This window comes from Anomaloglossus baeobatrachus, chromosome 11 (genome assembly GCF_048569485.1).
Source record: "Anomaloglossus baeobatrachus isolate aAnoBae1 chromosome 11, aAnoBae1.hap1, whole genome shotgun sequence".
Taxonomy (NCBI): Eukaryota; Metazoa; Chordata; class Amphibia; order Anura; family Aromobatidae; genus Anomaloglossus; species Anomaloglossus baeobatrachus.
In genome coordinates, this window is record NC_134363.1 from 57948040 (window position 1) to 58092218 (window position 144179).

The 144179-nt window shown below is 48.5% G+C and overlaps 1 protein-coding gene across 1 annotated transcript; it reads left to right on the plus strand.

The window, feature by feature from the left end:
• Window positions 1-10821: 10821 nt before the first annotated feature.
• LOC142256052 (suppressor of cytokine signaling 3-like) lies at window positions 10822-105217 on the plus strand. The gene is made up of 2 exons (XM_075327553.1): window positions 10822-11104; window positions 104003-105217. The coding sequence occupies exon 2, from the start codon at window positions 104100-104102 to the stop codon at window positions 104751-104753; it is 654 nt and encodes a 217-aa protein (XP_075183668.1). The 5' UTR covers window positions 10822-11104; window positions 104003-104099; the 3' UTR covers window positions 104754-105217.
• The last annotated feature ends 38962 nt before the right edge of the window (window positions 105218-144179 follow it).

Below are 144179 nucleotides of genomic sequence, written 5' to 3' on the forward strand. Positions count from 1 at the left end.
TTTTATCTCTTAGTGCAGGACTCAACCCCCATGGTTCTGGGTTCCCAACCTATAGTACTGCCTCCATCAGCATCCAAATCCCAACCACACCTCACACCCCACCCTGTCAGACACACCAGTGGGCCGCTGAACTGGAATAGGGCCGCCCACCTAGTGGTCAAGCAGGCTGGTGGGAGGGAGGAAGTCAGTGAGAGGAAGTGTAGAGCACACCTTAGTCAGTGAAGTAGTAGCTCCCAAAGAGTGAGGAGCTGGGAGTTGGAGCTCCCTGTGAGTTAGAGGTTGGGTCGCAGACGGTGGTCTGGGACCGGTGGAGTCGGAGACCCAGTTGCAGGGGATTGAGGCTGGGTGCCTGGACCCGGTCTTGGAGGATGGTCATCAGCTCGGGTCTAATCACCGGTCCGGGACCGAAAGCACGGTGGGGCACTGGACACTAGGTCGGGAGTAGCTTCAGGCCACCCGGCAATTAACCTGCAGAGGATAGTGACTTTATGGACTATCCCCACGAAGCTCAGAGATCAGGGGCACTAGCGCAACGAGGGGAATAGGGCTTTCCACTCACGCAACCCACAAAAATCCCAAGCGTGAGCCCTTGAGAGCACAGCTCCACTACAAACAGTAGGGAGCGGGGACCGGACAGCTTTACGCCAACGGGCCACGAGAACACTTCAAATTTGTGCACGGAGGCAGGCTCCGGACCACCCGGCAGTACTATATGGGATGGATACACGGACGGGCTTCCCCAAGAGGGCAGCGGCACCCAAAGACTTGGTTTACCTTGTTGTCAGAGTCTGCTTTTCATTGCTGATGCTGCCTGAGTGAGTACATGGTCCTTACCTGTTTCCAACCAGCCTTGCGCTTGTGTCGCCCCAGGGATGCTGATCCTCTTCAGGGACGCCACAGGGCTTCTTCAGCATGGCAACAGGTAATGTCAGTTTTTATTTGTATGTGTCGTGACGCCACTCACGGCTTGCAGTCAAGAATGTGGATGACCGCCGCTGCAGGTTTTACGAGCGTCTGGGGCTGATGGGGTCTGCAGCAAAGTGATGTAGCCTCCCGTGAGTGAGGCAGGCCCCAGGGGCTCGGTTGAGCAGGGTAGCAGGTCCCAGAATAACACAGGCTGAGTCAAAAAGTCTTTTAACTGGTTTTTACTCCCTTTGATGTTGCTGTGAGCTGACCCTGGCGTTGCTGTGATGAACCAGGTAGGACCAGCAGCTTCTTCGGGCCAGTCTGAGGGTAACCGGTTAGCTCGCCTTCCTAGCACTTCTGTGTTCGGATAACCCCCTGACGTGAAGTACCATGGGGGTCTATCCAGGGAGTCGCTACTACCTTTTCTCCCCTGTGTTTGGCCCGTTTGCCGGCAGCATAGACCAGGTGAGATGGCTTCAGGCTCTGTCTCTTTATGGGTCCCTGCGTTGCTGCTGAGGCTCGAACTCTGTGTGGTTGGTGAGGTACTTGTAGTTCCCCTTGCCGCCAGGTTTAGCAGATAGTTAAACTGGAGTCTGCTCTAGGGACCTGTACCCCGTACGTGTCTAGTCACCAGGAGCACCTCTTTCCTCTGACTACCAGGTGACCGTTCTCCCCCGCTAACTGATACTACCCCGTGCAGGGTCTGACTAGTGGCCGCGTGTGTATCCGCCTCGCGACCATCGCTCACCACTACCAGACTGGCTCTCTCCCTCCTTTCCTGACAACCTCTGCACTTTAGCTCCCAGCCCCTCTGCTCGACCTCTTGAAGGGATTTGAAAGCTAGCCCCCTCTGGAGACTACCCAAGGGTCCCCCCCAAAGGTGTGGGAGACCTGGTTGCTATGTCTCTGTGCGTACACACCTCGTTCTGGCCCTTAGGATTACCTGTAAGTACTGTCCCAGCATGGGTGCAGTACTCAGTGGTGCCTGACCGGGTCTCACCTTGGCTTACCTTGTTGTCAGATTCTGCTTTTCATCGCCGATGCTGCCTGAGTGAGTACATGGTCCTCCCCTGTTTCCAACCAGCCCTGCGCTCCACTACAACCAGCTTATTCCCCCCATGCAGAGTCCCGGGGCCTCCCCTACCCGTGGAGGGAATGTCATCGGGCTGCCCCACTCCATCTCCCCCCAGGTACTTCCATCGGCAGTGGCGGTACTCCCCTTACCGTGAACCACGGGTGGCGTCACGAACTCTTGTACCTTGTAAATGGCCCCTTAACATTTGAGTGGCCACAAGCCCCCGGGTCCGGAGACCCTCGAGCCACAGCAGACCCCCGGACCCGAGCGGTTCGACCGCTGCAGGGGCGGCACATCTTCGTGACACCACCTGCTGTGTGCAGCTATGATGAGAGCCGCCACTGCGGAATGTCTTCTCTCTGGGGCGGATGATAACGCAGCTCAGATGGTACAGCTCTCCACAGGCAAAGCTCAGGCCCCAGGGAGGATGGTGGGAGTAGTAGTCCACTCTAACAAGGGAGCGCGGGGCGCAGGAAGGATCAGACGACACAGCGGTTGCAGTTTAAGTTCTTTACTCACTGAGTTGCTCCCGCCTTTGGACTGCCAGACTCCGCTGTGATGCGCCCCAGCCGATCCCGGATAGTTTGGAGGCCAGAACCAGTGTTTCTTTCAGTGAGTCCTTCCTCCCTGCGCTGTGTTGTGTGAGTCCCTGTGGTTTGAAGCTACAATGGGACTCGAGTCCTGGGAATGGTTCTTTTCCCGTCCCGTGTAGCAGGCAGCGCGAGTCCGTTGCTGGTGTCGCCCGCTGGTTACGACTCCTGGCTTTTTATGCTGCTTTGCCCCGGGATCTGTGTGTGTGACGCCCTGGATACCCCAGGGGTCACAGGTCATTACACTCACCACATACACCCCCACCCCAGTAAGGTACCAACAGTCAACCAAAAGACCTGATTGACTCCCTCAGAGTCAGACAGGCACACCAGGTGGGCGGAGTCAGGCGGAAAGACACGCCCTCCCAGGAGTCTGCTGGCCTGAGGCAGGTAAAACAAAAACAGTGAAGTTAGCAGAGTGAAATGAGGAGAGAGGAGTTTGAGGAGCTCAGTTCTGTTTGGTGCCTGGGTTGGAGTCTAGGACACCAGATCAGGCAGGCAGGCAGACGGTAGTGGCCGCCTGCAGGAGACCGGGAATACGACCAGCGGAACCGTAAGGGACTGGGACAGGCTAGTGGCCCGCCGGAACCGAACCGGGGAGCTAACTGGATACCGGAGCACCAGGCAGGGTACTCAGACCCCGAACTAGGCTATAAGCCACCACCATAGTCAAATCAACTGATTGCGGTCTGGACCTCAGGGGTTCATTCCCACCTAAGTCCCGATTGAAGACAACAGCCCAACCTGTCCGGATAGTAGCCACCGCCAGAGGCCGGGCCAGTGCCCAGGCACGGTAGCCAAGATCACATACAGGTGCAGGAGAAAGGCGGACAGTACCAACCTATCTGGAGAAACTGCAGCCGGCTGCGGGCCCCGTTCGTCACCCTGTTTGGTTTACCAGTGACTCTGTGTGATTTAATTGTAAGTACACCAGTGCCATTAGACACCGCACCCCGCTGCACTGCAATACTGCCCTTACACCCCGGCCCTCACTACCGGGCCTCGGGACCAACATCCCCTACCCACGGAGGGGTCAACACCTAGCTGCGCCCCTACACCGCTCCTGGGATCCCCCGCACCTATACCGCAGCGGTGGTGCCCACCATCACCACAGCCCGTGGGTGGCCTCACGAACTTTACAACACAACCACCCCACAATCCCTGCGTGCACCGCCACTACACCCTTCCAGAGCGACGTGACCCCCGGGTCCGGAGGCGCTCGAGCCACCGACACACACGAGCCCGGACCCGAGCGGCTCGGCAGTCGCAGCCGAGGCCGCGGGGCGGTACATGTGTGAGCCAGAAGACTTGAAAAACCTCTGACCGGCGGATTCTGCTGGCGGGACTTGCAGTGCCCACCAGCCTAGGGCTCCGCACCCTGAGGTATGCGCCAATCCTGAGGGATCTATCAGCTCTCCCCTCAGCGACCGTGTTCTCCTGCGTATCACTTGTTTCCCGGTGGTTTCTATTCTCCCACAGACTGACTGAGTGTCCTCCTCCGCTCTCCTCTGTCTTGTCCTGGGACAAATTCCTTTAGCCTCCCGTCCCCAGGACCTCTCTCCTGCAGCTGTGCTTCTACCTTCTCTTCCCTCAGACTGTCACTTCCTGTTTGTCTGTATGAAACTGAAACTCTGTGTGATGTGTCACCTTGCTATCCAGATGTCGCTTCTCTCCCTGGGTTGCTGAACTAGTGGATGGGAGGTCCCATACCTTGTGGTGACCATCCTAAATTACCCTACCTTAGCCCAGTCCCGGTGAGGGGGCAAATAACTGTCTGTTTTGGTGGATTGTGGTACTGGCAATGACCTCCTCCTTACCCGGGATGAATACTGTACCTCTGGTGAGGTGCAGTACCCTCTGGCGACTGAAGCCTCAGGGGCGCCACAACTGCAAAGGAAACAACTCCATTAATGTCTATGGATTTATAATGGATGGTCACAAAAGCTCCTTTAGGTATACTGTAATATGGAGGTGTCCCAATAGTTTAGTCCATGTGTTTCTACATATATCTATTGGACTAAGGTAACTCCAAAATTAAAATTTATATTTGTTTTTTAACAAAATTGTTAAAGTTTACTCTCTGTATGGGGAAATATTAGTAACAACAGTCATGTGGATGTCTTTACCGTTATGGCCGTGGTCACATACTAGTCATAAGACTGGCCAAATACTCTCCCGAACTGTTGCGAGTTTGATTTCATGGTTTCAAAAGAGCCTTGATACAGAGGCCGTGACTGACGAAAGCAGAAGTAAATGCACATTAGTAACATACGGTAAATTGATTTTTTTTGTAGAGTATCCTGGGAACTGTATTGCAGTCTGTCAATTATTAGCACAGCTGTGTTATGCCTGAGTAGCCTTCATTCACAACGTGATATCGCTGGCTGACGAATGTGGAGACCATCAGGACGTTACAATCGATGGATGAGAAAAAAAATAGCATGGGTTTAATATATATATATATATATATATATATATATATATATATATATATATATATATATATATATATATATATATATATATATATATATATACAGTGTATATATAGATATAAATTATTTATTATTTTTTATTCCATGATGCTTTACATGTGAAAAAGGGCATACATAATAGGGGCAAGTACAATAATCATAAACAATACATGGCACAAACTAGTACAGGAGGAGAGAGGACCCTGCCCGCGAGGACTCACAGTCCATCATACGAGGGGCTGCTGATAGGATGATTAAACATTTTATTTATTCCACATACTCTCCACTGATGTCACCACACTTCTTACATCGGTATTCCAAGTTCTGTAAGCCTAGCAAAAAGAAGGATTTCGATTGTGTCTCAAACCAGGAATCCGTACCAGCCATGGCATCAGAAATGGTGTGAAATTTGGTACCCTTGAGGTGTTTGTTCAGGTTTAGAAATAGATGATAGTCAGAGGGAGGTAGATCTGGTGAATCAGGTGGGTGGTCAACCAGCTGGAAGCCCAGCTCTGCCAGTTTTGTCGTGGTCGCTTGTGCAGTGTGAGCAGAGGCGTTGTCTTGCAGGAACAAGATTCCTTTGGACAGCTTATCGCGCCTTTTGGCCTTCAGAGCTGCCCTCAATTGGTCCAAAAGTCCAATGTAATACCTTGCATTGATGGTGGAACCCTTTTGAAGGTAGTCCACTAGCAGCACGCCCTCCTTATCCTAGAACACAGACGCCATCACCTTAGTGGCTGGTTTTTGTACTCTGAACTTCTTTGGACGAGGAGAACCCACTGTGCCTCCACTCCTTTGACAGCTCTTTGTTTTCAGGGTCATACAAATAAATCCAGATCTCATCCATAGTGACCAGTCGATCCAAGAAATTCTTATCAGTCCAGAAACGCTGACAAATGGACCGGGAAGTTTTCACTCGCAGCTTCTCTGATCTGGTGTCAAACATTTGGGGACCCACTTTGCAGAAGCTTCCTCATGTCCAAATGTTCATGGATAATGACACAAACACGTTCACGGGAAATCCCAATGATGTCTGCTATTGCTTTAGCTGAAATTCGTGGATTCTCTAGTATGAGGTTGTGCACAGCATCGACGATCTCCGGAACAACAACCACTCTCGGTCGTCCAGGACGTTCCTCATCATTGGTGCTGAAGGGGCCCGTTTTAAATTTGGCAACCCAGTTCTCTTCGTGGACTTTCCTTGCAGAAACAAGAATTGTATCACTCCTCTGCTCTCAGTTGCTGTGAATATCGCATTAGACTCTGTCATTTTGTTTTCCCACGTGCGTAAAACACTGTTGCCATAAGCAACAAACACAACATTTTGAAAACATATATTGGACACATAAAGCCTTCATGTGATGTAACATTCGTTACCATAGAAACAAAAAGAAGATCACAAAGCCAAAGACTTATCAGCAGCCTTTCGTGTGTGTGTGTGTTTGTGTGTGTGTGTATATATACACACACATACACACACACAGTTGTACTCAACAGTTTACGTACCCCGGCAATTATTTTTGCTTTGTTGGCCTTTTTTCAGAGAATATGAATTATAACATAAAAGCTTTTTATATATATATATATATATATATATATATATATATATATATATATATATAATATATATATATATATATATATATATATATATATATATACTGCTGTAAAAATTAAAGGTAACACTTAACACAGCTGAAAGTCGCTTGGGGTATGTGTCTATCAGTTTTGCACATCGAGAGACTGAAATTCTTGCCCATTCTTCCTTTGTAAACAGTTGGAGCTGAGTGAGGTTGGATGGAGAGCGTTTGTGAATGGCAGTTTTCAGCTCTTTCCACGTATTCTTGATTGGATTCAGGTCTGGACTTTGACTTGGCCACTCTATCACCTCCGTCCCAGTCTCAGGTCTTTTGCAGACTCCAACAGGTTTTTTCAAGAATGATCCTGTATTTGGCTCCATCCATCTTCCCATCAATTTTACCCTTCTTCCCTGTCCCTGCTGTAGAAAAGCATGCCCAAACCATGATGCTGCCACCACCATGTTTGACAGTGGAGATGGTGTGTTCAGGGTGATGACCTACCGTATTTTTCGGACCATAAGACGCACTTTTTTCCCCCCAAATGTTGGGGGAAAGTGGGGGGTGCGTCTTATGGTCTGAATGTGGCTGCGGGAAATGTGGGTGCTGCGGTGGAGCGGGTCATCGAGGGCACGAGCAGGCTGTAGCAGCCTGCCGTGACCACGAGGACCCACTCATTTAATATGCACACCCATCCCCCGCCCATCATCCCTCCGCGCTGAAGCAGGCACTGACATGTGGGCGGGATGATGGGCGGGGGTTTAACAGCCGACCCGCATGATCACCCTTGGCAACTACGGCCTGGAGTGATCATGTGTGGCTATATTCACTGCTCCCCGCGCATCATCATCAGCGCGGGGAGCAGTGAATAAGTGTACAGTACTCACCCTGCAACATCGCTCGTTCTCCCGTCTGTGTCAGCGGCAGCGCCGCTGAGTGGAGCCGTCCCCGTTACCCTGCGATCATCTCCTGTGTCTGTGCCGGCGGCTGGGTGGAGACTAGCGGGGCGCACAGTGATGACGTCATCGCTGTGCGCACGTGTCCACACGCAGCCGCAGGCACCGGGCACAGACACAGGAGATGATTGCGATGCAGCAGGGTAACGGGGACGGCTCCACTCAGCGGCGCTGCCGCTGACACAGATGGGAGGACGAGCGATGCTGCAGTGAGCGAGGTAAGGTGAGGGGAGTATGAACGTTTATTTTTTTTATGTACCACAGGATGCAGCCATACACCAGGATGGGGGTACATTATGAGCAGGATGGGGTCATACGAGCAGGATGGGGTCATACGAGCAGGATGGGGTCATATGAGCAGGATGGGGTCATATCAGCAGGATGGGGGTATATAGCAGAATGAGGGACATATACTGTATATACAAGGCAGGAGGATCATTACCAGGATGCGGCACCTTAGTAGAGAATTTGGGGACATTACCCCCATAACAGTGTTAGTAGCAGATCCTCGCCCCATATCAGTGTGTCATGACCACATTTTTTGCTTAAAATTTTATTTTCCTATTTTCCTCCTCTAAAACCAGGGTGCGTCTTATAGTCCGAAAAATACGGTATGTTTCTTTTATGCGAAACATATCGTTTGGCATTGTGCCCCAAAAAGTTCGATTTTGGTTTCATCTGACCAGAGCACCTTCTTCCACATGTTTGGTGTCTCCCAGGTGGCTTGTGGCAAACTTTAAACAACGCTTTTTATGGATATCTTTGAGAAATGGCTTTCTTCTTGCCTCTCTTCCATAAAGGCCAGATTTGTGCAGTGTACGACTGATTATTGTCCTATGGACAGACTCTCCCACCTCAGCTGTAGATCTCTGCAGTTCATCCAGAGTGATCATGGGCCTCTTGGCTGCATCTCTGATCAGTCTTCTCCTTGTTTGAGATGATAGTTTGGATGGTCGGCCGGGTCTTAGTAGATTTGCAGTGGTATGATACTCCTTCCATTTCAATATGATCGCTTGCACAGTGCTTCTTGGGATGTTTTAAGTTGTGGAAATCTTTTTGTAACCAAATTCGACTTTAAACTTCTCCACAACAGTATCATGGACCTGGCTATTGTGTTCCTTGGTCTTCATGATGCTCTCTGCGCTGTAAACAGAACACTGAGACTATCACAAAGCAGGTGCATTTATACGGAGACTTGATTACACACAGGTGGATTATATTTATCATCATCAGTCATTTAGGACAACATTGGATCATTCAGAGATCCTCAATGAACTTCTGAAGTTAGTTTGCTGCACGGAAAGTAAAGGGCATGAATAATATTGCACACCACAATTGTCAGTTTATTCTTTTTTACAAAAGTTTAAAATAAGCAATACATTACGTTCCACTTCACAATTGTGTCCCACTTGTAGTTGATTCTTCTGGAATGTGGGAAAACGTTGAAAAATTCAAGGGGGCCGAATGCTTTAGCAATATATATGTGCAGTATATAATATATATATATATATATATATATATATATATATATGACTATGTATACACATATATATATATATTATTTTTTTTTTTAACATATATAATTCAATCAGTGGCTAGAAATTTAGAAATCAAGCTGAATAACAGAAAACACTACCCATATTTGCCAAAATTGATATTCGACCACAAGTGAGCCAACGAAGGCGGTTATCCTATGTAATAACTTTTCTTAAAGGGACAGTGACCCTAAAGTCTTATCTTATCTCCATTGGTTGTGCTGCCTGTTTTAATCAACCAGTTCAGGCTGGGGAGGGGGGGGGGGTGTGGGGGATGACTGTAATTTTCACAAATGGAAACAAAAACGTGATCCTTTATTTCCAGAGCTAGCTGAGAACTTTTTTATATATATATATTTGGGCAGCACTTTCTATAAGGGTCTTTTCTAGAAGCGGACAGCTTTGGTATTTATTATTCTTATGGTATTTCTTTGGTATTTATTCCGTTACTTGCTTGTATATAAACCTCTGAATTGTACAGCGTTGCGGAATATGTTGGCACTATAGAAATAAAGATTATTATTATTATGGTATTTATTCTGTTATTTGCTTGTATATGAACCTCTGAATTGTACAGCGCTGCGGAATATGTTGGCGCTATAGAAATAAAGATTATTATTATTATTATGGTATTTATTCTGTTACTTGCTTGTATATGAACCTCTGAATTGTACAGCGCTGCGGAATATGTTGGCGCTATAGAAATAAGGAATATTATTATTATGGTATTTATTCTGTTACTTGCTTGTATATGAACCTCTGAATTGTACAGCGCTGCGGAATATGTTGGCGCTATAGAAATAAAGATTATTATTATTATTATTATTATTATGGTATTTCTTTGGCATTTCTTCTGTTACTTGCTTGTATGTGAACCTCTGAATTGTACAGCGCTGCGGAATATGTCAGCACTATAGAAATAAAGAATATTAATATTATTATTATTATGGTATTTATTCTGTTACTTGCTTGTATATGAACCTCTGAATTGTACAGCGCTGCGGAATATGTCGGCGCTATAGAAATAAAGAATATTCTTATTCTTATGGTATTTATTCTGTTACTTGCTTGTATATGAACCTCTGAATTGTACAGCGCTGCGGAATATGTCGGCGCTATAGAAATCAAGAATATTCTTATTCTTATGGTATTTATTCTGTTACTTGCTTGTATATGAACCTCTGAATTGTACAGCGCTGCGGAATATGTTGGCGCTATAGAAATAAAGATTATTATTATTATGGCATTTCTTTGCTATTTATTCCGTTACTTGTTTGTATATGAACCTCTGATGTTGGCGCTATAGAAATAAAGATTATTATTTTTTCTTTAACCCCATGAGTGCCAGAGCGCAGATGGAAGGGTTAATTTGCACCAAGTGCTGAATATCGTATTCGTGATCATAACCAGCTCTACGTCGTTTTCTTTTTCCCAGTTCCCAATAATTACGGTGTTAATAAGATTATTAGCGAAGATATTGACGGTTGTGGGGGGGGGGACTTCCTGTTATCATTTCGGCTTTCTGTTTGTAATGACATTTGCACTGCAGGGAAAGAGAATAAAAAAGAGATAGAGCATTACAAGTCCACCCCTTTACCAACATCACCCTCAGCACTTCCAGGAATACTCAGGGAGGGAGGGCTGAGAGGGGACTCGGGGAGGAGGGACTCCGCCAGGCATTAGCCAAGCAAACACAACCCAAACCTTACTCTGACAAATAGCATGTCTGCAACCAAGGAAAAAAACACACACACCATGAAAAAACAACCCCCTCCCCTTCAAAAAGTAAAGCTGTGAATGTGAAGTGGAGTCTGACTCCAATGGGAAAATTGCATGAAGAATGCAGAACCAAGGAGACTTTTTGCAGACAAGCACATACCCCCCTCCAGCATTATTTATGGATTAATATTTAACACCCTAACTATGTATTAGCCTATTATTTACCACCATGCATCATCTTACATCTGATTTTCCAGGTTATAGGCAACAAGGTAAGGTGCATTTCATTTCTTCACCCTCCTCCAATGTGTCCTTTGCACACACAATGTTCCATTGTTAATATATTCTAAACATTCTAACACTTAAGTATCTTTTTTTAAATATTCTAGAAGTTCTTAAGTATCTTTTTTTAAATATTCTAGAAGTTCTTAAGTATCTTTTTTTTAGTCTGTAAGTTTGTAAGTATCTTATTTCTGTGGGGTTTACAGAGACACACAATGTTCCATCTTTAATATATTCTAAACATTCTAAAACTTAAATATCTTTTATTAAATATTTTAAAACTTGTTTTTTTTAGTCTTTAAAGTTTGTAAGATTTTTTTTGTAGGGTTTCTGGACACACACAATGTTACATCTTTAATATATTCTAAAGATTCTAAGACTTAAATATCTTTTTTTAAATATTTTAAAAGTTGTTTTTTTAGTCTTTAAAGTTTGTAAGAAATTTTGAAGGGTTTACAGTACATCGGCAGAACTATTATTCCTGTTAGAATGCTTCCAGGAAGAAACATTGTACCAATTCATAAATATTTACAATATCATTCATGAATATTAAGTTCTGGAAGAATAATATTGATTCAGCGCGTTTCTGCTATAAGCAGAATACATTACTGCAATTTACCGTAATTAAAACGCCGAGGCATAATCCAATCAGAAATCAATTGCACTTAGTCTCTTACTTTTGTAAATGAATTGCATATTAGGGCGATGCAAAAAATATGCGCTTATCACTAGAGCTTATCGGTCACCGAAACAATGAAATCATAATAGATCTGGGTAATATGACGCTTGCCACAGAAGCTTGCAATCTACCAGATGTCAGAAAGCCAAAGTTAAGCCAGAGGAATCCTTTTGTGATACATGACAAACTCAGCTCTCCTACATTAGCTCTGCTGCATCTGTATTAGGGCGGCACGTATCATTGTATACATTAAACTTCATAGTGTCTATGAATAATTGGTAATTGCAGCTCTTTGGTCACCTGCAGAGCTGACAATCTAGTGGTTGTTTAGAAATTTGTAGCTCTTTGGTCACTTTTCGCCTACAGAGCTGACAATCTAGTAGCTCCTTGGACATATGTAGCTCTTTGGTGACAGTTTTCCTGAAGAGCTGACAATCTAGTAGCTCCTTGATAATTTGCAGCTCTTTGGTCAGTTTTTGCCTGAAGAGCTGACAATCTAGTAGCTCCTTGATAATTTTCAGCTCTTTGGTCACAGTTTTCCCCTAGAGCTGACAATCTAGTAGCTCATTAGAAATTTGCAGGTCTTATGTCACGATTTGCCTGAAGAGCTGACAATCTAGTAGCTCCTTGGAAATATTCAGGTCTTATGTCACGATTTGCCTGAAGAGCTGACAATCTAGTAGCTCCTTGATAATTTGCAGCTGTTTGGTCACTTTTCATCCACAGAGCTGACAATCTAGTAGCTCATCGGAAATTTGCAGCTCTTATGTCACGTTTTGCCTGCAGAGATGACAATCTAGTAGTATTTAGAAATCCGCAGGTTTTTGGTCATGATTTGCCTGAAGAGCTGACCATCTAGTAGCTCCTTGGAAATTTGCAGCTCTTATATCACGATTTGCCTGAAGACCTGATAATCTAGTAGCTCCTTATAAATGTGCAGCTCTTTGGTGTCAGTTTGCCTGCAGAGCTGACAATCTAGTAGCTCGTTGATAATTTGCAGCTCTTTGGTCATGGTTTTGCCTGCAGAGCTGACAATCTAGTAGCTTATTGATAATTTGCAGCTCTTTGGTCATTTTTTCCTGCAGTGCTGGCAATCTAATAGACCTTTAGACATTTTCAGCTCTTTGGTCATGGGTCGCCTGCAGAGCTGACAATCTAGTGATATTTAGAATGTTGCTGATCATTGGTCACAGTTTGCCTGCAGAGCTGACAATCTACTAGCTACTTAGAAATTTGTGGCTTTTCGGTCCCTGTTCGCCTGCAGAGCTGACAATCTAGTATCTCACTGGAAATTTGCAATTCTTAGGGGTACTTTGCACGTTGCGACATCGCTCCTGCGATGTCGTCAGGGTCAAATCGAAAGTGACGCACATACGGCGCCGGTAACGACGTTGCAACGTGTAAAGCCTAGAGGCATTGATAAACGATCGCAAAAGCGTCGTAAATCGGTGATCTGTGTAGGGTCCGACATTTCCATAATTTCGCTACAGCGACAGGTACGATGTTGTTCCTCGTTCCTGCGGCAGCACACATCGCTGTGTATGAAGCCGCAGGAGCGAGAAACATCTCCTTACCTGCGTCCACCGCCAATGCGGAAGGAAGGAGGTGGGCGGGATATTTACGTCCCGCTCATCTCCGCCCCTCTGCTTCTATTGGCCGCCTGCTGTGTGATGTCGCTGTGACGCCGCATGACCCGCCCTCTTAGGAAGGAGGCGGGTCGCCGGCCAGGGCAGGTATGTGCGTGTGAAGCTGCCGTAGCGATAATGTTCGCTACGGCAGCTATCACAAGATATCGCATGTGTGACGGGGGCGGGTACTATCGCGCTCGGCATCGCTACCATCGGCTAGCGATGTCGCAGCGTGCAAAGTACCCCTTAGGTCACAGTTCACCTGAAGAGCTGACAGTCTAATAGCTCATTGGAAATTAGCAGCTCCTTGGTCACGGTTTGCCTGCAGAGCTGACATTCCAGTTAGTAGCTCATTGGAAAGTTTCAGGTCTTTGGTCACGGTTCACCTGCAGAGCTGACAATCTAGTGGTTCCTTAGTCATTTGCAGCTCTTTGGTCACAGTTCACCAGAAGTGCTGACAATATAGTAGCTCATTGGAAATTTGCAGCTCTTTGGTCATGGTTTACCTGCAGAGCTGACAATCTAGTAGCTCATTGAAAATTTGCAGCTCTTTGGTCATGGTTTACCTGCAGAGCTGGTGATAGATCTACATATATTATGTGTGTGCGTGTGTGTGTATTATTTGTATATATTATTTTATATATATATATATATATATATATATATATATATATAGTGGAGAATTACAGTGTAGCCTCATTTAGCAGACATGGGATAAAGCTTCCGGTTGACATTTATGGCCGCCGAGTCTTCGCACTATCGCGTATTATGTAATTTGGCAATTGTAGTGTTATGTGTCAGTACATGGGTTGTAAACTAGCAGAGGTAGCCTGGCACGGGTCCAGCATGGCACCAGGTGGTAATTCTCTCTTGCTGTGTAGAGATGAATGGAAAGTTTGGGAATGAACGAGGATCAGACACCAGCCTGCAAAATACTTACTGAAGGCTTAAAATAGCTGCTTGGACTGTATTCCACACAATAGATCCATGTCCCTAAAGACTTCCCACTCCTTCCTTTTGTTACAAGTGCTACAATACATAAATACCGGAGTAGATGAGAGGAGCCCTTGACAATAAAGTGGAAAATGCAGAATAACAGGTAATAGTGAGGCATCCTCTATAGAGACAGAATGAGTCCATAGGGATCATTGGGTTTGTCAGTTATCTAGAAAGGAGTCCAGAACGGGAGTCACATCCTCTCCTGTTATTAGAACAGAAAAATGGAAATAGTGACAGATCTGCCACATCAGACCCCTTTATTTGTAATAGGGGCCATCAGCTTTCCGTCATGCTACTATTTCCATCTACAGATGTAGCCACATTCGTATACCCAAGAAAGATATCACGGCACAGAAAGTCAACTCTTATTGACTTTGTAGGTGTCGAGTTCCACAATTTATTTTTTATTTTTTCTCGCTATTAAGTCCACAATGTTTTACAGACATTGTGAGCCCCAATGGGGACAGTGATGACAATCTACATTCCCTATCAGTATGTCTGTGTGGGAGGAAACCGGAGAACCCGGACGAAACCCACGCAAACAATTCTACATAAGGATATCTTTCTGCATCGTGATATTTTTTGCCATCTGTATTTTAAATCTATGATGAAAGCTCCAATCAGATGAACAATGACCAGAGTAGTATTTGAAAAGGGGGCTCATAAATTGGAGAATATATTCTTAAAGTCAGAATTGTAGTTTTGCTGCAACTGGAGACCCCGGAGATTCTAAAAAGAGCGCAATCTGATACAAAGCAGAAAAGTAGCTACGCATGCTCCTGTTATGTTACCCTTGGGATAGGGGTGGAAAGGAAACTACGCATGCGCAACCATCTCTATACAGACCTTTTATATGGGGGAGTGTTCATGGGTTTCCATCAACTGAATAGAAAATGAATGCCCATCTTAAAACAGGAGCATGTGCTCTTGTTATGTTAGCACTGAAATAAGAGTGGGAAGGTGACTGCACATGCGCAAGCATCTCTATATAGACCTCTGATCTGGGGGAGTGTTTAAAGGTATCTATCATTTGAAAATAAAATGAATGCCCATCTGAAAACAGGAAAACATATCCTCCTGTTATGATACCATTAGAATAGGGGTGGAAAGGTGACTGCGCATGTGCAAGTATCTCTACACAGACATTTGATCTGGGGGAGTGTTCATAAATTTCCATCATTTGAATAGAAAGTGACTGCCCATCTGAAAGCAGGATCCCATGTTCTTGTTATGTTACCATTGAAATAGGTGTCTAAAGGTGACTGCGCAAGCGCAAACCTCTCTACACTGACCTTTGATCTGGGGGAGTGTTCATAGGTTTCCATCTTTTGAATAGGAAATGAATGCCCATCTCAAAACAAGAGCACATGCTCCTGTTATCTTACCATTGAATATCGGTGGAAAGGAAACTATGCATGTGCAACCATCTCTATACAGACCCTATATGGGGTAGTGTTCATAGTTTTCCATCATTTGAATAGAAAATGAATGACCAACTGAAAACAGGACCACATGCTCCTGTTATGTTACCATTGAAATAGGGGTTGAAAGGTGACTGCGCATGCGCAACGATCTCTACACCGACCTTTGATCTGGGGGAGGGTTCATAGGTTTCCATCATTTGAATAGAAAATGAATGCCCATCTGAAAAGAGGATCCCATTCTTATGTTACCATTAAAAATGGGGTGAAAAGGTGACTTGCGCACGCGCAACCATCTCTACACCGACCTTTGATCTGGGGGAGTGTTCATAGGTTTCCATCTTTTGAATAGAAAATGAATGCCTTTCTGAAAACAGGAGCACATGCTCCTTTATTACCATTGGGATTGGGGTGGAAAGGTGCATGCGCAACCACCTCTATATAGACCTTTTATATGGGGCAGTGTTCATAGGTTTCCATCATTTGAATAGAAAATGAATGCCCATCTGAAAGCAAAAATAATCTCCCTTCATTCTGTAGCTCAATGAACCCCAAGCTGCCAGACCTGTAGCAAGAACAGAATATGGGCCCCTCTGTAGTAACTTATTAAAACACATCCCCTTATGTGTTTCTAACAATTCCTTAGTAATTGTGAACCTTAAAATTAATCAATGTAGTCTATTATATGCAATTTAATAGATAGGTAGATCACACTTTAAAAGTGGCATGATGACCCCCCCCCCTCCCAAACCCCCTGACCTACTGGGTCCAGGTACAGTTCCAAAGGTCACGAATATTGTATGTCCATCCCTGTGTGATTTATTCAAAGAGCATCTGTCAACGGATTAAAAGTGGCCACTTTTGTTTCCCCTTATTTTATTCCCACTGCTCCCCTTCGTGTTGATATTTTTTTTCAATCCACCATACAGTTCCTGAGATACCGACTGCTTTATTTGCAGTAATTTTTATGGTCCTCACCAAGGGATTGTGGCTTACAAGATCCTCGGGGGCGTGTCTTTTGGCTCCTCTGCATAATTAATGACCACACCCCCTTTTTAAAGGCCATATTAAATAACACTGTATAAAAAGGCCCATATCTCTGGAACCGTAAGGCAAATTTTAAAAACAAAAATCGGGAATAATCAGGGGAGCCGTAGGCATAAAAGAAGAGCAAAATCTTGTCACTCTTAATCTGGTGACAGGTCCTAAACATGATGTCACTAAACAAAGCCTAACATATGTAGTCATAATATTCTTACGATAGGACAGTGATGTCATTGGGACTTCACAAAAAAAAGATGAAATAGTAAGGTCAGGTATATGAAAGTGATGGCAAGTATTTACATACACTTTGTAATATTTTAGCCTTTTAATATCTTTACATTTCAAAGAATTAGTGGTGATACTTTCAGTAATAGTGATGTGGAAGAAAGGAGACCATGCTGTTCCATGCAGGCTGAAGATCACTTAAAGGGAATCTGACAGCAGATTTTTGCTATGTAATATAACAGGAGCATGCTATAAGGACAGAGATCCTGATTCTACTGATATGTCACTTAGTCATAGGGATACATCACAGTTGTGATAGAATCACAGTGTTCTCTGCAGTAAATCTCAGTTGCTGATCTGTGTATACCCCGCCTACACCACTGATTGGTAGATTTCAGTATACAATGTATAGTGACAGAAACCTGCCAATTAGTGGTGGGGGCATTATTAGACTAGGAGGCACAAGACATCCAATCCTCTTGTGATAATAATCTCCTACTGATAAAACACTGATTGTACTGAAACAGCAAAACACAACCTAATAAGTGACAAATCGCTGGAATTAGGGTCTCTGCTCCTACTATATTGTGCTCTCACATTACATAGCAAAAACCTGCTGACAGAGTCCTCAGGGAATGATGCCCAGTACTCTAATAAGAGTGTGGGAATTTCATGTTTAAAATCACTTCCATATCTAAGGATCCCAGCAAGCACCGTATTAGATAGTTGTGCATGGTCACATGTGATCTACAGATCTTCAGAAAGACATAAGATTCAGGACATTGCTACCTAGGAGCATACATACAGTTAGGTCCAGAAATATTTGGACAGTGACACAAGTTTTGTTATTTTAGCTGTTTACAAAAACATGTTCAGAAATACAATTATATATAATATGGGCTGAAAGTGCACACTCCCAGCTGCAATATGAGAGTTTTCACATCCAAATCGGAGAAAGGGTTTAGGAATCATAGCTCTGTAATACATAGCCTCCTCTTTTTCAAGGGACCAAAAGTAATTGGACAAGGGACTCTAAGGGCTGCAATTAACTCTGAAGGTGTCTCCCTCGTTAACCTGTAATCAATGAAGTAGTTAAAAGGTTTGGGGTTGATTACAGGTGTGTGGTTTTGCATTTGGAAGCTGTTGCTGTGACCAGACAACATGCGGTCTAAGGAACTCTCAATTGAGGTGAAGCAGAACATCCTGAGGCTGAAAAAAAAGAAAAAATCCATCAGAGAGATAGCAGACATGCTTGGAGTAGCAAAATCAACAGTCGGGTACATTCTGAGAAAAAAGGAATTGACTGGTGAGCTTGGGAACTCAAAAAGGCCTGGGCGTCCACAGATGACAACAGTCGTGGATGATCGCCGCATACTTTCTTTGGTGAAGAAGAACCCGTTCACAACATCAACTGAGGTCCAGAACACTCTCAGTGAAGTAGGTGTATCTGTCTCTAAGTCAACAGTAAAGAGAAGACTCCATGAAAGTAAATACAAAGGGTTCACATCTAGATGCAAACCATTCATCAATTCCAAAAATAGACAGGCCAGAGTTAAATTTGCTGAAAAACACCTCATGAAGCCGGCTCAGTTTTGGAAAAGTATTCTATAGACAGATGAGACAAAGATCAACCTGTACCAGAATGATGGGAAGAAAAAAGTTTGGAGAAGAAAGGGAACGGCACATGATCCAAGGCACACCACATCCTCTGTAAAACATGGTGGAGGCAACGTGATGGCATGGGCATGCATGGCTTTCAATGGCACTGGGTCACTTGTGTTTATTGATGACATAACAGCAGACAAGAGTAGCCGGATGAATTCTGAAGTGTACCGGGATATACTTTCAGCCCAGATTCAGCCAAATGCCGCAAAGTTGATCGGACGGCGCTTCATAGTACAGATGGACAATGACCCCAAGCATACAGCCAAAGCTACCCAGGAGTTCATGAGTGCAAAAAAGTGGAACATTCTGCAATGGCCAAGTCAATCACCAGATCTTAACCCAATTGAGCATGCATTTCACTTGCTCAAATCCAGACTTAAGACGGAAAGACCCACAAACAAGCAAGACCTGAAGGCTGCAGCTGTAAAGGCCTGGCAAAGCATTAAGAAGGAGGAAACCCAGCGTTTGGTGATGCCCATGGGTTCCAGACTTAAGGCAGTGATTGCCTCCAAAGGATTCACAACAAAATATTGAAAATAAAAATATTTTGTTTGGGTTTGGTTTATTTGTCCAATTACTTTTGACCTCCTAAAATGTGGAGTGTTTGTAAAGAAATGTGTACAATTCCTACAATTTCTATCAGATATTTTTGTTCAAACCTTCAAATTAAACGTTACAATCTGCACTTGAATTCTGTTGTAGAGGTTTCATTTCAAATCCAATGTGGTGGCATGCAGAGCCCAACTCGCCAAAATTGTGTCACTGTCCAAATATTTCTGGACCTAACTGTATATACAGTCATAGCCAAAAGTGTTGCCCCCCCTTAAAATTGTTCCAGAAAATTAATTATTTCTCCCAGTAAATTATTGCAATTACACATGTTTTATTAAACACATGTTTATTTCTCTGTGTGTATTGTAACAACACAAAATACAGAGGGGAAAAAAAGAAAATTGGTCCTAATTTCACACAAAACTTGAAAAAATGGGCCGGACAAAATTGTTGGCGCCCTCAATTTAATATTTGATTGCACACCCTTTATAATAAATAACTGCAATCACTTCCTCCTATAACCATCCACAAGCTTCTTACTCCTCTCACGTGGCATTTTGGGGTTATTGTCCTGCTGGAAGACCCATGAGCTAGGAGGCAAACCCAACTTTCTGACACTGGGCACTACATTGCCATCCAAAATCCTTTGATAATCTTCAGATTTTATGTTGTCTTGTACACAGTCAAGGCTCTCAGTGCAAGAGGCAGCAAAACAACCCAAAAACATCCTTGACCTGCCACCATGTTTGATAGTAGGTATAGTGTTATTTTCTTTGTAGGCCTCATTCCATTTTCAGTAAACGGTAGAATGATGTGTTTTACCAAAGACCTCTATCTTGGTCTCATCTGTCCATAAGACGCTTTCCTAGAAGGTTTTTGAGTTACGTACATTTTGGCAAACTGCATCTAGCTTTTCTATAGGCCGCTTTACACGCTACGACATCGCTAAAGCGATCTTGTTGGGGTCACGGAATTGGTGACGCACATCCGGCCGCGTTAGCGATGTCGTTGCGTGTGACACCTATTAGCGATTTTGAATCGTCGCAAAAACGTTCAAAATCGCTAATCGGTGACATGCCCCCCTATTCTCGATTATCGTTGCTGCTGCAGCTACAATGTAGTTCGTCGCTCCTGCGGCAGCACATATCGCTATGTGTAACACCGCAGGAAGGAGGAGCCTCACCTTACCTGCGGCCCGCAATGTGGAACAAAGGGGGTGGACGGGATGTTACATCCCGCTCATCTCCGCCCCTCCGCTTCTATTGGGCGGCCGCTTAGTGACGTCGCTATGATGCCGCACGAACCGCCACCTTAGAAAGGAGGCGGTTCGCCGGTCACAGTGACGTCGCTAGGCAGGTAAGTAGTGTGACGAGTCAGCGTGTTTTTGTGCGCCACGGGCAGCGATTTGCCCATGACGCACAAATGATGGGGGAGGGCGTGCACGCTAGCGATATCGGTCACGATATCGCAGCGTGTAAAGTGGCCTTATGTCTCAGTGTCAGCAGTGTGGTCCTCCTGGGTCTTCTCCATAGCATTTAATTTCATTCAAATATGGACGGAGACATTGCGCTGACACTGATGCCCCCTGACCTTGCAGGACAGTTTGAATTTCTTTGAAACTTGATTGAAGCTGTTTATCCTCCATCCGGACTATCCTGCATTGTAACCTTGAGATTGTTGATATTTTTCAAAAATTTTGGTTCTCAAGTCCTCAGACAGTTCTTTGCTCTTCTTTCAGTTCTCCATGCTTAGTGTACAGACACACAATGCAAAGATTGAGTCAACTTTTCCCCTTTTCATCTGGTTTCATGTTTGATTTTCATATTGCCCACCCCTGTTACTTTCCCCCCGTTAGTTTCAGCGAGCATCACATGCTTGTAACAAAGTTGTTTACCCACAATTTTGGAAAGGTCCATTTTGGGGCTTTTGTGTTGCATTATTATTTATTGAGATAAAAGCCAACAGTAGTACTGGGTATATCCCCCTCACCCAAAAAAAAAAAATTCAGTGTCTTAAAAAATTGAGTTATTGTCTGCTGAAGCATGGCACCTACTATTCTTGAAGGGCGGCCCTCCAGTCATTGAGGTTTTGAGGTACAGATTTACATGTCTCTACATGGAGACTCAGCTCATCCCATAGGTTTTCTATAGGATTAAGGTCTGGAGAAAGTGCAGCCGCTCCATTTAAGGTCCCCAGTCTCCAGCAGCCGTTCCCTAATGATGCGACCTTGAAGAGCTGAAGCATTATCCTCCATAAAGATGAAATTAGACCTGTGTTGATCATGCAGAGGCACAATGACTGGATTAATTATGTTATTCCAGTAATAGGGGCTGTCACTGCACAAATCACAAAGTGTAGGTCCATTCTGTATTGACTAGACACATCTGCCCACGCTGTAACACCACCACCACCACCAAAGGCTCGCCTGGTGACAACAGTGGCTGATGTATAACACTCTCCTTGACGTCTCCAACATCATTTGTGGCCATCATTTCTGCTCAACGTAAATCGACTTTCATTAGTGAACAGCCCTGAGGCCCACTGGTGCCTCATAGAGAGTAGATGATGCCTGTGCCTTGTGGTGTGGTCAGGTATCATTTTTGTCACAGATGTCACAAGTTTGAGGGAACGTGTCATTGGCTTGCTGACTGTGTATCGCCCCTGCGGCTCCAGTCACCACAGAGTATTGCACCTTAATTTAGGTGCAATATTCACCTCGGGTTACATAGTTACTAAGGTTGAAAAAAGACCTAGGTCCATCTAGTTCAACCTTCCTAAGGAGGGAGTTAACCACCGTTGTTCCACATTCATACTTTTCATACAGCTTAGGAGCCTTCTCACTGGGGAGCTGGACTAGGGTAGGCAGGGGGTTGGTCATCATGAGGCATAGTAATTTCCCGGTCACTGGGACAACCACCTGGGGGGTGGGTTCCACTTGGGGTAGAAGTAGGAGCAACTTCACACAAATCTTAGTCAGTCTACTCGGGACATGAGTTCTGGGACACGACACCACCATCACCTTCTTTCTTTTCTTCTTTAACGGGGCCTGTGGCTTGGTGCTGAATGCGCAGCCCGGGTTCCTCACTACTGGAGGGGAAACGTTTATAAAGGACAGTTTCCAAACAACGGTGGCTTCTTCCAATTTATCAGAGGTCAACAGGGCCCATCACAGCGGGTGACCAGTACTTCCCGGGCGATTGGCATATGCGAGTAAAGACACCTGGAACCATAGCAGTCGACTCGAACTCTTATTATCGGCGCTGGCGCCCCGTGCTTCGGCACCAATGCCTACCGCCACTACAAACTTCCATCATGATCCTCCCTGGGTCCCGCTCCACCTGTGGGGAGCAATACCATCTTTGTTGCTATTACCATATGCCCCGGAGGACAGCGACAGCAGCGGCAGGTAATCACAGGCCGTCTACCGCAGGTGGCGTCACGACAAACATCCACCTCATCATACCCCTTTTATTGTTGACACCTCGGGGCACGAAGCCGGGAAGGGCTACCTGAGACATCCCCGGATCCGACACCACCGGCCCGGCGACGAGTAAGGTTAACCCCCTACCCCCTGGGTGCCACAACTGCAGGAAAGTCTACCAGAGCGGCCTATGGTGGTGGTAGGGTTATGGTATGGTCAGGCGTATGATATAGACATTAACTACAGGTGCATTACATTTTATTGTGGCCAGACTAAGGCTGTCTAATCAGGATCTTGATACACCACACCTGTGAGGTTGATGGATTTTGGTCGTTAACTTAATGAATTGACTTGTTTAATTGACTACATTGATTGGATCACACGTTCACATTCCCAGTTCGGAAAGGATTAATTCACTTCCACCTTCGAGAGGTTTCAATGCCTAATTTCCACCGTTATCGTTTCCAAGTCGGCTGCTCTTTCACTGTATGGAAAACATTGAAATTTCTCTTGGTTGTTTCCCAGTCAATGGTGAAGTCAGAAGGTTAGGCTTTCATCAGGTTTGGAGATTTCCCAGCATCCTGGAAGCCAGCTGCCCCTTAAACGCTTCTTTTTCTCCCGGAGTAATTTTATGGGCGTATGTCTCTCTTTAGCTCCGTTGACTGTAACAACAAATAAAGTCACGCTGATTGTTGTCCTTTCTTTGAGGAGCATTCAAAGGCCCATAAAAGCTTAATTTGGGGAAATTACTTTTTTATGGGCAACTTACTCAAATTGTCTATTAAAAACTACATATGGCAAAATAAATATGATGGGCATTTGTACAATTTTGTATAGATCTCTGCATATAATATACATAATGTTTTTGTTTAATGTTTGCCCGAAGGATTCTTTGGTTTCTCATAAATCAGTCTACAGTAACAGATCCAACCTGATAATAGAGTATAGGCTCAGTCCGTGGAGCTGCTTTAAGGATCAACACAGCGGGGTCAGGGGGTGGAGGACTATTTATTCGCTTTCCTCATAAATATAGGCATTTATTATGAATGTTGTAGTGTACAAATATGAATGAAGAGCATTAGATAAATGAATCTAAAAAGTCATCTGTATTAAAGGCCTTCACACAAATAAACAGTTCCCATAAGGTTATGATTAGTGATGAGCGAGTACTAAAAAGCTCGGGTGCTCGAGGCTCGGGCCGAGCATCCCAAGATACTCGTGTACTCGGCCCGAGCACCGAGCCCAATGTTATCCTATGGGAGACCTGAGTATTTTTGTGAAATGACCCCCGGCAGCATGTAGAAACCCTAAAACTGGCACAAAAGTCTCAGAAGAGTGCTCAAATGACATGGCAACAGCATGGGGAAGATCCCTTGAAGCATTTATCACTCAAAAGTCACAGCTGTGAACAATTTTGTCCGCGTTTTACGCCATTTTTACGGACTCACCAGAAAACCTTCAAAAATGACACCAAAATGAATTTTCATGGCGGAAATGTTAAGGGCACATACCCAATAGTGAGATAGAGCTAATGTATGTTACTTTTTGAGATTAATACATGAAAGATTTTACGTAAAACATTGTGTGGCACTCCGATGTCCCTGAGAAGAGACGTACATAAAGGCCTCTGAGTCTAATGTGCCCATTTTGAGGAAGTGAGTCTTTGTAGTATTTTCCTTTGCCAGAGCAGTCCAAAATTGTGAGGTTCACCAATGCCCCTGCATACAGACGTGCATGAGGGCCTGTAAACCTGAAATGCCCATTGTAAGGAAGTGGGTCTATTGTAGTATAGCCCTTTGGCAGGGCAGCCAAAAATTGGGAGGCTCCACGTTGTCCCTGGATAGAGACGTGCATGATGGCCTGTAAACCTGAAGTGCCCATTGTAAGGAAGTGTGTCTATTGTAGAATAGCCCTTTGGCAGGGCAGCCAAAAATTGGGAGGCTCCACGTTGTCCCTGGATAGAGACGTGCATGAGGGTCTCAAAGCATTAAGTGTCCATTGTCAGGAAGTGGGTGTATTATAGTATAGCCCTTAGGCAGGGCAGCCAAAAATTGGGAGGCTCCACGTTGTCCCTGGATAGAGACGTGCATGAGGGCCTCAAAACATTAAGTGTCCATTGTCAGGAAGTGGGTGTATTATAGTATAGCCCTTAGGCAGGGCAGCCAAAAATTGGGAGGCTCCACGTTGTCCCTGGATAGAGACGTGCATGAGGGCCTCAAAACATTGTTCCCATTGCAAAGGAGCGGGTCTCCTGTCGTTGTAATGTCCATTCTGCAAAGAATGGGCGAAAAAATTTACCACTGGGGGTATACCTGAAACAAAGGCCTAACTATTGTAACGGTCATCATGGTGGCGCATGAGGAGAAGGAGGAGCAGTCCAGCGATTATCCAAAGTCCAGAAGTGTGTACCCATGGGTGAGTGGAGGTACATGGCAAATTCCCGTTACAAACTTTAAATTCCGCTCTCATTTGCTGGTGGTGTGGTGAAGTCTGGCCCAATCCAACCCTTGTTCATCTTGATCAGAGTCAGCCTGTCAGCATTTTCAGTTGACAGGCGGGTGCGTTTATCTGTAATGATTCCACCTGCGGCACTAAAAACACGCTCTGACAAAACGCTAGCGGCAGGGCAGGCCAGGACTTCCAAGGCGTAGAGAGCCAATTTATGCCACGTGTCCACCTTGGATACCCAATAATTGTAATGCACAGAGGAATGTCGGAGTACAGTTGTTCGATCTGCAAGGTACTCCTTGAGCATCTGGGCAAACTTAGGATTTCTTGTGGCACTACCCCGCACCTCAGGGGCTGTGGTACGTGAGGGGCTGAGAAAACTGTCCCACATCTTAAAGACTGTTCCCCCACCTCTGGCGGATTGGACTTGTGCCTCTCTCGGCTGTACGCCTTGGTTGTCCACTGATTCCTGACCTATGCCGCTAGCGTTTTGTGAGGGGAATGCTTTGCCTACTTCCGTGACTATGGCCTTCCGGAACTGCTGCATTTTGGTTGACCGCTCCGCCTCGGGAATAAGAGACATAAAGTTCTCCTTGTAGCGTGGGTCTAACAGTGTTACCAACCAGTAATGGTTGTCGGCCAAGATGTTCTTAACGCGAGGGTCACGAGACAGGCAGCTTACCATAAAGTCAGCCATGTGCGCCAGACTCTTAACAGCCAGGACTTCAGTAGCCTGACCAACACAATGACTGAACATGCTGTCCTCCTCCTCCTCCTCCTCCTCCTCCTCCTCCTCATCTACCCTGTCCTCTGGCCAGCCACGCTGAACCGAGGATATGACTGGTGTGCATGTCATATCCTCAATTTGGCGGGAGAGTTGCTCCATGTCTTCATCCTCCTCCTCGTCATAGTCCTCCACTGGACGTTGTGATGAGACGAGGCTGGGCTGTGTGTTATCACCCACACCCACTACTGTTTCTTGCTGCAACTCATCGCGCTCCGCCTGCAATGCATCATGTTTGTTTTTGAGCAGAGACCGTTTTAGAAGGCAGAGTAGCGGTATGGTGACGCTAATAATGGCGTCATCACCACTCACCATCTTGGTGGAGTCCTCAAAGTTTTGGAGGATGGTACATAGGTCGGACATCCATCTCCACTCCTCAGGTGTTATGCGTGGAGTTTGACCCATTTCCCGACGGCTTAGGTGATGCAGGTACTCAACAACTGCCCTCTTCTGCTCACATATCCTGACCAACATGTGCAGAGTTGAATTCCAACGCGTGGGGACATCACACACCAGTCTGTGAGCCGGAAGATGCAAACGGCGCTGAAAGCCGGCAAGGCCGGCTGAAGTAGTAGGTGACTTTCGAAAATGTGCAGACAGGCGGCGAACTTTTACCAGCAGATCAGACAGCTCTGGGTATGACTTTAGAAACCGCTGAACCACGAGGTTGAGCACATGGGCCACGCATGGAACATGTGTCAGCTGGCCTCGCCTCAAAGCCGCCACCAGGTTCCGGCCATTGTCACACACGACCTTTCCTGGCTTTAGGTTCAGAGGTGTGAGCCAGTGATCTGCCTGCTGTTTCAGAGCTGTCCACACCTCTTCTGCATTGTGGGGTTTGTCACCTATGCAGATTAGCTTCAGCACAGCCTGTTGCCGCTTCGCCGAGGCAGTGCTGCAGTGCTTCCAGCTTGGGACTGGTGTGGAGGGTAAAGTGGATGAGGATGCGCAGGAGGAGGAGGAGGCTGAAGAGCATGACATTCCGGAGCTGTAGAGTGTGGGTGAAACCCTGACTGAGGTAGGGCCTGCAAACCTTGGTGTGGGAAGGACGTGTTCCGTCCCTCGCTCAGACTGGGTCCCAGCTTCCACAATATTAACCCAGTGTGCCGTCAACGAGATGTAGCGGCCTTGCCCACAAGCACTTGTCCACGTGTCTGTGGTTAGGTGGACTTTGGGTGAAACAGCGTTGTTCAGGGCACGTGTGATGTTTTGTGACACGTGGTTATGCAACGCGGGGATGGCACACCGGGAGAAATAGTGGCGGCTGGGGACCGAGTAACGTGGGACAGCTGCCGCCATCAGGTCGCGGAATGCTTCTGTCTCCACCAGCCTAAAAGGCAACATTTCCAGCGCAAGCAGTCGCGAAATGTTAGCATTTAGAACTGTGGCATGTGGGGCGTTGGCAGTGTATTTGCGCCTGCGTTCAAAGGTTTGCTGAATGGATAACTGAACGCTGCGCTGGGACAAGGACGTGCTTGATGATGGTGTTATTTCTGCGTAGGCAACTGCAGGTGCAGGACCGGAGGAGGCTTGTTCGCAGGCAGCATGGACAGGGGATTGGCTCGCATGCACAACCAGCGAAGACGTAGCAGTGACATCAGCAAGCACTGCTCCTCGACTCTGTTGTACTTCCCACAAAGTCGGGTGCTTGGCTGACATGTGCCTGATCATGCTGGTGGTGGTCAGGCTGCTAGTTTTGGTACCCCTGCTGATGCTGGCACGGCAGGTGTTGCAAATGGCCTTTTTAGAATCATCTGGAGCCAACTTAAAAAACTGCCAGACTCGGGAAGACCTAACATTTGTACAGGCACCTTGTGTCGTGTTGTTGTTCCGGGGAACGGTTGCCTGACTTCTGCCTGGAGCCACCACCCTGCTTCTTACTGCCTGTTGGGATGCTACGCCTCCCTCCCCCTGTGCACTGCTGTCCTCGCTCTGCATATCCTCCTGCCAGGTTGGGTCAGTTACTGGATCATCCACCATGTCGTCTTCCTCTTCCGCACCCTGCTCCTCCTCCTGACTTCCTGACAATTGTGTCTCATCATCGTCCACCCCTTGTTGAGACACGTTGCCAACTTCGTGAGAACGTGGCTGCTCAAATATTTGGGCATCTGTACATACGATCTCCTCATGACCCACTTCAACATGAGCTGGCGAGAGGCCAGAATGTGCGAATGGAAACGTGAACAGCTCTTCCGAGTGTCCAAGTGTGGGATCATTAATGTCCGAGGACGTGTACTCAGCCTTGTGGTAGGAAGGAGGATCAGGTTCTGAAATGTGCGGTGCAGTATCACGGCTACTGACACTTGACCGTGTGGAAGACAGAGTGTTTGTGGTGGTGCCAATCTGACTGGAAGCATTATCCGCTATCCAACTAACAACCTGTTGACACTGGTCTTGGTTCAAGAGCGGTGTACTGCTGCGGTCCCCAAGAATTTGGGACAGGACGTGCGAGCGACTAGATGTGGCCCTTTGTTGTGGCGAAATTAGAGCTTGCCCATGACCTCGGCCTCTGCCTGCACCACCATCACGTCCACTTCCTTGTTCCTTGCTAACGCCCTTGCGCATTTTGCAATGCTGTGCTGACGTGTATTCACTAGACTTGTGTGTTATATCCAAGTTTGTGCAAATCGTGCACCTGTACGCTGCCACCGACAGGCACACACGTGCGGTTTTTAAATGCAAGCACGGACGCACTAAGAACCTAACAGGTTTTTAGGAGCGACAATTACTGAGAAGTCTGACACTATCAGCCACTGCTGACTGACGTGTATTATACACTACACTTGTGCGTTATATAATAGTTTGTGAAAAACGGACACAAGTGCACCTGTACGCTGCCACCGACAGGCACACACGTGCGGTTTTTAAATGCAAGCACGGACGCACTAAGAACCTAACAGGTTTTTAGGAGCGACAATTAATGAGAAGTCTGACACTATCTGGACTGTTTTAGACGGTGTACACCAGCCCCAGATAAGATGAAGGCTGGTATACGGTCACCACTAGGAATGGCTATATACCCTGCCTGCCTGCCTGCCTGTATACTGCTACAATAGTCCTGACAAGAACTCTTCTGGTCACTAGCCTGTATTCCGACCTGGCTATACCCTGCCTGTATATAGCAACAATAGTTCTGAGAAGGACTCTGCTACTGTACTCTGACCTGGCTATTCCCTGCCTGCCTGTATACAACTTATTGTATGTCCTGAGAAGGACTTCTGGTCACACTGTTTGCAGCCCTGCTCCGGAACTAACAATAAAGGGCCGCAAACCTTTCCCTGAAGCAGCAACCCTCTCCCTGCACTGACTGTCTGGATGGCTGTGAGCAGAGCACAGCGCGCCAGCCGGTATAAAGGCTCGGTCACGCTGTGCGGGCCGGCCAATCACTGCAATTCCACAACTAACAGGGCTGTGGCATTGCAGTGGTCTGCCAGCCAATCCCTGCATGAGGGCTGGCTCTCAAAAGAGCGCCAACATGCAGGGATGAAGACCACGAGTACAGCACGAGTATCGCGAGATTACTCAGTCCCCGCCGAGTAGCCCGAGTACAGTGATACTCGTGCGAGTACCGAGTAGTAACAAGCATACTCGCTCATCACTAGTTATGATCACACAAAATGTTTATATATATATATATATATATATATATATATATATACTAGCTGTACTACTCGGCTTCGCCCAGGTTAATAACTGCTGTTAACAGAATAGAATGTAGTAACAAAAATGTATTCTGCACACAAAAACCACAAAACAAATAGATATAAATGTAATTATAATGTCTGTCTCCCCCTCTGTATATATCTCTCTGTCTCTCTCTCTATCTCTTTGTCTGTCTGTCTCTTTCCCTGTCTGTCTCTGACTGTCTCTGTCTCTTTCTCCGTCTGTCTCAATCTCTTTTCCTATCTATCTCTTTCCCTGTCTGTCTATCTATCTTTGTCACTTTCCCTGTCTGTCTCTTTCCCTGTCTGTCTCTTTCCCTGTCTGTCTCTTTCCCTCTCTTTCCCTGTCTGTCTCTTTCCCTCTCTTTCCCTGTCTGTCTCTTTCCCTGTGTCTGTTTCTTTGTCTGTCTCTTTACCTGTCTTTGTCTGTCTCTTACCCTGTTTGTCTCTTTCCCTCTCTTTCCCTGTCTGTCTGCTTCCCTTGTGTCTGTCTCTGTCTCTTTGTCTGTGTCTGTCTCTTTACCTGTCTGTGTCTGTCTCTTAACCGGTCTCTCTCTTTCCCTCTCTTTCCCTGTCTGTCTCTTTCCCTGTCAGTCTGTCTCTTTGTCTGTGTCTGTCTCTTTGTGTCTGTCTCTTACCCTGTCTATGTCTGTTTCTTACCCTGTCTGTCTCTTTCCCTGGCTGCATTGTGACACGCCAACATTCCATATAAGGGCGTGGCTGCGCATTCTTCTGAAGTTCTGGCTGCACTGTGGCTCCCAGCTCCATTCGCTTTAATGGAGGCAGGTTTTTTGGCGAATAACTGTAAAGCACGGGGTTAAAATTCCCCCTCAAAACATAGCCTATGACGCTTTCGGGGTCCAGATGTGTGAGTGTACAAAAAATTTGTGGCTGTAGCTGCGACGGTGCAGATGCCAATCCCGGACATACACACATACACACACACACACATTCAGCTTTATATATTAGATAGAATTTTATTTTTCTTTAATTTTGGCACAGCTTATTTTTTTTATCATTTTTGCCGTTTTTTTAAAGGTATTTTTTTTGTGCGTAGGGTTTTTTCCATTTCTGTTAATTCTGTAGTGAATTTGGAAGTGTCTTTCAAACAAAAAAGCCTCAAAACTGACATTTTTATGTGGAGCGGATTCTGCTTTAAAATCCACATGGAAAATAATTTCTGAATAAGCTTAATTAATTGCAAGTGGAAAAAGAAGCAACATGTCATTCTTGAGGCATTATTGCTACAAATTTGACTACTGATTAGCGATGGGCGGACTCTCAGATATCCGTAATCAGCGGGTCTAGCTGGATTAAAATAAAATTTAAAAAAAACGGTTCCGGCATGGAATTGATCCCAGATATCCGGCCGGATACCCAGGTATCCGGGATATCTGTAGGGACCAGAATCCGGTGCTTAAAAATGGTACTAGAAGGGAGATTAGAGGAAGCACGGTATACTTACCAGTCTTCTGCACAGATGTAACTGCTTCCAGGTCGCTCACTCTACTTCCGGGGCCATTCATTAGCCTCATACATATTCACTGCTTCCCCCATCCACCGGCAGTCCTGACATCTGTGATTGGTTGCAGTCACACAGTGCCCCCAGCCTGTGTGACAGCATGTTGTACTGTTTTCAATCACAGACTCTGTCTGCGGGTCACTGTAGATTGGGGTAAAACTAGCTAAATAAAAAAAACTGTCATAGAGTCCCCCCGTATTATAATACCCAGCACAGATAAAGTATACGGCTACAACCTGCAGCCTCCAGCCATGCGCTTATCTTGGTTGTGAATCAAAATAAGAGCAACTGCATGCAGCTTTTTTAAATTATTTAAATAAATACTTTTAAAAAACGGCTTGCGCTCTCCCCCAATTTTGATACCCAGGCATGATAAAGCCAGACAGCTAGGGGCTTGTATTCTCAGGCTTGGGAGACCCATGCTTATTGAACTCCCAGACAAAAACTAGCAGCCTGCAGCTGCCCATGATTGTTGCATCCATCAGATGTGACAAGCCTGGCACTTTACCCAGCTCTTTCCGTTGCCCTGGTTCAGTGGAAATCAGGGTAATAAGGGGTCAATAACAGCCCACAGCTACTACTAAGCTCTAGATTAATGATGGCAGGTGTTTTACTCCAAATTACTCCAGATTTTTACTCCAATCTACAGTGACCTACAGACAGGGTCTGTGATTGCAAGCAGTACAACATGCTGTCACACACAACTTGGGGGCACTGACTGACTGCAACCAATCAACCAATCACAGATACCAGGACTACCAGTGGGAGGGGAAAATGATGTTTTGCCATTCGTGTGTCCGGCTTTACATCTGTATGACATTCGTATGGCACCTGACAAAATACTGGTCCCTATATTGATAATTGCAATGTATCTGTTAAGAATAGATACAATACAGAGGCAAATATATTATTGGTGCCACCTGTGCAGCCGCACAGGGGTCCTAGAGGTCAGGGGGTCATGACCACCGCCAAAGTAGGTGAAATTGTACATTATTTTGAGCTATTGGACTGCAAAGGGCCCATATATTGTTGCTGCACTGGGTCCCTTTTCTGGCTTTGTCCGCCAATGATGCAATACAGGTGATGCGCATGGGATCCATTTTTTTTCTTGACTTCAATGGAGCGAGTCTCATCCAAGATGAAGAGGAGACTAGACCATGGCGGACATGGCGAACATAATATTGGTTCAACCTGTGCGGTTGCACGCGGGTCGAAGAGGTAAGGGCGCCCATTACCCCTTATCTCTTGAGTGCATGTGTGGTCACACAGGTTGCACCAAGGGTATGCCTGCCCCTGAGGAGACTTAAGCGGGCTTTACACACTACGAGATCGCTACAGCGATCTCGTTGGGGTCACGGATTTTGTGACGCACATCTGGCCGCTGTAGCAATGCCGTTGCGTGTGACACCGATGAGCAATTTTGCATCGTCGCAAAAACGTTCAAAATCGCTCATCGGCGACATGGGGGGCCATTCTCAAATATCGTTACTGCATCAGTAACGAAGTTGTTCCTCCTTCCTGCGGCAGCACACATCGCTCCGTGTGACACCGCAGGAACGAGGAAGCTCTCCTTACCTGCCTCCCGGCCACAATGCGGAAGGAAGAAGGTGGGCGGGATGTTCGTCCCGCTCATCTCCGCCCCTCTGCTTCTATTGGGTGGCGGTTCAGTGACGCTGCTGTGACGTTGCTGTGACGCTGAACGAATCGCCCCCTTAGAAAGGAGGCGGTTCGCCGGTCACAGCGACGTCGCAGGGAAGGTAAGTATGTGTGACGGGTCCGGGCGATGTTGTGCGACACGGGCAGAGATTTGCCCGTGTCGCACAAACGATGGGGGCGGGTACGCACGATGGCGATATCGTTCACGATATCGCAGCGTGTAAAGCGGCCTTTAGTCCCTGTAAAAATTATCCATTACCTCTTGGGCCCCTGTGGAGCTGCACATGGGCCCAAAAGATAAGGCGTGACGTTTACAGGAAATAGGTTTCCTCGTGGGCAGACATACCATTTGTAAAACCTGTGCGGCCACACATGCGCTCAAGAGGTAAGGGGTGATTTTTACAGGGAATAAGTTTCCTCTGGAGCAAACTTACCATTGGTGCAACCTGTGCAGCTGCACATGGGCCCAAGAGATAAGTGATAGTTTTTACAGGGACTAATGCCGGCGTCACACGGTACGATATATCGGGCGATATGTCGTCGGGGTCACATCGTTAGTGACGCACATCCGGCATTGTTAGAGATATCGTACCGTGTGACACCTCCGAACGACTGTGAACGATAAAAAATACTCACCTTATCGTTGCTCGTTGACACGTCGTTCATTTTCATAATGTCGTTCCTCCTTCTGTGCGCCGGTTGTTCGTCGTTCCCGAGGCAGCACACGTCGCTCCGTGTGACACCCCGGGAGCGACGAATACAGCTTACCTGCGTCCTGCCGGCAATGCGGGAAGGAAGGAGGTGGGCGGGATGTTACGTCCCGCTCATCTCCGCCCCTCTGCTTCTATTGGCCGGCTGCTGTGTGACGTCGCTGTGACGCCGAACGTCCTTCCCCCTTCAGGAAGAGGATGTTCGCCACCCACAGCGACGTCGACCGGGAGGTAAGTGCGTGTGACGGGGGTTAACGACTTTGTGCAACACGGGCAACTAATTGCCCGTGACGCACAAACGACGGGGGTGGGTATGATCGCTCGTGCGATCGCACGATAGAGCGTCCCATGTGACGCCAGCATAACTCTGCTCAGGGGCAGACATACCATTGGTGCAACCTGTGTGACCACACATGCGCTAAAGAGGTAAGGGGTGATTATTACAGGGATAATTCTCCTCAGGGGCGGACATACCATTGGTGCAACCTGTGCAGCTGCACATGGGCCCGTCCACCGCTGAGGACACTTATTCTCTGTAAAAATCACTCCTTACCTCTTGGGCCCATGTGTGGTCACACAGGTTGCACCAATGGTATGTCCGCCCCTGAAAAAGTAGTTTAATTCCTATATAAATGAGGGCTCCTCGGTGCACTTATGTTGTTTCCAAGGGCTCAGTGGCCCATTCTGTCCCCACAATTGTTATGCTGGACACCTCCCCTTACCCTTATGTCAACTGACAGCATTGAGCAAGTACTGCCTAAGCTTAATCCCCAGTCCTACGCATGTATGCAAAAACTGCAAAAGCCCAGTGAGTGCATGCACACTGTATCCGTGCAGCTGCGCTCTCTACCCTCTCCTGTCTGCAGCAGCCACTTGGTACAGTGATGCATGGAAGAATGAGTAGCTGAAGACAGGAGAGCAGGTTCAGAGCACACGCACACTGACACTATGCGGGCAGCCTTACGCTGGACTCCTGCAGTGTCGGTGAACCAAGGCCGGAATTGAGTTCAGGTAGCGCTCACTTTGGGATAGAGAATGCTGTTAATCAACATAAGTGGAGGTACACAGCATGGTGATGGAAGGGACGGAACCCACCAAGGACAACATCTGCAAGGAGTTTGTATGTTCTCCCCGTGTTTGCGTGGGTTTCCTCCAGGTACTCTGGTTTCCTCCTACACTCCAAAGTCATACTTATAGGAATGAAGAGTGTGTCTTTGGAGTGTGCTAGGAAACTCACACCAGCACGGGGAGAACATACAAACTCCTTACAGATGTTGTCCTTGGGCAGATTTTTTTGTGATTAGTAACACTGGTAAGCGCTGCGCCACCATAAAGTATTTGATATTTGCTACTTAAAGGGATAAAAGAGCGGTCTAGTAACTATGACAAATTGGAATTCTCCATTACAAAGAATCATTGTTGTAATACTATTTTATGACAGATGACAGATAAGTGCCATGAAAATGGCGATGGAAAAGTACAGACTTGGGTGTATCATGTCATTTCTTTACAATAATGAGCATTACAATAGGATGACATCAGTGCTTTGTGCTGAAAAAAGCATTGTTGCATTTCTGTAACTTACTAGGGGAGCAAATTATAGTCTTTTGTTTAACATGTAACATACATGTCTTTATAAACTACTCCTTCTAGATACAATCACATAGTAATACCTGTGTCTCCAACTTACAGTTAGTAAAAGACTAAATAAAGTAGTTACGGTATATTAGCGAAGTAAGGAGCGACTAGTGCTAGTCCTTACTTTGGCTCTCACATCTCACTTGTACAGTACAAGTGAAATTATGTAACTCTTTGGCCCTCACACCTCCCCTTGTACAATACAAGTAAAAATATGTAACTCTTTGGCCCTCACACCCCCCTTGTACAATACAAGTGAAAATATGTAACTCTTTGGCCCTCACACCCCCCTTGTACAATACAAGTAAAAATATGTAACTCTTTGGCCCTCACACCCCCCTTGTACAATACAAGTAAAAATATGTAACTCTTTGGCCCTCACACCCCCCTTGTACAATACAAGTAAAAATATGTAACTCTTTGGCCCTCACACCCCCCTTGTACAATACAAGTAAAAATATGTAACTCTTTGGCCCTCACACCCCCCTTGTACAATACAAGTAAAAATATGTAACTCTTTGGCCCTCACACCCCCCTTGTACAATACAAGTAAAAATATGTAACTCTTTGGCCCTCACACCCCCCTTGTACAATACAAGTAAAAATATGTAACTCTTTGGCCCTCACACACCCGTTGTACAGTACAAGTGTAACTCTTTGGCCCTCACACATCCCCTTGTACAGTACAACTGAAAATATGTAACTCTTTGGCCCTCACACCTCCCCTTGTACAGTACAAGTGAAAATATGTATATCTTTGGCCCTTACACCCCCCTTGTATAGTACAAATGAAAATATGTAACTCTTCGGCCCTCACACACCCCCCTTGTACAGTACATGTGTAACTCTTTGGCCCTCACACCATTCCTTGTACAATACAAGTGAAAATATGTAACTCTTTAGCCCTCCCACCTACCCTTGTACAGTAGAACTGAAAATATGTAACTCTTTGGCCCTCACACCTCCCCTTGTACAGTACAAGTGAAAATATGTAACTCTTTGGCCCTCACACACCCCCCTTGTACAGTACATGTGTAACTCTTTGGCCCTCACACCACTCCTTGTACAATACAAGTGAAAATATGTAACTCTTTAGCCCTCCCACCTACCCTTGTACAGTACAACTGAAAATATGTAACTCTTTGGCCCTCACACCTCCCCTTGTACAGTACAAGTGAAAATATGTAACTCTTTGGCCCTCACACACCCCTTGTACAGATTTTAAATATGAAGGACTGGAGAAAACGGGTTTATTGCCGCGCTAAAAACCACGAGCATGTATAAGTCAAATTATTCTCTTTATTTAGATCATTCCTACGCGTTTCCGAGGCTCATCTGCCTCCTTCATCAGATTCTTTTTCCCTGATGAAGGAGGCAGATGAGCCTCGGAAACGCGTAGGAATGATCTAAATAAAGAGAATAATTTGACTTATACATGCTCGTGGTTTTTAGCGCGGCAATAAACCCGTTTTCTCCAGTCCTTCATATTTAAAATCTGCTCTATAACGGGGCCGCTGCAGAACCACCCAAGCGCTCATCCATGCTAACAAAGGGGTTGTGACTGGCACAACCCGGCCAGGTGAGTGCACTGTTTTTATCCTCTTTCACTCTGTAAACCGGGTAAAACCCTATTGCGCCTTTCTTGTCTCCCCCATTACAACACCCCTTGTACAGTACAAGTGTAACTCTTTGGCCCTCACACACACCCCCTTGTACAGTACAAGTGTAACTCTTTGGCCCTCACACACACACCCTTGTACAGTACAAGTGTAACTCTTTGGCCCTCACACACATCCCCTTGTACAGTACAAGTGTAACTCTTTGGCCCTCACACCACCCCTTGTACAGTACAAGTGAAAATATGTAACTCTTTGGCCCTCACACCACCCCTTGTACAGTACAAGTGAAAATATGTAACTCTTTGGCCCTCACACCACCCCTTGTACAGTACAAGTGAAAATATGTAACTCTTTGGCCCTTACACCCCCCTTGTATAGTACAAATGAAAATATGTAACTCTTCGGCCCTCACACCCCCTCCCCCCTTGTACAGTACAAGTGTAACTCTTTGGCCCTCACACCACTCCTTGTACAATACAAATGAAAATATGTAACTCTTTGGCCCTCACACACCCCCTTGTACAGTACAACTGAAAATATGTAACTCTTTGGCCCTCACACCTCCCCTTGTACAGTACAAGTGAAAATATGTAACTCTTTGGCCATCACACACCCCTTGTACAGTACAAGTGTAACTCTTTGGCCCTCACACACATCCCCTTGTACAGTACAAGTGTAACTCTTTGGCCCTCACACCACCCCTTGTGCAGTACAAGTGAAAATATGTAACTCTTTGAACCTCACACCCCCCTTGTATAGTACAAGTGAAAATATGTAACTCTTTGGCCCTCACACCCCCCTTGTACAGTACAAGTGAAAATATGTAACTCTTTGAACCTCACCCCCCCTTATATAGTACAAGTGAAAATATGTAACTCTTTGGCCCTCACACCCCCCTCGTATAGTACAAGTGAAAATGTGTAACTCTAATAACAAATCATGCGTTTCTTTTGCAATTTTTACATTAGATTTCCCCACCGCTGAGGAGCTAAAAAAAAACCTAATGGGTTGCATAAAATTAAAAAGGGATAGGTGATACCCTTTAAAAACAGTACTATTATTTTTAAACTTGTTTTAAAAGTTTTCAGACAAAAAAGGCCAACTTTGAAGGCAGGGAAGAGGGCAGGGTGACTATTCTCTTGAATTTGTCATGGGTGTGCTCCGCTCTGGGGAGGCCTCTGGTGAGTCTGGGAGCAGAAGGCTGCAACACCTTATTATGTGCAGGTCTACAACTTGTATTTGAGTGAATCTACTTTCTTTAAGTGCTGTGGGGGTTAAGGACTCTTTCCTATCTGGCTATCCTTTGTAGCCTTAATCTCAGGTGCAGCTCTTTATGTGACCACTCCCCTTTGCTATAAAAATTCTTGTGTCTTACTATCTGATGCTGGATATAGATTCTCATTCTATGCTGTCTGCTTTGGAAGGAGCCTGTCTCTGGAAGAAGCTGAGAAGTTGTGACAATTGCAGCTGTGGTGTTTAGCTGCATTGGAGTACCTTGGAGTGTTTTCATTTTTGTGTCTATTTCTCCCTGTCTGTCTCCCCAGCTTGTGTTGTATTATTGTAGTGGTGAGACTAGTGTTCTCATCAGCCTTGTCACTAGCCAGGGTGAGTTCAGGGCAAGTGAGGGCCTAGGCACATGATGGCGATGGGGGGTAAGGACTCATGTAGAGACGTCAGGGAGCATAGAGTAGAGACTCAGGTGAGTTGCAGCAGTCTCCTTGCTCCCCTCTCCCTATCACCAGGACCTTCCTTCTATACCATCCCAGTTGTTACCCTTGTATTATGCTGCATGTGGAGCATGAGAGAATTAAGGTGAACTGTTATACACAAGCCAGTAAAAGCTCTTAACTGTAGAAAAACCTTACATATTTTTACTATTTTTTTGTTTTGGTGTATAAACCATTTTTCTTTACAAATATTCTAATAGAGTTCCCTTAAGTAGGTCATAAGTTTATGTGGGTGGATACATAGCAGCCATTAATCTCACCATTAGCATTGACTGCTTAAGATTGGGCTATACAGCTTACCGCCAACTCTGAATAAGGGGTTTAAAACTCGAAACGCATAAGCTAATGGATACCATTTTTTAGCTGTACGCATTTCTGAACATTCATATTATTTTAATGCTATTAGCTATGTTTTAACTTTTTCGTCTGGTGCTAATGACTGTCTTTGGACTTTTTTGAAAAAAATTAGAATATTACTATACACAGCCAATTGACAAGAGTGGTGTGGTTTTTGCAAAATCGCACCCTTTTTTAATCTTTTAAAAACCAGTATGATAATGAATTGCAAATGTAGATGGACTAAAAGAGAGACTGGTAGGGAAATAACATTAAGAGCATACATACATGGGTTACCCCTCTTTTTTTAGTTAGCAAAAAATGGAAACTTGTCAGCACAGGATGACTGTTCACACCAAGTACAGGTGCTTGTGTATCATGTCGGGGCTAATCATTTAAAATAACCTTACCACCTTCATGTTGTCTATCTTTCTCTTCCTGTCATGGGGGACTTAGGTGAACCCAGGGAAGCCTATACTGGCCCTAAGGCTGGGACCCCTGCATTCACCCTAATACCCGGAGGTACTCTTAATGGTAGGGAGGTCTGAGCCTCCAATCTAGGCCCTAACTCCTGTCCTTGTCCCTGATGTTATGACCCCCTCCACAACCCAGCACCCGGGGGAATGGGCACGATCACGAGACTACACCCCACCAACAAAAATAGACAAACCGGAGTAGTAACAACTACGACAACTCATGCACATGGCAACCACACACAAAGGAGACCCTAAGTGCACGAGGGAAAACAACATAAAGAGTGGGGAATAACAGCAATAATACTGGGTAACAACATAAAGAGGGGCGAATAACAGTAATAATACTGGGTAACTTCCAAATCTGTACAAACACACCTGTAAATGCTGCAGCCAAAAGCACAACGAAGAGAGTAACAATAACAACAGCTCCTTCCACCTTCTGGCCAAGCTTCCAAATGATAGGAAATAACCGACACCCTCCGGTGGAAGTTGAGGGTATATATAGGACCTGGGCGGAAACACCTGACCAGAAGTCAGGAGCTGTTGGAAGGAAACCAGGCATTATCCCTTTCTTCCCCAAAGGAAAGGAATCCATTTAATAAGCTGAGTCCCACAAAACAAAGTGAGACTCAGACTAAGAACAAATCACCAAAATCTGCAATGAAAATCTGTGACACCTCCCTTCTTTGGTTCTATGAAGCTAGAGCATCAATTCCAGAAGGGGGAAGGGTGGAGATTGAGGGAATAAAAGCAGGTGGGGAGGGGGATCTAAATGATTAGGTCCATCATGATGGACGAACGTGTGTACTTGGTGCGAACAGTCATCCTGTGCTCATAAGAGTCCCTTTAATCCATCGGTGTCTCCATTTACAAATACAAAACTGGAGATAAGTGTAAAGATCTAATGGACAATATTAATATGCAGATTCAAAAATGAATGTAAATGGAGAGGTCATTAGTATTAATAAGGAAAAATACTATTTAGCTGCAGATATAGAGTTAATCTACAGGTACATATCGTTCAAACCCTGTATACCTGGCTAATTTGAAGTGCAGCAACATAGAGAAGAAGGGAATTTTGTTTACTTACCGTAAATTCCTTTTCTTCTAGCTCCAATTGGGAGACCCAGACAATTGGGTGTATAGCTACTGCCTCCGGAGGCCGCACAAAGTACTACACTTAAAAGTGTAAGGCCCCTCCCCTTCTGGCTATACACCCTCCCGTGGGAGCACGGGTCCCTCAGTTTTAGTGCAAAAGCAAGAAGGAGGAAAGCCAATAACTGTTTCAAAAACCAAATTCAATCCGATAGACAATATCGGAGAACAGAACTTATCAACATGAACAACATGTGCACCCGAAACACAAAACCCTAAGAAAAACAGGGCGGGTGCTGGGTCTCCCAATTGGAGCTAGAAGAAAAGGAATTTACGGTAAGTAAACAAAATTCCCTTCTTCTTTTTCGCTCCTAATTGGGAGACCCAGACAATTGGGACGTCCAAAAGCAGTCCCTGGGTGGGTAAAAGAATACCTCATGATAGGGCTGTCAAGCAGCCGTTTCTTACAGGTGGGCTACCGCCGCCTGAAGGACTTGTCTACCTAGGCTGGCATCTGCCGAAGCGTAGGTATGCACCTGATAATGCTTGGTAAAAGTGTGCAGACTCGACCAGGTAGCCGCCTGGCACACCTGCTGAGCCGTAGCCTGATGCCGTAATGCCCAGGACGCACCTACGGCTCTGGTAGAATGGGCCTTCAGTCCAGAAGGAATCGGAAGCCCAGCAGAACGGTAGGCGTGAAGAATTGGTTCCTTGATCCACCGCGCCAGGGTGGATTTGGAAGCCTGCGACCCTTTATGCTGACCAGCGACCAGGATAAAGAGTGCATCCGAACGGCGCAGAGGCGCCGTGCGGGAAATGTAGATCCTGAATGCCCTCACCAGGTCCAACAGATGTAAACCTTTTTCAAATTGGTGAACTGGATGCGGACACAAAGATGGTAAAGTGATATCCTGATTGAGATGAAAGGAAGATACCACCTTGGGAAGAAATTCTGGAATTGGACGCAGAACCACCTTGTCTTGGTGAAACACCAGGAAGGGAGATTTGCAAGATAACGCCGCCAGCTCTGACACTCTCCGAAGAGACGTGACCGCCACTAGAAACGCCACTTTCTGAGAAAGCCGAGAAAAGGAAATCTCTTTCATAGGCTCGAAAGGCGGCTTCTGGAGAGCAATTAGAACCTTGTTCAGATCCCAGGGTTCCAATGGCCGCTTGTAAGGGGGGACAATATGACAAACCCCTTGCATGAACGTGCGTACTTTAGGAAGTCGCGCTAGGCGTTTCTGAAAAAATACGGATAGCGCGGAGACTTGACCTTTAAGAGAGCTAAGCGACAAACCTTTTTCCAACCCAGACTGCAGGAAGGAAAGAAAAATAGGCAATGCAAATGGCCAGGGAAAAATTCCCTGAGCAGAGCACCACGATAGGAATATCTTCCACGTCCTGTGGTAGATTTTGGCGGAGGATGGTTTCCTAGCCTGTCTCATGGTGGCAACAACTTCATGAGATAAACCCGAGGTCCTTAGGATCCAGGACTCAATGGCCACACAGTCAGGTTCAGGGCCGCAGAATTCAGATGGAAAAACGGCCCTTGAGACAGCAAGTCTGGACGGTCTGGTAGCGCCCACGGTTGGCCTACCGTGAGATGCCACAGATCCGGGTACCACGACCTCCTTGGCCAGTCTGGAGCGACGAGAATGGCGCGGCGGCAGTCGGACCTGATTTTGCGGAGCACTCTGGGCAACAATGCCAGAGGTGGGAAAACATAAGGGAGCCGGAACTGCGACCAATCTTGAACTAGGGCGTCTGCCGCCAGAGCTCGGTGATCGTGAGACCGTGCCATGAAAACCGGAGCTTTGTTGTTGTGCCGTGACGCCATCAGGTCGACGTCCGGCGTCCCCCAGCGGCGACAGATCTCCTGAAACACGTCCGAGTGGAGGGACCATTCCCCTGCGTCCATGCCCTGGCGACTGAGAAAGTCTGCTTCCCAGTTTTCCACGCCTGGGATGTGAACTGCGGATATGGTGGATGCTGTGTTCTCCACCCACGTTAGAATCCGCCGGACTTCCTGGAAGGCTTGCCGACTGCGTGTTCCCCCTTGGTGGTTGATGTACGCCACCGCTGTGGAATTGTCCGACTGAATCCGGATCTGCTTGCCTTCCAGCCACTGTTGGAAGGCTCGCAGGGCAAGATAGACTGCTCTGATTTCCAGAACATTGATCTGAAGGGTGGACTCTTTCTGAGTCCACGTACCCTGAGCCCTGTGGTGAAGAAACACTGCTCCCCACCCTGATAGGCTCGCATCTGTCGTGACCACCGCCCAGGATGGGGGTAGAAACGACCTTCCTGTTGACAATGAGGTGGGGAGAAGCCACCACCGGAGAGAGTCCTTGGCTGTCTGAGAGAGGGAGACGTCTCTGTCGAGGGACGTCGACTTCCCGTCCCATTGGCGGAGAATGTCCCATTGTAGGGGGCGCAGATGAAACTGCGCGAAAGGGACTGCTTCCATTGCTGCCACCATTTTCCCTAGGAAATGCATGAGGCGCCTCAAGGAGTGCGACTGGCCCTGAAGGAGAGATTGCACCCCTGTCTGCAGCGAGCACTGCTTGTCCAGTGGAAGTTTCACTATCGCTGAGAGAGTATGAAACTCCATGCCAAGGTATGTTAGAGATTGGGTCGGGGTTAGATTTGACTTTGAAAAGTTGATAATCCACCCGAACCTCTGGAGAGTCTTCAATGCCACGTTCAGACTGTGTTGGCATGCCTCTTGAGAGGGTGCCTTTATCAGTAGATCGTCCAGATACGGGATCACAGAGTGACCCTGCGAGTGCAGGACTGCTACTACTGCTGCCATGACCTTGGTGAAGACCCGAGGGGCTGTTGCCAGCCCGAAAGGTAGCGCTACGAACTGCAGGTGTTCGCTTCCAATAACGAAGCGAAGAAAACGCTGATGCTCTGGCGCAATCGGCACGTGGAGATAAGCATCTTTGATGTCTATTGATGCTAGGAAATCTCCTTGAGACATTGAGGCGATGACGGAGCGGAGAGATTCCATCCGGAATCTCCTGGTTTTTACATGTTTGTTGAGCAACTTTAGATCCAGGACGGGACGAAACGATCCGTCCTTTTTTGGTACCACAAACAAATTGGAGTAAAAACCGTGACTTTGTTCTTGAAGAGGAACAGAAGTCACCACACGTTCCGCCTTTAGAGCGGCTACCGCCTGCAGCAGAGCATCGGCCCGGTCGGGCGGTGGAGAAGTTCTGAAGAAACGAGTTGGAGGACGAGAGCTGAACTCTATCCTGTACCCGTGAGACAGAATGTCCCTCACCCAACGGTCTTTGACCTGTGACAGCCAAATGTCGCCAAAGCGGGAGAGCCTGCCACCGACCGAGGATGCGGAAAGAGGAGACTGAGAGTCATGAGGAAGCCGTCTTGGTAACGGTTCTTCCTGCTGGCTTTTTTGGGCGTGATTGAGTCCGCCAAGAATCTGAGCCTCTCTGATCCTTTTGGGTCCTCTTGGACGAGGAGAATTGGGACCTACCTGAGCCTCGAAAGGACCGAAAACTAGACTGACCCCTCCTTTGTTGGGGTTTGTTTTGTCTGTGTTGAGGTAAGGATGAATCCTTACCCTTGGAGTGTTTAATGATTTCATCCAAACGCTCACCAAACAGTCGGTCACGAGAAAAAGGCAAACTGGTTAAGCACTTCTTGGAAGCAGAATCTGCCTTCCATTCTCTCAACCACAGGGCTCTGCGTAACACCACGGAGTTGGCCGATGCCACCGCCGTACGGCTCGTAGAGTCCAGGACAGCATTAATCGCGTAAGACGCGAATGCAGACATCTGAGAGGTCAATGGTGCCACCTGCGGAGCAGATGTACGTGTGACTGAGTCGACTTGTGTAAGCCCAGCTGAAATAGCTTGGAGTGCCCATACGGCTGCGAATGCTGGCGCCAACGACGCTCCAATAGCTTCATAGATGGATTTCAACCAGAGTTCCATCTGTCTATCAGTGGCATCTTTAAGTGCCGCTCCATCCTCTACTGCAACTAAGGATCTAGCCGCAAGCCTGGAGATTGGAGGATCCACCTTGGGACACTGGGTCCAGCCCTTGACAACGTCAGGGGGGAAAGGATAGCGTGTATCTTTAAGCCTTTTGGAAAACCGCTTATCAGGATAAGCGTGGTGTTTCTGGATTGCGTCTCTAAAGTCAGCGTGGTCCAGAAAAGAGCTTAATTTACGCTTGGGATACCTGAAATGGAATTTCTCCTGCTGTGAAGCTGACTCCTCCGCAGAAGGAGCTGGCGGAGAAATATCTAACATCTTATTGATGGACGCTATAAGATCATTCACTATGGCGTCACCATCCGGTGTATCTAGATTGAGAGCGGTCCCAGGATCAGAATCCTGATCAGATATATCCGCCTCATCACACATAGATTCATCCCGCTGGGATCCTGACCAGTGAGACGAAGTTGAGGGCCCCTCATAGCGAGCCCGTTTAGGTTGTCTGGGACTGTCGTCCGAGTCAGAGTCGTCACCCTGGGGTGCGTGTGACACCTCTGGAGCACGGAAGTGTTGCAGCTGAGGGGGACCAGGGAGCAATGATTGAACCGTGTCCATGGTCTGAGTAACTGGTCTAGACTGTAATGTTTCAAGAATTTTAGACATAGTCATAGACAATCTGTCAGCAAAAGCTGCAAACTCTGTTCCTGTCACCTGGACAGCATTCACAGGTGGAACCCCCTGGGTCACGTCTAGCAGAGGCCCCGGCTGTGTAAGTGTCACAGGGGCCGAGCACTGCACACAATGGGGGTTAGCGGAACCTGCCGGTAGAACAGCCCCACATGCGGTACAGGCAGTATATAACGTCTGTGCCTTGGCACCCTTGCGTTTTGAGGACGACATGCTGTTGCCTCCTTGTAATCTAGGAGGGTATATAGCCGAGAAAACACCAGCGACCGCACAGTGCAAAGTATTTGCAATACAAAATACTAAGTACACAAACGGCACAAGTGGGGGTGAGCCCTTGAGGGCTGCTTACCGCCCGCTGAACAGCGGGTATGAGGCCTCAGAATCCCGTGTCTGGGTCTCCCTGTCTTCCCTCTGCAGCTCAGCGTGCAGGCAGGAATGGCTGCCGGCGTTGTGTGCAGAGGGGTGGACCGTGGGCGTGCCCAAACAAAAGTGCGGGAAACTGCGTCCCCCTGTGCCTAGTGTGAGGGCTGGAGTATGTAAAAAAGACTCCAGCCCTCAGCGCTGATGCTCTATACGGCGTCCCGCCCTCCTCCTGACTGGCAGGTGCGGAGGCGGGAACGAGACGAACTAGGCCGCAAAAGCCGGGGACTGTAGTAATAAGCGCGGCCGTGATATATGCACGGCCAGCGCGGTCCCCGGCGCACCACAAGTCACAGCAGTGCGCGACTGACCCCAGCGGCCTGGCGCGACCATTCGCCCTCAGTCTACTCACTCAGCCAAGCTGAAGTGAGGAAATGGCACAAGCGCAGCAGCGCTGATGTCCCCGGCGCACTAACACACCCAGCAATGCTGCGGTGTGCGCGCGATATGCACGGGGACACAGAGTACCTTGACGGAGCAGGGCCCTGTCCCTGACGATACTCAGCTCCATATCCAGCGCTTCTCCAGGGGCTGCAGATGGCGCACGGTCTCAGTGCCTGGAGACCGGTAAAATCCCACTTCAGCCAGAGCCCTAATGGGGATGGAGAAGGAATCAGCATGTGGGCTCCAGCCTCCGTACCCGCAATGGGTACCTCAACCTTAACAAACACCGCCGACAGAAAGTGGGGTGAGAAGGGAGCATGCTGGGGACCCTGTATGGGCCCTCTTTTCTTCCATCCGACATAGTCAGCAGCTGCTGCTGACTAAACAGTGGAGCTATGCGTGCGTGTCTGACCTCCTTCGCACAAAGCAAAAAACTGAGGGACCCGTGCTCCCACGGGAGGGTGTATAGCCAGAAGGGGAGGGGCCTTACACTTTTAAGTGTAGTACTTTGTGCGGCCTCCGGAGGCAGTAGCTATACACCCAATTGTCTGGGTCTCCCAATTAGGAGCGAAAAAGAAAATCAAGTTTTGACCAATATGTAATCTATTTCCGAGTCACCCAGAAGGTGCAGGGAAGTTATTACATCACCACTCAGTCATGTCTTAATATTTTGAGTGACAGCCTGCCTGTCTGCGTGTGTGTGCAGAACGAGTCCTCACTAAAAATGTTACAGGAGTAATAAGGCTTTAATTTTTTATATACAGTTTTTTCCTGCTTATAAAATTAAGAAAATTTGTAAATCACTTTATTAGGGAATTTGTCTTCATGGGGCATGAGCGCAGGCTGAGCTCAGTAATTCTGGGGATAAGCTGTTGTAGGAGTTTGTGAGGATAAGGGTAGGTGCATAAGACTGTTTTCTCTCCTAGAAAAACAGTTCAATTATGCTGATCAGGTTCTGAGTAGGTTCAGTTTTTCTCGGAGGGGGAGAGAAAAAAAAAAATTCTCCACCTTCTCCATTATGAAAGTCCGTGAAAATAAGACCGCACTCAGATGTCATCCAAGTGCAACCCGATTGTTTTCCACGGGCTCATAGAATTACATTGCCAATTTTGGATTTAAATCAGACACGTCACCAATTTTTTTCCCTGGACCACTCAGTCCGAGGAAAAATCAGACATATGCACAACCCCATAGAATCACATAGGTGAAAACCACAGATAGCACTCAGATGAGAAAATCGGTCGTGTAAAGATGAGTGAACCCGAACTGTAAGGCCTAAGACACACGGCATGAAAATCGGAGCAAGTGGAATGCGATAAAACATCACATTCCACTCGGACCGATATTACTCTATGTCCCAGCACCCATGAGCGATTATTTTCTGCGACTGTAATGCGATCCTTCTTTCTCTCGTACCCATTCAAGTCTATGGGGGAAGAGAAAAATCGCACTGCAGTCGCGGTACACCAGTGTACCGCAAGTGCAGAGCGAGAATGGCAATAGCCGGCTAAGGAGGAGAGAGGGAGATAAATCCCTTCCTCCCCTCCTCAGCGCTGGCCCGCCCCTCCTCAGAGCCACACCGCCCCTCCTCAGTGCCGGCCCGCCCCCCGCAGCTGAGTTCCGATCGCATGATCGGACCTCAGTCGCAGTGACACTCACATGACACTCGCCTCCCACTGTGCTGCCGGCGTGAGCCGAGTGTCATGCAAGGATCACAGTAGTGACCCGTGTGGTCCCGGCCTAAAGTTTGGGGTTCTTACCAAACACGGATATTACAAAAAAATCAGGGTCCGAGTTCAGAGTTCGGGGGCTTTACGTATGCTGATCATTTGATCTAGCACTTCTCTGCTCGGGTATGCTCAGTGCTCAAACCAGTAGGAGCCACTTGCAATCTCTTAATTGGCTCTCACTTGGGGTAAAAACAATGTTATCTGAAGTAGTGTGTCCAAAACACAAAAAACGCCCTACCTCCCCTAAAATTGCTCTGTTTATGGCTGGCTGTATGTGGACATAGAGCTGAACTGCCCTATCAGTGACTTCCAATGGGATTCAGGCTCCGGGATCAAGATCAGGTCACCTAAAGTCCGGCAGAACCTGGCGAACCAGAACTACAAGGGGTCCGCTCTTCTCTATGCTCAAGCCCTTAGTAGAAGGCTGACCCTTCCACTGCCATCATCTGTACTCCAATGGAGTAAGTTCTGATATCGCAGGCAACTATACTGGGGAAAACCAGGAGTCTTAGATGCCTCTTACATGGAATTTTTCTTTTACAGGAATGAAGATAAATTCCCTTATTAAACGATTTACAAAGTTTCATAACTTCCCATGCTGGATAAAATTAGTAAAAAAAAAAGTAGAAGTTGAGTTGCTCTTTAAGAAGGTTTATAATAGGGTTGTAATACATGTAAAAACAAGTATCCATCCATAGAAAGTTCTCATTAGTTCCTCCTACACAAACCAATTGTCACTTAATCTTTAAGGTGATGAATAACTATGTGCAGCTTTACAGTAAGAAGAAATGTCGTTCTTCCTCTTCCTCAATAGAGTACATTTCATTACTGTTTATGCCCATTTATACTTTATTAAGAATAAACACAGAAATGGTCATTTCTGAAAATAGTCCTTAAACTTCAGCATTAGATCCTCGGAACAAGGAACCAGTTCTAAAAAGATATAAGATTATGGTTTTGATTGCACCCGATATAGCGCTACTCTTGAGTTCCGTTAAGACCTGGAATTTATAGTTTTGATTTTCCTTTGTGCCCAATTTCTTCTGAGATCTATGGCCACATATAAGGGAGTAGAGCCATGAGGGTCCAATCTTCCGAAAGCCCACCATGAAATCTTACTCTCTGACCTTTTCCCCTTGTTTTGTTCATGTATCATTTCACGGGTATCCAGCCAGTTCCTTATGTTCTGGTATACAAAAAAAGCAGTCCCCCTCCACATTTTGCAGACTTTAAACATAAAAAAGGAAGAAAGACACTTCCTATATTTTGTTAATGAGTGTTTCAATGAGAACAGGATGCTGAGTTTCTGCACTGCTTTTGAAATGGGGAACTGATTGCAAGAATTAAAAAAAATATCTAAGATGCAAAAAATGTACGTGCGGCAGCGATGAAAGTCACTATTGCACATAGAGACAAGGTCAAGATAAAATTGGTTTAATTGCTTGGTGAAATAAATTTAACCCTCACTAGGTTCGTAGATGGATATCTATTAAAATTGCTTCCAAAATCCAACACTTAAAGATGATCTGTCACTAGGTCTGAGGAGGCCAGTTTCTGTTTTATGTTATCCCTGCTACTCCCCTGAGTATTTCATTTTTTGTTTTTTCAAATTCCGCCATATGGTTCAAGAGATATGGGGCTTTTTATTTAGTGCTAATATTTAGGTTCCAAGGGGGTGTTACTCTTGGTAAGCATGCTGTCTAAAGACACGCCCCAGAGGATCCAGCACTTCCTATTTTTTTCTTAAAGGAAGCTTTCATTATTACCAGACTATCTCTTTTTAATATAAAGTTACACTACATGGTTTCATTTCGATCTTGTCATTCCAATCTCAATGTTCTGAACAGTAAAAAAATGCATTGAAATTGGGTTTCCTGATTACTACTGCTGACCTCCAACATTAATCTACAGTGCAGGAGTAGATGGTTATAAGATTCTAAGGAAACAGTATGTGTTCCCTTTAAAATTAGTGTGTCGCCACCAGATATTGCAATACAGGCTATGTACATTTTAAAATAGATCTCTCATACCTGATGAGACTGGTGTACATATTTTGAAAATTATATCAATGGATATATAATTTTAATATTTGGTTGAGCATTTTAAGAGTCCAGCTTTAGAGTGAAATACCACATGGGTCCGTATATAGTCTCTGCTCAGCTAGCCTTAATGACAGCTGAAGTTTGTACTGAGCAGTATGAGATCTCAGCAGGGAGGAGGAACACTGATTAGGTTTCAATCAGGTTAGATGGGTAAGTATTATTAAGGCTAAGTTCACACTTCTGTTTTAAATCCGTCAGGTCCATCAGCAACGGATCAGTTGTTTTTTCGATGTCAACTGATGCAACTGATGTGTTTTTCACAGGATTCCTTTCACAGGAATCCTGTGAAAAAACTGATCCGTTGCGTCCGTTACATCCGCTGTGCGTCAGTTTTTTGACGGATCAGTCATGATCCGTTTGTGTTTGGGACAGTCCAGTGGGCGTGCCAAACATCCTGGGCATGCTCAGTAGAGCATGACGGAATCCAGCGCTGGATTTCGTCGTAAGACGGATTACGACGGAATCCAGCACCATAGACATACATTGCAAGTGTGACGGAGGGCGACGGATTCCTGCGCGGTGCGTTGTTTTCGACGGCCCGAAAAACGTTACATTCTGCGTTGCTCCCCGCCTGGCGGTCAGTCAAAAATCGACGGACCATGACGCAGCGGACGCAACGCAGGGTCATCAGTCGCAATCCGCCGCTAATGCAAGTCTAGGGGACACAACGGAATCCGCTAAACGGATTCCGTTGTTTACCATGGCAGCGGATTAAGACTGATACATTTTAGCGGAAATGTGAACTTAGCCTAAGCCATTTTGACATGGATTATCAAAGCAAATACACCCTCCTTATCAGATTTAAGGGGTCTATTTAATAATGTATGCCATTTATATTGTGAAATCTGCTGGCACATATGTTTTCAATTCCTTCACTGTGATTGATATGGACACAGGATATATCATTAATAAAAACTTGGTTACTTATTAAATAACCTAAAAATACATTTTTAAGGAGGGCCCGGATGCATTTCTTGATAAATATAGCCCTACACCCGGCACCCCCACTTATTATCTGTCCTCGGTGCCGACAGTTGCAGCAAGCAGGCGGAAATGCTCAGCTCTGGAGCTGCCCCATCTTCTGATAACAGATATGGCCGGGTACTGCCCATCCGCAATTTCAGTAGGAGGCAAATGTGCAGTACCCAGCCACAGCTACTATCAGTTGATGGGGCAGTTCCGGAACTGAGTATTTCCGGCTGCCTCCTGCCGCTGTCGTCACCAAGAACAGCTGAACCCTCGGAGCTGCCGAATGTCGGACCCCAGCCGATCAGGAATTGATGACCTATCCTAAAGATAGGCTATCAATGTAAAAGTACTGGACAGCCTGTTTTAAAGACAAACAAAAGCACTTCCATGGCTGATTTTGGAGGTATTCAAAGATCTGCACATGCAAAACCACTTCTATAGTCACAGGGGTCACAACACCAGCCAATACAGTGAATTGTGGGAGCGCATTTCTGGAAAAAGATGCTGTTTTTAGGAAATGAGATAACACTTTTAGGGCAAATAATGACAAAAATTTAATTGGACACCATCACTGTACATTCAAGTTTGGATGGGTGATAACTTTTGGATCGGTGGAGGTCCAACTGCTGGAATCCCCACTGATTGCAAGAATAGGGCATTTTGATCCTCGTTGGAAAGGAGTGGTAGAGTGCATGCTTAATTGCACTCCATTCATTTTCTATTGGACTACCGGACTCTGTCTATGACTTTCTCCGTCAACCAAATAGGTAATGTATGGAGCAGCTGTTGAGAATTCCCCCATTCAAATTGGTATTGTGTAATGCATTAGTATCCCTACAGAGGAGCTGTCGACAAATGCAACCTTTCCGTCTGGATCCACTCACAGATTGCAGCTAATCACGGAGGATTCCAGCAGTGGGTCACCCTCTGATCGGCTTATTAGAGCATTCTTCAAACAAAAAAGGCATTTTTCACAGCAGACAATCCCTCTAAAACACACTTTTGGAAAAATAAATTACAAATATCACCTAATTGTCTCTCCAGTAAAGGAGACAAACTCTAGCACAGCGCCACCTATTGGAAGTAGCGATCCTAAAAGTCACAAGTGGATTTTTGACAATCCTTTGCAATATGACTCAGGATATATAAGCCAGATCAGAATCCCAATTTGCAGACACGGTGTTTCGGGGTGCTTGCCCCTCGTCAGTGCAAAGTATGGGGGTGTCTGATCTGGCTCATGAGAAAGCTATGTGGGGACCACGGGGGAACACTATTCTCCTTAAGGAGACTTTGCAAGCCAGTCTGGCTGCCAGGTAAGGGGACTTATAGCTGCAATGCCCCTAAAATTCCACGGGGGAACACTATTCTCCTTAAGGAGACTTTGCAAGCCAGTCTGGCTGCCAGGTAAGGGGACTTATAGCTGCAATGCCCCTCTGGGAAATATTCAAATTGTCTCTCCAGTAAAGGAGACAAACTCTAGCACAGCGCCACCTATTGGAAGTAGCGATCCTAAAAGTCACAAGTGGATTTTTGACAATCCTTTGCAATATGACTCAGGATATATAAGCCAGATCAGAATCCCAATTTGCAGACACGGTGTTTCGGGGTGCTTGCCCCTCGTCAGTGCAAAGTATGGGGGTGTCTGATCTGGCTCATGAGAAAGCTATGTGGGGACCACGGGGGAACACTATTCTCCTTAAGGAGACTTTGCAAGCCAGTCTGGCTGCCAGGTAAGGGGACTTATAGCTGCAATGCCCCTAAAATTCCACGGGGGAACACTATTCTCCTTAAGGAGACTTTGCAAGCCAGTCTGGCTGCCAGGTAAGGGGACTTATAGCTGCAATGCCCCTCTGGGAAATATTCAAATTGTCTCTCCAGTAAAGGAGACAAACTCTAGCACAGCGCCACCTATTGGAAGTAGCGATCCTAAAAGTCACAAGTGGATTTTTGACAATCCTTTGCAATATGACTCAGGATATATAAGCCAGATCAGAATCCCAATTTGCAGACACGGTGTTTCGGGGTGCTTGCCCCTCGTCAGTGCAAAGTATGGGGGTGTCTGATCTGGCTCATGAGAAAGCTATGTGGGGACCACGGGGGAACACTATTCTCCTTAAGGAGACTTTGCAAGCCAGTCTGGCTGCCAGGTAAGGGGACTTATAGCTGCAATGCCCCTAAAATTCCACGGGGGAACACTATTCTCCTTAAGGAGACTTTGCAAGCCAGTCTGGCTGCCAGGTAAGGGGACTTATAGCTGCAATGCCCCTCTGGGAAATATTCAAATTGTCTCTCCAGTAAAGGAGACAAACTCTAGCACAGCGCCACCTATTGGAAGTAGCGATCCTAAAAGTCACAAGTGGATTTTTGACAATCCTTTGCAATATGACTCAGGATATATAAGCCAGATCAGAATCCCAATTTGCAGACACGGTGTTTCGGGGTGCTTGCCCCTCGTCAGTGCAAAGTATGGGGGTGTCTGATCTGGCTCATGAGAAAGCTATGTGGGGACCACGGGGGAACACTATTCTCCTTAAGGAGACTTTGCAAGCCAGTCTGGCTGCCAGGTAAGGGGACTTATAGCTGCAATGCCCCTAAAATTCCACGGGGGAACACTATTCTCCTTAAGGAGACTTTGCAAGCCAGTCTGGCTGCCAGGTAAGGGGACTTATAGCTGCAATGCCCCTCTGGGAAATATTCAAATTGTCTCTCCAGTAAAGGAGACAAACTCTAGCACAGCGCCACCTATTGGAAGTAGCGATCCTAAAAGTCACAAGTGGATTTTTGACAATCCTTTGCAATATGACTCAGGATATATAAGCCAGATCAGAATCCCAATTTGCAGACACGGTGTTTCGGGGTGCTTGCCCCTCGTCAGTGCAAAGTATGGGGGTGTCTGATCTGGCTCATGAGAAAGCTATGTGGGGACCACGGGGGAACACTATTCTCCTTAAGGAGACTTTGCAAGCCAGTCTGGCTGCCAGGTAAGGGGACTTATAGCTGCAATGCCCCTAAAATTCCACGGGGGAACACTATTCTCCTTAAGGAGACTTTGCAAGCCAGTCTGGCTGCCAGGTAAGGGGACTTATAGCTGCAATGCCCCTCTGGGAAATATTCAAATTGTCTCTCCAGTAAAGGAGACAAACTCTAGCACAGCGCCACCTATTGGAAGTAGCGATCCTAAAAGTCACAAGTGGATTTTTGACAATCCTTTGCAATATGACTCAGGATATATAAGCCAGATCAGAATCCCAATTTGCAGACACGGTGTTTCGGGGTGCTTGCCCCTCGTCAGTGCAAAGTATGGGGGTGTCTGATCTGGCTCATGAGAAAGCTATGTGGGGACCACGGGGGAACACTATTCTCCTTAAGGAGACTTTGCAAGCCAGTCTGGCTGCCAGGTAAGGGGACTTATAGCTGCAATGCCCCTAAAATTCCACGGGGGAACACTATTCTCCTTAAGGAGACTTTGCAAGCCAGTCTGGCTGCCAGGTAAGGGGACTTATAGCTGCAATGCCCCTCTGGGAAATATTCAAATTGTCTCTCCAGTAAAGGAGACAAACTCTAGCACAGCGCCACCTATTGGAAGTAGCGATCCTAAAAGTCACAAGTGGATTTTTGACAATCCTTTGCAATATGACTCAGGATATATAAGCCAGATCAGAATCCCAATTTGCAGACACGGTGTTTCGGGGTGCTTGCCCCTCGTCAGTGCAAAGTATGGGGGTGTCTGATCTGGCTCATGAGAAAGCTATGTGGGGACCACGGGGGAACACTATTCTCCTTAAGGAGACTTTGCAAGCCAGTCTGGCTGCCAGGTAAGGGGACTTATAGCTGCAATGCCCCTAAAATTCCACGGGGGAACACTATTCTCCTTAAGGAGACTTTGCAAGCCAGTCTGGCTGCCAGGTAAGGGGACTTATAGCTGCAATGCCCCTCTGGGAAATATTCAAATTGTCTCTCCAGTAAAGGAGACAAACTCTAGCACAGCGCCACCTATTGGAAGTAGCGATCCTAAAAGTCACAAGTGGATTTTTGACAATCCTTTGCAATATGACTCAGGATATATAAGCCAGATCAGAATCCCAATTTGCAGACACGGTGTTTCGGGGTGCTTGCCCCTCGTCAGTGCAAAGTATGGGGGTGTCTGATCTGGCTCATGAGAAAGCTATGTGGGGACCACGGGGGAACACTATTCTCCTTAAGGAGACTTTGCAAGCCAGTCTGGCTGCCAGGTAAGGGGACTTATAGCTGCAATGCCCCTAAAATTCCACGGGGGAACACTATTCTCCTTAAGGAGACTTTGCAAGCCAGTCTGGCTGCCAGGTAAGGGGACTTATAGCTGCAATGCCCCTCTGGGAAATATTCAAATTGTCTCTCCAGTAAAGGAGACAAACTCTAGCACAGCGCCACCTATTGGAAGTAGCGATCCTAAAAGTCACAAGTGGATTTTTGACAATCCTTTGCAATATGACTCAGGATATATAAGCCAGATCAGAATCCCAATTTGCAGACACGGTGTTTCGGGGTGCTTGCCCCTCGTCAGTGCAAAGTATGGGGGTGTCTGATCTGGCTCATGAGAAAGCTATGTGGGGACCACGGGGGAACACTATTCTCCTTAAGGAGACTTTGCAAGCCAGTCTGGCTGCCAGGTAAGGGGACTTATAGCTGCAATGCCCCTAAAATTCCACGGGGGAACACTATTCTCCTTAAGGAGACTTTGCAAGCCAGTCTGGCTGCCAGGTAAGGGGACTTATAGCTGCAATGCCCCTCTGGGAAATATTCAAATTGTCTCTCCAGTAAAGGAGACAAACTCTAGCACAGCGCCACCTATTGGAAGTAGCGATCCTAAAAGTCACAAGTGGATTTTTGACAATCCTTTGCAATATGACTCAGGATATATAAGCCAGATCAGAATCCCAATTTGCAGACACGGTGTTTCGGGGTGCTTGCCCCTCGTCAGTGCAAAGTATGGGGGTGTCTGATCTGGCTCATGAGAAAGCTATGTGGGGACCACGGGGGAACACTATTCTCCTTAAGGAGACTTTGCAAGCCAGTCTGGCTGCCAGGTAAGGGGACTTATAGCTGCAATGCCCCTAAAATTCCACGGGGGAACACTATTCTCCTTAAGGAGACTTTGCAAGCCAGTCTGGCTGCCAGGTAAGGGGACTTATAGCTGCAATGCCCCTCTGGGAAATATTCAAATTGTCTCTCCAGTAAAGGAGACAAACTCTAGCACAGCGCCACCTATTGGAAGTAGCGATCCTAAAAGTCACAAGTGGATTTTTGACAATCCTTTGCAATATGACTCAGGATATATAAGCCAGATCAGAATCCCAATTTGCAGACACGGTGTTTCGGGGTGCTTGCCCCTCGTCAGTGCAAAGTATGGGGGTGTCTGATCTGGCTCATGAGAAAGCTATGTGGGGACCACGGGGGAACACTATTCTCCTTAAGGAGACTTTGCAAGCCAGTCTGGCTGCCAGGTAAGGGGACTTATAGCTGCAATGCCCCTAAAATTCCACGGGGGAACACTATTCTCCTTAAGGAGACTTTGCAAGCCAGTCTGGCTGCCAGGTAAGGGGACTTATAGCTGCAATGCCCCTCTGGGAAATATTCAAATTGTCTCTCCAGTAAAGGAGACAAACTCTAGCACAGCGCCACCTATTGGAAGTAGCGATCCTAAAAGTCACAAGTGGATTTTTGACAATCCTTTGCAATATGACTCAGGATATATAAGCCAGATCAGAATCCCAATTTGCAGACACGGTGTTTCGGGGTGCTTGCCCCTCGTCAGTGCAAAGTATGGGGGTGTCTGATCTGGCTCATGAGAAAGCTATGTGGGGACCACGGGGGAACACTATTCTCCTTAAGGAGACTTTGCAAGCCAGTCTGGCTGCCAGGTAAGGGGACTTATAGCTGCAATGCCCCTAAAATTCCACGGGGGAACACTATTCTCCTTAAGGAGACTTTGCAAGCCAGTCTGGCTGCCAGGTAAGGGGACTTATAGCTGCAATGCCCCTCTGGGAAATATTCAAATTGTCTCTCCAGTAAAGGAGACAAACTCTAGCACAGCGCCACCTATTGGAAGTAGCGATCCTAAAAGTCACAAGTGGATTTTTGACAATCCTTTGCAATATGACTCAGGATATATAAGCCAGATCAGAATCCCAATTTGCAGACACGGTGTTTCGGGGTGCTTGCCCCTCGTCAGTGCAAAGTATGGGGGTGTCTGATCTGGCTCATGAGAAAGCTATGTGGGGACCACGGGGGAACACTATTCTCCTTAAGGAGACTTTGCAAGCCAGTCTGGCTGCCAGGTAAGGGGACTTATAGCTGCAATGCCCCTAAAATTCCACGGGGGAACACTATTCTCCTTAAGGAGACTTTGCAAGCCAGTCTGGCTGCCAGGTAAGGGGACTTATAGCTGCAATGCCCCTCTGGGAAATATTCAAATTGTCTCTCCAGTAAAGGAGACAAACTCTAGCACAGCGCCACCTATTGGAAGTAGCGATCCTAAAAGTCACAAGTGGATTTTTGACAATCCTTTGCAATATGACTCAGGATATATAAGCCAGATCAGAATCCCAATTTGCAGACACGGTGTTTCGGGGTGCTTGCCCCTCGTCAGTGCAAAGTATGGGGGTGTCTGATCTGGCTCATGAGAAAGCTATGTGGGGACCACGGGGGAACACTATTCTCCTTAAGGAGACTTTGCAAGCCAGTCTGGCTGCCAGGTAAGGGGACTTATAGCTGCAATGCCCCTAAAATTCCACGGGGGAACACTATTCTCCTTAAGGAGACTTTGCAAGCCAGTCTGGCTGCCAGGTAAGGGGACTTATAGCTGCAATGCCCCTCTGGGAAATATTCAAATTGTCTCTCCAGTAAAGGAGACAAACTCTAGCACAGCGCCACCTATTGGAAGTAGCGATCCTAAAAGTCACAAGTGGATTTTTGACAATCCTTTGCAATATGACTCAGGATATATAAGCCAGATCAGAATCCCAATTTGCAGACACGGTGTTTCGGGGTGCTTGCCCCTCGTCAGTGCAAAGTATGGGGGTGTCTGATCTGGCTCATGAGAAAGCTATGTGGGGACCACGGGGGAACACTATTCTCCTTAAGGAGACTTTGCAAGCCAGTCTGGCTGCCAGGTAAGGGGACTTATAGCTGCAATGCCCCTAAAATTCCACGGGGGAACACTATTCTCCTTAAGGAGACTTTGCAAGCCAGTCTGGCTGCCAGGTAAGGGGACTTATAGCTGCAATGCCCCTCTGGGAAATATTCAAATTGTCTCTCCAGTAAAGGAGACAAACTCTAGCACAGCGCCACCTATTGGAAGTAGCGATCCTAAAAGTCACAAGTGGATTTTTGACAATCCTTTGCAATATGACTCAGGATATATAAGCCAGATCAGAATCCCAATTTGCAGACACGGTGTTTCGGGGTGCTTGCCCCTCGTCAGTGCAAAGTATGGGGGTGTCTGATCTGGCTCATGAGAAAGCTATGTGGGGACCACGGGGGAACACTATTCTCCTTAAGGAGACTTTGCAAGCCAGTCTGGCTGCCAGGTAAGGGGACTTATAGCTGCAATGCCCCTAAAATTCCACGGGGGAACACTATTCTCCTTAAGGAGACTTTGCAAGCCAGTCTGGCTGCCAGGTAAGGGGACTTATAGCTGCAATGCCCCTCTGGGAAATATTCAAATTGTCTCTCCAGTAAAGGAGACAAACTCTAGCACAGCGCCACCTATTGGAAGTAGCGATCCTAAAAGTCACAAGTGGATTTTTGACAATCCTTTGCAATATGACTCAGGATATATAAGCCAGATCAGAATCCCAATTTGCAGACACGGTGTTTCGGGGTGCTTGCCCCTCGTCAGTGCAAAGTATGGGGGTGTCTGATCTGGCTCATGAGAAAGCTATGTGGGGACCACGGGGGAACACTATTCTCCTTAAGGAGACTTTGCAAGCCAGTCTGGCTGCCAGGTAAGGGGACTTATAGCTGCAATGCCCCTAAAATTCCACGGGGGAACACTATTCTCCTTAAGGAGACTTTGCAAGCCAGTCTGGCTGCCAGGTAAGGGGACTTATAGCTGCAATGCCCCTCTGGGAAATATTCAAATTGTCTCTCCAGTAAAGGAGACAAACTCTAGCACAGCGCCACCTATTGGAAGTAGCGATCCTAAAAGTCACAAGTGGATTTTTGACAATCCTTTGCAATATGACTCAGGATATATAAGCCAGATCAGAATCCCAATTTGCAGACACGGTGTTTCGGGGTGCTTGCCCCTCGTCAGTGCAAAGTATGGGGGTGTCTGATCTGGCTCATGAGAAAGCTATGTGGGGACCACGGGGGAACACTATTCTCCTTAAGGAGACTTTGCAAGCCAGTCTGGCTGCCAGGTAAGGGGACTTATAGCTGCAATGCCCCTAAAATTCCACGGGGGAACACTATTCTCCTTAAGGAGACTTTGCAAGCCAGTCTGGCTGCCAGGTAAGGGGACTTATAGCTGCAATGCCCCTCTGGGAAATATTCAAATTGTCTCTCCAGTAAAGGAGACAAACTCTAGCACAGCGCCACCTATTGGAAGTAGCGATCCTAAAAGTCACAAGTGGATTTTTGACAATCCTTTGCAATATGACTCAGGATATATAAGCCAGATCAGAATCCCAATTTGCAGACACGGTGTTTCGGGGTGCTTGCCCCTCGTCAGTGCAAAGTATGGGGGTGTCTGATCTGGCTCATGAGAAAGCTATGTGGGGACCACGGGGGAACACTATTCTCCTTAAGGAGACTTTGCAAGCCAGTCTGGCTGCCAGGTAAGGGGACTTATAGCTGCAATGCCCCTAAAATTCCACGGGGGAACACTATTCTCCTTAAGGAGACTTTGCAAGCCAGTCTGGCTGCCAGGTAAGGGGACTTATAGCTGCAATGCCCCTCTGGGAAATATTCAAATTGTCTCTCCAGTAAAGGAGACAAACTCTAGCACAGCGCCACCTATTGGAAGTAGCGATCCTAAAAGTCACAAGTGGATTTTTGACAATCCTTTGCAATATGACTCAGGATATATAAGCCAGATCAGAATCCCAATTTGCAGACACGGTGTTTCGGGGTGCTTGCCCCTCGTCAGTGCAAAGTATGGGGGTGTCTGATCTGGCTCATGAGAAAGCTATGTGGGGACCACGGGGGAACACTATTCTCCTTAAGGAGACTTTGCAAGCCAGTCTGGCTGCCAGGTAAGGGGACTTATAGCTGCAATGCCCCTAAAATTCCACGGGGGAACACTATTCTCCTTAAGGAGACTTTGCAAGCCAGTCTGGCTGCCAGGTAAGGGGACTTATAGCTGCAATGCCCCTCTGGGAAATATTCAAATTGTCTCTCCAGTAAAGGAGACAAACTCTAGCACAGCGCCACCTATTGGAAGTAGCGATCCTAAAAGTCACAAGTGGATTTTTGACAATCCTTTGCAATATGACTCAGGATATATAAGCCAGATCAGAATCCCAATTTGCAGACACGGTGTTTCGGGGTGCTTGCCCCTCGTCAGTGCAAAGTATGGGGGTGTCTGATCTGGCTCATGAGAAAGCTATGTGGGGACCACCTAACACATTGAATAGCTTTTCAAACACTTCACTTTGCATGTCTGGCTCCATTTTTTTACTAATATAATATTTTTTTCTGCATTTATGTCATGAAACTAAATTCCGAATCTTGCTCTCACGTTACAATTTTCCAACAGGCAGGATCCATTTTGCTATGTTAATGAGTTTTTTTGTGAGAATAGAATAATTTTCCAGTATGTAGAAGGAACTAGAGGTTGGCAGTGGCACTACCAGGCTGCCTCCAGATGTAGAAAACTGTGTCTCATATCCTTACATGTCCAATCTGTTCTGTTCTGTTTCATGTACTGCAAAGTGTTGTTGCCATGCCTTGGATTTGATCTGTCAGTCTTCTGTGCTGTGGTCCCTTTCCCTCTTTTCTGAGCCACAGTCAAGTTTGGTCACAGTCCTGGTTCTGAACGCTTTGCCTCTGTGTAGACTCTTTGTGTGTTCATTGCCTTTCTCCCAACAAGTGTTTCCAATGCTGTAATTCAGTCTGCCCTATTGTCAGAGGTAGTCAGGATACACCCAGTCCTACTAGCTGTTGTATGAAAATGTATTGCTTAATGTGTGTTTTAGACTACTTTAAAGTGTAAGCTATGGTGTGTCATAAATTTATTATAGTTATATGCATAGGAACAGAAAGAGGGTTTGCTAGTGGCAGGAACAGTAATATATAGGTGCTGGCAATCACAGAACTGGATACTTTTGGTAATTAAGGGAACAGTGCCCCCTGTTTCAGGTGTGTGTTGGACAGGCCGACGCCTCCCCTCCTCTGGACTGTGTGTGGTTTAACCCACCAGAAAAAGTGCGGGAAAGAGTCTGTGAGGAGACAGACCAGATTGAGAATGTTTAGGAGTGGTTGTACCTCGGACGTGGTTAGATCTTCCAGGATGTTGTGTGAGGAGAATCCGATAAGCACAGAGTGGGAAGATATATGGTGCCAGCTGCTAGACTTAAGCGAGTTGGACCATGAGAGCAACCAGACTTTAGCTAGGCCAGGACCCGTAAGAAGAGAAGACGTCGCCTGGAGGAGTCCAACTGCCCTGTTCCAGAACAGAAGCAAAGTTCCCTCTTGCCTCACCTGGAGAAGTGCAAGCCAATGAACCTTGCTGTCCCCGGAGAGAGACAGTTTCTCATGATAGTATCTTGAGTCTGCATTCATGCACCTTGGTTAAGGCGTAGTCGCTAAAGCGTGGTAGCCACGTAGCTCCAGTAGTTGAAGCCAGTCAGACTGTAGCTTAGAGTAGCTATAATGAGCAATATTTTCCACAAACTGCAAATAAGCATGTACCCATGGCTTATATGAATGGGTACCATAATCAATATATTTAGCTTTTTATCCCAATTTTAAGCTGCTACACTAGTCTTAATAAAAACAAAACTGGACCTACACAATTTGTACCAAGCCATCCTTTCCTCACATTTTTATGTCTTTAGGATCCATTAGTTTTAGCTTTGGAAAAACATTTGCATAGATATCATCGTTCATTTTTTTTTTAAAGGGAACGTCTCATTATATTTTGGTTGAAGCTGGCTGTAAAATTTGTGGATGCCTGCCCATCTCCCTAAATACTCTTGACAGCAAGGGGGCTGCTCTGGCTTCCTTAGTCTTGATTCGATTTGCCACCTAACCATTTGGCTCCCAATTCTGTGCGATTTCTTGCTGCAGGGCAGGGGGGGTGTAAAGTGACAACTGACTGACATATATGAATGTCATATTCCTCATCATAATCCTTACAGATTTATATTGCCTAAACCATGGGTTGCATAACTCAGAGCTGGGGTGTGCACTTACAGCCAGGTATGTTTTTCTCTGAAACGCTGAGGCGTAGCTTGAAGAGCTGGAGAACATAGGGCAGGACCTGACAAGTCCACTGTAGACCTCGACCAGGTTCTCCCCCATCCCAGCTCCACTTGATTGACAGGGTTATTCCAAGTGCCTACATAGGGAAAGACCTATCAATCAAATGGAAAGGAGTGAAGAGAAGCTATCCAATGGACGGCATCGGACTAGTCAGTCCTTCCACTATAGGCTGGCTTTTCAAACTTTTTCATGTGCCCTCAGACTCTGATTTATGCTGCCCATGGTTCACGCAGCATGAATCTAATGACAAGTTCCCTTTAAGACATGTCCAACCCAACATGAAGGTCATGGAAAATTAAGTGCATTGATGAATAATATGGTTAGTTTTATAAGCAAATTTGCAGATTGTATCATATTTGGTAAAGAACTTGCTGTCTTATAATAGATAGTTAAACATGAATAGTGAAAAGTGAGGTTAGTCAAGGAGTGGAACAGGCAACCACGGGAGGTGGGAAGTTCTCCATCAGAAATCTTCAAGCGGAAACTGGATAAACATATAGCTGGGATGATTTAGGAAAACCTGCACTTGCAGGGAGTTGGACCCAATGGCCCTTAAGGTCCTTTCCAAATCTACCATTCTATGGTTCTATGAATAATTATGGTAAGCACATAATCCGGGTAAACCAAGAAATAGCCTCAAATCAGTTCTGTAACTTCACCTTTCTTTGAAACCAGTTCAAGACCATCTATCCCCGTTTCTGACAACAATTACTCATATGTTTATAATGTTCATGTTTTTGTTTGATTCAAAGAGGGCTGGGATACTAATAGCAATTTGGATTGTCATCTCCATTTTTTATTTTTTTCCAGCTTTTTATTTATGTATGTATTTGTTTTTTACATTTTTATTTATTTCATTCATTTTGCCCTCGATAAAGTCATAAAAGAACTTTGGTTGGCATTTCAACATTTAAACACATTGTTCTAACCTGATTTCCCCTGTAACTGGAGCTGATATATTAGCCTCAGTTACAGGAGAAATTCAGCCTCCTACCTGCATTGCATAGCTGACTGCATCTCCTAAAACCCTGAAGCTCCTGCTCTGTTTGTGAGCCAAGTAATTACAAGACCGGAGGGTCTAAAAGGGGAAGAGCACCATTTAGGGTAAAGTCACACTTGCATGTGACTCACGCAAAGATCGCATCGCCTGTGGCGGCCAGCCACTCTCCTGACAGGAGCAGGTCAGCTGCATGCATTTCTATGCAGCTGATGTGCCCTGTTAGAAGAGAAGCAGCCAGTCTGGGAAGTGCAATGCGATCCTAGTGTGAGTCCCACGCAAGTGTGACTCCAGCCTAACTGTATAAAAAGTACATGTTCAGTACTATACTTACAGTCATTGAGAAGACAAAGGGGGTAAAAAATCTCTGCCTGCTCTATGGCAATCAGACTGTTTCTGACAGTTGGCTCACTATTCATGCAGCTGCCCAATGTCATGCATCTGCTCTAGCATGGAGTTATCCTAGAACATCACAGCAGAATATAATGCATGCATTTATCATATATAGGCGATCCAGAAGGAGTTAACAAGGAGACATAGGATATGGCTGCAAAGAGCAATACCCAATAACCAAATTTCGAGAACATGGCATTTGAATTTCAACACACCTGATCCTTTTGTTCTTAGGGAAATTAAGTCACCACCAAATTTTTTCCAGTAGAAATTTACACCTCTTCTCTAGCCTAACTGTATAAAAAGTTCATATTCAGTACTATGCTTACAGACATTGAAAAGACAAAGGTGGTAAAAAAAACTTCTCTGCCTGCTCTATGGGAGTCAGGCTGTGTCTGACAGTTGGCTCCCTATTCATGCAGCCTCCAAATGTCATGCATCTGCTCTAGTAAGCAGTTTTCCTAGAACATCACAACAGAATATAATGCATACATTTATTGTATATAGGCGATCCAGAAGGAGATAACAAGGAGACATAGTATATGGTTGCAAAGAGCAATACCCAGTAACCAAATTTCGAGGACATTTGAATTTCAACACGCCTGATCCTTTTGTTCTTAGGGAATTTAAGTCACCACCAAAATTTTCCAGTAGAAACTTACATCCCTCTTCTAGCCTAAAGGGGGCTTTACACGCTGCGATATCGTTAGTGAATTATCGTCGGGGTCACGGTGTTTGTGACGCACATCCAGCTTCATTAACGAGATCGCAGCGTGTAAAGTACCCTTTACTGTATAAAAAGTGCATATTCAGTACTATGATTACAGCCATTGAGAAGACAAAGATGGTAAAAAACCTTCTCTGCCTGTTCTTTGGGAGTCAGGCTGTGTCTGACAGTTGGCTCCTTATTCATGCAGACTTTAAATGTCATGGATCTGCTCTAGTATGACGTTATCCTAGAACATCACTGCAGAATATAATGTATACATTTATCGCATATAGGCGATCCTAAAGTAGTTAATAAGGAGACATAGGAAATGGTTGCAAGGAAGGATGTATAAACAAACACTCTCTGCCTGTTCTATGGGAGTCCGGCTGTGTCTGACAGTTGGCTCTCTATTCGTGGATCTGCCCAGTGTCATGCACCTGGTCTGCTATGGAGTTATCATACATCACTGCAGAATATAATGCAGGCGTTTATCGTCTATAGGTGATCCAGAAGTAGATAACAAGGAGACATAGGAAATGGTTGCAAAGAGCAATACCCAATAACTAAATTTCGAGGACATAGCATTTGGATTTCAACACACCTGATCCTTTTGTTCTTCGGGAAATTAAACCACCACCAAAGGTTTCCGGTAGGAGCTTACTCCCCTCTCATACAGAACACATGCACACTCTGATGAGCTGAGCATGCATGTTTATTGTTTTTTTTTATGACTTTGATAGAAAACATTTCCAAATTTTTATTAGGTTTTTTTTCTGATGCGTAAAGCTCAGGCTCTAGGCATTTTCATAACCTGATTATTCTTTTAATAAATGGGATGCTTAGATATGTTGCACTTTATTTAACTTGTTAAAATTTGGAAAAAAATGACTAACTTTAAATTTGGAAGAAATAAGCCTCTTACGAGTCCGATGTCTATGATATAAAGTAAATCTTTGTTGTGTAGCAGTGTGTTTGCAGTGTAAATGTTTTGCACGGTGCTGACATAACGAGCTAGCTTGTGGTTTTGAAATCCGTCCTGTTATTGCCTCTTTTTCTCCTTTACGTATTTGCCGTGACAGCAGTAGAGCCCCCTGCCCGGGCATCCGACACTCTCTGGTCTCACTCTCCCCCATCATTTCCCAGAAGTGAAGCACTCTAGTAACCTGTTACTGCTGATTGTGAACTGCAGATACAGAGCTCTATTTAACAATTTGCAGAAAAGAGCGGCTAAAAGCAAAGGATAAATGGAAACCTTTAACCCTTTCCCTAACGGCAGTAAATATAAAATGGGGCAACAACTCTGTTCCTTTTATAAATCCAGTAAAAAAAAAAATCTTCCTAGTTGATGTAATGTAAGCATTTCCCAAAAGCAATGAATGAGCGCTAGTGTAGAGTGCTATTTAACGAGCTTGTTGTAAGAGAAGCATGCAATTACTGTTTTACTGCTGTCTTGTAGTGGGGAGACGTAATGAAAGTCACCTGTCTTCCCAGTACACTCTGCACAGATAATAAGGCGTTTGTAAAATAGACATTGAAGTGTGAATATTTTCAATTGAAGGTTCTAAACTCCTCCAGATTTTAGAAAATCAAGCTTGGGCTTGTAGTGGAAATGCGTAGGGTAGTGACGTGCCCACTGCGGTCCTCCAAACAATCAAGATATTGTCATGGAAAATGTGGATGGTCGAGTGCTATCGTAATCTATTGAAGAGTATTAGAATGGGAATGTGGCCTAATTTGTATCCACTTGCTATAATGCACTGGAAATAGAGAATGCATATGCCTACATTTACTTATGAGGAAGGGGTATAAATAAGTAAAATAATTGTAGAGCAATGAGACAGACTATCTGGCCCTGATATCAGCTCCATACTAAGCAAAGCCGAAAGTTAGGTCCTGCACCACCGCAAGTTACCAGCGGTATCGCCTGTGCCTGAGTGGAGAGCCTGGGAAAACCAAAGGTCCAGGAGCGGGGTGCCCGTCACAAGGAGATGTCCGTCTTAGAGGAGCCAGCTCACAGTGCATCTCCAGCCCTCCACCCTGCACGTGTTTTGAATAAATGACATCCAGCACAGCGGACAGAGTGCGGTTTCTTTATACTCTCACCCTATCATCCATCAGCTCCATACTAACCAAAATCCCAAAATGTTCTTCTCAATTTCTAAAACTGCACATGGAAAAAACAGAATTCATCATCTTTTCCACACCTCACTCTACTACTCCACCTGACCATCAAAGTCTGTGGCTGCTCTCTCTCCCGAGTCCTGGGTGCTCGCTGCCTGGGGGTAACCCTTGTTGCTGCTCTCTCATTCAAGCCACATAGCCAAACTCTTTCCAACTCCTGCTGACTCCAACTCAAAAATATTTCCCAAACCCGTACATTTCTTGATCAAGAATTTGCAAAAACACTAGTGCATGCCCTCATCATCTCCTGCCTGGTCTACGGCAACCTCCTGCTCTGTGGCCTCCCTTTTAATGCTCTTTCTCCCCTCCAATCTATCCTAAATTCTGCTGCCAAACTATTCAACCTGTTCCCCTGCTCTTTCTGTCCTCTGCTTTCTGCCAATCTCTTCACTGGCATCCCATTGTTCAGAGACCCCAGTTCAAAACTCTAACCATGACCTACAAAGCCATCAACAACCTGTCTCCTCCACACATCTGTGACCTAGTCTCCTGGTACTTACCTGTACGCAACCTCAGGTCCTCACAAGATCTCCTTCTCTACTCCCCTTTTATCTCCTCCTTCCCACAATCGCATACAAGATTTCTCTCGTGCCTCCTCCATACTCTAGAACTCTCTACCCCAACAGATCAGACTCTCACCCACTGTGGAAGGCTTCAAGAGGAACTTGAAGACCCACCTCTTCCTCCAAGCCTACAACCTTCAAGAACACTCAGTCCACCATAGCATCGCATGACCCGCTGTAGCCACACTTACTGTACCCTCACCCATCACCTGTAGACTGTGAGCCCTCATGGGTAGGGTCCTCGCTTCTCGTGTACCAGTCTGTGCCTTTGAATTTTCATGATTATTGTACTTGTCTATATATGCCTCTTTTTCACATGTAAAGCACCATGGAATAAATGGCACTATAACAATAAATAATAGTAATATTAATAGACGTATCCTGGCAGTACACATAAAATAGCTGCCCACCTCTTGACCCGCCCATAAGTATGGATGCACAGATTGGCTGAGCATGCATGTTAGATGGCTGAAACTTAGTCTGTTACCCTCTGACATAAATTACAGATGTATGCACCTTCTTTGTAGACTGGGTTGCCATTTGTCCTATTATGTGATAGCTGACTACTTGTAAACATCAAGCAAGCTCTTTGCCTTCTCATCCTTCTCATGAGTAAAGCTATTTTTGAATTGTCTCCCGTGCAAGCATGTATTTTTTCCAATGTAAAAATCTATCCCAAAGGCCATATAATCCTGTATTCCTAAAGTGGTTCACCCTCTCCCCTAGTAGTGGACATAAACAGTAGAGGACCTCTGTGAAAAAAGTACATGTGAACTTTGAAGTCCAAAAGCTAATCAGAATGCCAATTCCACTTACCTTGGAGGTGGTAGTGGACCCTCTTACCTGAGTCTTGAGTCCCTGTGCGGCTGAACCGATGATATGTTTGCCCTTCTCCTATCCCCCATGTAATCCCCTTACATGCAAGTGTGGCGCCCTGGGCAAGCCAGGTCATCACAGGTACTGCAACAACACACCCCACACCCCGAGATAGGCACACCAGTCACACACAAATCCTTGTTGCCTCCCTCCAGGGGCTGATGTCCACACCAGGTGGGGGGGAGCCAGGCGGTTGGCTCCTCCAACTGAGGAGTTCACAGTCCTGGAGGTGGGAAAGGAAAGGAGTTCAGTGAGGGAGAGTGAAGTAGAAGGAGGGAAGTGGTAGTAGAGGAGCGACTGACCGTGTCCGGGTACGTGGCCCAGGCACCGAGAGCAAGGTTGGCAGACGGTGGTGGCCGTCTGCAGGAGAGGCTGATTGACGCGGAACCGTAGGACCGGGGACGGGCGGTGGCCCGCCGGTACCGAACCGGGGAGCGAAGAGAAGCCAGCACCAACCGGCAGGGCCTGCGGACCCCGACCAGGCTTGGAGTCGCCGTTAAACTGGTCAAATCCGTTAGCGACCGGAACCTCCGGGGTTTCCTAGCAGCAAAGACCCGACTGAAGGCAACCGTCCAAACCGAGAAAGGGAAATACAACTACCGCCACAGTTAGAATTCCCATGGCCAGAGCCTGCGGGCAAAAGGGGCTCCTCCGTCCCATATCCAAGCTGGGGAGCGGGTTACCGGTGGGAAGTCATCGGGACCGAAGATACACAACAGGTGCAGGGAAAGGCAGCCACCACCAACCTACCGGGAGTAACCACCGCAGCCGGCTGCGGGACCCGTCCATCCAGCCGTTTGTTTTACCAGAGACTCTGTATCCATCATTGGCTGAGTGAGTACTACAGTGCCATCTGGCACCACGCTGCCCCCGCGACCCTGCACCTCGCCAACCCTGCCTCCCCGTCCCACCTCACCGGGCCCCGGGACCACCAACCCCCTTCCCACGGAGGGGAGAGAAACATCTCGGCTGCTCCCTGTCATCGCTCCTGGGATCCCCGTCCAGAGCAGCGGTGATGTCCCAACCTCACCACAAACCGTGGGTGGCGTCACGGACCAACTCCCCAAACCCAAATCACCCCTTTCACTGCACGGGCAAGGAGCGCCGCTCGAGTCCCCGGATCCGGCCCACCGCTCGAGCCACCGAGCAGCAGCAGCGCCGGACCCAAGCGCCAGCGAGGGCGCAGCGGCGGCGGCATCCTCCCCGCCCGCGACACAAGGTTTTGATATTGACAGATGGAGACAAGAGTCTACCAGTTCCCTTTGCTTTTGCTTTTGTATCCTGTAGTACAAAACATAATATATATACAGTCATGGCCGAAAGTGTTGGCACCCTTGAAATTGTTCCAGAAAATGATTGCAATTCCACATGTTTTGTCATACATATGTTTATTTCCTTTATGTACCGTATATTGGAACAACACACAAAAAAAACCCAGACAAAAAAAAGGCAAATTAGTCATAATTTCACACAACCCCCAAAAATGGTCCTGACAAAATTGTTGGCACCCTCAAATTAATATTTGGTTGCACACCCTTTGGAAAAACTGCAATCAATCCCTTCCTATAATCATCAACAAGATTCTTATACCTCTAAACTGGCATTTTAAGATCTCTCCTCAGGTGTTCAATGGGACTTAAGGGTACTGTACACGCTGCAATCTCGCTAGCGAGATCGCAAGCAAGCGTACCCGCACCCGTCGGTTGTGCAACACGGGCAAATCGCTGCCCGTGTCGCACAACATCGCTTACACCCGTCACACGGACTTACCTTCCCTGCGACGTCGCTCTGGCCGGTGATCCGCCTCCTTTTTAAGGGGGCGGGTCGTGCGGCGGCACAGCGACGTCACATGGCAGCCGTCCAATAGAAGCAGAGTGGCGGAGATGAGCGAGACGTAAACATCCCGCCCACCTCCTTCCTTCCTCATTGCCAGTGGAGGCAGGTAAGGAGATGTTTGTCGCTCCTGCGGTGTCACACACAGCGATGTGTGCTGCCGCAGGAACGACAAACATCGTATCTGTCGCAGCAGGGATATTAAGGAAATGAGCGACGTGTCAACGAGCAACGATTTTTCACGTTTTTGTGCTCGTTGCTCGTCGCTCATTTGTTTTACACAATGCGATGTTGGTAACGGCGGCGGATGTGCGTCATTAACAACGTGCCCCCGACGATATATCGTTACCGATATCGCAGCGTGTAAAGCACCCTTTAGATCCAGACTCATTGCTGTCACTTCAGAACTCTCCAGCACTTTGTTTTCATCCATTTCTGGGGTTTCTTGAAGTATTTTTGGGGTCATTGTCCTGCTAGAAGATCCATGACCTAGGATGCAAACGCAGCTTTCTGACATTGGACACTACATTGCCACCCAAAATCGTATGCTAATCTTCAGATTTCATAATGCCTTGCCAACAGTCAAGGCACCTAGTGCCAGAGGCAGCAAAACAACCCCAAAACATCTCTGAACCTCCACCATATGTGACTGTAGGTCCTGTGTTCTTTTCTTTCTAGGTCTGATTCCATTTTTGGTAAACAGAATGATGTGCTTTACCAAAAAGCTCTATCTTGGTCTCATCTTTCCACAAGACGCTTTCCCAGAAGGATTTTCGCTTATTCACATACATTTTGGAAACCTGCAGTCTAGCTTTTTTTATGTTTTCATTGTCAGCAGTGGGGTCCTCCTGAGTCTCCTCAATAGCATTTCATTTCATTCAAATGTTGTTCACACTGACACTTATGCCCCTGAGCTTGTAGGATAGCTTAAATTTCTTTTGAAACTTGATTGAGGCTGCTTATCCACCACTCGGACTATCCTGCATTGCAACTTTTCATCCATTTTTCTATGCCTTCCACATCCAGGGAGATTAGCTACACTGCCATGGGCTGTAAACTTATTTATTATGTTGCACACTGTGGACAAAGGAAAGCAATATCTATGGAGATGGACTTGTAACCTTAACATTTTTCAACAATTTTTGTTCTTGGGTCCTCAAACAGAACTCTTCTTTCTGTTGTTCATGCTTAGTGTGGCACACAGAGACACAAAGTAAAGCCTGCTTTACACCTTACGATATCACATACGATATCATATGCGATCGTACCCGCCCCCATCGTATGTGCGGCACGTTCAATTTGTTGAATGTGTCGCACAAACGATTATTTGCCGTCACACGTACTTACCCTTCCATACGACCTCGATGTGGGCGGCGAACATCCACTTCCTGGAGTGGGAGGGACGTTCAGCGTCACAGTGACGCCACGCAGCAGCCGGCCAATAGAAGCGGAGGGGCAGAGATGAGCAGGACGTAAACATCCCGCCCACCTCCTTCCTTCCGCATTGCTGGCGGGAGCCGCGGGACACAGGTAAGATCTGTTCATCGTTCCCGGGGTGTCACACACTGCGATGTGTGGTACCTCGGAAACATTGAACAACCCGACGTGCAATTTTAAGGAAATGAACGACGTGTATGCGATGAACGGTTTTACGTTCAATCGCAATCGCACGTAGCTGTCACACGCTACAACAACACTAACGATGCCGGATGTGCATCACTTACGACGTGACCCCGCCGACACATCGTTAGATTTAAGCCTGCTTAAAATGAATGAGCCAACTTCTCCCGTTTTTATCTGGTTTCAGCTGTGATTTTCATATTGCCCACACCTGTTACTTGTCATGAATGAGCATCACATGGTGGAAACAAAGTTGGTTACCCACAATTTTGGAAAGGTGCCAACAATTTTTGGATTTTGTGTGAAATTATGTCCAATTTACCTTCCTTTCTCAATTTTCTTGTGTTGTCTCAAAGATGTAATTGCAATTATTTTCTATAAGAAATATTTAATTTTGTGTAACAATTTCAGGGGTGCATGACAGTGTGTATGTGTGTATATACAGCATACTGATCAAAAAAATAGAGGGAATACTTAAGCAACAGAATGGTATTTTAGCGTTCTCATTTTTTTTGGAGCAGTATATATATATATATATATATATATATATAAATATATATATATATATATATATATATAGATAGATAGATAGATAGATAGATAGATTATTTAGGGCTGCAATGTAATGTCTTCTAAAAGGAAATGTATATTATGCAATGGCACAGTATCTCCTACATAATTTGAAACATAGCAGCCCATTAATTTTAGTTTAAGGACTGTCTTAAGAGCTCATAAATTCTTGTAAATTCTTGTGTTTGATGTCTGCTAGCTGTTTACTCCAAAGCCTCTGAATGAATTTGGAGTAAACACATATATGTGGGAAGTGTTTTGGAAGCCATACAGTCATTTCTATTTGAGTAGATTGCAGCAAGTCTACAATTGTTGTAGAGTTGGGCCAGACTGGATTACGTCAAAGTTGTCTCCTCCGGCCGGGCAACCAATGTCTTTACTACTTACAAAACCATCATTGTTACACCCATACACAATGAATGGAGCAACAGGTTGCATGCAGTCGTATGGTCAAGTGATCAGAGTAGATAAGTGATAGATGAGCAAATTGATAAGCAGGACCCTGGTCCAACAGCCAGGTCAAATTGCATGGCTACCGGACAGAAGCCCTATAAACAGTCTCCTACTAACATAGTTACAAATGGTTGGAAAGAGACAGATGTCCATCAAATTCAACCAAGATCACCAAATTCAGCCACCTGAATCCTCTTTTGATTAGGTGACGTAGTGCTAGGCTAGTTCAGCAAAAAACATGATACCGTCAGGTAGAAGGCGGTTCACCATGGGATAGTGACCTGTCTGCTTGTACCAAGGTCTGGTGAATTTATTGGCTCATCTCTAGTAATAAATATTGAAGACCTAAAAGTCTGATTCCAAGCAGAATCTAGAACATCTGGCTTTAATTAATCTGAAATAGTCCCAGCTTTCATCACACTCCAGTACTGGAAGCAAAGGTATGGGAAGTTATTTTATGGGGTCATCAACATTACAGAGCTGCTTACTATAAAAGAATACAACCAGTGACTACAGGGCTTCCTCCATGTGACATTCCCAGAGAAGGCTAAAGTAACCCTACAGTAGTGTCCACCATCCAGTTACCAATATTTCAGGTTCTTGAACCCATGAACTAAGCCTCACTAGAGTATGGTACCCATGTAGTGGGTGGGCCTACCCCCTACTAGTTCAGCATAGTTTACCCGGCATTGTGATTATTAAAAGTGTTATTGTATTATTGTATGTGTTGTGTTAGGGCACCCCCTAGTGGCCGGGTGGGACGGCTGTTGCCACCGGGGAAGGAGGAGTCGGCCGGATATCTAGGGAAGGGCTGTGTGTGTGTGGGAGAGAAGGATCCGGGACAGCAGGCAGTGAACATCTGCAGCGGCAAGTGTGAGTGTGTAGAGCGGAACACCAGGGGACGCCGGAGTAAAGGAGGTGGACGCAACCTCAGGGTCTATTCCGCTGGTGTGGGTCCAGTGCGTGCTTGACCGGAGAGTGGGAGCCCAGAGAAGAGGAGTACCTAGGGCATATCCCCACCAGAGGGCGCGTTTGGGCAGGTTGTCCCCAGCTCCACCAATATTGCCGGAATCTGCTGACCGGAGTGTTATTTTGTGCTTGAATAAATGTCAGTTTTTATGCATTTCAACTTTTGCCTGAAGACTCTTTGTGCATCGGCCGGTGAAAGAGACGTCCCACACTGCACATTCAAGTCAGGCCCCGAAGTTAAAGAAGTGGTGGAATCAGGGGACTGCCTCAGTACCAGAGCCACGACTACACAGCCGGAGGTACCCCTGCCCCATCACTTCATGTGGCGTAGTCGGCAGGATGCGAGTCCCCTGCCAGGGACCCAAGAGGCTGAAGATCAGGTAGTCCCTGAAGCACAGGATCCTGATTATGGAAGAAGATTCCCAGTCCCCTGGTGGGAAGAGAACACAGGGCCCGTAGCGTTGGACCGGGCCCAAGATGAAGAAAAGGCGCGAAAAATTGGCGCCGAAAGAAGAGCCTGGGGCTGGCCGGTGCCGAAGAGAAGGTACGGAGTACTCCGCCCAAAGAGGGGAGGCGCCAGCTCCAGGACATTGAGGAAAACATACAAAGTGGGCGGTGGTCGAAAAAGAAAGAAGTACCGCCGCGGAGGAGTCAAGAGAATGCGTGAGGCTGGGGGAGGATTCTGTTTAAGAGCGGGAAACAGAGGCCCGCCTCCTTTTTCCTCAGTCTGCGCTTTGACTCCGCCGCTAGCTACAGCACAGCGATTAGAGATGGCAGCACTTGGACAACCAGAGGAATTGGCTACCACCATGGCTCTGATCAGCTTAGGCCGGGGCCGACCCAGGTTCGCTCCTGCCAGTGAAGCCGCCTTGGTGGATCTTCCAGCCGGACCGGGAGGTTCTACACGCCCTGATAAGGTGTCTTGGAAAACCACCTGGGACGCACAGACCGGCAGTACCATCACCGAAGTGAAGGCGACGTATGCTACGCCACCAGGAAGCCGTTCGGGGGCTACAGCCTTTCCTTGGGAGACCCCACAGCTTGGCGCCGCCTCACCATCTACTACCTTGTCGGAGCCGGCTGAAGTGTTTACCGAGCGTCTGGAGAAGGACCACCGGGGCTTCGTCTGGGACCCGATAATCGTCCCGCCCGCCGAGCCGCACCCCAGAGCTCCGTCCCCGAAGCCCGACCCTGTTCAGGAACGTCTTCTGGCCGAAACCCTTGTCCGGGAGATGCTGTCCGGTCCGGGCGGAGAGGAGCTGGCCCTGCAGTTTACCACCGGCGTGGTGGTAAAATTCAATCAGAAAGAGGGGTACGGCTTCATCCGCGAGGTCAGCACTGGGGACGACTATTTCTACAACCGGGTCCACCTGGATGTAGAGGGGCTGCCCAGACGTCTCCACACTCTTTGGCCGGGCGAAAAGGTTCAGTTTTTGCCGGACGCGGGAAGTCGCGGCCTGTTTGCCGTGGCTGTTAACCGGATGCCAACCGCCCGGGAAGCGGAACAGTGGCAAGAGGAGCTCGAGTGGGAGGAGCAACAAGAGCGGCGCCGGAGCCATCCAAGACCGGTCCCGTCTGAGCCCTCTCACCCCCGGCGCACCGTGGCTGCTCCCCCGGAAACAGCGTCTGGGCCGACCGTCGACCCGGAGAAGATTCCTCCGGTGGTAACCGTGAGCCAGCATGTAACCAATCAACCGGTTATTGTTTTGGACGCTCCTCCACCACCCAGGGTCGCGACACCGTCACCCCCGCCAGGGGCTGAAGCAGCCACATTGGTGGAATCACCCTTTGCTCCCTTGTCCTTCAGAAGAATCCGCCGTCAGCCGGGACAGTCTTTGGGAGCTTACATCCAGGCGCAAGCGGAGGAATGGAAGCGGGCCTGGCCCTCCGAGTAAGTCCCTACTGTCCACCTGTTGTTGAAGTCCGGTGCTGTTTAACCGGCAGAAGTTCTGTTCAAAGTTTTACGGGTCTGCTGCCCGCCAACTAAGACCGGGAGCGCTGTTGAAGCCTCCGGGCGCCTCCAGCAAAGACCGGGAGCGCTGTTGAGCCTCCGGGCGCTACGTAGAGACCGGGAGCGCTGCTGCGCCACTAAGCGCCCCTGAAGACCGGGAGCGCCGTTGAACTGGAGCCGTTGTTGTGGACTGACCTAAAAGGTTTTATTGTTTTAATATGTTTATAGTTAAGAGCCTTGCCGGGAGGCTCGGATTTTAAGAGGGGAGGCATGTAGTGGGTGGGCCTACCCCCTACTAGTTCAGCATAGTTTACCCGGCATTGTGATTATTAAAAGTGTTATTGTATTATTGTATGTGTTGTGTTAGGGCACCCCCTAGTGGCCGTGTGGGACGGCTGTTGCCACCGGGGAAGGAGGAGTCGGCCGGATATCTAGGGAAGGGCTGTGTGTGTGTGGGAGAGAAGGATCCGGGACAGCAGGCAGTGAACATCTGCAGCGGCAAGTGTGAGTGTGTAGAGCGGAACACCAGGGGACGCCGGAGTAAAGGAGGTGGACGCAACCTCAGGGTCTATTCCGCTGGTGTGGGTCCAGTGCGTGCTTGACCGGAGAGTGGGAGCCCAGAGAAGAGGAGTACCTAGGGCATATCCCCACCAGAGGGCGCGTTTGGGCAGGTTGTCCCCAGCTCCACCAATATTGCCGGAATCTGCTGACCGGAGTGTTATTTTGTGCTTGAATAAATGTCAGTTTTTATGCATTTCAACTTTTGCCTGAAGACTCTTTGTGCATCGGCCGGTGAAAGAGACGTCCCACACTGCACATTCAAGTCAGGCCCCGAAGTTAAAGAAGTGGTGGAATCAGGGGACTGCCTCAGTACCAGAGCCACGACTACACAGCCGGAGGTACCCCTGCCCCATCACTTCACCTACAAAACATAAAAAAAAACATGTAACTGACTAAAAAATTTGCTGAAAGAGAAAAACAAAATGTATAAATTCCTATGGCTCTAAAGCCAGCCATACGTATCAGTCAGATGAGCATTTCTTCTGAATAGGACGAGACTTCCATGAGAACAAAGGAACCCAACATTGTGAAATCTAACACCCCAATTCCTGCATGCCTTTTGATAAGTTGGAGAATCTTTGGCTTATATGTGCACCAGAAAATGAACTGTTGTAGATTTCGGATACAATGCATGGTGTACATTATGTCGTATATAATAGTAAATTTGTTGTGTAGCAATAGGCTTAGCCCACAATGTGAGTAGAGAGGAGTGGGCCCGTGGAATTTTGATCCGGTGGGTTCAGATTCATACAAGATCAACAACCAATAGACTGCAATACAAATAAATAAATAAAAATGGGGAAGGTTTTTGGTCACTTTACCTACTAAAAAAATGGGGGGAAAAAAGAGATCTGAAGGTTGTAGAAAAAACTACAGTTCACACTGTGAAAAACAAACCCTCATAAAACAGAAAAATATAGTTATTTATGAGGAGGGAAAATGAAAAGAAAAGAGGCATCCACTGGGACTCTGTCACCCTAAAGCTTGGATAATGTAAAGTAGGAGTCCTGTTATAGATTTTACATTGTGATCCTTGAGCTTTTAGTTATGTTTCTGAGTAACATTCACCATGTATCTCGGGCACCTATCTTAAAATTAGGCAATCTTTTGTGACACCTCGGCCTATCAGGTCGTCACAGGGTATTGTGCAATCTGCCCTTCTGTGCAATATCCACCTCCTCGGTTACGGGTCCCTAACCAAAGGTGTTGCCAAAACCAGCTAATCAAAATCCTAGGAACACTCTGCACCACACCCACCAGACACACCAGTGGACGGACTGAGTGGAATACGGTCGCCCACTTGGGGGGTTGGTTAAGGGGAGGTCAGGAGTGCTCCTTGGAAGTACTGGGAAGCAGACGTTGGTCTAGGCCTGGTAGGAGCTGGAAACCCGGTCGCAGGGGATCGTGACAAAAGGCACGGTATTGTCGTGGAGGACAGCCGGTGGCCTTGTACCATCACTAGGCAGGGACCAGTGCACGACGGGGCACATGGACCCTAGGTCAGGGATTAGCTTCAGGCAACCTGATAATTCACCCGACGAGAACGGAGCCTTCAAGATCCGCTCTCCACCAGCTCCAAATTTGGGGTACAAGCGCAACGAGGGGGATAGGACTTTCCACACATACAGTCCAAGAAATTCCAAGCGTGAACCCTGAGAGCAAGCTCCCTCAGTTAGCAACTCTGGGGAGGGGGACCCGATTAGTTTCAAGCTATAGGGACCAACTAGAAGAGAACAAGATGCCAAGGGAAAGGTCACAGATCAACAGGCAACACCAGCGGAGACGGGACCCAAATGTGCTCCCCCTCAGCGGCAGCGGTGTCTAGAACTTTGGTTTACTAAGTTGTCGGTGTCAGTGTCGCAGGCGGAGGGGACGCGCTCACCACGCTCGGGTCCGGGGCTTCTGCTGCTGCTGCTCGGTGGCTCGAGCGGTGGACCGGACCCGGGGACTCGAGCAGCGCTCCTCACCCGTGAGTGAAAAGGGGGGGGGGGGTTTGATTAGGGAGATTATTCGTGACGCCACTCACGGGTCATGGTGATAATGGCACCACCGCTGCTGGTAACGGGGATCCCGGGAGAGATGGTAGGGTGCAGCTGAGATGTTGTCCCCTCCGTGGGCAGGGGTTGGTGATCCCGGGGCCCGATGGTGTAATGGGGAGGCCGGATGGCTGGGGTGCAGGGTTGCAGGGATAGCGCGGCGCAGTGCCTGGCGGCACTGGTGTACTCACTATGACAATAACTGACAAAGTCTCTGGTAAACCAAAACGGCCGGATGGACGGGTCCCGCAGCCGGCTGCAGTGTTGTTGTTGTGCTCTCACCGGACGGCTGATGGTGGCTGTCTTTCCCTGCACCTTTGAAAATGTTCTTGACTCCTGTGGTTGCCCACCGGTAGTCCGCTCCCCGGCATATAGGTGCCGTAGGAGCCCATTTTGCCCGCAGGCGCTGGCAGGCACTTGGATCTCTAGCCTGTGGCAGTGGCTGTATATCCTCTCTGGGTGGACGGTTGCCTTCAATCGGGACTTGGTATTTGGGAAACCCCTGGGGTTCCTGTCACATTCGGATTTGACTATTGATGGCGGCTCAAAGCCTGGTCGGGGTCCGATGGCCCTGTCTGTGGGCTTAGCTTCACTCCATTCCCCGGTCCGGTACCGGCGGGCCGACGCCCGACCCCGGTCCTTACGGCTCTGCGGAGTTCCACTAACTCCTGCAGACGGCCACCACCATCTGCCAACCTTGCTGTTAGTGTCTGGGCTCCAACCCAGACACCCAAGTGTTCACTCCTCTCTCTTTCACCTCCAAGACTGATCTGACACTTTTCCCGCCTCCAGGCCTGTGAACTCCTCGGTGGGTGGGGCCAACCGCCTGGCTCCGCCCCACCTGGTGTGGACATCAGACTCTGGAGGGAGGCAACAAGGGTTTTTTGTTTGGCTGCTGTAACTGCCTAGGGTGGGGGTGTGTATGTTGGTATGTCTGTGACTACCTGGCTAGTCCAGGGCGTCACATCAGCGTTATTGGACTGACTGAGTATACAAGTGACCCTTACCTCCCCAACGGCACATCCCTCCACCATCACCGTGTCCCGGGGCATTTCCCCCTACACGTGGAGGGGTTAAACACCTGGCTGCCCACTCCATCGCCACCAGGTACTCCCAGCTGCAGCGGTGGAACTCCACCTTACCAGACACCATGGGTGGCATCACAAACTCTCAATACACCATCCCCTGTAAATACCCCCTTCATTCGAGTGGCTGCGCAACCCCCCCTCCCCGCGTCCAGACGCCCCTCAAGCCACCGCGGATCCGGATCCAAGCAGCTCAGCTGCTAAGACGGGGCGGCACACCTACATATAAGAAATATATATATTGTATGTGGGGAACTATAGACATATCATTTTGTATGGGGGCACTGTTGGGACATCATACTGTATGTGGGGCACTATGAGGGCATCATACTGTGTGTGGGGTATTATGGGAGCATCATATCGTGTTGGGGCATCATACTGTGTTTGAGGACTGTGGGGATTATATCGTGGGGGGTTACTATGACCATCAAACTGTTTTGGGCACTGTGTGGGTATCATATTGTGTAATGTTGGGGCATCAAACTGTATGGGGGCACTATGGGGCATCATACTGTATGTGGGACACAATGGGGGCTTCATACTGTATGTGGGGACTATGGGGGCATCATACTGTATGTGGGGCACAATGGGGGCATCATACTGTATGTGGGGCACTATAAGGACATTATACTGTATGTGGGGCACAATGGTGATCATATTGAATGTGGTTTACTATGGGGGCATCATTTCGTGTTGGGGCATCATACTGTATTTGGGTACTGTGGGCATTATATTGTGGGGGTTACTATGACCATCAAACTGTTTTGGGCACTGTGTGGGTATCATATTGTGTAATGTTGGGGCATCAAACTGTATGGAAGGCACTATAAGGGCATCCCACTATATGTGGGGCACCATGTGGTCCATCATATCGTGTTGGGGCATCATACTGTGTTTGGGGACTGTAGGCATTATGTTGTGGGGGGTTTCTTTGACCATCAAACTGTTTTGGGCACTGTGAGGGTATCGTATTGTGTAATGAGCATAAGGGCACAAGGGGTACCATATTGTGAAGTGGCTTAGCATAAAATGAAAATTTCCACGGCATGTGTAATGTACCGCAGTTGTGTGTATATCTTTCCTAACTTTGAAAGTCGGGAGCTTTGGTATAGTATACATAGACACCCAATACACTGGTAAACAGTAAAAAGCACAAAAGTGGGACAAATTTTCAACAGCAATGAGTCAGGACTGATAATCCCACTGGCATATAATTTAGGGCTATTTTGGTTACCAGCACGTAACATTTGTGTATACAAGACACAGGACCGACCATTTGTGGTAACTAGTTAATAAATTGGACATAGTGGTATCCAGAAAAAAAAACCACAAGACTTTGGGGAAAAAAAAAATCTGCTAAAAACAACTACTGTGTACAAAACAGTTCTGTAAAAACGTAAATGAAAAAGACTCAAAGTAAGACTAAAATTAAGCTTTAAGTCACGTAATTGAAGAAAAGGATTAATAAGGGTTAAAATAAACAATATAATTGTACCTGACTGATAAGATATATGCTGCACTGATGAAACGGTTGGCCATGACATCCATATATATGTTTAATAAAGGAGCAATGAAGCAAGAAAGAACGTGAGTGCCGGGAATTAATCTCTCATTATACGCCGGCGGTATTGAGAGTAAAATTAAAAAACATAGACATATATTAATTGGTCGAAGATAAAAGCACGGGCATAATGGATTCACATTTAAAGGAAATGTCTCATGAATTCAATTATATTTTAGTACGTAGACGCAAAGTAATGATTTTTTTTCCCCTTTTTTTTCTTTAACCCCTTCATCACCCATGCTTTTTTCACCTTCCTGACCAGTCCAAATTTTACAAATCTGACCAGTGTCACTATAGAAAATAATAACTGTGGAACGCTTCAATATTTCCCAGTGAGTCTGCGACTGCTCACAAGGGTAACAGGAGACAGTAGACCATACAATTTGATGTGCAATTTCTCCGGAGTTTGTACTGTACTGTTTGGGCGCATGGCAGGGTTTTGAAGGGAAGTAGCGCTATTTGAATTTTTGAACGCATAATTGGCTTGAAAACATAGCAACCCCTGATGTGCCTAAATAGTGGAAACCCCCACAAGTGACCCCATTTTGGAAAGTAAACTACAAGGAAATTATCTAGAGATTGGATGAAAACCCTGAACCTACATGTGCTTCGCAGAATTTTATAACATTGAGCCGTAAAAAGGAAAAAAAACACTTTTTTTTTTTACCACAAAACTGTTGCTTGAACCCACTTTCCCAGTTGTCTATTTACTTCCTACCTTATTATGTTTTCCCCAGTGCACGTATTGTCGCTCATTTGTGTTTGATTGCCATGTGTATGAGGTTTTGTTTTTTTTTCCATGTCCGTCTTTAGTTGTAAGATTTGTGACTACGGTCTTGGCTTAACCCTTGGGTGGAGGAGGGGGCGGGGAATTACACCAGGGCTTGGACAGGAGTTAGGCTATGTCCGCACGTTTCTTTTTACCTGCTTTTTTGCTGCTATTTCAACTGCAGCGTTTAATGCCAAAATGGTTGTGTTCTGCTTTTCAAGCAAAGTCTATGGGAATTTGGGTTTCTTGTCCGCACTATGCAGTTCAAACTGCAGCCTTTTTGTTGCAGAACTTTGGTCAAAAACTCAGCTTTGCAGTGCAAAACCCAAATGGCAAAAACAATTGACATGTCAATTGTTTTTGCCATTTGGGTTTTGCACTGCAAAGCTGAGTTTTTGACCAAAGTTCTGCAACAAAAAGGCTGCAGTTTGAACTGCATAGTGGGCACAAGAAACCCAAATTCCCATAGACTTTGCTTGAAAAGCAGAACACATCCATTTTGGCATTAAACGCTGCAGTGGAAAAAGCAGCAAAAAAGCAGGTAAAAAGCAACGTGCGGACATAGCCTTAGGGTCACGCTGATGTCTCAGACCTCTGTTGTCAATGTCATCCGAGTGGATGCTGGTGTGGAGATCCCTCTGGTGGCCAGGAATGGTAATAAAGTTGAGTCTGAATCTGTGACTCAGACAGGTGTTGCAGTTAATTGGGAATTCGGGAAGTCCTATTGCAGACCAGCCTAGTGTATTTAGAAGGGAATTTTCTGCCTGGCGGCCGCCGGTGGTGGGTGTTTTCTTGTTGCTTCTGAAGATGGCTGGGAGTTTTCCCTTCAGTTTCTCCAATTTCTTCTGTGCCTAAATCTACTCCAGATAAGTTTGCTAGTTTCTGTGCTTAATTGCTGAAATTGCACTTAAGGTTGTTTCTGCTTATTCCATTTGCTTCTGTGTTTGATTTCTTGTATGTCAAACTCTGTCTCTCTGCTTTTGTGAGCAGGGCAGTTTATCCAGCAAGAAAGGGAGCTTGCTCCCTGTTCATGTTTGGATTATTTGCACTTTAGAATATTGTTTGTTCTGTGATTTTGTTTCTTCCCATTATATCTGCAGTTCACTTTAAAGTGTCTGGCACAAGAGTACCTGATATAGCGGGGGAAGACCCAGTGGTCTTAGTATTTTTTTTCCTATCAGGAGTTTGGTATTTATTTTTGCAGGGTTTTTTGCTGGCTGCAATCAGTTATCTGTTCTGTCCTGTTGTATGTAGTAAGTCGGGCCTCACCTTTGCTAATCTATATTTTCTGTGTATTGTGTTTTCTTACATCACCGTTGTTGCATGTTAGGGGCTTGCTATTTCTTTGGGGACTGCTCTAAGTAGGATTAGTTAGGATTCCTCATTTCTATCTTTGAGGTGTAGCAAGTTTCTCCGGCAGTGACGAGGTGTCTAGGTGTGTCAGGAAAATCCCATTGCTACTTCTAGTGTTGTCTGATAGATAGTGGATTGCGGTCAGCTTAGTTTCCAACTAGTCTTGTGGTTTTGTTATTTCTTGATTAATGGGATTTTTTGTGATTGTCCATGGTTACCAGATCATAACAGACCTCGTTACCATCAACTGTACTTATGAGCTGAGGGACAGTGCAGGGTCCCCAGTCTAAGGCGGGCTTTGCACGCTGCGACATCGGTAACAATGTGTTACCGATGCTGCAGCGATAGTCCCGCCCCTGTCGCACGTGCAACATCTAGTGAAAGCTGCCGTAGCGATTATTATCGCTACGGCAGCTTCACACGCACATACCTGCCGTGCGACGTCCCTCTGGCCGGCGACCCGCCTCCTTCCTAAGGGGGCGGGTCATGCGGCGTCACAGCGACGTCACACGGCAGGCGTCCAGTTGAAGTGGAGGGGCGGAGATGAGCAGGATGTAAACATCCCGCCCACCTCCGTCCTTCTCATTGCAGCCGGGAGGCAGGTAAGGTGATGATCCTCGCTTCTGCGGCTTCATACACAGCATTGTGCGCTGCCGCAGGAGCGAGGAACAACATCGCACCTGTCGCTGCACCGGCATTATGGAAATGTCGGAGGCTGCAGCGATGATACGATAACGACGCTTTTGCGCTCGTTAATCGTATCAAAAAGGTTTTACACGTTGCGATATCGACTGCGACGCCGGATGTGCGTCACTTTCGATTTGACCCCATCGACATCGCACATGCGATGTCGCAACGTGCAAAGCCACCCTAAGGGCCAGCCATCCAATCCCACATGACATCAATAAATTATTTTTAAAAATAGTGTGCGATCCTCCCAATTAATAAAGCTGACAGCTGGGGGCTGGTATTCTCAGGCTGGGGAGACACATGGTTATTGAGGCCCACCCCCAGCCTAAAGATAGCAGCCTGCAGCCACCCAGAATTGTTGCATCCATGTGACAATCCCAGAACTTTACCCGGCTCATCCAGATTGCCCTGGTGCAGTGGCAATCAGGGTAATATAAGGGGTTAATGACAGCTCACAACTGCCACTAAGCCCTAGATTAGTAATGGGAGGTATCTATTAAACCCCCGATTACTAATATTTAAGTGAAAATAAATAAACACAAACACCAAAAAAATCCTTTATTTGAAATAAAATACAAAAAAAACCCCTCTTTCTCCAATTTATTAAACCCAGACACCCAGTTACAACATAATCCACATGAGGTCCTACAACAATTCTGGCTCTGCTACATATGGAGATCACAGCGCGCCAGCACAGAACATGACCACACGCTGTGGCTTCAGGCAGAAACTGACTGAGCCGCAGCTGTGAGCTGTGACATAACTCAGGTTATCTGCGATCTTACCTAGAGGTTCCCATGGTACCCCACCTGTGACTGCAGGTAAACTGACCTCAGGTGACCTCATTGAAGTCAGTGATGTCACCACAGATGAACTGAATTCACAGACCTGCATCTTCTGGCAGAAAACCGCATTTTTTTCCCAAGCGATGGAGATTTGGTGCTGAAATTTATACACCATATTCCTGCACCAAATCTACATCAACTGGCAAAAAAGTGCATCAAAATAAAGGTTTTTTGAATCACCGAATTTTGAAGACTGTAGTTCTGTTATTTTTTTCCCGACAGTCATATGAGGGCTTGTTTTTTGCGGGATGAGTTGAAATTTTAACTGGTACCATTTTAGGCCACATAATATTTTTTGATTGCTTTCTTTTCTATTCCAATTTTTGCAAGGCAAAATCAAGAAGAAATAGTAATTCAGGAACTTTAATTTTTTTTGTACGCCATTCACTGATCAGACAGCTTTATTCTTTGGATTACACGTATAACACATTTATAATTTTTTATTGTTTTTTGCTTTTACAAATTATTGCATAATATGACAATCCTTGCCTTGCCTCTCATGTTATGATAGTCCTCACAGCGCCACGCACATGGTCTCACAGGCCCCCTACACACAGTATGATACTCCAGAGCCCCCAAACCATAAAATACCCACCACAGTTCCCTCCACAGTATCATGGTCCTCACAGCTTCCCTATATAAAGCATGAAGGCCCTTAAGCCCTCATTGTACAGTATGAGCCCCCTTATGTGCAGTACAATAGACATTACAACCCCCATATACATTATGAAGGTCTTCAGAGTCCCTATATACAATATGAACCCCCACAAAGACCAACCAATATAAAGTATGAGCCTTCACACAGCCCCCAATATACAATATGAACCCCCACCCACACAGCCCTTTATATACAGTATGAGAACACAGACAACACCCTTAATACAGTATGATTCCCCACACAAAGCCCCCTTATATTAAGTATGATGCCCCATACAGCTCCCTGTATAAAGTAAGAACATACACACCTTCACAGATGTTCTGCTCCAGCCTTTGCTGTGTGCACTGACTCCCTGTACAGTACACACGGTGCAGTGATTTCATCATCACGTCTTATGACTCAGTGACACACGTTGAATGGTCGAAGAAGAAGCCGTCAGCTGTATCCTCCACCACTATATCCACTGATATCTGCATCCTGAAGATCCAGATAATGGTGAAATCAGGACACCAAGCAGGACAGAACAGCCAAATAGTGTGGACAGTGGACTACTGTTTTCAGCCCTCCAGCTCTCTCTGTTCACGGGCCACATCCGGCACTTTGGCTGTTCCTGTCAGGGCCACGGACCACAATTTGCCCACTGTTTGAGGGTGGGGCTAATGTCTGCTCTCCCTGCTACATAGTTACATAGTTAGTTAGGTTGAAAAAAGACCTAGGTCCATCTAGATCAACCTTCCTCCACCAGTTCTACTTTTGGTCACTAAGTCATTTATAACCAACAATGTTGTGTGTACTGAGGAAATCATCCAGCCCTTTTTTAAAAGCCTTTATAGTATCTGCCATTACTACCTCTTGTGGTCGGCATTCCACAGTCTGACTGCTCTAACTGTAAAGAACCCTTTCCTATTTAGCTGCTGGAATCGCTTTTCTTCCACTCGCAGTGAGTGCCCCCTGGTCCTTAACCCCTTCACAACCATGGACGGATATATCCATCATGGAGCTTGTCCCGTTAACCCCCGCCCCCTGCCGCGGGCAGGCGGCGTTGATTGGCAGACATATCAGCTGTTTTCAACAGCTGACATGTGTGCCTGCATGTTACGAGTGGAATCGCATTACACCCGTAACACTAACCCCTTACATCTCGCTGCCAAAGTCTGGCAGCGAGATGTATATACGCGCAGTCATGATTTTCACTTACCATCGCCCCCATCGGAAGTCACGTGCGCGATCACGTGACTTTCGGTGGTTGCCATCGTACCACAGGGTCATGTGATGACGCCTGCAGCTATGACGTTTCACTTTCGTTTTCCCTCGGCCCGGAGCAGAGTGAAACAGGAAGTGACTGTATCTGCTGTTTACAGCTGTATAGCTGTGATCAGCAGATAGATGAGAGCGGTCGGATTGCTGATCGCTATAGCCCCCTAGGGGGACTAGTAAAATAAAAAAAAAGTAAAAAAAAGTTTTAAAAATAAAAAAAACAAACTAAAAGTTCAAATCACCCCCCTTTCCCCCCATTGAAAATTAAAGGGTTAAAAAATAAATAAATATACACATATTTGGTATCGCCGCGTTCAGAAATGCCCGATCTATCAAAATATAAAATCAATTAATCTGATTGGTAAATGGCGTAGTGGCAAAAAAATTCCAAATGCCAAAATTACGTTTTTTGGTCGCCGCAAGTTTTACGCAAAATGCAATAACAAGCGATCAAAATGTAGCATCTGCGCAAAAATAATACCATTAAAAATGTCAGCTCGAGATGCAAAAAATAAGCCATCACTGAGCCATAGATCCCAAAAAATTAGAACTCTACGGGTTTTGGAAAATGGCGCAAAACGTACACCACTTTTATTGGACAAACTTGTGAATTTTTTAACCCCTTAGATACAAGTAAACCTATACATGTTTGGTGTCTACAAACTCGCATCAACCTCAGGCATCATACCCATACATCAGTTTTACCATATAGTGAACACCGTGAATAAAACATCCCAAAAACTATTGTGCCATCACACTTTTTTTGCAGTTTTTCCACACTTGGAATTTTTTTGCTGTTCTCCAGTACACCATATGGTAAAACTTATGGTTTCATTTAAAAGTACAACTTGTCCCGCAAAAAACAAGCCCTCATATGGCAAGATTGACGGAAAAATAAAAAAGTTACGGCTCTCAGAAGAAGGGGAGCAAAAAATAAAAACGCAAAAACGGAAAGTGCCCCGGGGCTGAAGGGGTTTATATTGTCTTTGGAAGGAATAAGTCATGTGCCAGTCCTTTATATTGACCACACATGCATTTATATATATAAATGAGATCTCCTCTGAGACGTCTTTTTTCTAAGCTAAGCATATATAACTTTTTCAACCTGTCATCATACGGGCGGCCTCCATTACTTGTAGTAGTCTAGTTAGCCGCCTTTGAACTGACTCTAACTTCTGAATGTCCTTTTAAAAATGTGGAGCCCAAAACTGAATCCCATATTCCAGATGTGGCCTTACAAGTGATTAATAGAGGGGTAACAATATGTTGGGATCTAATCCTTTTTACACCCTAAAATCTTGCTTGCTCCTGACATTGAGTGCTGCTGCTCAGCTTATTTGTAATGAGAATACCCAATTCCTTCTCCTGTTCTGTAGTCCCGAGTTTACTTCCATTTAATGTATACGCGGTTATAGGAATACTCCATCCTAGTTACATCACTTTACATTTATCAACATTAAATCTCATTTCCCAAGTATCTGCCCATTCTGACATCTTATCCAGATCTTTTTGTAATATTGTACTATCAAGGTCAATTTTTAATATCCTACATAGTTTGGTGTAATCAGCAAAGACTGACACTTTACTATCTATCCCACCCACAAGGTCATTAATAAAGAGATTCAAAATAATTGGTTCTATCCTTGCAATGCACAGTGACAGTGCACTCTCTTGCCAGTTCATCACTTCTTATTACAGACGATGAAGAAGTGCACTGTCCCTGTGCACTGAAAATAAATATTTCACAGAGGGCAGAGAGTGCCTACTAAGCATACATCGGAATTGACAACCAATGCATGCTTGTTATAGATAAAGACATAATTCTGATTATTCTGTCACACTCAACATAGGAAAGCGGAAATGAGAGATGCAACAAGTAACACATTTCAGACTGTGGATAGTAATGTCTAGAATAGTATTTAAGAAATATGTTTTTTTTCTAGTGTCAATGGCTCTCTATAATATGGAATTAATTATTCTGATGACAATATGATAAAAGAAACACTGATGGAACTCTGAAATATGACATTTCTATATGCAGAACCAGCAGTAACTATTTCATATTACACACCCAGGAAAGATTCAAGACTCTAATCTCCTCTTTCTGTAAGATTCCAGGCACAAGTCTGTACAAGACACTCAATATAAGGTGTTGTGATATTGAGTGGTAGAAGCTTTTCATATTGGATTACTGCTTATACTTATTAAGGGATTACAAGTGTAATAGTGCAGAACAGCAAGAAAATCATCCCATTCCGGTGATTACATTCCAATGTTATTACGGAGTCATTTATTAAAAGAGCCATTAAAAAAAAATGAATATCATGTTTTAGCAATAATGTTGGTGGATAATACTTAAAAATGAACCATAGACTGGTAGTGCCATATGGAGAGTTTTACAAATTTTGCCACCTGTCATGGCGGCGTCAGGTTCTATTCAGACTACAGATTCTGATACTCCGCCCGATAACTTCTCTGGTGTCTGTTATCATGCAGGCAGACTCGGGTTTCGACTTGCAAGAGGGATAGCCAGAGTTAATCTCTGCTAGTCTGCTTGTTAGTCTCCTTTGATCACATGTTGTGGGGAAGCCAATCACATCTGCTTCCCTCTTATATATGTTGGCTAGATCCTTCCTTCTATGCCAGCTATAGTTTATATTAGCAGGTCTGGTGAGGTGTGGTGACCCAGACTATCTGGTAGTGGTTATATGTGTTGCTGACTGCGGTTGTGATGTTAACCCTTGTTGCCTTCATGTTGTCACCTTCCTGCTCTTGCTTTGCTCCTGAGTCTTTCATTATCTATTCCTGTGTGTGTCCAATGTGCTAAATTCTGGTTTTCCCTTGTCTGTCTTTATCTGTTTTCCATCATACTCCTGTCCCATCCTTCCCTGGTGGGAGTGGGGTATCAGAGTAGCACTGGTCAGAAACATAGCCATGAATGGCACTCAGGCATCTCCACCATCAGGAGTAACCCTGAGTTTAGGGATAGCCTAAGGTCCCCAAGTGTGAGGGACAGCATGGGGGCCTCTTTCCCCCATTATCCTAACAGACACTTCTTGACAGGTGAACGAAACGTTATCAATATGGTCAAAATAGAGTATAGATTAACGCATTGCCAAGATCCCAAAATACAAACCAGCTTTTATAGCACAATAGGCTTAGATACATCTCCTGATGAGTTCACTGTTCATGAATATCACTATATATATATATTATATATATATATATATATATATATATATATATATATATATATATATATATACAGTATACAATATATATATATATATTATTGTATACTGTATGTATATATATATATATATACACATATATATCTCTGTATCCTTAGATACAATCGATTGTAATAATTAATAAACACTACTGTACAGCATATTTTATCATATATCACCAAAAAGTACAGTAATCACACTATACCAAATACTAGCAACATACAAGCAGCAATCAATATCTCCACAGCAAGAACACATGGATTGTAATTACCATTAAGACAAAGAAGGGTTCCAGCATCCATTTTCAAGTTTTATTGCATAATTTTCTAAAAGCTCACATTAAATGAAATGATATAAAATCTTATGAAAATGCAAAAAGACCCATGGTGTTTTATGACTAGTTACAAACGCGTTTTGGACAATGGTCCTTAATCATTGTATGATTGATACAATCATTAAGGTTCATTATCCGAAAAGCATTTATTACTGCCTCTGAGTCTGCTTATGACTAGTGATGAGTGGACTATCGGGTCCTTGTTATATGATTTTTAAAATCCGGTTCTGGGCCAGATTCTGGTCCCCATATAAGTCTATGGGGACCAGAATCAGGCGATTAAAAATGTTGGGAGATGGGGTAGGGGTTGGGAGCAAGAGCTCTGTGCTTACCGTCGAGGCTGTACACTGCTTCCAGGCTTCCATTCCCTTCCAATGCTGCTCATTCGCCTTAATTGCATATGCGCTGCTTTCCCCACCCACCGATGCCTGTGATTGGTTGCAATCAGACGCTCCCCCACACTGAGTGGCAGCCTGTCAGCTAACTGCTTTCTATCACAGTCGCTGTCTGTGTCTATTGTGGTAAAAGAAAAAAATAAATAAAATATTTGTCTTAGGCCCCCCATATTATGATACCCAGTATAGATAAAGCATACGGCTACAGGCTGCAGCCCCCAGCCGTGTGCTTATCTTGGCTGTGTATCAAAATAAGAGGAATCGCATGCTGCCTATTTATTAATGTTTTTACTTATTTAAATAAATAATTTTTAAAAACTGAGCATGCAGTCCCCCCAATTTTGATATCTAGCCATGATAAAAACCAACAGCTGGGGCTGGTATTCTCAGGCATATTGAGCCACCCCCAGCCTAAAAATAGCAGCCTGCAGCAGCCCAGAATTGTTGCATCCATTAAATACAAAAATCTCAGTACTTTACCCGGATCTTTCCGATTGCCCTGGTGGGGTGGCAATTAGGGTAATAGCATGCTGTATACAAAACGCTGTGAACCTTCTCTAAAGGGAGCTTTACAGCGATATCGCTAGCGAGCGTACCCGCCCTTGTCGTTTGTGCGTCACGGGCAAATCGCTGCCCGTGGTGCACAATATCGTTAGGAGCCATCACATGGACTTACCTGCCTGCGACGTCGTTGTGGCCGGCGAACCGCCTCCTTTCTCAGGGGGCGGTTCGTGCAGCATCACTAAGCGGCCGCCCAATAGAAGAGGAGGATCAGAGATGAGCGGCCGTAACATCACACACACCTCCTTCCTTCCTCATTGCCGGTGGCCGCAGGTAAGCTGTAGTTCGTCGTTCCCGAGGTGTCACGCATAGCGATGTGTGCTGCCTCGGGAACGACGAACAACCTGCGTCCTCAACAATCAACAATTTTTTGAAAATGAACGACATGTTAACGATGGACGATTTGGTGAGTATTTTCCATCGTTAACGGCCGTTCATTGGTGTCACACGCAACGACGTCGCTAACGATGCCGGATGTGCGTCGCGGAGCCCGTGACCCCGGCGATATATAGTTAGATACGTCGCTGCGTGTGACAGGCCTTAAGGCTGCTGACTCGAAATGCATAAACCAGTTTTTATCTCCTGATTACCTTATCAACTTTCCATTTTTTTGTAATGATTTTTTAAGGATGAACTAAAAGTTGATGTTTTTATGTGTTGGATCACCTTTTTAGACTTTTTAAAATAAAAATGGTAGCACAGTATGGAAAGGATCTCTGGTTAGGCTAAAATGATAGAGTAAAGTCCTAATAAAAAGGGCTTGACAAAGTGGAAAACCGCTTTAATAATTCTTGCCTAATTTATGTAGCAATGAAGTGCTGATAAGGATCATGTTTCTAGACTGTACTTTGGTTTGGGCGGTAGAGCTTTATTTTTTGCATTTCGAGCAGGAAGTAATCATTACTAAGGTGGAAATAATGACCTTAGGCACAATATGCTATTACTTCAGACCGGGGAATCCCATTTAATTATGTGCTTTGGTCAGACAGTAAGAGATATCCTTGTTTTTGTGTAAGGTACAGTCATTTCCTTGCGAGCGATGTGCCCAGGCTCAACTGCTCGTAACGTTCAGCTCTGGGGTTTCAGCCTTGGCCAGCACTCATTAAAGTGTTAGCAGCTATTAATCACCTAGAATATACAGTCACACTGCGAAGTTTACAGGCAGTATTAGAACAAATGAATAATGCACACCGGCAATCGCTTAGAACACAATGAGATGATAAACATGAATCAATGAAAAGGCTTTTTTCGATGTCACCAATATCATTAATATTTGGCATTTTTTTGCCCTTCCTGCTGTAAAATGGCTGGGCGGCACAGGTATTTAAAAATGTAGATGATTGTTACATGCTAATTGAAGAGCACTTCCCAGTAAGACGGTAACAAATCAGAATAAAGATAAGTAATGTTACTTTCTGGGAATAAGCATCTCTAACTCTGCTTTTATGACACGATACATCATACCATGTCTGACTTTAGGCTGAAATTAGTTGTCTTATTCAATTACAGAATTCCTGCAATATCAGATTGACTTATTCATTCCTTTTGTAAGTGCTTCACGTCCATTACTTATGGCTGGGGGATATGCATGACATATCTGGATCCTTTCTAAGACTCGGAGCATATGCATGATGGATGGAAGTAGCATCAATTTTTGGGTACATTTGTGCTGCGTCCTAAATCAGATTGGTTCAATAGTTAAGATGTTCCTGGAAATGGAGAATTGTGGTTTCTTTGTTTTCCAGTCTTACCGGATCACTTGGGAAAACCCATATTCTAGAGAATGTCATTGTACGGCAACCCATTACTGGAGTAAGAAAGTAGGAAAGACTGATAGTAGGCATGGGAGGTGCTAATTGAGAAGAAACTGAAGCCCTACCATACGCACTAGACTAGTTTTGGCTGAACCCATCGATATAGATGGGTTTGCCGATACTTTAAAGGGAACCTGTCAGTAGAAATTTTGCACTAAACCTAAAAGATTCCCGTTCTGCAGCTCGTGGGCTGCATTCTAGCAAGCTTCCTATTGTTATTGTGCCCCCTTTTAGACCAAAATAAATACTTTATAAAGTGGTACCTTTTCCTATGCAAATCTTGTTAATCGTACATGGGGGGCGGGCTGTCTGGTGTCCGTTATCCTGCCTCCTGCTGCTTTACGCCATCTCCCATCGCTCAATTTCATACTTCAGGATGCGTGTGTGTGGTGTGTTGTGCAGTGCGCGTGTGGCGCTGTGTGTGTGTTTTGGGGGGAGGTGTGCACCCCCATCGTGCTCCATCCCCCATGCTGCGCACCCCCCATCGTGCTCCATCCCCCATGCTGCGCACCACCCATCGTGCTCCATCCCCCATGCTGCACCCCCCCATCGTGCTCCATCCCCCATGCTGCGCACTCCCCATTGTGCTCCATCCCCCATGCTGCGCACCCCCATCATGCTCCATCCCCCATGCTGCGCACCCCCCATCGTGCTCCATCCCCCATGCTGCACACCCCCCATCGTGCTCCATCCCCCATGCTGCGCACCCCCCATCGTGCTCCATCCCCCATGCTGCGCACCCCCCATTGTGCTCCATCCCCCATGCTGCGCACCCCCATCGTGCTCCATCCCCCATGCTGCGCACTCCTATCGTGCTCCATCCCCCATGCTGCGCACTCCCATCGTGCTCCATCCCCCATGCTGCGCACTCCCCATCGTGCTCCATCCCCCATGCTGCGCACTCCCCATCGTGCTCCATCCCCCATGCTGCGCACCCCCCATCGTGCTCCATCCCCCATGCTGCGCACCCCCCATGCTGCGCACCCCCCATCGGGCTCCATCCCCCATGCTGCGCACCCCCCCATCGTGCTCCATCCCCCATGCTACGCACCCCCCATCGTGCTCCATCCCCCATGCTACGCACCCCCCATCGTGCTCCATCCCCCATGCTGCGCACCCCCCATTGTGCTCCATCCCCCATGCTGCGCACTCCCCATCGTGCTCCACAGTCACATATCAGACAGTATACACGCACACATCTGATCGCATACACTCACACCCCACTTCTCCCTGTGCCCTCCGGTGGGCGGTCCCAGCAGCTGTGCTGCACGTCGTGCTCCTCTGCCTTCTGCCGACACTCACAGATCCGATCGCATACACTCACACATCCGAACACACGCACACATCCGATCGCATACACGCACACATCCGATCGCATACACGCACACATCCGATCGCATACACGTACACACCCGATCACATACACGCACACACACACCCGATCGCATACACGCACACACACACTGACGATATCGCACATACGCGCTCACACACTCACAACATCCGGAGATACCACATGCTTCCGGCCATGTGATCCTCCGGCAGGTCCTGGAAGGTCACTGCACGCACAGTATCGCCGCCGAGAAGTAAGCGATATCATTGGATGTTGTGAGTGTGTGGATGCGATCTGATGTGTGCGTGAGGTGTGTGTGAGAGTGAGCGAGTGTGATCTGATGTGTGTGTGTGTGTGTGTGTGTGTGTGTGTGTGTGTGTGTGTGTTCCGCCGCTGCAGGACCTTGATGCGCTCACCTGCTCCCGGTCGGCGTCTGGTGAGTATGACTGCGGGGTCTTCTTTCTTCTGTCTGCTCTCTTCTGGGGGTGCCCGCTGCCTATAATGAAGTGTCTTGCAGTGTCTTTAACTCTTTCACCGCTGCATGACACTTCATTATTGACCGCAGCATATGCCGGTTCCCTGCACATGTGTACCGGGAGCCGGTGTTCGCTGGTAACCATGATACACATCGGGTAACTAAGGGAAGCGCTTCCTATAGTTACGCGATGTGTATCATGGTTACCAGCGTACACCAGCTCCGTCACGATCCCAGCATCGCAAGGTTATGTCCACCGGGGGCGGGGCCGAGTGCCAACGTGTGGCGGGGGCGAGCGGGCGAGGCGTCAGCGTATGCCGGCTCCCTGCACATGTGTACCGGGAGCCGATGTACGCTGGAGCAGGCGATGCGTGCGGAGGGCCGGGTGCCGGCTCCCTGCACATGTATACTGGGAGCCGGTGTACGCTGGAGCTGGCGATGCGTGCGGAGGGCCGGGTGCCGGCTCCCTGCACATGTGTACCGGGAGCCGGTGTACGCTGGAGCGGGGCTGAGCGGGCGAGGCGTCAGCGTATGCCGGCTCCCTGCACATGTGTACCGGGAGCCGATGTACGCTGGAGCGGGCGATGTGTGCGGAGGGCCGGGGCGAGCGGCTAATCCATGCGGGGGGCGGGGCCAGGCCGAGGCGAGCGGCCAATCCGTGGGGGGGCGGGGCCAGGGCGAGCCCAGCGGCCAATCCGACAGTTGTCACTTTTATGACACTGTCACGATGACACAATTTTGGAGCAAGACAGACAGACAGACAGAATAAGGCAATTATATATATATATATATATATTGTAGCGGGGTGGGGGTCCCCCAGGACTACAAAGATGCCGTGACTCAAATAGTCCGATCCAAACAGCTTTACTGTCCTTGCTGTACATGTAAATTCATCCGGAACACAGCCGGGTTATGCACCGACCATACGGGTCCCCGTCACACAGGCACCCCTTGCCGTAGGAGACGGTCTTACGATGCCCCGTTCGGCTGTTCCAGGAGGATCCACAGACTTATAATCGCTCCACGCAGGCCTGGAGCTTTTCCAGGCTTCTTGCTCTGCAGCTTACAGAGCAGACTCTAATACAAGTTCATAGTGGACGTTTAACCACTTTCCTCACTCTCAGGCACCTGGTAGCAGACACCTCTTAGCTGAGGTTCCTTCTCGGCCCCAGGGCCCTCTGCAGACCACGGGTCTGTGTCTCCTCCAGGAGAGGTTCGGCCCTACAGCCCTGGTCTGGCTGCACTCACCTCAGTCTCGGCTCAGACTTAATATCGGAGCCCTGTGCTCAGCCTCCACACACGTTGCTCCATGCAGACCTCTCGGCTCTGCTCTCACTCTCTCCCAGCACACACACGCTGGAAGTCTAGAGCTAGTTTCTATCCAGACTCTCTAGACACACATATGACATATAGCGATCATTTACCACGTTGGTGGTCGCTACGTCACATATCCCCCCCCTCTGTTCAAACTGGTAGGGTTGAACACTCGATACCCTCGAGGGGCCCCGAGACAGGGCATCAGGGCCACTGTGCGCTAACAGGCAAGAGGGCCCCTCAGGACACCCTCGAGCTTCCGGTTTCGCCAGACCGTCCGTCACCAAAGACGGCACAGGAAATCCACTTCCCAGACACGGTCCCCGACCAGACCCATCCCTCCAAGGCTCTCGCCTAAGGTCTGTGCAAGAGTGAGATTCTCCCCTAGTCGGCACCATCGTCCTGTCAGTCCCTGAGCTAACCTGACCACTAGGGGCCTCACTATCGAGGAGCCTCCGCGAGGAGATGATAGACGAGACGCCATAACTAGGTCGTCCGCATGAGCCGTTCACCGCTCTCTCACGGGCTCTTCTACCCGGGCATCTTCGTCTGGGCCTCGGATAGCGTACTTTTTTGTCAGCGTCTTTGGCTGACGCTGCAGCCCTCCTTTCATTCAGTCCTTCAGATTGTGTCTCGCAGGACGGAGACCCTTCAGAGTCCGTACTATAGTCTGATAAATATCCGGGTCCTCTGTGACCCCGGCTCATTTTATCAACAGACTTTCTTTCGCCCTCTGAGGTAACCTGTTCATCGAGCGAGCTACCTTCCTCTTCGGGTCCATAGCCCCTATAGGGTCGCCATCCCCCACCAACTTGGCGGAGTTGGTCCGCAATTCCCTGTCTTTCTAAATTTAACTGTTTTAAGTCATCCAAGTATCCCAGGCGGTATTCTAGGAGGACTCGTATATCTGCAACACACTCTGTCGTTCCCGCAATGGCACCGGGAACAATACCGATTTCACAGGGTATCCTGGCTTCATTATGAATATCAATTCTTACTCTCGTCACGCCAGTTTTATCAACCATCTCCTGCATGGCTCTTCCATGTCTTCCAATAAGCCTCATAACCATCTCCTTGGGCACTTGGATGCTCTCTTCAACAAACTCTAATAACCGTCGAGCGGTCTTCACCGCTTCTGCAGTTTTTCCATAGATACGGAAGGTTCCGCTGTCTTTTTCGAAGTGTACAGCTGTAACCCCTGGAACCTTCCTGGCTTTCTTAATGTTATTTCTTAGCGCTCTCAATGCCAGCCCGATCAATGTTGTCTTCACAACCACCACTTCTTGAAACCCTGTGGTCAGCTGCGCCAAGCGTCTGGCCTCTGCCTCCTTCCTGGCAGTGATGAGCCACTTCGTACGAAGACACCGGAGGTGCATGTCACTTAGGATGGCCACTCGCTTCTTTGTGACGTCACTAAAAGAGCACACCACCAACCGATTAGTCTCTGCGGCAAAGTACACTTTACAGGCCCTTACGGCCTTCTGGAATCTCTCATGCACCCTCTCACTGGCACAAGCTTCTCTTAAGTCCTCTGGCACGTCTATCCAGCACTTGAAGACTGGTCTGCTTCCTTCACTGTCAAGGACACTAGACTGTTCCTGAGGTCTCTTGTCTTCCTCCATATTCTCGGTCTTACCCACTGAGTCAGTCAGGTTCTCAGCTCCTGATGAGACCTTACGTCCGATCTTCACCTCTTCCTCAGAGGCTCTTTCCATTTTTACAGCACCAGCCGTGCCTTGGGACTTCACTGCATTCCCTCCAACTTCCTCTTGGGTCTTTGCAGTGTCATCCTCTGCCAGGGTGTCACGCCCTTCAGCACGGTACTCTATTCTTCCCAGAATCTTGGCACCATTTTCAACATTCAACACCTCACCACTGGGTAGCTTACCGGTCCGCTCACCAGGACCTTTGTGGATTTGTGCTCCGTCAACACTGTCTAGGTTTACTTCTCCTAGATTACTCTGTAGTATGTCATCTCCTACAGCGCCTTCATCCGACAGACCACCAGATTCATGCTTGGAAATTATAGAAGACACCGCCATTACTTCTTTGGTCGGTTCTTTCCCTGCAATTTCACCCTGGTGAATTCCATCGTTACAATGTGTCAGTTCCAGCACAGACACATCTTTCTTTTGCATGATTTTGCTGTCCGACTCTACATTAGCGGTTGCTATCAGCAACGTGCCTTTCTTAACCTCCTCTGTACACTCAGATTCTAGAAGGAAATCTGCACTGTGGGCAGACATACACGACACTGTCTCTACCTGGTCCTTATTTTCTGAGGTTGTAGCTTGCTTCGCCCTTCTGCGCCTGTTGCGCCTTCGGCGACTGGAGGAGGATTTCCCCTCTTTGCTCATCAGTCTGTCACTGTACTCATTTGTCACTTTAGTAACGTCAGTGTCTATTCTGGAGTCATCGTCACTCCCCCTGGTGTTCTGGACTACCACGTCCCCACTTAACCAGGTGTCGGACCCCTTGTCTGGAGCTCTCCCGTTTTCAACGGTCACACTACCATTGGTTACTTTAACGGTCATGTCGCTACGTTGGGCATGTCCCCCATTATCTTTGGTCACCCCTAACTCAGGACTGTCCTTACGTGGAGGTACCTCCTCCTCAGTGTACCTCAATGTCCCACCGGGAACCTGTATAACCTCTTGAGGAAAAGAGGCTTCCGTAGACGGGAGCCAACTTATTCCTGTGCAATCGGTCCCGGCCTCTGTCTTCCATAAGTCCCGAAAGAACTCAAAGTCCTGTCCTAAGACAACCGGATATAGCAGATCCGGAGCTACACCCACATCAGGGCGCCCCATACGTTTGGCCGTCTGAATCATCACCCTGGCCAGAGGATATTCCTTAGTGGTCCCATGCACACAACGTCCTTCTATTGTCCTACCCACCATAAAATGGAGATCGGACATGGGTCTCACTAAGGTCAACTGGCTACCCGGGTCTAACAGACCAGACACACTTAGCCCATTCAAGTCCACGGAGCACTTCTGTGGCCTCACATCGGATGGATATCCTATACCGCAGGTAGGACATAGGTAAGGCGAATCCCATTGCCCCTTGCTATAGTCCCTCTGTTCGGATTTTGAATGCTCCACCCCCTTGTGGATCACCACCACTTTCTGAGGTCCCGCCCCCTGTTGGGTAACTACCCCGTTCCGGGCCTCCGCCCCCTTTTGAGCAACCACCCCTTTTTGGGACTGCGCCCACTTTTGGGCAACCACCCCTTTTTGGGACTCCGCCCCCTTTTGGGGTTTCCATGCAATGTCCTTAGCCCCCAGTTCACACTGTTCGCCCTTATCTCCCTGGGCACCCAGTGTCCATACTGGCCCCCGAAGGGAACGCTCAAACTGGTTCATGGCTGCGACATCGCTACACTCTGACAGCTCCTGCTGTTCCACAATGTCCGCAGGGACCAATCCCTCTTTTTGGCTTTCAGCCCCCACTGCTGTCGCTGGACCTCCTGGCCCATGCTGTTGATGCTGCTGACTCTGTAGCAGCTGGTTCAGGAGCTCCTCCATGCTTTCCGGGTTGTACCGCCCGTACAACCAGGGTCTCCAGCCTGTGGTGTATCACTGCTCACCAAGCAGGGCCTCACAATTCCGGCTGGCCTGGAACCTCCAGTCACTGGTCTCTCACCACTGCAGACCCACTGATCCAGCACCAGCTGCTTGAGTGCGCAGACAATTTTTGTGGACCCACCGATCCACCGCAAACCGCTTCAAAAAATTTTCGTGGACCCGCCGATCCACAGCAAGCAGTCCGTATCCACAGGAATATGTCCTATGCCATTGCCCCTAGCAACCAGGCTGCATGCCCGCATTCTCCACCATAATGTAGCGGGGTGGGGGTCCCCCAGGACTACAAAGACGCCGTGACTCAAATAGTCCGATCCAAACAGCTTTATTGTCCTTGCTGTACATGTAAATTCATCCGGAACACAGGCGGGTTATGCACCGACCATACGGGTCCCCGTCACACAGGCACCCCTTGCCGTAGGAGACGGTCTTACGATGCCCCGTTCGGCTGTTCCAGGAGGATCCACAGACTTATAATCGCTCCACGCAGGCCTGGAGCTTTTCCAGGCTTCTTGCTCTGCAGCTTACAGAGCAGACTCTAATACAAGTTCATAGTGGACGTTTAACCACTTTCCTCACTCTCAGGCACCTGGTAGCAGACACCTCTTAGCTGAGGTTCCTTCTCGGCCCCAGGGCCCTCTGCAGACCACGGGTCTGTGTCTCCTCCAGGAGAGGTTCGGCCCTACAGCCCTGGTCTGGCTGCACTCACCTCAGTCTCGGCTCAGACTTAATATCGGAGCCCCGTGCTCAGCCTCCACACAAGTTGCTCCATGCAGAGCTCTCGGCTCTGCTCTCACTCTCTCCCAGCACACACACGCTGGAAGTCTAGAGCTAGTCTCTATCCAGACTCTCTAGACACACTCCACCCAGGTTCTGAGACTGGATTGCTTTAACCCCTCGAGCCACACCCACAGGTGGAGGTCTGTAAATCTCTGCCCTACAGAGCACCTTGGGATTATTAAAGGGAACCTGACCCTTATGTGTAGCAAGAAGCCTTTGTGGACTACAAGTCCCATAGCAACCTTTTTCGTCTAGATATCGCAGATACCTTCTCCACTGTGACATATAGCGATTATTTACCACGTTGGTGGTCGCTACGTCACAATATATATATAAAATCAGAGACACGTGCAAAGACTGAAATGTGCAAAATCATAAGGAACTCCAATCTTATCACAATTTTAAATGCCTATACAGTTACTAGACAATTTGCAAGATATCAAGCATTTCTCAAGTAGTCTGTAGACTAGATTGCAGATTCTTTCATCTGATTGCCAGACTATTGTTTTCTTACCTACCCTGATCCCTACTGGTCAGCTCAGGTTTTCCACCCCCTAGCAAGGTCAACCAGGAATACCTGCCACTGAAACGCTACTCTAATCTAGGTTTACACATGCAATAATGGAAGACTTGTCAAGGAGAGGACTGCAAGTATCTGCATGTATCAGCTGTATTTGGCAATGGACACTTTCTGAGTGCCAACGCCACCTTTATATGGGAATGGTCTTGGCCCATAGGTGGCTCTGCTCTTCACAACTAAGGGTACCTTCACACTTTAACGATGCAGCAGCGATCCGACCAGCGATCTGACCTGGTCAGGATCGCTGCTGCATCGCTACATGGTCGCTGGTGAGCTGTCAAACAGGCAGATCTCACCAGCGACCAGTGACCAGCCCCCAGCCAGCAGCGACGTGCAAGCAACGCTGCGCTTGCACGGAGCCGGCGTCTGGAAGCTGCGGACACTGGTAACTAAGGTAAACATCGGGTATGGTTACCCGATGTTTACATTAGTTACCAGCGCACACCGCTTCCTTGCTCTCCTAGCTACAGTACACATCGGGTTAATTAACCCGATGTGTAATGCAGCTACATGTGCAGAGAGCAGGGAGCCGCGCACACTGCTTAGCGCTGGCTCCTTGCTCTCCTAGCTGCTGTACACATCGGGTTAATTAACCCGATGTGTACAACAGCTACATGTGCAGAGAGCCGGAGCCGGCAGCACAGGCAGCGTGAGAGCTGCGGAGGCTGGTAACTAAGGTAAATATCGGGTAACCACCTTGGTTACCCGATGTTTATCTTGGTTACAAGCTTACCTCAGCTGTCAGACGCCGGCTCCTGCTCCCTGCTCGCTTCATTTGTCGCTCTCTCGCTGTCACACACAGCGATCTGTGTGTCACAGTGGGAGAGCGCCTTTGAAGAAAACGAACCAGGGCTGTGTGTAACGAGCAGCGATCTCGCAGCAGGGGCCAGATCGCTGCTCAGTGTCACACACAGCGAGATCGCTAATGAGGTCACTGCTGCGTCACAAAAAGCGTGACTCAGCAGCGATCTCGGCAGCGAGCTCGCTGTGTGTGAAGCACCCCTAAGAAGAAAACCACTGACTATGGGGCACAGCCTTTCCCAGTGATGTAATCATCTTTATGGAGCCCTTTCCTTGTGGTTCTCTAGGTTTCCACCTCCTTGGACAATATTTGATTGTGATTTGAGGATCAGTCCCAAAATTAAGAACAAACCAATTAACCAACTGCCCTATCGGTGAAAGCGATGCGCTCTCCAATATTGTAGCTTTGTCCCATATGGACTTCAGAGTGTGTTTGAAGCTGCTTGTAAAACTTGTAGTTGCCCGTCCATTTCCCTAGCTGAATTATTTGGTCAGCAGGGGGTTTGCTCTGGCTAGAGCTTCTTCTTTATTCTTAATTGGATTCTGTCACCTGCCATTTGGTGACCGGATCTGGGTGATTTCTCCTTGCTGCAGGGCTGGATGTGTGTAAGTGAAAAGTTGATGATGGTGTGTAATGTCATATTCCTCACCATATTCTTCACAGTGATATTACTATCAAACATTGGCTAAATTTTATGTTCTACATCATACAACCAACAACTCTTTTCAAGAAAATCTAGAGTAAACGGTGCAATTTAATGGTCTAGTGGCCCAATACAAAATCTATAAAAGTATTAATTATAGTACTGGTCCCATCAAATAGGACACAAACTTTCATTAGTCATCATCTAAGGTTTCAGGGCCAAGGTGTGACCACAATTTCTGCACCACCTACAGTCACACCCCGGTACTGGGTTTCTAATTTGGTAAGACTGTAGACTGTAAGCGAAAAAAATTACTAATAACATCAAGTTTTAAAAGACTCATCCGTGGTCTGCTCAAACTGCACCACAGTTCTCTAGCCTTCAGAGGCACAGACATTATCCAAAGAGAGAACTTAAGGATAGGAAAAGCCATGTGGTATTCATAACCGTGAATGAAAATGAATTTCCATGAGAATTAACGAGAAGGGATAATAAAGAATGAATCACTGACCTGAAAAATTTCTGGTACAACATGTACAAATGAGTCACCATGATAGGCATATAACAGTATCAAATACTAGAAAGTGTGAAGAAAAACCACAAATTTTAAAGGGCAAAAACAGCTCATAATCGGGATAAGCAGAAGACAATTCACATTCTTCTACTGTAAAGTAGATTTTCGGACATGATGGGGTTCAGTAATAGCCTTTCTCCTAAATAATATAGATTATTATAAATTCTGTAAAATATACAAAACATCAACATTATTTTGAAAGTCTCGAATAAATGCATGGAATCAGGCTTAACAACCACGTGTTGTCTAAGACAACAAAACCAAATTCTCGTCTTCATAGTCTCCACCACTCAGGGGACTTTTGCCAAGAGCAGATGTCATGACTAACCTGGAAATGTGTGAATGGAATATGATGGGTTATTAAGTATGCAGGTTACTGAGCATGACCACAACTTCCCGGTGTCTGAGCCTTGCCTGTCAACATTCATGGAACTCCAATTTGCGAGGACCAAAAAAGTAAGAATTTGTTGGTCAGGTTTTTTTAGATGCGTAAGGAGATTTATAGGCCATGCAATGCTCCTCTTTGAATTAAATATGCAAATATCCTCAAAAGGTGGCACCTAATGGATGTAGCAATCCTAAAAGTCAATATCGACTCTTTAACAAGCCTTGCCACAACTTAGGATAAAAAGTCAAACCAAAAGCTCCATTAGGAGATACATGTTTAGGGGTGTTGCCCCTTTTCAGTGCAAAGCAGGAGATCTGATTTAGCTAGGTGAGAGAACCCTGATTGGGAATTTAAGGAGGAATACTTCTCCTTGCGCCCCAGTCATAGGCCTCTCATCTAGCCAAATGAGATCTCCTGCTTTGCACAGCTTGTTACCTGCCTAAAACTAGATTTAATATCAATACTATGCCGGGGATACAAAGAAACTGTCACGATTCCTATGTGCTGTGCAGAGCATCTTGTATATTAGGAGATGCTCTGCTGTATTTTCCTGAGCTTCTGGCTGTCAGGTTGATTGACAGTGCTGTCTTCCATGCTGGTTCTGGGAGGTGCTGATTGCTCAGGTGTTCTATCCTCTGGGTAATTTCTCTGTTTCTTTAGTGGGCATGCCAGTTGTACATTCTGGTTTTGCTGTTGTGCTGTTGGCTTGAGTTACTGACTGTGGCCTGATCTTGGTTTTCTGACCCTGGACTGTTGTTTGAGTGCTCTCTGCCCGCTCCTTGTTCCTGTCATGACCTCCCGGATTTTGACCTCGGACCGTTACCTGACCACGTCTCAGTTTACTTCCTGAATTCATTATGTGCCTTCTTAGAATTCTGACCCTCGGATCATAACCTGACTACACTTCTGTGTACTCCCTGTATCCATACATGGCCTCCTGTTACCAGACCTTAGCTTTCCTGACTACTCTACCATTTGCACTACCTGTTAGTAGTGACTAGCATCAAAGAAACTCTTTTAATTGAAGAAAATATTAAGCTATAGCACATTATACTGATTTTTTGTTATTGTTGCACATCTTAATTAATTTCTTGTTTTCTTTCAACTTACAGATGAACTGGGAAGGTGGACACAGGTGAGCACATAAAGCGGTGCAAAGAATTAAGCACAACCAGCCTGGGTCTTTCATCTCGAAACGTGCAGCCGTCCATGTTCATTAGTTTGACGATGGTCACACTTCGCTGGAGTTGCTTCCATCGCTGCTTTTGTCCATCATCCATCCTTGCAGCCATGAGCTCACAGGCTGCCCAGCTGTCTTACCACTACAAATCTTTCTGTGGAGACTATGAAAGGGTGGAGACTGCACTTGAGAGGCTGGAGGCCAGTGGTTACTACTGGAGTACCCTCTCCGGTACTGAAGCCAAAAAGCTGTTATCTGATCAGCCAGTTGGATCATTTCTTATTCGAGACTCTTCCGACCATCACCACCTTTTCACCCTCAGCCTTCGCACATCTGCTGGCATTACCAATCTACGTATTAAGCTAGAGGGCACTTCTTTCTACTTGGAGACAGTAGCAGGAGCTGAAAGTCCTCCAACATTTCCTTGTGTGGTGAAGCTGGTTGAACATTATATGCGCTTGACGGCAGCAGGAGAATCTGACTCTAATCTGTGCTACATTGAAGGGAAAGAGCATCCTGTCCCTCTAATGCTTACACAACCGCTAAATTGTAAAGTGGTGTCTCTACAGTATTTATGCAAAAGGACAGTGGTGGCCAACATGCCGGCAGAAGAGTCTGGATCCGACGGGAATTTGGAGGAACTTCCTGTTTCCAAGATGCTTCGAAATGCCTTTCAAAACTAGATAAACTGGAAAACATCTCAAGAAGAGGCTATTAAACTAACCTTATGGCAGTCTCTTAAATAAAATGCCTACAGGACCTTTGTTTTCATGTTTTCTTACGCTTGGTAGGAGGTCATACGGAAAAGGAAAAATACAAAACAACTTGTTCAAAAGCCACAGAAAATATCTTCCCAAGAAAAAAAATCCTGGTGCAGAAAACAGTAGAATATTTCTTTATACAGAGAGATATATGGCCTTTACTTAGAAGGAACATGTTGCTGATATTCAAATGCCATGTATTTTATGTTTTTCACATTTATTTCCTTACTGTATTAATTTATCAGCATCTCGAAGACTTGGTGACATAAGGAGCATGATGTCTTTACAGGAACAATATATGACATTAGGCAAAATAACAAGTTAAAAGTCAACAGATAAACTATACCCTTGTTACTTTCAGATATTAAAGTTATTGATTCACTTGACTTGTTGTTATTCATGGCCTTATGTCTATATAATGGGTAAATTAATTGACTTTGTTGGATTAAAGGAGTGCTTTAATTTATAATTAATTAAAAGTAGTGTTCTCAAGCTTCAAAGTTATCTCTTATCCAAGGGATAGTGGCTAACTTTCCGATTATTGAGGGTTCGACCACCATGGAGCCCAAAGTTCCTAAGAACCAGGACTCTGAAGACCCCCCCGGTTGAATGGAGTTAAGGTCAATAAATCACAATGCCTTCCCATTTGTTCTAACAGGAGCGCCGAAGATCAACCGAGCAGTGCGCTCAGAAATCTCCGGTGCTCCTGTTTAGAATGAATGGTGTACTAGTGTCCATGATCAATCTCCATTCCATTCAGAATTCTGAGTCTTTGGATCGATGGAGGCCATGGTGGTCACACTTCCAGTGATCTGAAAGTTAACTCCTATCCTGTAGGTAAGGGATAACTTCTAGGCTTGAGAACAACCCTTTAAACCAGTTGAATGGCTGTCTACCATTGGACAAAAATCATCCGTCTATGGTGGGAAACCAATGTGTCATAAATGAAGTTTTGCAATTAATGAAGTTTGGAATTAGCATGGAAATTAGTCAGTAAGTGCACTGGACACTAATCTATTACATTGTCTACCCTCATAATTCCTGATCTTTTCATTACCGGGGGTTCAAGTGATCAGACATTTATCACCAATCCTGTTTAGAAGTGAAAAATATCTTTGGTAAGAAAATTTCTTACAAAAATAATCTCACATAGACCATGGCAATCCACTCCATGATTTGTGCATGCACATATCCTACCAGGACTCAGGTCTGTTGTATGTCAGGCAAGGCCATTTCCCCACAGGCCTCATCATTTTAGATATCCTGTGGAAAATCGGTAACTGCCTCAGAAACAGTCAAGTCCTTGCAACATTCGATAATATTTGACAGTTGCTCTTGTAGTGTTTGACTGGCTCACACTGGGCGTAACAGTAGCATGATTAGATGTAGTGTGCGTGCACCAAACAAAAAAATTGAACAACGCCATCCACCCTCCCCCAGAAGTGTTCCGTTTATGGCTAGCTACATATGGGCAGAGACCCAAACTGGCCAATTAGTGATTTCCATTGGGGTTCAGGTCAAGTTCGGGTCCCAAACCGAACTTTATCTAACTGAACCCGTCGAACCGAACTTCCACAGGTCCACTCATCTCTATCAGCACCAAAGATGGTAGCTAAGAGCGAGGAGCAGGGCACGGTCTAGTTTATTGCAGCCTGCAGAGCAGAACCCTGGTGGTCTGTGCTGTGGGAGAGCAGCAAAAAACTCTAGTGATTTTGAAAAAATTGATTATACTGCAAGGTCCTGCACAATAACTATTCTTCTGTTTAATGTGAAGGTAATCTTTAACTGAGTGTCAGCATCCGGGGATGGATAACAGGATCATATAACATACATTCAGCAAACTGAAGAAACCATACTGTAGAGAAGTGCTAGGAAGTCACCAACCGTCCCAGATTCAGCATTACTGTCCCAATTTGAGGGCTTAGTGCTGTTATCTCGCAAGTCGGAGCTTTTTTCCCCGACTTCCTCACTCTTTTTGCTGTCTCCGTAGCTCCTCCTAGGGGGGCAGGGACGACATCTCTCTGCATGCACATAAATTAAACAAACAATTCCCTTCTTCTCCAATCTCCCTAAGACTTGAACTTGCGATCTCCATGTTTATAGGTAGCAGCTCTAGCTATAAAGTGGGAGATAGGAGAATTTTGTATAATTGATCTGCATTTCAGATAGTGAGCCTAGAAGCAGATTATACAGGTACATAGAAAAACATGTATACATATAGCCGTGCATTTTATGTCCCTGTATTCTAGAGGTGAAGAAACAGTCAGGTTTTTTGTTCCAATAGAATTACTAAAAAATAATTGCAAAAATGTCACTTATATTGTGAGTCTCCCCAGAACATGAACTCACAAGCAACAGATAAAGGCACAAACCACAGGCTCTACTGTTGTCATTGGGAGAGTTTGGTAATTTTAAAGCTGAAATGTAAACTCTGACTCCACAGGCAGATTATACAGGTACATAGAAAGACATCTGTACATAGCAGTGTAGAGTCATATGAAAAAGTTTGGGCACCCCTATTAATGTTAACCTTTTTTCTTTATAACAATTGGGTTTTTGCAACAGCTATTTCTGTTTCATATATCTAATAATTGATGGACTGAGTAATATTTCTCGATTGAAATGAGGTTTATTGTACTAACAGAAAATGTGCAATCCACATTTAAACAAAATTTGACCGGTGCAAAAGTATGGGCACCCTTATCAATTTCTTGATTTGAACACTCCTAACTACTTTGTTTTTTTGAGTGCTGGTTACCGGGAGGACGCTGCGATTATCGGAAGGAAAAGTGGCGGGAGACAGAGTGCAAGACGCATCGCGGGTACCTAAGGGAGCAGAGGCTCCTGAAACGCGTAGACCTGACTTGAGCATGAAATAAAGCGACATTGATCTTATCATCTTTACCAGTGGTCATTGGCACGGTGTGAAACTAACCCATTCTCTATTACTCTCTGCAATCAGCCTGTGGGTTGCTGCTGCCGTGGCCTATTTTTCATGCCTGTACAGTAGTTGTGACTTTCACAACTTGACTTGGTGAGTGACCTCACTTGTGTTCACCCTGTGTGTATTGGGGTAAGACCCTATTGCGCTTTCTCTCCACAGCTCCATCAATTACTTAACTACTTTTTACTGACTTACTAAAGCACTAAATTGGTTTTGTAACCTCATTGAGCTTTGAACTTCATAGGTAGGTGTATCCAAACATGAGAAAAGGTATTTAAGGTGGCCACTTGCAAGTTGTTCTCCTATTTGAATCTCCTATGAAGAGTGGCATCATGGGCTCCTCAAAACAACTCTCAAATGATCTGAAAACAAAGATTATTCAACATAGTTGTTCAGGGGAAGGATACAAAAAGTTGTCTTAGAGATTTAAACTGTCAGTTTCCACTGTGAGGAACATAGTAAGGAAATGGAAGAACACAGGTACAGTTCTTGTTAAGCCCAGAAGTGGCAGGCCAAGAAAAATATCAGAAAGGCAGAGAAGAAGAATGGTGAGAACAGTCAAGGACAATCCACAGACCACCTCCAAAGACCTGCAGCTTCATCTTGCTGCAGATGGTGTCAATGTGCATCGGTCAATAATACAGCGCACGTTGCACAAGGAGAAGCTGTATGGGAGAGTGATGCGAAAGAAGCCGTTTCTGCAAGCACGCCACAAACAGAGTCGCCTGAGGTATGCAAAAGCACATTTGGACAAGCCAGTTACATTTTGGAAGAAGGTCCTGTGGACTGATGAAACAAAGATTGAGTTGTTTGGTCATACAAAAAGGTGTTATGCATGGAGGCAAAAAAACACGGCATTCCAAGAAAAGCACTTGCTACCCACAGTAAAATTTGGTGGAGGTTCCATCATGCTTTGGGGCTGTGTGGCCAATGCCGGCACTGGGAATCTTGTTAAAGTTGAGGGTCGCATGGATTCAACTCAGTATCGGCAGATTCTTGACAATAATGTGCAAGAATCAGTGACGAAGTTGAAGTTACGCAGGGGATTGATATTTCAGCAAGACAATGATCCAAAACACCGTTCCAAATTTACTCAGGCATTCATGCAGAGGAACAATTAAAATGTTCTGGAATCGCCATCCCAGTCCACAGACCTGAATATCATTGAAAATCTGCGGGATGATGTGAAGCGTGCTGTCCATGCTCAACGACCATCAAACTTAACTGAACTGAAATTGTTTTGTAAACAGGAATGGTCAAATATACCTTCATCCAGGATCCAGGAACTCATTAAAAGCTACAGAAAGTGACTAGAGGCTGTTATTTTTGCAAAAAGAGGATCTACAAAATATTAATGTCACTTTTATGTTGAGGTGCCCATACTTTTGCACCGGTCACATTTTGTTTAAATGCGGATTGCACATTTTCTGTTAGTACAATAAACCTCATTTCAAACCAGAAATATTACTGAGTCCATCAGTTATTAGATATATGAAACTGAAATACCTGTTGCAAAACCCCAAATTGTTATAAAGAAAAAAGGTTAAGATTAATAGGGATGCCCAAACTTTTTCATATGACTGTATTTCTATGTCCCTGTATTTTAGAAGTGAAGAAAAAAACAGCTTTTTTGTTCTTATACAATTACTAAAAAATAATTAAAAAAGGATTGCAAAAACATCACTTATTTTGTGAGTCTCCCCAGGACATTAACTCACAAGCAACAGATAAAGCCATGAGCCACAGGCTCTACTACTGTCACTCTGAAAGTTTAGTAATCTTGAAGCTGCAATGTAAGCTCTGACTCCACAGGCATATTATACAGGTACATAGAAATACACTGCTATGAACAGATGTTTTTCTATGTCCCTGTATTCTAGAGGTGAAGAAAAAATATTTTTTTTTGTTCCAATACAAATACTAAAAATTAACACAAAACGTTTTTGTAAAAATGTCACTTATTTTGTGAATCTCCTTAGGACATGAACTCACTAGCAACAGATAAAGCCATTAGCCACAGACTCTGCTGATGTCACAGGGAGAATTTTGTTATGTTGAAGCAGGAGTGCAAGCTCTGACTCCGCAGGCAGATAATAAAGGTACATAGAAAAAAATCTGTACATAGCAGTGTATTTCTATGTCCCTGTATTCTAGAGGTGAAGAAAAAGTAAGTTTTTTTGTTCCTGTACAATTACTTAAAAATAATTAAAAAAAACAACTGAAAAATGTTATTTATTTTGTGAGTCTCCCCAGGACATGAACCCACAATCAACAGTTAAAGCTATTAGCTACAGGCTCTGCTGATGTCACTGGGAGAATTTTGTAATGTTGAAGCTGCATTGTAAGCTCTGACTCCAAAGGCAGATTATAAAGCTACATAAAAAAACATCTGTACATAGTAGTGTATTTCTATGTCCCTGTATTCTAAAGGTGAAGAAAAAGTCAGTTTATTTGTTCTTATACAATTACTAAAAAATAATGAAAAACAATTGCAAAATTGTCACTTATTTTGTGAGTCTCCCTAGGATATGCACCAACAAGCAACAGTTAAAACCACGAGCGATAGGCTGTGATGATGTCACTGGGAGAATTTTGTAATTTTGAAGCTGCATTGGAAGCTCTGACTCCACAGGCAGATTGTACAGGTACATAAAAATACTATACATATATATATATATATATATATATATATATATATATATATATATATCACTGTATTTCAATGTCACTGTATTCTATAGGGAGAATAAAAAAGAATTTTGTTTCTTCCTATAAAATTACTAAGAAAAATATAAAACCACTAGCTGTAGTACCCGTGTCTGTCTGTGTCTCTCTCTAGCTATGTGTCTGTCTCTATGCGTGTGTCTGTCTGTCTCTTTCCCCATCTGTCTCTTTCACATCTGTCTTTGTCTGTCTCTTTCCCGGTCTTTCTCTTTCCCGGTCTGTCTCTTTCCCGGTCTGTCTCTTTCCCCGTCTGTCTCTTTCCCCGTCTGTCTCTTTCCCCGTCTGTCTCTTTCCCCGTCTGTCTCTTTCCCCGTCTGTCTCTTTCCCCGTCTGTCTCTTTTCCCGTCTGTCTCTTTTCCCGTCTGTCTCTTTTCCCGTCTGTCTCTTTTCCCGTCTGTCTCTTTCCCCGTCTGTCTCTTTCCCCGTCTGTCTCTTTCCCCGTCTGTCTCTTTCCCCGTCTGTCTCTTTCCCCGTCTGTCTCTTTCCCCGTCTGTCTCTTTCCCCGTCTGTCTCTTTCCCCGTCTGTCTCTTTCCCCGTCTGTCTCTTTCCCCGTTTGTTTCTTTCCCAGTCTGTCTCTTTCCCCGTCTGTCTCTTTCCCAGTCTGTCTCTTTCTCCGTCTGTCTCTTTCCCAGTCTGTCTCTTTCTCCGTCTGTCTCTTTCCCCGTCTGTCTCTTTCCCCGTCTGTCTCTTTCCCCGTCTGTCTCTTTCCCCGTCTGTCTTTTTCCCCATCTGTCTCTTTCCAGGGCTGTCTCTTTGCCAATCTGTCTCTTTCCAGGCTCTCGCTTTCCAGGTCTGTCTCTTTCCAGGTCTGTCTCTTTCCAGGTCTGTCTCTTTCCAGGTCTGTCTCTTTCCCTGTCTGTCTCTTTCTCTGGCTATCTCTTTCCCCGTCTGTCTCTTTCCAGGGCTCTCTCTTTCCCGGTCTGTCTCTTTCCCGGTCTGTCTCTTTCCCGGTCTGTCTCTTTCCCGGTCTGTCTCTTTCCAGGTCTGTCTCTTTCCAGGTCTGTCTCTTTCCAGGTCTGTCTCTTTCCAGGGCTATCTCTTTCCAGGGCTATCTCTTTCCAGGGCTGTCTCTTTCCAGGTCTGTCTCTTTCCAGGTCTGTCTCCTTGCCCATCTGTCTCTTTCCCTATCTGTCTCTTTCTCCGTCTGTCTCTTTCCCTGTCTGTCTCTTTCCAGGGCTCTCTCTTTGCCCGGCTGACTCTTACCAGGACTGTCTCTTTTCAGGGCTGTTTCTTTCCCCATCTGTCTCTTTCCCCGTCTGTCTCTTTCCAGGGCTCTCTCTTTCCAGGTCTGTCTCTTTGCCCAGCTGACTCTTTTCAGGACTGTCTCTTTTTAGGGCTGTCTCTTTCCCCATCTGTCTCTTTCCCCATCTGTCTCTTTCCTCGTGTGTCTCTTTCCCGTCTGTCTCTTTCCTCGTGTGTCTCTTTCCCCGTCTGTCTCTTTCCCCGTCTGTCTCTTTCCCCGTCTGTCTTTGTCTGTCTCTTTCTAGGTCTGTCTCTTTCCCGTTCTGTCTCTTTCCAGGTCTGTTTCTTTCCAGGTCTATCTCTTTCCAGGGCTCTCTCTTTCCAGGGCTCTCTCTTTCCAGGTCTGTCTCTTTGCCCGTCTGTCTCTTTCCCCGTCTGTCTCTTTCCCCGTCTGTCTCTTTCCCCGTCTGTCTCTTTCCCCGTCTGTCTTTGTCTGTCTCTTTCTAGGTCTGTCTCTTTCCCGTTCTGTCTCTTTCCAGGTCTGTTTCTTTCCAGGTCTATCTCTTTCCAGGGCTCTCTCTTTCCAGGGCTCTCTCTTTCCAGGTCTGTCTCTTTGCCCGTCTGTCTCTTTGCCCGTCTGTCTCTTTCCCCGTCTGTCTTTGTCTGTCTCTTTCTAGGTCTGTCTCTTTCCCGTTCTGTCTCTTTCCAGGTCTGTTTCTTTCCAGGTCTATCTCTTTCCAGGGCTCTCTCTTTCCAGGGCTCGCTCTTTCCAGGTCTGTCTCTTTGCCCGTCTGTCTCTTTGCCCGTCTGTCTCTTTGCCCGTCTGTCTCTTTGCCCGTCTGTCTCTTTGCCCGTCTGTCTCTTTGCCCGTCTGTCTCTTAGCCCGTCTGTCTCTTAGCCCGTCTGTCTCTTTGCCCGTCTGTCTCTTTGCCCGTCTGTCTCTTTGCCCGTCTGTCTCTTTGCCCATCTGTCTCTTTCCAGCTCTGTCTCTTTCCCCGTCTGTCTCTTTCCCCGTCTGTCTCTTTCCCCGTCTGTTTCTTTCCCGGTCTGTCTCTTTCCACGTCTGTTTCTTTCCAGGGCTCTCTCTTTCCAGGGCTGTCTCTTTGCCCGGCTGACTCTTTTCAGGACTGTCTCTTTTCAGGGCTGTCTCTTTCCCCGTCTGTCTCTTTCCAAGGCTCTCTCTTTTCAGGGCTGTCTCTTTCCCCATCTGTCTCTTTCCCCGTCTGTCTCTTTCCCCATCTGTCTCTTTCTCCGTCTGTCTTTGTCTGTCTGTTTCCCTGTCTGTTTCCCCAGCTGTCTCTTTCCCCGTCTGTCTCTTTCCCCGTCTGTCTCTTTCCCCGTCTGTCTCTTTCCCGTTCTGTCTCTTTCCAGGGCTCTTTCTTTCCAGGGCTCTCTCTTTCCAGGTCTGTCTCTTTGCCCGTCTGTCTCTTTGCCCGTCTGTCTCTTTGCCCATCTGTCTCTTAGCCCGTCTGTCTCTTAGCCCGTCTGTCTCTTTGCCCATTTGTCTCTTTGCCCGTCTGTCTCTTTCAAGGTCTGTCTCTTTCCAGGTCTGTCTCTTTCCAGGTCTGTCTCTTTCCCCGTCTGTCTCTTTCCCCGTCTGTCTCTTTCCCCGTCTGTCTCTTTCCCCGTCTGTCTCTTTCCCCGTCTGTCTCTTTCCCCGTCTGTCTCTTTCCCCGTCTGTCTCTTTCCCGTTCTGTCTCTTTCCCCGTCTGTCTCTTTCCCCGTCTGTCTCTTTCCCCGTCTGTCTCTTTCCCGTTCTGTCTCTTTCCAGGGCTCTTTCTTTCCAGGGCTCTCTCTTTCCAGGTCTGTCTCTTTGCCCGTCTGTCTCTTTGCCCGTCTGTCTCTTTGCCCGTCTGTCTCTTTGCCCGTCTGTCTCTTTCTCCGTCTGTCTTTGTCTGTCTGTTTCCCTGTCTGTTTCCCCAGCTGTCTCTTTCCCCGTCTGTCTCTTTCCCCGTCTGTCTCTTTCCCCGTCTGTCTCTTTCCCCGTCTGTCTCTTTCCCCGTCTGTCTCTTTCCCCGTCTGTCTCTTTCCCCGTCTGTCTCTTTCCCCGTTTGTCTCTTTCCCCGTCTGTCTCTTTCCCGTTCTGTCTCTTTCCAGGGCTCTTTCTTTCCAGGGCTCTCTCTTTCCAGGTCTGTCTCTTTGCCCGTCTGTCTCTTTGCCCGTCTGTCTCTTTGCCCGTCTGTCTCTTTCCAGGTCTGTCTCTTTCCAGGTCTGTCTCTTTCCCCGTCTGTCTCTTTCCCCGTCTGTCTCTTTCCCCGTCTGTCTCTTTCCCCGTCTGTCTCTTTCCCCGTCTGTCTCTTTCCCCGTCTGTCTCTTTCCCCGTCTGTCTCTTTCCCCGTCTGTCTCTTTCCCCGTCTGTCTCTTTCCCCGTCTGTCTCTTTCCCCGTCTGTCTCTTTCCCCGTCTGTCTCTTTCCCCGTCTGTCTCTTTCCCCGTCTGTCTCTTTCCCCGTTTGTCTCTTTCCCCATCTGTCTCTTTCCCCGTCTGTCTCTTTCCCCGTCTGTCTCTTTCCCGTTCTGTCTCTTTCCAGGGCTCTTTCTTTCCAGGGCTCTCTCTTTCCAGGTCTGTCTCTTTGCCCGTCTGTCTCTTTGCCCGTCTGTCTCTTTGCCCGTCTGTCTCTTTGCCCGTCTGTCTCTTTCCAGGTCTGTCTCTTTCCCCGTCTGTCTCTTTCCCCGTCTGTCTCTTTCCCCGTCTGTCTCTTTCCCCATCTGTCTCTTTCTCAGTCTGTCTTTGTCTGTCTGATTCCAGGTCTGTCTGTTTCCAGGTCTGTCTCTTTCCAGGTCTGTCTCTTTCCAGGTCTGTCTCTTTCCAGGTCTGTCTCTTTCCAGGTCTGTCTCTTTGCCCGTCTGTCTCTTTGCCCGTCTGTCTCTTTGCCCGTCTGTCTCTTTGCCCGTCTGTCTCTTTCCCTGTCTGTCTCTTTCCCCGTCTGTCTCTTTCCCCGTCTGTCTCTTTCCCGTTCTGTCTCTTTCCAGGTCTGTTTCTTTCCAGGTCTATCTCTTTCCAGGGCTCTCTCTTTCCAGGTCTGTCTCTTTGCCCGTCTGTCTCTTTGCCCGTCTGTCTCTTTGCCCGTCTGTCTCTTTGCCCGTCTGTCTCTTAGCCCGTCTGTCTCTTTGCCCGTCTGTCTCTTTGCCCGTCTGTCTCTTTGCCCGTCTGTCTCTTTGCCCGTCTGTCTCTTTCCAGCTCTGTCTCTTTCCACGTCTGTTTCTTTCGAGGGCTCTCTATTTCCAGGTCTGTCTCTTTGCCCGTCTGTCTCTTTGCCCGTCTGTCTCTTTGCCCGTCTGTCTCTTTGCCCGTCTGTCTCTTTGCCCGTCTGTCTCTTTGCCCGTCTGTCTCTTTCCAGCTCTGTCTCTTTCCAGCTCTGTCTCTTTCCCCGTCTGTCTCTTTCTCCATCTGTTTCTTTCCCGGTCTGTCTCTTTCCACGTCTGTTTCTTTCGAGGGCTCTCTCTTTCCAGGGCTGTCTCTTTGCCCGGCTGACTCTTTTCAGGACTGTCTCTTTTCAGGGCTGTCTCTTTCCCCGTCTGTCTCTTTCCCCATCTGTCTCTTTCTCAGTCTGTCTTTGTCTGTCTGATTCCAGGTCTGTTTGTTTCCAGGTCTGTCTCTTTCCAGGTCTGTCTCTTTCCAGGTCTGTCTCTTTCCAGGTCTGTCTCTTTCCCTGTCTGTCTCTTTGCCCGTCTGTCTCTTTGCCCGTCTGTCTCTTTGCCCGTCTGTCTCTTTGACTGTCTGTCTCTTTGCCCGTCTGTCTCTTTCCAGGGCTGTCTCTTTCCAGGGCTGTCTCTTTCCCCGTTTGTCTCTCTCCAGGTCTGTCTCTTTCCCTGTCTGTCTCTTTCTCCGTCTGTCTCTTTCTCCGTCTGTCTCTTTGCCCGTCTGTCTCTTTGCCCGTCTGTCTCTTTCCAGGACTGTCTCTTTCCAGGACTGTCTATTTCCAGGGCTGTCTCTTTTCAGGGCTGTCTCTTTCCCCGTCTGTCTCTTTCCCCGTCTGTCTCTTTCCCCGTCTGTCTCTTTCCCCGTCTGTCTCTTTCCCCGTCTGTCTCTTTCCCCGTCTGTCTCTTTCCCCGTCTGTCTCTTTCCCCGTCTGTCTCTTTCCCCGTCTGTCTCTTTCCACGTCTGTCTCTTTCCACGTCTGTCTCTTTCCACGTCTGTTTCTTTCCAGGGCTCTCTCTTTCCAGGGCTTTCTCTTTGCCCGGCTGACTCTTTTCAGGACTGTCTCTTTTCAGGGCTGTCTCTTTCCCCGTCTGTCTCTTTCCAAGGCTCTCTCTTTTCAGGGCTGTCTCTTTCCCCATCTGTCTCTTTCCCCGTCTGTCTCTTTCCCCATCTGTCTCTTTCTCCGTCTGTCTTTGTCTGTCTGTTTCCCTGTCTGTTTCCCCAGCTGTCTCTTTCCCCGTCTGTCTCTTTCCCCGTCTGTCTCTTTCCCCGTCTGTCTCTTTCCCCGTCTGTCTCTTTCCCCGTCTGTCTCTTTCCCCGTTTGTCTCTTTCCCCGTCTGTCTCTTTCCCCGTCTGTCTCTTTCCCGTTCTGTCTCTTTCCAGGGCTCTTTCTTTCCAGGGCTCTCTCTTTCCAGGTCTGTCTCTTTGCCCGTCTGTCTCTTTGCCCGTCTGTCTCTTTGCCCGTCTGTCTCTTTGCCCGTCTGTCTCTTTGCCCGTCTGTCTCTTTCCAGGTCTGTCTCTTTCCCCGTCTGTCTCTTTCCCCGTCTGTCTCTTTCCCCGTCTGTCTCTTTCCCCGTCTGTCTCTTTCCCCGTTTGTCTCTTTCCCCGTCTGTCTCTTTCCCCGTCTGTCTCTTTCCCCGTCTGTCTCTTTCCCCGTCTGTCTCTTTCCCGTTCTGTCTCTTTCCAGGTCTGTTTCTTTCCAGGTCTATCTCTTTCCAGGGCTCTCTCTTTCCAGGTCTGTCTCTTTGCCCGTCTGTCTCTTTCCCGTTCTGTCTCTTTCCAGGGCTCTTTCTTTCCAGGGCTCTCTCTTTCCAGGTCTGTCTCTTTGCCCGTCTGTCTCTTTGCCCGTCTGTCTCTTTGCCCGTCTGTCTCTTTCTCCGTCTGTCTTTGTCTGTCTGTTTCCCTGTCTGTTTCCCCAGCTGTCTCTTTTCCCGTCTGTCTCTTTCCCCGTCTGTCTCTTTCCCCGTCTGTCTCTTTCCCCGTCTGTCTCTTTCCCCGTCTGTCTCTTTCCCCGTTTGTCTCTTTCCCCATCTGTCTCTTTCCCCGTCTGTCTCTTTCCCCGTCTGTCTCTTTCCCGTTCTGTCTCTTTCCAGGGCTCTTTCTTTCCAGGGCTCTCTCTTTCCAGGTCTGTCTCTTTGCCCGTCTGTCTCTTTGCCCGTCTGTCTCTTTGCCCGTCTGTCTCATTGCCCGTCTGTCTCTTTCCAGGTCTGTCTCTTTCCCCGTCTGTCTCTTTCCCCGTCTGTCTCTTTCCCCGTCTGTCTCTTTCCCCGTCTGTCTCTTTCCCCGTCTGTCTCTTTCTCAGTCTGTCTTTGTCTGTCTGATTCCAGGTCTGTCTGTTTCCAGGTCTGTCTCTTTCCAGGTCTGTCTCTTTCCAGGTCTGTCTCTTTCCAGGTCTGTCTCTTTTCAGGGCTGTCTCTTTCCCCGTCTGTCTCTTTCCCCATCTGTCTCTTTCTCAGTCTGTCTTTGTCTGTCTGATTCCAGGTCTGTCTGTTTCCAGGTCTGTCTCTTTCCAGGTCTGTCTCTTTCCAGGTCTGTCTCTTTCCAGGTCTGTCTCTTTCCAGGTCTGTCTCTTTGCCCGTCTGTCTCTTTGCCCGTCTGTCTCTTTCCCTGTCTGTCTCTTTCCCCGTCTGTCTCTTTCCCCGTCTGTCTCTTTCCCGTTCTGTCTCTTTCCAGGTCTGTTTCTTTCCAGGTCTATCTCTTTCCAGGGCTCTCTCTTTGCCCGTCTGTCTCTTTGCCCGTCTGTCTCTTTGCCCGTCTGTCTCTTTCCCTGTCTGTCTCTTTCCCCGTCTGTCTCTTTCCCCGTCTGTCTCTTTCCCGTTCTGTCTCTTTCCAGGTCTGTCTCTTTCCCCGTCTGTCTCTTTCTCCATCTGTTTCTTTCCCGGTCTGTCTCTTTCCACGTCTGTTTCTTTCGAGGGCTCTCTCTTTCCAGGGCTGTCTCTTTGCCCGGCTGACTCTTTTCAGGACTGTCTCTTTTCAGGGCTGTCTCTTTCCCCGTCTGTCTCTTTCCCCATCTGTCTCTTTCTCAGTCTGTCTTTGTCTGTCTGATTCCAGGTCTGTCTGTTTCCAGGTCTGTCTCTTTCCAGGTCTGTCTCTTTCCAGGTCTGTCTCTTTCCAGGTCTGTCTCTTTCCCTGTCTGTCTCTTTGCCCGTCTGTCTCTTTGCCCGTCTGTCTCTTTGCCTGTCTGTCTCTTTGCCCGTCTGTCTCTTTCCAGGGCTGTCTCTTTCCAGGGCTGTCTCTTTCCCCGTTTGTCTCTCTCCAGGTCTGTCTCTTTCCCTGTCTGTCTCTTTCTCCGTCTGTCTCTTTCTCCGTCTGTCTCTTTGCCCGTCTGTCTCTTTGCCCGTCTGTCTCTTTCCAGGACTGTCTCTTTCCAGGACTGTCTATTTCCAGGGCTGTCTCTTTTCAGGGCTGTCTCTTTCCCCGTCTGTCTCTTTCCCTGTCTGTCTCTTTCCCCGTCTGTCTCTTTCCCCGTCTGTCTCTTTCCCCGTCTGTCTCTTTCCACGTCTGTTTCTTTCCAGGGCTCTCTCTTTCCAGGGCTGTCTCTTTGCCCGGCTGACTCTTTTCAGGACTGTCTCTTTTCAGGGCTGTCTCTTTCCCCATCTGTCTCTTTCCAAGGCTCTCTCTTTTCAGGGCTGTCTCTTTCCCCATCTGTCTCTTTCCCCGTCTGTCTCTTTCCCCATCTGTCTCTTTCTCCGTCTGTCTTTGTCTGTCTGTTTCCCTGTCTGTTTCCCCAGCTGTCTCTTTCCCCGTCTGTCTCTTTCCCCGTCTGTCTCTTTCCCCGTCTGTCTCTTTCCCCGTCTGTCTCTTTCCCCGTCTGTCTCTTTCCCCGTTTGTCTCTTTCCCCGTCTGTCTCTTTCCCCGTCTGTCTCTTTCCCCGTCTGTCTCTTTCCCGTTCTGTCTCTTTCCAGGGCTCTTTCTTTCCAGGGCTCTCTCTTTCCAGGTCTGTCTCTTTGCCCGTCTGTCTCTTTGCCCGTCTGTCTCTTTGCCCGTCTGTCTCTTAGCCCGTCTGTCTCTTTGCCCGTCTGTCTCTTTGCCCGTCTGTCTCTTTGCCCGTCTGTCTCTTTGCCCGTCTGTCTCTTTCCAGCTCTGTCTCTTTCCAGGTCTGTCTCTTTCCCCGTCTGTCTCTTTCTCCATCTGTTTCTTTCCCGGTCTGTCTCTTTCCACGTCTGTTTCTTTCGAGGGCTCTCTCTTTCCAGGGCTGTCTCTTTGCCCGGCTGACTCTTTTCAGGACTGTCTCTTTTCAGGGCTGTCTCTTTCCCCGTCTGTCTCTTTCCCCATCTGTCTCTTTCTCAGTCTGTCTTTGTCTGTCTGATTCCAGGTCTGTCTGTTTCCAGGTCTGTCTCTTTCCAGGTCTGTCTCTTTCCAGGTCTGTCTCTTTCCAGGTCTGTCTCTTTCCCTGTCTGTCTCTTTGCCCGTCTGTCTCTTTGCCCGTCTGTCTCTTTGCCCGTCTGTCTCTTTGCCTGTCTGTCTCTTTGCCCGTCTGTCTCTTTCCAGGGCTGTCTCTTTCCAGGGCTGTCTCTTTCCCCGTTTGTCTCTCTCCAGGTCTGTCTCTTTCCCTGTCTGTCTCTTTCTCCGTCTGTCTCTTTCTCCGTCTGTCTCTTTGCCCGTCTGTCTCTTTGCCCGTCTGTCTCTTTGCCCGTCTGTCTCTTTCCAGGACTGTCTCTTTCCAGGACTGTCTATTTCCAGGGCTGTCTCTTTCCCCGTCTGTCTCTTTCCCCGTCTGTCTCTTTCCCCGTCTGTCTCTTTCCCCGTCTGTCTCTTTCCCCGTCTGTCTCTTTCCCCGTCTGTCTCTTTCCCCGTCTGTCTCTTTCCCCGTCTGTCTCTTTCCCCGTCTGTCTCTTTCCCCGTCTGTCTCTTTCTCCGTCTGTCTCTTTGCCCGTCTGTCTCTTTGCCCGTCTGTCTCTTTCCAGGACTGTCTCTTTCCAGGACTGTCTATTTCCAGGGCTGTCTCTTTCCCCGTCTGTCTCTTTCCCCGTCTGTCTCTTTCCCCGTCTGTCTCTTTTCCTGTCTGTCTCTTTCCCTGTCTGTCTCTTTCTAGGGCTGTCTCTTTCCCTGTCTGTCTCTTTCCAGGGCTGTCTTTTTCCCCGACTGTCTCTTTCCAGGGCTGTCTCTTTCCCCGTCTGTCTCTTTCCCCGTCTGTCTCTTTCCCCGTCTGTCTCTTTCCCCGTATGTCTCTTTCCCCGTATGTCTCTTTCCCCATCTGTCTCTCTCTATCCATCTCTCCACCGACATCATATAACCTCACACATAAGCTTCAACTAACAGTTTATTTTGTTCCTATAGCAACCACTGACAGTTGCTATTAATAACCTATAGCGCCCACCTCCATTCAGTTTAATGGCGGCAGGATTTTAGAGACAAACTGTAAAGCATGGGGTTAAATTTTTCTGTCAAAACATAGTCTACGACGTTCCCCGTAAATGCGACGGTGCAGATTCCTTTAGCGGACATACACACACACATACACACATGCACATATACACACTGAGCTTTATATATTAGATTACAATAATTACACTTTTAATGCGCTTTAGAAAAAAAAAAAAATATATATATATATATATGTATATATATATACACATCACAAATCAGCAAGTAAAATATATATTGGGTGTATCCTTAATTGTAATGACTTGCACAAGACAGTGATCAATTTATTTATGGTGATTGGTAAATGGCATAAACAGTAAAGTTAGTGACCTCACCTCAGCTGGGGTCACTAAATTTAATGAAGTACACTGAGGTCAGGTTACCTGCGGTCACAGGTGGAGGGCCATGGGAACCTCCAACTGTGCCCACAACTTACCTGCGTGACCTCACATTTGTTCGTATAGCCCACTAAGTCTCTGCATGAAGCGCACAGCGGGCGGTCATTTTCTATGGCGCTTGCTGTGAGCTTCATATGTAGCAGAGATGGAATCGTCGTGGGACCTCATGTGGCTTACGTTGGATCTTCAGGGGTGTTTTCGGGGGCTAATAAAGTGGTGAAAGAGGGTTTTTGTATTTTATTTCAAATAAAGGATTTTTTTAGTGTTTATTTTCTTTCACTTACAGATTAGTAATGGGGGTCTCATAGGGCTATCTAGGGCTTAGTGGCAGCTGTGAGCTGCAATTAATCCCTTATTAGCCAATTGCCACCGTACTAGGACAATATGGAAGAGCCAGGTACAGTACTGGGATTGTCACATCTAATGGATGCAACAATTCTGGTTGGCTGCAGCACGTTATTTTTAGGCTTCGGGGACAATAAGCAAGGGTCTCTCCCGCCTGAGAATACCACCCTTCAGCTGTTAGGCTTTATCATGGCTGGGTATCAAAATTGGGGGGGACCACGCGCTAGCTTTTTTCAAGTATTCATTTAATTTTTTTTTTAAAAAGCCGCATGTGGTTCCTCTTGTTTTGATACACAGCCAAGATAAGCACATGGCTGGGGGCTGCAGCCTGCAGCCGTATGATTTATCTGTGCTGGGTGTCATAATATGGGGGAACCTTGCTCCATTTTATTTATTTATTTTTACACTATAGACACGCACACAGCATCTGTGATTGGTTGCAGTATGCTGACACACTGCCCCCCTGCCAGTTGGCGTCTACCTGCAAATAATCGCAGACACCGGTGGGCGAGGAAACCAGTACATATGCAACAAAGGGAATGAGTGGCCGGGGAAGTGAATGAGCGACCTGGAAGCAGGTACACCTACACCGGAACCTCAGTAAATACTACAGCCTGCTTGCTCCTAACCTCCTAACCCTTTTACCACCATTTTTAATCTCCGGATTCTGGTCCCCATAGACTTATATGGGGACCAGTGTCCAGCCAGATATCCGTGATCAGTTCCGGGCTGTAACCAGATTTTTTTTTTAATCTGGTTAGGTCCGCTGGTCCCGGTTATCTGCTAGTCCGACCATCACTAATGCCTATTAGTTTAGAATAGCCCTAGTGACCAGTGTGAAAATTTCAAAAGTTCATTTTTTTTTTATACAGAATGTGATATGAAAAAAAATATTTTTTTTAATAATACAATTTACATAAAAACATGACTTAAACACTGTCATCTTTTTATGATACCCTCCGATTAATTTTAATGTTTTATCAGACTGCTAATACTTTTATATTGCTCAGAACCTTCCAAAACTCTTGCATGTTAACACAGATAAGCACTTACTTTCTGCATTCTTCACAATCTTTTGTAAGTTTTAGTGACTTTTACAATTCAGGGCTGTCACCAAGGCCAGGGAAAAATATGTGGTGCAGCAAAGTGTGCATATAAAAAATACTACCGGCTGTGCCTTATTGTGCCATACAATTGCTAAATTGTGCCACGCTATTGTCGCGGGCGGAGGAGGGGACGCTGCGCTCTCCCACTGCTCGGGTCCAGCTGCTGCTGTTGCTGCTCGGTGGTGGCTCGAGCGGTGGGCCGGATCCCGGGGACTCGAGCGGCGTTCCTCGCCCGTGAGTGAAAAGGGGATTTGATTGTGGGGATTTGATATTGTCCGTGACTCCACCCACGGTTGTGGTGAGTTTGGTGACACCACTGCTGCTCTGGACGGGGATCCCGGGAGCGATGACAGGGAGCAGCTTTGGATGTTGGTTCTCCCCTCCGTGGGTAGGGGGGTTGGTTGTCCCGGGGCCCGGTCAGGGGGTAGGTTTGGATGGCAGGCGGGTTACGGGGCCTGGCAAGGAGCAGGGTCGCGGGGGAAGCGCTGTGCCGCACGGCACGGTGGTACTCACTCAGCCAATGATGTACACAGAGTCTCCGGTAAAACAAGCGGCTGGATGGACGGGTCCCACAGACGGCTGCGGTGTTTCTCCTCCCGGCAGGTTGATGGTGACTGCCTTTCCCTGAACCTGTGTAGTGTGTACAGTTCCAATGGGTTCCCACCGGTAACCCGCTCCCCAGCTTGGATATGTGCTGAAGGAGCCCCTTTTGCCCGCAGGCTCTGGCCCTGGGAACTTTAGCCTTGGCGGTGACTGTGTTTCCCTCTAACGGTTGGACTGTTGCCTTCTGTCGGGACTTGGCTGCTGGGAAACCCAGGAGGTTTCCTTCGCTAACGGATTTGACAAATTGCACGGCGACTCCTAGCCTTGTCGGGGTCCGTAAGCCCCTGCCGGATGGTGCTGGCTTCTCTTTGCGTACCGGTCCGGAACCGCCAGGCCACCGCCTGTCCACGGTCCTTACGGCTAGCTCCAATAGGCCTCTCCTGCAGACGGTCACCACCGTCTGCCAACCTTGCTGTTCCGTCCGGGCCACACACCCGGACCACTTTCTGTCTGCTCCTCTACCACCTCACTCCTTCCACTTCAAACTATCTGCTCTCTTTTCCCGCCTCCAGGACTGTGAACTTCTCGGTGGGCGGGACCAACCGCCTGGCCCGCCCCCTGGTGTGGACATCAGCCCCTGGAGGAAGGCAACAAGGATTTTGTTTGACTTAGGTGTGCCTGAACGGGGTGTGGGGTGTGTTGGTGTAGTACTTGTGACGTCCTGGCTTGTCCAGGGTGCCACATTCCCCCTTAGTAAAATGCAGACCGTCCGCGGGCTGCCCGCCATCACCGGTTTTATTTTCACAACTGAAAAAGATAAACGGTAAAACATATAATACAAGCATATTAACTCTTCCCACATCGGGAGGCACATACTTAAACGTTGCTAATGGTAACGGATTCCGTTCTCTCCCACCCAAGCAACCTGGCCCTGATGCTGCCCCTAAGCAAACGGGCAGCACCCCTTGACCCCAGTCCAGCACACGTTACCCGAGCGGGTTCTGTCCTTTTCAGGGGACCCACGTCCATGGGGAACCCTGAAACCCCCGAAGGTTCGCCACCGGTTGCGGTAGTGGTGGGCCTGGGCCATCACTTCCCTCCAGGCCCATCCTCCAAATCAGCCTCTCCGGAGGCGGTAACGGTGTAGCCATAAAAACAAATTTATTTACACACCACAAGTTCGTGGTTGCCCTGACAGTTCTCGGGCTTGTCCGTAGTAGTTTCTATGCATAACTTGCAATCAGTCCCACGGGGACAACAGTTGACGGCAACGACCGGTTCCAATCAGGGTGAAAATCAGGTAACATCTCGGTTAATTCGCTTATAATTCTCAAAACTTTCAAACGGTACTTTCAACACACACAGTTCTGATGGTCCCAACGGGGGCAACTTGCAACAGGACTCCGCTGCCATTACTCAGACTCTTCGGTGTCGGCTGGGGGAGGGGGCGCGGTGGACACCCGGGCCTCTTGGCTGCCCCTCAACTTTGCATCCAACGCGAACCACCCCCTCTCCCCGCAGTGCCGGGTGTACTGCACCAGGTCTCCCGGCATCAGGTTGCGGCCCGGGTGCTCCTCCGGCAGGTGGGCGTTGACATCCCGCCTGGCTACAAAGACTTCGGCCTCCAGGCCCGGCTCGTAGATAAAGCCATAGCCCCGGCGGACATCAAACCGCCTCACCTGCCCTTCATACAGGGGGCCCCGGACACGGAAGGTCGCTTGATGGAGACTTTCCTTTTCCCGGATCGTGCGGGCCACCAACTCTGCTTTCTTCCTCTCCCTTTCAGCGATCTCCGGGCCCAGCGGTGTCGGCTCCCTGTCCCAATACGGGGCTGCTGCGAGATCCGGCGCACGGATCGGGCCCCGCGAGACCTTCTGGACACTGCCCACCACTGGCGATCTGGGTGGAAGGTCCCGCGGTGACTTGGCCTGGGGTGCTGCCCTGCAGCGGCAACCCGGCGCAACCTCAGCCGAGGTGTGGGGGATGGACGCAGGGGTCCTCTTCCGCCGGGCCTCCTGCACGGAGCGGCCTGTCGGCTCCGGCTCGGGGGAAGTCTCCGCAGATGCCTCCGGTTCAGGCTTCGGCACCTTCCACGGTAGCAGTTCTGGTCGATCACGGGCTCTGGCTGCAGGCCGATCCGCCTGGGCGGACGTGCGGGGTACCGCTACCGGTTGCGGTGGTAGCGGGCCTAGTGGCGGGGGCGCGGCAGCCAATACGTTTAGCGGGAGAGGTAGCTGGGCGAGCGGGTATGGACCTGGTCCCTCGGCCGCGATGACCGACCCACTAGGGGTACAGGGGCGTGGGTCACTCACCCTCCCTTCCGAAATTCCGTCTTCCTCGCGTCTCCGCACGGTCGCCACAACCTCTGCCATGTCGGCCTCCCACTCCTCCAGGAGGAGCTGCATTTTGACCTGCAGCCGTTGTTGGAGCTGAGCGGTCCGGACCTCCACCCACACCGCGGTTCCAGGCGCGGTGGCTAGGGTGCTGCGGGACGGCATAAACATGGCTCTGGCAGCCTTTTCCATGAACCAGCAACAAGATGGCCGCAGGGTCCTGGCGTCCCTGCTTTTATAGCCGCGGGCTACATGCGGCCAGACGCCATCAGTTCCCCTTAGTCTTTTTCCAGCTCCTCCTCTACAGGGGCGGGGTTTAGGCCTTCGCGCCTCCACGGCTCGAGGAGACGCTCGAGCGGGAATTTTTCGCGCCCAAGATGGCGGCTTCTCAAATTTTTCGGCCGGACACCTCCGGCGGTCACACGGCGCACCTCTACCAGACGGCAGAGCGGTAAGATCCTGTTCATGACGCCAAGTTGTCGCGGGCGGAGAAGGGGACGCTGCGCTCTCCCACTGCTCGGGTCCGGCTGCTGCTGCTCGGTGGTGGCTCGAGCGGTGGGCCGGATCCCGGGGACTCGATCGGCGTTCCTCGCCCGTGAGTGAAAAGGGGATTTGATTGTGGGGATTTGATATTGTCCGTGACGCCACCCACGGTTGTGGTGAGTTTGGTGACACCACCGTTGCTCTGGACGGAGATCCCGGGAGCGATGACTGGGAGCAGCTTGGATGTTGGTTCTCCCCTCCATGGGTAGGGGGGTTGGTTGTCCCGGGGCCCGGTGAGGGGGTAGGTTTGGATGGCAGGCGGGTTACGGGGCCTGGCGAGGTGCAGGGTCGCGGGGGCAGCGCTGTGCCGCACGGCACGGTGGTACTCACTCAGCCAATGATGTACACACAGTCTCCGGTAAAACAAGCGGCTGGATGGACGGGTCCCACAGACGGCTGCGGTGTTTCTCCTCCCGGCAGGTTGATGGTGACTGCCTTTCCCTGCACCTGTGTAGTGTGTACGGTTCCAATGGGTTCCCACCGGTAACCCGCTCCCCAGCTTGGATATGTGCTGAAGGAGCCCCTTTTGCCCGCAGGCTCTGGCCCTGGGAACTTTAGCCTTGGTGGTGACTGTGTTTCCCTCTAACAGTTGGACTGTTGCCTTCTGGACTTGGCTGCTGGGAAACCCAGGAGGTTCCCTTCGCTAACGGATTTGACAAATTGCACGGCGACTCCTAGCCTTGTCGGGGTCCGTAAGCCCCTGCCGGATGGTGCTGGCTTCTCTTTGCGTACCGGTCCGGAACCGCCAGGCCACCGCCTGTCCACGGTCCTTACGGCTAGCTCCAATAGGCCTCTCCTGCAGACGGTCACCACCGTCTGCCAACCTTGCTGTTCCGTCCGGGCCACACACCCGGACCACTTTCTGTCTGCTCCTCTACCACCTCACTCCTTCCACTTCAAACTATCTGCTCTCTTTTCCCGCCTCCAGGACTGTGAACTTCTCGGTGGGCGGGACCAACTGCCTGGCCCGCCCCCTGGTGTGGACATCAGCCCCTGGAGGAAGGCAACAAGGATTTTGTTTGACTTAGGTGTGCCTGACCGGGGTGTGGGGTGTGTTGGTGTAGTACTTGTGACGTCCTGGCTTGTCCAGGGCGCCACACTATCTCCCGTATTGGCATCCAGTACCAGTCACACGCCTGTTCCTGCAATGTTTGTATTAGAATGTGCATATTGTAAATTCAGACTGAAGGCAGCAAAGCCATGATTGAACACATATGGAAACAAGGAGTAAAAAACACATGAGAAACTAATCAGAATATGTGTTAAACCTAATATTCCTCAAACTATCCACTCATTTACTCTGATGACAGCTTTACACACACTTGGCATTCTCTCCTGCAGCTTCATCAGGTTGTCACCTGGCATGGCTTCCAACAGTCTTGAAGAAGTTCCCGAGGTGCTGAGCACTTTCGTTGGCTGCTTTTTCTTCACTGGTGTCCAACTTAATCCAAGGCATCTCAATTGGGTTGAGCTTAGGTGATAGTGGAGGCCTTGCTATCTGTCAGTACTCCCTCCCTCTCATTCTTGGTCACATATCCTTTGCATAGGCGGAACCTTTTTTGAGGTCACTGTCCTTTGCAACACAAATAAGGGTCCACTGAGTGCAAACCAGATGGGATGGCATGTCGCAGCAGAATACTGTGGTAGCCATGCTTTGTAAGTGTGCCTAGAATATAGAGCAAATTAACAACAGTGTTACAAGTAAAACACTATCAGACTATCACACGTCCCCTTCAGCTTCATGGTGGGCACCACACATCCACTCATTTTTCTGCATTTTACAAAGACATGTCAGTTGGTACCAAAAGACTATATTACGTACCGGTAATGGGATTTTCCTGAGTCCACGACAGCACCCACGAGAGAGGGATCCGCCCCCTTCAGGACAGGAAACCTACAGATAAAAAGGGGCGGTCCCCCTCCCTCATCAGTTGGTTGCAGAGACCGGGAGAGGAACCGCCAAAGAATTAGTGAACAACACAGATCAATCCCAGGACACCGAAGCGTGAGAAAAAACAAACAAAGAAAGGGCAGGGGTGTAAAGGGTGCTGTCGTGGACTCAGGAAAATCCCATTACCGGTACGTAATATAGTCTTTTCCTTTCGTCACGACAGCACCCACGAGAGACTTAGAGAGAAGACACACTGAGGGCGGGAAAACCACGGGAAGAACCAAGCTGCCAAATGGAAGGTCAGTGGAAGAACCAAAGGCCAGCCGGCAGAGCCCGGAAAAGTGGAAGGAGAAGACCAGGTCACAGTCTTACAAAACCGTTGAGGAGACATCCGCCACAGCCACCAAGTAGGAGGCCACCTCGCAGGAGAACGATCCGTCACCGGGGAGGACAGGAGAACAGGCTGCACTACCGACGCGAGGGAAACCGAAGCCCACAGCCATCGGGGCAAAGGACGGCACGACACCAGAGGAGCACAGCCGGAACCCTGAAAGACAAAAAGCAAAAGACCCATCCAGCCGCCAAGGGGCCACCAAGCGACCCGGGGGGGGAACAGCGCCCCCCCCCAAGCAAGGACACGAAGGGAAGGAAGGGAGAAAGAGCACAAGACAGAGAGGGGCAAGAAGGGCGCAAAGGGGAGGGCTCCCAACCCCAGATCAAGACCCCAGGGAGGAGAGCCGGTAGACGGACCGGCTGGCAGCGGCCCCCAGCCGGAAGGAAGCGCAGAACCCCACAGAACCCGCAAGACGGGATGTAAACAGAGCGCCCAGGGCAGAAACCGTCACCCGGAGGGGACCGACCGAGGGACCCATAACCCTTCCTGACAGGAGAATGGCAGAACAGAGGACAACGGAAGACAGCAGATGAGGAGGGAGGAAGGGAGGGCAGGAAGAGCATCGACAGCCGACCACAAGGTCGGGTGCGAACTGGCGGCCACAGCGCAGGAAGGACGGGAAGGCAGCAAAGCCCCAACAAAAAACACACCGGCAAGGGGAGTCCTGAGACGCGGGGGGAAGGAAGGGACTCCGGAACAAAAGGGCAGGCCGGGACGGAAAAAAACCTAGGGGCGCCCGAACAAGCACGGCCCCTAGGAGAGAGAACCAGGGACGGCAGGGCCAGAAGGGAGCAGCAAGGAACCCAGAAGCGAAGCAAGAAGCCCAAGGCGCCAGGCCCCCCCGCCAGGCCAGGGAGGCGCAAGGCGGCAGAGGCGGAAGACCAGAACACAGGCCCCCGCGGTCCAAAGGTCAAGAGGCACAGAGGCTCAGAGGCCAAGAGTACAGAGGCCAAGAGGCACAGACGCACAGAGGGCCAACGCACAGAGGGCCAGAGGCACAGAGGGCCAGAGGCACAGAAGCCCAGAGGCACATAAGCCCAGAGGCACATAAGCCCAGAGGCACATAAGCCGAGAGGCACAGAAGCCCAGAGACACAGAAGCCAGAGGCACAGAAGCCGAGAGGCACAGAAGCCCAGAGGCCCAGACGGCCAGACACAAAGAGGCCCAGAGGCCCAGAGGCCCAGAGGCCCAGAGGCCCAGCTGCAGGAGACGCAGAGGCCCAGAGGCACAGAGGCCAAGAGACACAGAGGCCAAGAGGCACAGAGGCCAAGAGGCACAGAGGCCAAGAGGCACAGAGGGCAAGAGGCACAGAGGGCAGGAGGCCAGGAAACCCAGAGGGCAGGAGGCCAGGAAACACAGAGGGCAGGAGACCCAGAGGCCCCAGGCCAGGAGGCACAGAAGCACAGGGCCCGGAGGCCCAAGGCCGGGAGGTCCAGAGGCCAGGAAGCCACAGAGGGCAAGAAGCCACAGAGGCCACAAGGGCCAGGAGGTCCAGAGACCAGGAAGACCGGAGGCCAGGAAGTAAGGAAGCACAGAGGCCAGGAGGCCCGGAAGCACAGAGGGCAGGAAGCACAAGACCCGGAAGCCCAGAGGCCGGAGACACGAGACCAGGAGGCAACAGAGGCACGCGGCCAGGAAGCACAAGGCACAGAGGCCCGAGGCCAGGAGGTACCGAGGCAGGAGGCACCGAGGCCAGGAGGCACCAAGGCCAGGAGGGAGAGAAACCCGAGGCCAGGAGGGAGAGAAATCCGAGGCCAGGAGGCAGAGAGGCCCGAGGCCAGGCGGCAGAGCGGCCCGAGGCCAGGAGGCAGAGCGGCCCGAGGCCAGGAGGTACAGAGGCCCGAGTCCAGGAGGCACAGAGGCCCGAGGCCAGGAGGCACAGAGGCCCGAGGACAGGAGACACAGAGGCCCGAGGCCAGGAGACACAGAGGCCCGACGCCAGAAGGCACAGAGGCTGGAGGCCAGAAGGCACAGAGGCCCGAAGCCCGGAGGCACCGAGGCCCAAAGGCCAAGAGGCACAGAGGCCCGAGGCCAGGAGACACAGAGGCCCGAGGCCAGGCGGCAGAGCGGCCCGAGGCCAGGAGGCAGAGCGGCCCGAGGCCAGGAGGTACAGAGGCCCGAGGCCCGGAGGCACAGAGGCCCAAAGGCCAGGAGGCACAGAAGCCCAAAGGCCAGGAGGCACAGAGGCCCAAGGCCAGGAGGCACAGAGGCCCAAGGCCAGGGCTCTCTCTTTGCCCGTCTGTCTCTTTGCCCGTCTGTCTCTTTGCCCGTCTGTCTCTTTCCCTGTCTGTCTCTTTCCCCGTCTGTCTCTTTCCCCGTCTGTCTCTTTCCCGTTCTGTCTCTTTCCAGGTCTGTCTCTTTCCCCGTCTGTCTCTTTCTCCATCTGTTTCTTTCCCGGTCTGTCTCTTTCCACGTCTGTTTCTTTCGAGGGCTCTCTCTTTCCAGGGCTGTCTCTTTGCCCGGCTGACTCTTTTCAGGACTGTCTCTTTTCAGGGCTGTCTCTTTCCCCGTCTGTCTCTTTCCCCATCTGTCTCTTTCTCAGTCTGTCTTTGTCTGTCTGATTCCAGGTCTGTCTGTTTCCAGGTCTGTCTCTTTCCAGGTCTGTCTCTTTCCAGGTCTGTCTCTTTCCAGGTCTGTCTCTTTCCCTGTCTGTCTCTTTGCCCGTCTGTCTCTTTGCCCGTCTGTCTCTTTGCCTGTCTGTCTCTTTGCCCGTCTGTCTCTTTCCAGGGCTGTCTCTTTCCAGGGCTGTCTCTTTCCCCGTTTGTCTCTCTCCAGGTCTGTCTCTTTCCCTGTCTGTCTCTTTCTCCGTCTGTCTCTTTCTCCGTCTGTCTCTTTGCCCGTCTGTCTCTTTGCCCGTCTGTCTCTTTCCAGGACTGTCTCTTTCCAGGACTGTCTATTTCCAGGGCTGTCTCTTTTCAGGGCTGTCTCTTTCCCCGTCTGTCTCTTTCCCTGTCTGTCTCTTTCCCCGTCTGTCTCTTTCCCCGTCTGTCTCTTTCCCCGTCTGTCTCTTTCCACGTCTGTTTCTTTCCAGGGCTCTCTCTTTCCAGGGCTGTCTCTTTGCCCGGCTGACTCTTTTCAGGACTGTCTCTTTTCAGGGCTGTCTCTTTCCCCATCTGTCTCTTTCCAAGGCTCTCTCTTTTCAGGGCTGTCTCTTTCCCCATCTGTCTCTTTCCCCGTCTGTCTCTTTCCCCATCTGTCTCTTTCTCCGTCTGTCTTTGTCTGTCTGTTTCCCTGTCTGTTTCCCCAGCTGTCTCTTTCCCCGTCTGTCTCTTTCCCCGTCTGTCTCTTTCCCCGTCTGTCTCTTTCCCCGTCTGTCTCTTTCCCCGTCTGTCTCTTTCCCCGTTTGTCTCTTTCCCCGTCTGTCTCTTTCCCCGTCTGTCTCTTTCCCCGTCTGTCTCTTTCCCGTTCTGTCTCTTTCCAGGGCTCTTTCTTTCCAGGGCTCTCTCTTTCCAGGTCTGTCTCTTTGCCCGTCTGTCTCTTTGCCCGTCTGTCTCTTTGCCCGTCTGTCTCTTAGCCCGTCTGTCTCTTTGCCCGTCTGTCTCTTTGCCCGTCTGTCTCTTTGCCCGTCTGTCTCTTTGCCCGTCTGTCTCTTTCCAGCTCTGTCTCTTTCCAGGTCTGTCTCTTTCCCCGTCTGTCTCTTTCTCCATCTGTTTCTTTCCCGGTCTGTCTCTTTCCACGTCTGTTTCTTTCGAGGGCTCTCTCTTTCCAGGGCTGTCTCTTTGCCCGGCTGACTCTTTTCAGGACTGTCTCTTTTCAGGGCTGTCTCTTTCCCCGTCTGTCTCTTTCCCCATCTGTCTCTTTCTCAGTCTGTCTTTGTCTGTCTGATTCCAGGTCTGTCTGTTTCCAGGTCTGTCTCTTTCCAGGTCTGTCTCTTTCCAGGTCTGTCTCTTTCCAGGTCTGTCTCTTTCCCTGTCTGTCTCTTTGCCCGTCTGTCTCTTTGCCCGTCTGTCTCTTTGCCCGTCTGTCTCTTTGCCCGTCTGTCTCTTTGCCCGTCTGTCTCTTTCCAGGGCTGTCTCTTTCCAGGGCTGTCTCTTTCCCCGTTTGTCTCTCTCCAGGTCTGTCTCTTTCCCTGTCTGTCTCTTTCTCCGTCTGTCTCTTTCTCCGTCTGTCTCTTTGCCCGTCTGTCTCTTTGCCCGTCTGTCTCTTTGCCCGTCTGTCTCTTTCCAGGACTGTCTCTTTCCAGGACTGTCTATTTCCAGGGCTGTCTCTTTCCCCGTCTGTCTCTTTCCCCGTCTGTCTCTTTCCCCGGCTGACTCTTTTCAGGACTGTCTCTTTTCAGGGCTGTCTCTTTCCCCGTCTGTCTCTTTCCCCATCTGTCTCTTTCTCAGTCTGTCTTTGTCTGTCTGATTCCAGGTCTGTCTAGCTCCAATAGGCCTCTCCTGCAGACGGTCACCACCGTCTGCCAACCTTGCTGTTCCGTCCGGGCCACACACCCGGACCACTTTCTGTCTGCTCCTCTACCACCTCACTCCTTCCACTTCAAACTATCTGCTCTCTTTTCCCGCCTCCAGGACTGTGAACTTCTCGGTGGGCGGGACCAACCGCCTGGCCCGCCCCCTGGTGTGGACATCAGCCCCTGGAGGAAGGCAACAAGGATTTTGTTTGACTTAGGTGTGCCTGAACGGGGTGTGGGGTGTGTTGGTGTAGTACTTGTGACGTCCTGGCTTGTCCAGGGTGCCACATTCCCCCTTAGTAAAATGCAGACCGTCCGCGGGCTGCCCGCCATCACCGGTTTTATTTTCACAACTGAAAAAGATAAACGGTAAAACATATAATACAAGCATATTAACTCTTCCCACATCGGGAGGCACATACTTAAACGTTGCTAATGGTAACGGATTCCGTTCTCTCCCACCCAAGCAACCTGGCCCTGATGCTGCCCCTAAGCAAACGGGCAGCACCCCTTGACCCCAGTCCAGCACACGTTACCCGAGCGGGTTCTGTCCTTTTCAGGGGACCCACGTCCATGGGGAACCCTGAAACCCCCGAAGGTTCGCCACCGGTTGCGGTAGTGGTGGGCCTGGGCCATCACTTCCCTCCAGGCCCATCCTCCAAATCAGCCTCTCCGGAGGCGGTAACGGTGTAGCCATAAAAACAAATTTATTTACACACCACAAGTTCGTGGTTGCCCTGACAGTTCTCGGGCTTGTCCGTAGTAGTTTCTATGCATAACTTGCAATCAGTCCCACGGGGACAACAGTTGACGGCAACGACCGGTTCCAATCAGGGTGAAAATCAGGTAACATCTCGGTTAATTCGCTTATAATTCTCAAAACTTTCAAACGGTACTTTCAACACACACAGTTCTGATGGTCCCAACGGGGGCAACTTGCAACAGGACTCCGCTGCCATTACTCAGACTCTTCGGTGTCGGCTGGGGGAGGGGGCGCGGTGGACACCCGGGCCTCTTGGCTGCCCCTCAACTTTGCATCCAACGCGAACCACCCCCTCTCCCCGCAGTGCCGGGTGTACTGCACCAGGTCTCCCGGCATCAGGTTGCGGCCCGGGTGCTCCTCCGGCAGGTGGGCGTTGACATCCCGCCTGGCTACAAAGACTTCGGCCTCCAGGCCCGGCTCGTAGATAAAGCCATAGCCCCGGCGGACATCAAACCGCCTCACCTGCCCTTCATACAGGGGGCCCCGGACACGGAAGGTCGCTTGATGGAGACTTTCCTTTTCCCGGATCGTGCGGGCCACCAACTCTGCTTTCTTCCTCTCCCTTTCAGCGATCTCCGGGCCCAGCGGTGTCGGCTCCCTGTCCCAATACGGGGCTGCTGCGAGATCCGGCGCACGGATCGGGCCCCGCGAGACCTTCTGGACACTGCCCACCACTGGCGATCTGGGTGGAAGGTCCCGCGGTGACTTGGCCTGGGGTGCTGCCCTGCAGCGGCAACCCGGCGCAACCTCAGCCGAGGTGTGGGGGATGGACGCAGGGGTCCTCTTCCGCCGGGCCTCCTGCACGGAGCGGCCTGTCGGCTCCGGCTCGGGGGAAGTCTCCGCAGATGCCTCCGGTTCAGGCTTCGGCACCTTCCACGGTAGCAGTTCTGGTCGATCACGGGCTCTGGCTGCAGGCCGATCCGCCTGGGCGGACGTGCGGGGTACCGCTACCGGTTGCGGTGGTAGCGGGCCTAGTGGCGGGGGCGCGGCAGCCAATACGTTTAGCGGGAGAGGTAGCTGGGCGAGCGGGTATGGACCTGGTCCCTCGGCCGCGATGACCGACCCACTAGGGGTACAGGGGCGTGGGTCACTCACCCTCCCTTCCGAAATTCCGTCTTCCTCGCGTCTCCGCACGGTCGCCACAACCTCTGCCATGTCGGCCTCCCACTCCTCCAGGAGGAGCTGCATTTTGACCTGCAGCCGTTGTTGGAGCTGAGCGGTCCGGACCTCCACCCACACCGCGGTTCCAGGCGCGGTGGCTAGGGTGCTGCGGGACGGCATAAACATGGCTCTGGCAGCCTTTTCCATGAACCAGCAACAAGATGGCCGCAGGGTCCTGGCGTCCCTGCTTTTATAGCCGCGGGCTACATGCGGCCAGACGCCATCAGTTCCCCTTAGTCTTTTTCCAGCTCCTCCTCTACAGGGGCGGGGTTTAGGCCTTCGCGCCTCCACGGCTCGAGGAGACGCTCGAGCGGGAATTTTTCGCGCCCAAGATGGCGGCTTCTCAAATTTTTCGGCCGGACACCTCCGGCGGTCACACGGCGCACCTCTACCAGACGGCAGAGCGGTAAGATCCTGTTCATGACGCCAAGTTGTCGCGGGCGGAGAAGGGGACGCTGCGCTCTCCCACTGCTCGGGTCCGGCTGCTGCTGCTCGGTGGTGGCTCGAGCGGTGGGCCGGATCCCGGGGACTCGATCGGCGTTCCTCGCCCGTGAGTGAAAAGGGGATTTGATTGTGGGGATTTGATATTGTCCGTGACGCCACCCACGGTTGTGGTGAGTTTGGTGACACCACCGTTGCTCTGGACGGAGATCCCGGGAGCGATGACTGGGAGCAGCTTGGATGTTGGTTCTCCCCTCCATGGGTAGGGGGGTTGGTTGTCCCGGGGCCCGGTGAGGGGGTAGGTTTGGATGGCAGGCGGGTTACGGGGCCTGGCGAGGTGCAGGGTCGCGGGGGCAGCGCTGTGCCGCACGGCACGGTGGTACTCACTCAGCCAATGATGTACACACAGTCTCCGGTAAAACAAGCGGCTGGATGGACGGGTCCCACAGACGGCTGCGGTGTTTCTCCTCCCGGCAGGTTGATGGTGACTGCCTTTCCCTGCACCTGTGTAGTGTGTACGGTTCCAATGGGTTCCCACCGGTAACCCGCTCCCCAGCTTGGATATGTGCTGAAGGAGCCCCTTTTGCCCGCAGGCTCTGGCCCTGGGAACTTTAGCCTTGGTGGTGACTGTGTTTCCCTCTAACAGTTGGACTGTTGCCTTCTGGACTTGGCTGCTGGGAAACCCAGGAGGTTCCCTTCGCTAACGGATTTGACAAATTGCACGGCGACTCCTAGCCTTGTCGGGGTCCGTAAGCCCCTGCCGGATGGTGCTGGCTTCTCTTTGCGTACCGGTCAGGTACCGCCGGGCCGCCGCCCGTCCACGGTCCTTACGGCTAGCTCCAATAGGCCTCTCCTGCAGACGGTCACAACCGTCTGCCAACCTTGCTGTTCCGTCCGGGCCACACACCCGGACCACTTTCTGTCTGCTCCTCTACAGCCTCACTCCTTCCACTTCAAACTATCTGCTCTCTTTTCCCGCCTCCAGGACTGTGAACTCCTCGGTGGGCGGGACCAACTGCCTGGCCCGCCCCCTGGTGTGGACATCAGCCCCTGGAGGAAGGCAACAAGGATTTTGTTTGACTTAGGTGTGCCTGACCGGGGTGTGGGGTGTGTTGGTGTAGTACTTGTGACGTCCTGGCTTGTCCAGGGCGCCACACTATCTCCCGTATTGGCATCCAGTACCAGTCACACGCCTGTTCCTGCAATGTTTGTATTAGAATGTGCATATTGTAAATTCAGACTGAAGGCAGCAAAGCCATGATTGAACACATATGGAAACAAGGAGTAAAAAACACATGAGAAACTAATCAGAATATGTGTTAAACCTAATATTCCTCAAACTATCCACTCATTTACTCTGATGACAGCTTTACACACACTTGGCATTCTCTCCTGCAGCTTCATCAGGTTGTCACCTGGCATGGCTTCCAACAGTCTTGAAGAAGTTCCCGAGGTGCTGAGCACTTTCGTTGGCTGCTTTTTCTTCACTGGTGTCCAACTTAATCCAAGGCATCTCAATTGGGTTGAGCTTAGGTGATAGTGGAGGCCTTGCTATCTGTCAGTACTCCCTCCCTCTCATTCTTGGTCACATATCCTTTGCATAGGCGGAACCTTTTTTGAGGTCACTGTCCTTTGCAACACAAATAAGGGTCCACTGAGTGCAAACCAGATGGGATGGCATGTCGCAGCAGAATACTGTGGTAGCCATGCTTTGTAAGTGTGCCTAGAATATAGAGCAAATTAACAACAGTGTTACAAGTAAAACACTATCAGACTATCACACGTCCCCTTCAGCTTCATGGTGGGCACCACACATCCACTCATTTTTCTGCATTTTACAAAGACATGTCAGTTGGTACCAAAAGACTATATTACGTACCGGTAATGGGATTTTCCTGAGTCCACGACAGCACCCACGAGAGAGGGATCCGCCCCCTTCAGGACAGGAAACCTACAGATAAAAAGGGGCGGTCCCCCTCCCTCATCAGTTGGTTGCAGAGACCGGGAGAGGAACCGCCAAAGAATTAGTGAACAACACAGATCAATCCCAGGACACCGAAGCGTGAGAAAAAACAAACAAAGAAAGGGCAGGGGTGTAAAGGGTGCTGTCGTGGACTCAGGAAAATCCCATTACCGGTACGTAATATAGTCTTTTCCTTTCGTCACGACAGCACCCACGAGAGACTTAGAGAGAAGACACACTGAGGGCGGGAAAACCACGGGAAGAACCAAGCTGCCAAATGGAAGGTCAGTGGAAGAACCAAAGGCCAGCCGGCAGAGCCCGGAAAAGTGGAAGGAGAAGACCAGGTCACAGTCTTACAAAACCGTTGAGGAGACATCCGCCACAGCCACCAAGTAGGAGGCCACCTCGCAGGAGAACGATCCGTCACCGGGGAGGACAGGAGAACAGGCTGCACTACCGACGCGAGGGAAACCGAAGCCCACAGCCATCGGGGCAAAGGACGGCACGACACCAGAGGAGCACAGCCGGAACCCTGAAAGACAAAAAGCAAAAGACCCATCCAGCCGCCAAGGGGCCACCAAGCGACCCGGGGGGGGAACAGCGCCCCCCCCCAAGCAAGGACACGAAGGGAAGGAAGGGAGAAAGAGCACAAGACAGAGAGGGGCAAGAAGGGCGCAAAGGGGAGGGCTCCCAACCCCAGATCAAGACCCCAGGGAGGAGAGCCGGTAGACGGACCGGCTGGCAGCGGCCCCCAGCCGGAAGGAAGCGCAGAACCCCACAGAACCCGCAAGACGGGATGTAAACAGAGCGCCCAGGGCAGAAACCGTCACCCGGAGGGGACCGACCGAGGGACCCATAACCCTTCCTGACAGGAGAATGGCAGAACAGAGGACAACGGAAGACAGCAGATGAGGAGGGAGGAAGGGAGGGCAGGAAGAGCATCGACAGCCGACCACAAGGTCGGGTGCGAACTGGCGGCCACAGCGCAGGAAGGACGGGAAGGCAGCAAAGCCCCAACAAAAAACACACCGGCAAGGGGAGTCCTGAGACGCGGGGGGAAGGAAGGGACTCCGGAACAAAAGGGCAGGCCGGGACGGAAAAAACCTAGGGGCGCCCGAACAAGCACGGCCCCTAGGAGAGAGAACCAGGGACGGCAGGGCCAGAAGGGAGCAGCAAGGAACCCAGAAGCGAAGCAAGAAGCCCAAGGCGCCAGGCCCCCCCGCCAGGCCAGGGAGGCGCAAGGCGGCAGAGGCGGAAGACCAGAACACAGGCCCCCGCGGTCCAAAGGTCAAGAGGCACAGAGGCTCAGAGGCCAAGAGTACAGAGGCCAAGAGGCACAGACGCACAGAGGGCCAACGCACAGAGGGCCAGAGGCACAGAGGGCCAGAGGCACAGAAGCCCAGAGGCACATAAGCCCAGAGGCACATAAGCCCAGAGGCACATAAGCCGAGAGGCACAGAAGCCCAGAGACACAGAAGCCAGAGGCACAGAAGCCGAGAGGCACAGAAGCCCAGAGGCCCAGACGGCCAGACACAAAGAGGCCCAGAGGCCCAGAGGCCCAGAGGCCCAGAGGCCCAGCTGCAGGAGACGCAGAGGCCCAGAGGCACAGAGGCCAAGAGACACAGAGGCCAAGAGGCACAGAGGCCAAGAGGCACAGAGGGCAAGAGGCACAGAGGGCAGGAGGCCAGGAAACCCAGAGGGCAGGAGGCCAGGAAACACAGAGGGCAGGAGACCCAGAGGCCCCAGGCCAGGAGGCACAGAAGCACAGGGCCCGGAGGCCCAAGGCCGGGAGGTCCAGAGGCCAGGAAGCCACAGAGGGCAAGAAGCCACAGAGGCCACAAGGGCCAGGAGGTCCAGAGACCAGGAAGACCGGAGGCCAGGAAGTAAGGAAGCACAGAGGCCAGGAGGCCCGGAAGCACAGAGGGCAGGAAGCACAAGACCCGGAAGCCCAGAGGCCGGAGACACGAGACCAGGAGGCAACAGAGGCACGCGGCCAGGAAGCACAAGGCACAGAGGCCCGAGGCCAGGAGGTACCGAGGCAGGAGGCACCGAGGCCAGGAGGCACCAAGGCCAGGAGGGAGAGAAACCCGAGGCCAGGAGGGAGAGAAATCCGAGGCCAGGAGGCAGAGAGGCCCGAGGCCAGGCGGCAGAGCGGCCCGAGGCCAGGAGGCAGAGCGGCCCGAGGCCAGGAGGTACAGAGGCCCGAGTCCAGGAGGCACAGAGGCCCGAGGCCAGGAGGCACAGAGGCCCGAGGACAGGAGACACAGAGGCCCGAGGCCAGGAGACACAGAGGCCCGACGCCAGAAGGCACAGAGGCTGGAGGCCAGAAGGCACAGAGGCCCGAAGCCCGGAGGCACCGAGGCCCAAAGGCCAAGAGGCACAGAGGCCCGAGGCCAGGAGACACAGAGGCCCGAGGCCAGGCGGCAGAGCGGCCCGAGGCCAGGAGGCAGAGCGGCCCGAGGCCAGGAGGTACAGAGGCCCGAGGCCCGGAGGCACAGAGGCCCAAAGGCCAGGAGGCACAGAAGCCCAAAGGCCAGGAGGCACAGAGGCCCAAGGCCAGGAGGCACAGAGGCCCAAGGCCAGGAGGCACAGAGGCCCCAGGCCCGGAAGGACAGACCGACAGAGGCATGAGGCCAGGAAGCACAAGGCCAGGAATCACGAGGCCAGGAGCACAAGGTCAAGAAGCACGAGGCCAGGAAGCACGAGGCCAGGAAGCATGAGGTCAGGAAGCACGAGGCCAGGAAGCACGAGGCCAGGAAGCACGAGGCCAGGAAGCACGAGGCGAAGAAGCACGAGGCCAGGAGGCACAGAGGACCGAGGCCCCGAAGCACAGAAGCCCGGAGGTACCGAGGCCAAGCGGCACAGCGGCCAAGCGGCACAGAGGCCAAGCGGCACAGAGGCCAACAGGCACAGAGGCCACCAGGCACAGAGGCCAACATGCACAGAGGCCAACATGCACAGAGGCCAACAGGCACAGAGGCCAACAGGCACAGCGGCCAACAGGGACAGAGGCCAACAGGCACAGCGGCAACAGGCACAGCGGCCAACAGGCACAGCGGCCAACAGGGACAGAGGCCAACAGGCACAGCGGCCAATAGGCACAGCGGCCAACAGGCACAGAGGCCAACCGGCACAGAGGCCAACAGGCACAGAGGCCAACAGGCACAGAGGCCACAGAAGCCCGGAGGCTCAGAGGTCACAGAAGCCAGGAGGCCCAGGAGGCCACAAAAGCCAAGAGGCCCCGAGGCCACAGAAGCCAAGAGGCCCAGAAGCCACCGAAGCCAAGAGGCCCAGAAGCACAGAAGCCCCGAGGCCACAGAAGCCAAGCGGCCCCTAGGCCACAGAAGCCAGGAGACCACTGAACCAGGGGGTCCGGAGGCCACAGAAACCAAGAGGCCCGAAGGCCACAGAAGCCAAGAGGCCCGGAGGCCACAGAAGGCAAGCGGCCCGGATGCCACAGAGGCCAGGAGGACACAGAGGCCAGGAGGACACAGAGGCCAGGAGGACACGGAGGCCTGGAGGACACGGAGGCCAGGAGGACATGGAGGCCAGGAGTCCACAGAGGCCCAGAGGCCACAGAGGCCACAGAAGACCACAGAGGACAAGAGGCCACAAAGGCCAAAAGTCCAAAAAGGCCAGGAGGTCACAGGGGCCCAGAGGCCACAGAGGCCAGGAGGCCACAGGGGCCAGGAGGCTACAGGGGCCAGGTTCCACCGAGGCCAGGAGGCCACATGGGCCAGGAGGCCACAGGGGCCAGGTTCCACCTAGGCCAGGAGGCCACAGGGGCCAGGAGGCCACAGGGGCCCAGGAGCTCAGAGGCAGGAGGCACAGAGGCCACCGAGCACAGACCAAGAGGGCACCCCAGCTCACACCCCAGTGCAGACACCACCAGGACGCCGGCCTCAGCACAGCAGGAGGGACGCTGACGGCAGAGGGACTGACCTAGAAGGGGATCAACCCCGGACAGAAGGGCAGGGGGAAGGGCTGGCAGAGATCCACAGCCGAGCCCCCCCTGATCCGCAGAAGCAGGAGTACAGCCGGGCCGCCGACGGGGAGACAGAACGCGGACGCGGCAGGTCCAGGACACCCCTTCCCACGTGCACACGCCGTGCAGCGGGGAAGACGCAGGCACGCGTCAGGGAGAGGCTCCGGCCCGACCGCCATAGACTCACCAGCACCGCAGCGTCCGGCCAGGATGGAGGGGACCACGGGCTTCACTAGGAACCTTCCCGGCCGCTCCCCCGGAAGTGCTCCTGTATACTTCCGGGTCACTGCAGCAGGGAAGCGTGCACTGACGCGGCAGGGTCCCCCCCGCCGCGCACACGTTCCGGGAGAAGCACCCCCTGCTGCAGGCGTCATATCCCTGGAGGCAAAGCCGGACCAGGAGAAAGAGGACGAGGTGCACCGGAGGACGGAGTCCACGAGGGGAGCTCCACCGACCGTGCTTCCGGATCCAGAGCTCCGCCGTTCCCTTGGAGACCGCACGGACTCAACAGGACCCAGGTACTGTAGGTTCCGATCCCAGCAGGACAGGAAACCAACTGATGAGGGAGGGGGACCGCCCCTTTTTATCTGTAGGTTTCCTGTCCTGAAGGGGGCGGATCCCTCTCTCGTGGGTGCTGTCGTGACGAAAGGAAAAATCTCAAATTTAGACTCATCAGAACACAGTAAAGATTTCCAATGATCTAATATCCAGTTTGTCCAAACAAGTTGCTTCTTATTCGCAGTCCTCAGTATCGACTTCTTTGCAGTAATTTGACCATAAAGGCCCGCTTCTTGCAATCTCCTCTGGACAAATAATGTTGAGATGTTTCTGTTACTTGTTTGTGCATCATTTATGTGAGTTGTTATATGAGGTGCTGTCAATTGGGTATTTTCTGAGGCTGGTAACACTGATGAACTTATCCTCTGCAGCAGAGATAATTACTGATTTTCCTTTTCTGAGGCAGTTCTCATGTGAGCCAGTTTCATCATAGCTATTTAAGGTTTTCATGACTGCACTTGAAAATACTGTCAAAGTTGTAGCAATTTTTTTTTATTATCTGATCGTCACATCATGAAGTAATGATCTACTGTTGTTCTCTTCACTTAGATGAGTGGTTCTTGCCATATTCTTACTTAATACAGTTATGGAATAGGGCGCAACACAGTAGTGAACCATGTGCAACACCGCCTCTGCAAAACACACTTGATGGTCACAAACACTTTCAGAAGGACAGTGATCCAGGTTTTTTGCCTTGTGAGCTGCGGCCACCACCTGTGATCCCTTATATACAGCATTCCAGAATGCTGTATATAAAAGCCCAGACTGCTCTGTATAACGTAAACAACATCTTTATAATACTCACCTAGGGGGCGGTGGGATGGGTGTCACTGCTCTCGGTCCAGCGCCTCCTCCATCTTATGAGATTGTCATCCTCCTGCCCAACAGAAGGACAGCGATTGCAAGAAGATAGGAGGCGCCGGACTGAGAGCAGCAACACCCATCGAATCGGACCGCCCCCTAGGTGAGTATTTTAAAGATGTTTTTTACTTTCTACAGAGCGGCCTGGGCTCTTATACCAATAAATAAAAAACTAACATAAATCTTTATTTTTATATAGCGCTAACATATTCCGCAGCGCTTTACAGGAACACTGTCCCAATTGGGGCTCACAATCTAAATTCCCTATCTGTATGTCTTTGGAGTGTGGGAGGAAACCAGAGAACCCGGAGGAAACCCAAACAAACACGGGGAGAACATACAAACTCCTTGCAGATGCTGTCCTTGGTGGGATGTAAACCCAGGAGCCCAACAATGCAAGACTGCAGTGCTAACCACTGAGCCACCGTGCCGACCAATAAACGCAAATCCAGAATTATCTTACGAGTTAAGAAATGTTATATGTTAATACATCAGACTTCAATGGACATAACAATCCCAAAAATTGTTTATTTTTTTTTATTTATTTTAGCCGTATATTTGGATGGGGAAAAGGAAGTTATGTTTATTTTCAGGGGGGTTAAATTTTCAGGGGGGTTATGTTTATAAAAACTTTTTTTTTAGTCCCTCTAGGCAAATTTGCAAGGGGGTTTTATGTTTCTAAAAACTTTTTTTAGTCCCTGTAGGCGAATGGAACCTATAATTATTTGATAGATTATACCACTACGGAAATTCAGTAATGCAACGCATAGAATAAAAAATGATCTCTTATGAATCCACGCCACAACACTAAGGGGCACTTTGCACACTACGACATCGCAGCTGCGATGTCGGTGAGGTCAAATCGAAAGTGGTGCACATCCGGCGTCGCAGTTGATATCGTAGTGTGTAAATCCTTTTTGATACGATTAAGGAAAGCAAAAACATCCAAATCGTATCATCGGTGTAGCGTCGGTCATTTCCATAATTTGGAAATGACCGATGTTACGATGTTGTTCCTCGTTCCAGCGGCAGCACACATCGCTGTGTATGAAGCCGCAGGAGCGAGGAACATCACCTTACCTGCATCTGTGTCGCCCTGGGCAAGCCAGGGGTCACAGGTCACAACACCACCACACCCCACACTCCAGGTAGGCACATCACAGCTAACCAGAAATCCTTGTTGCCTTCCTCCAGAGGCTGATGATTCACACCAGGGGGTGGGCCAGGCGGTTGGCTCCGCCCACCAAGGAGATCACAGTTCTGGAGGCGGGAGAAACCAGGCAGATTAGCCCGGGGAGGGCAAGAGTAAACAACGGAGTTGAGTGAGGAGCAGATAAGAGAAGTGAAAGTGGAGGAAAGAAGAGTAGTAAAGGAGGAAAGCAAGAAGTGGTGACAGAGCAGAGAGTGTGCAAAGCCTGAAGGGTCCAGCTTTGTGGAGGGCCAGAACAGCAAGGTCAGCGACGGCGGTGACTGTCTGGAGGGGGACCGTTTGGAAGTTCCTGGAAGGACCCCGTTGGCTGTGTGCCCGGTGGTCTGGAGCAGTGTTCCGAAGGACAGTCAGCACCAGGGCAGGGGCCTCTCGGACCCCGGCAAGGCTAGGAGTCGCCAAATTTGCTGAATCCGTCAGTGAAGGGGACGTAGATCCCCCAGCAACCAAGTCCCGATTGACGGCAACAGCCCAACCTGAAGCAGAGAGACACCGCCACCGCCACGGCACCAGTTTCTCAGGGCCAGCGCCTGCGGGCAAAGTGTAGAGCTCCTCCGGCCCAGATTGCAGTCGGGGAGCGGGTAACCGGAGGGAATCCACCGCTACCATCAGTCAAACATAGGTGCAAGGAAGAGGGACATCACCGTCAACTACCGGGAGTGCAGGTGCAGCCGTCTGTGGGACCGTCCTACCAGCCGTTTGGTTTACCGTACAAACTGTGTCCGTGTCTCAGGCTGAGTGAGTACCACAGTGCCGCAAGGCACAGCGCTGCCCCCGCGTCCCTGCGCCCACCAGGCCCCGCACCTCACAAACCATCACCGGGCCCCGGGATCACCAACCCCTACCCACGGAGGGGCAACACAACACCTGGCTGCTCCGCATCACCATCCCCGGGACCCCCGAATTGAGCAGCGGTGGTGAAATCACCACAATCGTGGGTGGCGTCACGAACTATAACAATCCCCCACACCCAACCACAAATCCCCTTTCACTCACGGGCGAGGAGTGTCGCTCGAGAAACCCTGGGATCCGGCCCACAGCTCGAGCCACCACTGAGCAGCTGCCGGACCCGAGCAGAAGGGGTGAGCGCGGTGTGCTGACACCC

Excerpts from the sequence above, each read along its gene's own strand:
- LOC142256052 (XM_075327553.1), top strand. The coding sequence starts at position 104,100 with ATGTTCATTAGTTTGACGATGGTCACACTTCGCTGGAGTTGCTTCCAT.